General features: G+C 34.6%; 11 protein-coding genes and 2 long non-coding RNA genes across 25 annotated transcripts; 8 read left to right on the top strand and 5 right to left on the bottom strand.

The window, feature by feature from the left end:
- The first annotated feature begins 178 nt into the window (after positions 1–178).
- On the top strand, positions 179–2,596 carry LOC132634375 (uncharacterized). Its single transcript, XR_009580127.1, has 3 exons — positions 179–309; positions 1,211–1,276; positions 2,219–2,596. It is a non-coding gene; the product is annotated as an uncharacterized LOC132634375 (long non-coding RNA).
- A 5,747-nt stretch (positions 2,597–8,343) lies between these two features.
- Positions 8,344–10,826, top strand: LOC132634376 (uncharacterized). The gene is made up of 3 exons (XR_009580128.1): positions 8,344–8,555; positions 9,458–9,523; positions 10,449–10,826. It is a non-coding gene; the product is annotated as an uncharacterized LOC132634376 (long non-coding RNA).
- Positions 10,827–21,600: 10,774 nt separating this feature from the next.
- Positions 21,601–22,693, bottom strand: LOC132634377 (uncharacterized). The gene is made up of 4 exons (XM_060350634.1): positions 22,526–22,693; positions 22,323–22,421; positions 22,073–22,225; positions 21,601–21,959 (listed from the first exon to the last, which is right to left on the bottom strand). Exons 1-4 carry the CDS (start codon positions 22,622–22,624, stop codon positions 21,837–21,839), a joined length of 474 nt encoding a protein of 157 aa, XP_060206617.1. The 5' UTR covers positions 22,625–22,693; the 3' UTR covers positions 21,601–21,836.
- Positions 22,694–37,926: 15,233 nt separating this feature from the next.
- On the bottom strand, positions 37,927–44,605 carry LOC132633434 (uncharacterized). Its single transcript, XM_060349850.1, has 10 exons — positions 44,192–44,605; positions 43,060–43,302; positions 41,894–42,055; positions 41,025–41,134; positions 40,500–40,608; positions 40,006–40,161; positions 39,765–39,880; positions 39,523–39,689; positions 38,420–38,550; positions 37,927–38,338 (listed from the first exon to the last, which is right to left on the bottom strand). Exons 1-10 carry the CDS (start codon positions 44,543–44,545, stop codon positions 38,231–38,233), a joined length of 1,656 nt encoding a protein of 551 aa, XP_060205833.1. The 5' UTR covers positions 44,546–44,605; the 3' UTR covers positions 37,927–38,230.
- A 12,649-nt stretch (positions 44,606–57,254) lies between these two features.
- On the top strand, positions 57,255–61,848 carry LOC132633435 (IAA-amino acid hydrolase ILR1-like 4). Its single transcript, XM_060349851.1, has 5 exons — positions 57,255–57,783; positions 58,167–58,292; positions 58,981–59,295; positions 60,487–60,615; positions 61,270–61,848. Exons 1-5 carry the CDS (start codon positions 57,445–57,447, stop codon positions 61,675–61,677), a joined length of 1,317 nt encoding a protein of 438 aa, XP_060205834.1. The 5' UTR covers positions 57,255–57,444; the 3' UTR covers positions 61,678–61,848.
- Positions 61,849–62,079: 231 nt separating this feature from the next.
- LOC132633436 (glycosyltransferase BC10-like) lies at positions 62,080–65,433 on the bottom strand. The gene is made up of 2 exons (XM_060349852.1): positions 64,193–65,433; positions 62,080–62,907 (listed from the first exon to the last, which is right to left on the bottom strand). The coding sequence occupies exons 1-2, from the start codon at positions 64,715–64,717 to the stop codon at positions 62,269–62,271; spliced, it is 1,164 nt and encodes a 387-aa protein (XP_060205835.1). The 5' UTR covers positions 64,718–65,433; the 3' UTR covers positions 62,080–62,268.
- Positions 65,434–70,177: 4,744 nt separating this feature from the next.
- Positions 70,178–73,206, top strand: LOC132633437 (uncharacterized). 5 transcript variants are annotated; one of them, XM_060349855.1, is made up of 4 exons: positions 70,178–70,334; positions 71,034–72,432; positions 72,532–72,705; positions 72,815–73,206. In XM_060349855.1, the coding sequence occupies exons 1-4, from the start codon at positions 70,288–70,290 to the stop codon at positions 73,034–73,036; spliced, it is 1,842 nt and encodes a 613-aa protein (XP_060205838.1). In that variant the 5' UTR covers positions 70,178–70,287; the 3' UTR covers positions 73,037–73,206. The 5 variants fall into 5 exon arrangements, with proteins under 5 accessions (XP_060205838.1, XP_060205839.1, XP_060205837.1 ...); XM_060349856.1 differs by having other exon boundaries at positions 70,196–70,334; positions 71,043–72,432; XM_060349854.1 differs by having other exon boundaries at positions 70,273–70,334; positions 70,992–72,432.
- Positions 73,207–75,381: 2,175 nt separating this feature from the next.
- LOC132633439 (uncharacterized) lies at positions 75,382–78,642 on the top strand. 2 transcript variants are annotated; one of them, XM_060349860.1, is made up of 4 exons: positions 75,382–75,524; positions 76,494–77,847; positions 77,953–78,126; positions 78,225–78,642. In XM_060349860.1, exons 2-4 carry the CDS (start codon positions 76,525–76,527, stop codon positions 78,459–78,461), a joined length of 1,734 nt encoding a protein of 577 aa, XP_060205843.1. In that variant the 5' UTR covers positions 75,382–75,524; positions 76,494–76,524; the 3' UTR covers positions 78,462–78,642. The 2 variants fall into 2 exon arrangements, with proteins under 2 accessions (XP_060205843.1, XP_060205842.1); XM_060349859.1 differs by lacking the exon at positions 75,382–75,524 and having other exon boundaries at positions 76,472–77,847.
- A 521-nt stretch (positions 78,643–79,163) lies between these two features.
- On the top strand, positions 79,164–81,405 carry LOC132633440 (jacalin-related lectin 19). Of its 2 annotated transcripts, none has more exons than XM_060349861.1 (3): positions 79,164–79,320; positions 80,051–80,275; positions 80,871–81,405. In XM_060349861.1, the coding sequence occupies exons 1-3, from the start codon at positions 79,312–79,314 to the stop codon at positions 81,252–81,254; spliced, it is 618 nt and encodes a 205-aa protein (XP_060205844.1). In that variant the 5' UTR covers positions 79,164–79,311; the 3' UTR covers positions 81,255–81,405. The 2 variants fall into 2 exon arrangements, with proteins under 2 accessions (XP_060205844.1, XP_060205845.1); XM_060349862.1 differs by having other exon boundaries at positions 79,174–79,320; positions 80,054–80,275.
- Positions 81,406–82,261: 856 nt separating this feature from the next.
- On the bottom strand, positions 82,262–87,509 carry LOC132633441 (uncharacterized). The gene is made up of 11 exons (XM_060349863.1): positions 87,351–87,509; positions 87,179–87,244; positions 87,016–87,083; positions 86,751–86,781; positions 86,570–86,639; positions 85,568–85,625; positions 85,169–85,297; positions 83,983–84,074; positions 83,464–83,548; positions 82,612–82,687; positions 82,262–82,530 (listed from the first exon to the last, which is right to left on the bottom strand). The coding sequence occupies exons 1-11, from the start codon at positions 87,355–87,357 to the stop codon at positions 82,463–82,465; spliced, it is 750 nt and encodes a 249-aa protein (XP_060205846.1). The 5' UTR covers positions 87,358–87,509; the 3' UTR covers positions 82,262–82,462.
- A 6,613-nt stretch (positions 87,510–94,122) lies between these two features.
- LOC132633442 (uncharacterized protein At1g51745-like) lies at positions 94,123–101,125 on the top strand. 4 transcript variants are annotated; one of them, XM_060349866.1, is made up of 5 exons: positions 94,123–94,250; positions 94,793–95,034; positions 97,041–97,942; positions 99,640–99,846; positions 99,949–101,125. In XM_060349866.1, exons 2-5 carry the CDS (start codon positions 94,844–94,846, stop codon positions 100,707–100,709), a joined length of 2,061 nt encoding a protein of 686 aa, XP_060205849.1. In that variant the 5' UTR covers positions 94,123–94,250; positions 94,793–94,843; the 3' UTR covers positions 100,710–101,125. The 4 variants fall into 4 exon arrangements, with proteins under 4 accessions (XP_060205849.1, XP_060205848.1, XP_060205850.1 ...); XM_060349865.1 differs by having other exon boundaries at positions 94,235–94,372; XM_060349867.1 differs by lacking the exon at positions 94,123–94,250 and adding an exon at positions 94,253–94,362.
- Positions 101,126–102,859: 1,734 nt separating this feature from the next.
- On the top strand, positions 102,860–105,318 carry LOC132633443 (large ribosomal subunit protein eL28z-like). Its single transcript, XM_060349868.1, has 3 exons — positions 102,860–103,077; positions 103,884–104,047; positions 105,004–105,318. The coding sequence occupies exons 1-3, from the start codon at positions 102,930–102,932 to the stop codon at positions 105,121–105,123; spliced, it is 432 nt and encodes a 143-aa protein (XP_060205851.1). The 5' UTR covers positions 102,860–102,929; the 3' UTR covers positions 105,124–105,318.
- A 2,438-nt stretch (positions 105,319–107,756) lies between these two features.
- On the bottom strand, positions 107,757–113,829 carry LOC132633444 (anoctamin-like protein At1g73020). 4 transcript variants are annotated; one of them, XM_060349869.1, is made up of 16 exons: positions 113,340–113,823; positions 112,054–112,123; positions 111,787–111,902; positions 111,240–111,366; positions 111,065–111,165; positions 110,847–110,938; positions 110,650–110,754; positions 110,260–110,538; positions 109,553–109,685; positions 109,363–109,476; positions 109,216–109,286; positions 108,970–109,100; positions 108,743–108,825; positions 108,542–108,676; positions 108,287–108,445; positions 107,757–108,191 (listed from the first exon to the last, which is right to left on the bottom strand). In XM_060349869.1, the coding sequence occupies exons 1-16, from the start codon at positions 113,532–113,534 to the stop codon at positions 108,084–108,086; spliced, it is 2,019 nt and encodes a 672-aa protein (XP_060205852.1). In that variant the 5' UTR covers positions 113,535–113,823; the 3' UTR covers positions 107,757–108,083. The 4 variants fall into 4 exon arrangements, 3 of the variants coding, with proteins under 3 accessions (XP_060205852.1, XP_060205853.1, XP_060205854.1); XM_060349870.1 differs by having other exon boundaries at positions 108,542–108,649; positions 113,340–113,814; XM_060349871.1 differs by lacking the exon at positions 113,340–113,823 and adding an exon at positions 112,672–112,713.
- Between the last annotated feature and the right edge of the window lie 4,230 nt (positions 113,830–118,059).

The raw sequence follows: 118,059 nt of genomic DNA on the forward strand, positions 1-118,059 counted from the left end.
GGGACAACACATTAAGGTGGGCCAAGGGAATTGTACATTTCACTTAAGTGATAAAAGATGACTTCTAGCCTTTATTTCCATTTCATCCACACTTAGAAAAAGGAGCAAAAGCTGGAAACCCCCATTAGAGGCTCACGGCCAGCCATAGCAAAAATCACCTTCCATTTCTTGTCCTTCAAAAAATTATTTTGTTGATGCAAACCCGTTATTTTGAGGTCCCTAAGTAACGTGAAAGCATCGTTGGAGCGATCAAACCATCATTTTTCATCTTTTGGAAACCCTAGGCTATTGGAAAGTTGAAGAAGAAAGGTAAGAACTCATTATGTTTTGTATGTTATAAAGGTTGTATGCTTGTTGTAGTATCTTATAATGGAGGAAAATCATGAAATAAAGTATGTTGAAGTTGAGGCTATATGTATGAGGCTTGGCCGTGGGATGGGTGTGTGCGTTGTGTTGTATTAGAGTGATGAATTAATGTCTAGTTAGTATATTATGATCATTGCAAGGTAAAGAACGATTGAGAATCATCCATATATGTATATGTGTAGTGTTAGTCGAAATGGGTCATATTATATGACAATGAACGAATTGATATCGCTTAATGTTTTAGTCGTCGTCGTTGTGAATTCTATGTTGGAAATGAATGTTTATTGACTCAAATTGATATTGTGATTGTTGCGGACTGAATTGGAGATTATTGTACATTTAATGTATTTTGTACATTGATGAAAATAGCATTGTTAGAATGTGAATTGTGGATACAAATCATGATTTGAAAATGAAGAAAAGGGTTATAGGGGTGTCTCGGTTTGGGGCTGAATTCGGTTGCTTTGGGGAAAATTTTGGATTGTTGGAAATGTTATATGAATTGTTTAGAATGTCCTAGAATATTGTTGGTAAATATTCGGGTTGATAATTAAATGTGTGAGCGATGTTGTGGCTTGAATGTAAGTCGTCGAATTGAATTTATGAAAGTTGATAAATGATGGCAAGAGAGCTATTATTGTTGAATTACTTTTCAGATTAATTATTAATGTTGTTAGGTTGGTTGTTGTGGTTGTTGTTGTTCGATATGGCCGAGTTAAATTCTCGGGGCAGCCTATGTACAGGGTAAATGCTGCCCGAATTTCTGTAGAATTAAGGGCGAAATTGGAATTTATTGCCCAATAAGTCTTTAGCTGATGTTTGGCATTTTATGGCTTATTTTTAGATCGTGGGCAGCCCGAAGCCTAGTTTGGACTTAGCTTGAGTTGGATCATATTGGAGAGCGTTTGAGGTATGTAAAGTAACCTTTCTTTTTGGCATGCCTTAGTCAAAGTAGGCCATGATACGAGCCTCTAGGAAACTCTATTCTCGCAAATCCGAGCTTGTCTATGATTCGTATTTGTTTCCTTGGTATTCTTGGGCGCATATGCCATAACATTGATCCTTATATCCTTGCAGTTTATAATTTGTAAAGATTTCATGAAAATTGATTTTTGGTTTCAAAGCTTGTTCTTTAGCGATTCCAAAAGTTCAAACGCCCATAACTTCCTCAGAAAAGCTCGGATTGCTTTGAAATTTTCGTAGGAGTTTGTATGATATAAAATGAGTATGTTTTTCATAGGCGGGCTCAGTTCGGGTCTATACTCGTCCGTGGATCTCGCGACGCCCTTTACGTAATTTCGGTAACTTTGGGAAGAAAATGTTGTAATTATTGTTCCGATTTCAAATATGACTATTTTACTTATCTTTTGGATTTATGATAATGATTTTGTGCATATGATTCCTCACTACTCCGCTCGTGCCCTATGATATCGTTCGCCGGTTCCCGGGCCGGTTCGGTTGTCGTGCGTATTATGATACATTCCGGTGTTATGCTGTGTTTATGGTTCACCGAGCTCCTCGCTCGAGGGCCGGGTTCCATATGTGTTTGGCGTTATGCTGTGATTGGCGTTATGCTGTGTTGTGATGTGTGCCGGGAATTCGGAGATTTGAAACTTTCTGGTGTTATGCTGTGTTATGGCGCCATCGACAGGCGGGCGACCATATTTTCCTGTGCCTTATGCATAATTTATACTTTGGAAATAAACATTTTGATATTTTTGGATATGTATTATTTTCCATACTTCTGATTCGATTACTGTTCAAGAATTATTTCTGTACCTTCTGTTTTGCATACTCAGTACATATTTCGTACTGACCCCCTCCTCCGGGGGGCTGCGTTTCATGCCTGCAGGTACAGACGCACAGCCTGGGGATCCACCTGTTTAGGACACCCCCTTCTGCTATTCGGAGTGCTCCTCTCATTCCGGAGCTTATATTTTTGGTATATATATTGTTAGTGCATTTATATATATTCGTTCATGGGTACAGCGGAGCCCTGTCCCGTCATATGATTCTGTCGGTTTGTTTAGAGGTCTGTGGACATGTTTGTGGGTTAGGGTCTTTCTGTACGGATGCGTGTATATGTTGTGTTTGGGCGATCCCATTCGCCGCGGCGGCCGGTCCGCATATGTTTACATGTTGCTTTGTTGGCCGGTGTGGCTTTTGTTGGTATTTTCTGTGCGCAGGGTTATTTTGGATAGTCTGTAAAACAAAGGAAACTCTGCCGAAATTTTTCTGGAAATTATCTAAATTTGAAATATAGCCTTGATGGCTTCTGCTATATACTTGAATGCGTTTGATAAAAATTTGAGATGGCATTTGATAGATGTATTTGGGTGCCCAGATCAAGTACTAGTCACGGCCTACGGGGTTGGGTCGTGACAGAAGTGGTATCAGAGCCCGGTTTGTCCTCGGAATGTCCACAGATCGTGTCTAGTAGAGTCTTGATTATCGGTGTGTTGTGCACCACATCTATAAACAGGAAGCTACGGGACATTTAGTGTGTTTCCTTTCTTTGAATCTTAGATCGTGCGATAGAGCTGTGCTATTAGGATGATTCTGTTCTGATCCGTTGTTGTTTTCTTTCAGTGATGCCTCCGAAGAAGGTGACAGTTGCCTAGAAGGGCAACTCAGTAGCGGCCGGAGAGACGAGTCAGACTCGAAGGGGTACTCGGACCCTTGCTCAGATGATGCGTGATATTGCGTCCCAGCCAGCAGACTCTACTACGTCTTCATCATCATAGGAGTCTAGAGCACCAGTCGCTGCCACTAGGGGTCGGGGGCGGCTACACCATTAGCTCCAGAGGCTCCAACGGCCGCGCCTCCAGTTCCCCAGCCAGGGGCGGACGATGGTACCCTGCGAGAGGCAGTTCAGCTATTGACTCGACTGGTAGCAGGGCAGGTTCATAGACAGGGAGGAGGAGATGGTCGGGCAGACAGGCGCGACAGTTCGAGGGCCCGTGATTTTCTGACCTGTGGCCCCCCAGAGTTCTTCGGGTCAAAGCCCGCAGAGGACCCTCATGAGTTTATTCGACAGATGCAGCGGACCCTGCGACTGATTAGTGCTTCTGATACAGAGTCAGTTGAGTTGGAGTCATACCGGTTGCACGACGTAGCAGCCAATTGGTACGAGTCTTAGATGCTGTCCAGAGGTGAGGGTGCCCCTCCAGCTGTATGGGATGAGTTTACAGAGGCCTTCATGGCCCACTTTCTACCTCCGGAGGTGAGGCGCGCCAGGGTGGACCGATTCCTGCTGTTGAAGCAGCGGGGCAGGCCGATTCGGGAGTACAGCTTAGAGTTTGATTCACTGGCCCGATATGCGCCCACATATGTAGCTACCATGACTGACCGGATGCACCGATATATAGTGGGGTTGGATCTGTATTACGTTGACAGTTGCCTGGTATTGGCGGCCCAGCACGGTATGGATATTGCCCGTATACAGGCCCACGCCCAGGACATGGAGGATAGACGCAGGGGGCGCCAGCCTGACAGAGTTGATGATAGGGGCCAGCCCAAGAGGGCTAGATCATCCGGGTATTCTGGGGATTTCCGAGGCAGACAGCCTTAGCAGCAGTAGCAGAGCAGATATCCTTCTCAGTCATCACGGGGTACACCCCCACAGTTTACCGGCAGGAGATCTGAGGGTGCCGGATATTCAGGGGCAGGCCCGAGCTCCAGGGCTTCAGGTTCACAGTTGAACAGAGGTTCCAGCAGTCGGATGAGGCCACCCAGACCTTTGTGTTCCTACTGTGGGAGACAGCACCCGGGGGAGTGTTTCCGAGCTACGGGTGCATGCTTTGTTTGCGACCGTCAGGGCTATCAGATGAGAGATTGTCCGGTCAGAGGCGGTACAGGCAATTCAGCTCAGTCTACCGGGTCAGCCGGTGGTTCATCTTCAGCCTCAGTAGCCATGCGTCCTACTGGACGGGGTACACCAGCATTACCAGGCCGAGGCAGGGGTCGTGGTGGAGTTCCTGGTTCTAGCGGTCCTTCGAACCGCATTTATGAATTGGCCAGCCGACAGGACCAGGAGGCGTCGCCTAATGTCGTCACAGGTATATTACTGGTTTTTTCTCGAGATGTGTATGCATTGATTGATCCTGGTTCCACATTATCGTATATTTCTCCCCTTGTTGCTAATAGAATTGGGATAGAGTCTGAGCCGATAGAGCCCTTTGAGGTAGCTACACCAGTAGGGGATTCGGTTATAGCCAGCCAGATTTATAGAGATTGTTCAGTGATTATTTGTGGCCGCTGTACTAAGGCGGATTTGGTAGAGTTAGATATGACTGAGTTTGATGTGATTATGGGTATGGATTGGCTAGCTTCTTGTTATGCTATTGTTGACTGTCAAAAGAAGATAGTCCGTTTCTAGTTTCCGGGGGAACCAGTTATAGAATGGGCAGGTATTACAGCTTCGCCGAGGGGTAAGTTTATTTCATACCTCAAGGCTGAGAAAATGATCAGAAAGGGATATATTTATCATCTGGTCCGTGTTCATGATTTAGAGGCAGAGGCACCGACTCTTCAGTCAGTCCCAGTGGTTAATGAATTTGTAGATGTATTCCCAGATGAGCTTCCAGGTCTTCCCCCCGAGCGGGAGATAGAATTTGTAATTGATTTGTTGCCAGACACTCAGCCTATTTCTATTCCTCCGTACAGAATGACACCAGCAGAATTAAAAGAATTGAAAGAACAGCTGAGAGATCTATTGGAGAAGGGTTTCATTCGGCCTAGTGCGTCACCCTGGGGAGCTCCGGTATTATTTGTGAGGAAGAAAGACAGCTCGCTGCGGATGTGCATTGATTATCGGCAGTTGAATAAGGTAACCATCAAGAATAAATACCCCCTCCCCAGGATTGATGATTTGTTTGATCAGCTGCAGGGTGCCAGGTACTTCTCGAAGATAGACCTGCGGTCAGGCAATCATCAGGTACGGGTACGTGAGGCTGATATTCCCAAGACAGCATTCAGGACCCGATATGGGCACTATGAATTCAGAGTCATGTCTTTTGGGCTGACAAATGCCCCAGCAGTATTTATGGACCTGATGAATTGGGTATTCAGACCGTTCTTGGATATGTTTGTGATTGTATTTATCGATGATATGCTGGTTTATTCTCGGGCAAAAGCAGAGCATGCGGACCATTTGAGGACGGTACTTGGCACACTTCGGCACCAGGAATTATATGCTAAATTTTCTAAGTGTGAATTCTGGTTATCTTTAGTGGCATTTCTGGGACATATTATTGGGGCTGATGGCGTCCGGGTGGATACCCAGAAGATCGAGGCCGTAAAAAAATTAGCCTAGACCTACGACGCCGACAGAGGTGCATAGCTTTCTGGGATTGGCTGGTTATTATCGGAGATTCGTGGAGAAATTTGCTTCCATTTCAGCGCCTTTGACAAGGCTGACTCAGAAGGGAGCTAAGTTTCAGTGGTCAGATGCTTGCGAGCGTAGCTTCCAGTTGCTGAAAGAGAAGTTGACTACGGCTCCAGTCCTGACTCTTCCCGAGGGTCCAGATGGGTATGTGATTTATTGTGATGCCTCTGGTATTGGTTTGGGATGTGTGTTGATGCAGCACGGCAGGGTGATAGCTTATGCTTCCCGGCAGCTCAGAAAAGATGAAAAGAATTATCCTACTCACGATTTGGAGTTGGCCGCGGTCATTCATGCTCTGAAGATGTGGAGACATTATTTATATGGGGTTCACGTTGATATTTATACAGATCATAAGAGCCTTCAGTACATTTTTAGGCAAAAGGAGCTGAACTTGTGACAGAGGAGGTGGTTAGAGTTGTTAAAAGATTATGATGTTGATATTCTCTACCATCCGGGGAAAGCTAATGTTGTGGCAGATGCACTTAGTCGCAAGTCTATGGGTAGCCTAGCAGACGTGCTATCAGGGAGGAAATAAATGGTTCGCGATATTCATCAGTTGGCTAGTCTTGGAGTTCGCTTGGCTGACTCTGGAGATGTTGGGGTTTCTGTTCGAGGTATTGCTGAGTCCTCTATTACAGAAGATATTAAGCGGCATCAGTATGAGGATCCTATTCTGGCACAGTACAGAGATGTAGCTCCGGCACAGGAGAAGACTCCGTTTGAGATTTCACCTGATGGAGTGTTATTTCACAGAGGCAGATTGTGTGTACCTGACGTTGCAGGGTTGCGGCGACAGGTTATGGGCGAGGCACATTATGCCCGATATTCTGTTCACCCAGGGTCGACGAAGATGTACCATGATCTCAGATGCCTATATTGGTGGGACGGTATGAAAAGAGATATAGCAGAGTTCGTTACTCAGTGTCCAAATTGCCAGCAGGTTAAGATTAAGCACCAGAAGCCCGGTGGGCTATTGCAGGAGATGGAGATACCGACGTGGAAGTGAGAGATCATTAATATGGACTTTATTACAGGTTTACCTCGCACTCCACGGAGGTACAACTCCATTTGGGTTATCGTTGATCGGCTGACAAAATCAGCCCATTTTCTTCCAGTTAGGACTACATACTCAACTGAAGATTATGCCAGGCTATATATTAAGGGGATTGTGAGACTGCACGGAGTTCCTGTGTCTGTTATTTCCGATAGAGGTTCCCAGTTTACAGCTAAGTTCTGGAGATCATTTCAGGAGGGATTGGGGACCCAGGTGAGCCTAAGTACAGCCTTCCATCCCCAGTCCGACGGACAGGCCGAGCGCACTATTCAGGCATTGGAAGATATGTTGCGTGCCTATGTTATTGATTTCAGGGGTAGCTGGGACGACCATTTACCGCTTGTTGAGTTTTCTTATAATAACAGCTACCACTCCAGTATTCAGATGGCACCATATGAGGCGTTGTATGGCAGGAAATGCAGATCTCCGATCGGTTGGTTTAACGTGGGTGATACTCAATTAATTGGCCCAGATATAGTCCAGCAGGAGGTCGATAAAGTGAAACTGATCCGAGAGCGACTATTAGCGGCCCAAAGCCGACAGAAATCTTATGCCGATAAGCGACGTCGACCGTTAGAGTTTCAGATTGGCGATTGGGTGTTCCTGAAAGTGTCACCGATGAAAGGTGTTATGCGATTTGGCAAGAAAGGAAAGCTCAGTCCGAGATATATTGGGCCTTATCTGATTATTCGCAAAATAGGCAAAGTGGCCTACGAATTGGATTTGCCAGCTGACTTGGGAGCGGTACACCCGGTATTTCATGTTTCTATGCTTCGTAAGTGTATTGGTGACCCTTCCAGAGTCTTTCCTGTAGATGATATTCAGGTCACAGAGGAGCTATCTTATGAGGAGCAGCCTATAGCCATATTGGATCGCCAGGTAAAAAGGTTGCAGAATAAAGATGTGGCTTCTGTTAAAGTACTGTGGCGAAACGACAACCGGGAAGAAATGACTTGGGAGGCTGAGGAGCAGATGAAGAAGAAGTATCCTCACCTATTTCCAGTACCTACAGGTAATTCAAAATCCTTACTTGATCACGTTGTTTGATGAATGAGTTGTTGATCAATGAATGAATTGTTGTGTTGGTTGTAAAGGAAACTCCCCCGAACGCTTATAAGACCCCGTAAGACTAATCTAACATTCGAGGACGAATGTTCTAAAGTGGGGGAGGATGTTAGAACCCGTATTTTTGTATATTGGAATAATTCGGATTAATTATGATAAGTTAAGGACAAGGCTATTCCGGGAATTGAAGTCGGGACTTGTGACTTGTGATTTTATTTTGAGACATATGTTATATATGAAATTGTTGGCATTGAACACTTAGGAAAATTGGGACCCCAATTCAAAAAATTGGAAGTTGAAAACCATCCACCATTTCCATGTTGGCCGTGTATGATGGGAAAGGGACCCCACACAATTTTGTGTCATCTTTTAATTGGGACAACACATTAAGGTGGGCCAAGGGAATTGTACATTTCACTTAAGTGATAAAAGATGACTTCTAGCCTTTATTTCCATTTCATCCACACTTAGAAAAAGGAGCAAAAGCTGGAAACCCCCATTAGAGGCTCACGGCCAGCCATAGCAAAAATCACCTTCCATTTCTTGTCCTTCAAAAAATTATTTTGTTGATGCAAACCCGTTATTTTGAGGTCCCTAAGTAGCGTGGAAGCATCGTTGGAGCGATCAAACCATCATTTTTCATCTTTTGGAAACCCTAGGCTATTGGAAAGTTGAAGAAGAAAGGTAAGAACTCATTATGTTTTGTATGTTATAAAGGTTGTATGCTTGTTGTAGTATCTTATAATGGAGGAAAATCATGAAATAAAGTATGTTGAAGTTGAGGCTATATGTATGAGGCTTGGCCGTGGGATGGGTGTGTGTGTTGTGTTGTATTAGAGTGATGAATTAATGTCTAGTTAGTATATTACGATCATTGCAAGGTGAAGAACGATTGAGAATCATCCATATATGTATATGTGTAGTGTTAGTCGAAATGGGTCATATTATATGACAATGAACGAATTGGTATCGCTTAATGTTTTAGTCGTCGTCGTTGTGAATTCTATGTTGGAAATGAATGTTTATTGACTCAAATTGATATTGTGATTGTTGCGGACTGAATTGGAGATTATTGTACATTTAATGTATTTTGTACATTGATGAAAATAGCATTGTTAGAATGTGAATTGTGGATACAAATCATGATTTGAAAATGAAGAAAAGGGTTATAGGGGTGTCTCGGTTTGGGGCTGAATTCGGCTGCTTTGGGGAAAATTTTGGATTGTTGGAAATGTTATATGAATTGTTTAGAATGTCCTAGAATATTGTTGGTAAATATTCGGGTTGATAATTAAATGTGTGAGCGATGTTGTGGCTTGAATGTATGTCGTCGAATTGAATTTATGAAAGTTGATAAATGATGGCAAGAGAGCTATTATTGTTGAATTACTTTTCGGATTAATTATTAATGTTGTTAGGTTGGTTGTTGTGGTTGTTGTTAATCGATATGGCCGAGTTAAATTCTCGGGGCAGCCTATGTACAGGGGAAATGCTTGCCCGAATTTCTGTAGAATTAAGGGCGAAATTGGAATTTATTGCCCAATAAGTCTTTAGCTGATGTTTGGCATTTTATGGCTTATTTTTAGATCGTGGGCAGCCCGAAGCCTAGTTTGGACTTAGCTTGAGTTGGATCATATTGGAGAGCGTTTGAGGTATGTAAAGTAACCTTTCTTTTTGGCATGCCTTAGTCAAAGTAGGCCATGATACGAGCCTCTAGGAAACTCTATTCTCGCAAATCCGAGCTTGTCTATGATTCGTATTTGTTTCCTTGGTATTCTTGGGCGTATATGCCATAACATTGATCCTTATATCCTTGCAGTTTATAATTTGTAAAGATTTCATGAAAATTGATTTTTGGTTTCAAAGCTTGTTCTTTAGCGATTCCAAAAGTTCAAACGCCCATAACTTCCTCAGAAAAGCTCGGATTGCTTTGAAATTTTCGTAGGAGTTTGTATGATATAAAATGAGTATGTTTTTCATAGGCGGGCTCAGTTCGGGTCTATACTCGTCCGTGGATCTCGCGACGCCCTTTACGTAATTTCGGTAACTTTGGGAAGAAAATGTTGTAATTATTGTTCCGATTTCAAATATGACTATTTTACTTATCTTTTGGATTTATGATAATGATTTTGTGCATATGATTCCTCACTACTCCGCTCGTGCCCTATGATATCGTTCGCCGGTTCCCGGGCCGGTTCGGTTGTCGTGCGTATTATGATACATTCCGGTGTTATGCTGTGTTTATGGTTCACCGAGCTCCTCGCTCGAGGGCCGGGTTCCATATGTGTTTGGCGTTATGCTGTGTTGTGATGTGTGCCGGGAATTCGGAGATTTGAAACTTTCTGGTGTTATGCTGTGTTATGGCGCCATCGACAGGCGGGCGACCATATTTTCCTGTGCCTTATGCATAATTTATACTTTGGAAATAAACATTTTGATATTTTTGGATATGTATTATTTTCCATACTTCTGATTCGATTACTGTTCAAGAATTATTTCTGTACCTTCTGTTTTGCATACTCAGTACATATTTCGTACTGACCCCCTCCTCCGGGGGGCTGCGTTTCATGCCTGCAGGTACAGACGCACAGCCTGGGGATCCACCTGTTTAGGACACCCCCTTCTGCTATTCGGAGTGCTCCTCTCATTCCGGAGCTTATATTTTTGGTATATATATTGTTAGTGCATTTATATATATTCGTTCATGGGTACAGCGGAGCCCTGTCCCGTCATATGATTCTGTCGGTTTGTTTAGAGGTCTGTGGACATGTTTGTGGGTTAGGGTCTTTCTGTACGGATGCGTGTATATGTTGTGTTTGGGCGATCCCATTCGCCGCGGCGGCCGGTCCGCATATGTTTACATGTTGCTTTGTTGGCCGGTGTGGCTTTTGTTGGTATTTTCTGTGCGCAGGGTTATTTTGGATAGTCTGTAAAACAAAGGAAACTCTGCCGAAATTTTTCTGGAAATTATCTAAATTTGAAATATAGCCTTGATGGCTTCTGCTATATACTTGAATGCGTTTGATAAAAATTTGAGATGGCATTTGATAGATGTATTTGGGTGCCCAGATCAAGTACTAGTCACGGCCTACGGGGTTGGGTCGTGACATATATATATATATATATATATATATATATTTGATATGAATGTTGTAACTCCTCATGAGACAGGTGGCTATGATATGCGTATATGCGACAATGTTAAGGCAACGTCTTGCCTTTTTTTTTATATATAAATCCTTGTTATGCTAGCTGTAGATGATTGTGGTTAACAGGTGTATACGAGTGTCCAGCTCGGGCACTAGTCATGGCCTACGGGGTTGGGTCGTGACATCTAAAAATAGGTGATTGCACAGGAATCCATAATTTGCATGTTTCGGGCCTAGTAAATCTGGAGATATTAGAGCTACTGGATTGTGAAGGACTCGTAAATGTGGAAATTCGGGCCCCAAATATTCAAAAATTTGTATATGTTGGTGCGCCTTTGTACAAGCGCCAAAAGACACGTGAAGTACAGCCCCTGCCTTGCACAATTGATATTTTAGATGGTTATAAAACACTACAAATTCTCAAATTAGAAGCTATGACAACGACAAACGAAGAGTTTGAATATCAGTTATCTAAGTTCTCAGCCCCTGAAGTACTAGAACTAACGAGATGCTATCTAATAAAAAATATTAAAGTTGTGAGTGAAAAATTTAAGAGATTCGCCTTGCGGCATTGGAAGAATCTGGAGCAAGTCAACATGGTGACTCCAAATCTGACAGAGTTCGATTTTAAAAGTGACAAAACATGCATGCCCTTCTCAACTATGGATCCTTCTAACCTAGAACGAGCAGATATCAACTTTTATCTGTTGCCAGATTTTTCAAATTCTTATAACTTCGGAGATGTGGACACAAGCTGGTATAATAATCTTCAAGACTTCGTTCGAAAGTTCAACTTTTCTAAGGGTCTGATATTGGTAATTCTTTGCAAGAAGGTAATTATTTTTTACTTACTTTTCTCTTTCACCAGTATAACATCGCGTCACTTGACTTATGCATTATTGAAGTACTTATTTTACTTAGTATGGGCTTTGTACAATATATGCAGTATAAGTGTATTCTCATTTATGAAGAACCAAGCGAAATTATTATTCCACCAACTCAAGAACTAGAGGTATGCATTAAGAATCCTTCGATGCATCTTGAATCATTCACAGATAATATGATGTCCTAGCGCCCCAACATAATGTCCATAGTGCCATGTACAGAGAGCAAAATAGTCCAGGTACGTATGCATATACACTTTATATCCTAAAATGACCACAAGGTTAAATGATTGTCATATATAACTCTTGTCATATATAACTCGTCATTCTCATAAAATTGGTCCTTAAAGCACACATATAATATGTATAAACCGGAAACATTATATTGCATGACTATCCCATAATCATAAGGATTTGAACTTACGACATAGTGCAAATTTTGGACCAACTCAAGAACTTCCCTTATATCAAGGAGATTTATATATTTTCTAAGTGAGGAGATTAAATTTTCACGCAGATGTTTAGTGAGACGAGTATAACAAGATACAGAGAGAAGCAAATCGGAAGACTAATTGAAGTCACTAATCACCAAGGCACAACTGAGGATGGCGGAACGTGCCCTTTGTACTCTTGGTTGAAATCCACATCCCTAATTGAACGGATTACAACTTTTTTGTTTAAATTGAAGGTGCCTTAGTCTTTCTTTTACAAATAAATTACAGTGCTGTTTTTTGTGATTTTCACATTATCATATACACTACAGTTACGCCAGCTTTGTGCATGATACATAGTTCAGATTATATGTTTGAAGACATCTTATTTTAAATCTTTTAAACAAAAAATACGCATTTTCATCGTACCAAACTTTTATATTTAACAATGCAAATTCTTTACATCATTAACCGACAAGAAGCATCGTCATGGAGGGAATATGATACGTCATAACTATAAATTTTATAATAGCATGCTTGGCCAAACTTTCAAATCTGTTTATTTTAAAAATTATAATTTAATCTTAAGGTTTCTGAGAAAGATTACTTCTTGCAACTTCTTAAAAACACTTATTTTTCCCTAAAAGTTTGGTCAAACACTTTAACTTCTTAAATTAAGGCCCCGTTTGGACATGGTTTCAAACCTGGTTTCAAACCATGTTTGCACATACAATTTGAATCTTTTAAGTTGTATTTTCTCTTATAGACATAAAAACCCCACAAATTGTGAAAACTATTAAAACATTCTCAATTCTTATACAATCTTACCAAATGAGTAAATCATAGTTTATAACAAAATTAGTACACTACTAGAAGGCTTTTCTAAAAAATGCAACATCAATTAATCAAACTTTACTTCAATAAAATAAAAAATTTAACATGAATAGTAATGTAACTACTATTTAATATAATCTTCCCACATAAATTAAAGATTGGTAGACATAAATAAAGGTTGGTGGAAGTTAATGAGATTTGTAAATGATTGATGGCGGTAATTGTTAAAAATATTTACCAACTTATGAATTTTTTTTTTATAAAATATTAACTTATGGGTTAAATTTTATATTTGAAAAAGTTGAAACCATGGTTTCAAACCGAAACCATACTTTTTTGGATGATTTGGGTTCAAAGCATGGTTTCAAAGCATGATTTCAAATTACGATTAAAAATTGATGACCAAACGCTGATTTGAAATCATGATTTCAAAATTGATGGCCAAATGCCTACTAAGTACTTTTGGACTTGTTGAAGCTTGATCAATTTTTTTTACGAACTTGCCGCCCACTACTTTTACCTTCTTGATTTCCTTATTGGGGCCCTACATGCAATACAAGCATCATCATGTTAATAAAAACTGGTCTACATAATTAATATTATATATTAGTGGAAAATGTAAATTATAGTTAGACTGACAATGATAAGCTTCCAAGCCCCATTGAAGGCGTAATCTTCCGGAACCAACCCGTCACATTCGAACATCATTAGAGGAACAAAAGTTTGTGAAGCTGCAACAGTGTATTCGGTTCCATAGCGAGGAATTAACGTAACCGTTCCCACTCGCTTACACCCTTTGCAGTTTGCACTAAATGACATGAAACCAATCAGAGATGAGGGAAACAAAGGTGGATTCGAAATTCTAATGATGGCACATAAATTGGAATAGAAATTAAAAACTCGTTTGACACTTGAAATTCTAATGATGCCACATAAATTGGGATAGAAAAAATATTATATTTAATTAATTAATTATAAATACCCGTGAGTAAATATTTACCAACTCTTATTCATTATCATACATGCAATTAGCATATAGAAAGAGACCGCAAGTTAGGACAGGAGCCAGTTTTAATTATAAGTAGTCTTCATCAAAACCTATTTGATTATAAGTGCCGAAATGGAATTACTTTTAATATTACAATAGCACTGAAGTGCCGAAAAAAAGAAACAAGGTTGGCTGAAAATAGATATGTTATCAGTCATATCAATATGAAAAGTGCATAGACCGACTATCAAAACTCATAGAGAAGTAAAGGAGGAACTTTTGAGAAAGCTATCATCCCTGTGAATATGTCACTATCTCATTAATAACAAACACAAATCCCTCTATCAAAATTAACTTACACGATATGAGAAAAATTATATGTAACTTAACCGTTCATATAAAAATTTAAAACAATATATCAATTTAGCTCGAAAAATTAGTCAAACTAATTTTTAAAAAAGTTGAACATGACAATTAAACTCATTATAATTTTAAAACTATGGATTCATATCTAATATATATGGTAATTTTAATAGACTTTTACATATAATGTTAGTCCAAATGTGCTTTCTAGTCAAATCTAATCGATTTGGATGAGTTATATTTTCATGCACTAAATTTGATACTCCTGTATCAAAGCAATGTGTTTTCCTACAAAAATCTTCTGGAATGATCATTGGATCCCCCATAGCCCCAGCCTAAGAGAGATGATCGAGGTCCCCTTTAACCTTAATCAAGACCTTGTGAAAGTCTGTGAAATCCACCAAAATGGAATATTGATCAACTATCCTTTATACTCCTAGCGTCTATCCAGAGCATCATAATTAACAACGATCATCTTGCTAGTAACAGTGAGGAGGATTACTATTTTTGGAAGCTCACTAGTAATGGCCAATTTAGTTCAAGCTCAGCCTATTTCCATTTAGATACTAAACCTCCAGACATCCCTAAAGCCCATATCATGAACTTTAGCTGGATCTGGAAACTTAAAGCTCCTAATAAGAGTAAGTCCTTCTTTTGGTTACTAAACCATAACAGGCTCCCTACTGCTTCCTTTCTACATTCCATTGGCATAAATAAAATCTTTCTTGTGCCAATTGTGGCCATATATTCTTTGAATGCCGCTTAAGCGGGCACTTTTGGGCTAATCTCACCCAGCAATGCACCTCAAATACCATAACCAGCTCCTCCCAAAATATTAATACCTGGAACACGACCTGAAATACTCTAAGGAAATAGGACTTTTATCACCTCATCCACTGGACTATTCTAATGCGCTTTTACTTCTGGGGAATTTGGTTGAATAGAAACAATAATCTATTCAACAATAAACAAGATTACCCCTCCTTTGCCCATGCCTACAGTCAAGCCACTGAATTTACCCAATTATGTAACAGCACCAAGGCACCCTTGGCTAGAATTAATATCTCTATTAAATGGGAACCCCTAAACCACACTCCTTACAAGCTCAATATTGATGGAGCCTGTCAAGGCAATCCGGGAATAGGGGGAAGAGGAGGAGTAATTAGGGATATGAATGGTAACTGGATCTTAGGTTACATGAAGGGCCTCCCCCATACCACTAATAACTTTGCTGAACTAACAGCTATTATGCAGGGATTCAGAATTGTAGTGGAACATAATATTATGCCTCTAGAGATCAACACAGATTCAACCAATGTAATAAAAATGATTAACAAGAGACACTTACCTTACAATTCTATCACCTATGAATGCAAATGCTTGATGAGAAGGCTGGGACATCCGGTGCTAAAGCATAACTACAAGGAGCAAAATGGAGTTGCGGATATGCTTGCCAAGGAAAGCGGGAAGCATGTGCTGTTTGATGAAGCGCAGATCCTAGCAGCTCCACCAACTTTTGTTAGAACTATTTTTTTGGCTGATTTGCTACAAACTACTTTTGAACGTAATGTTTTGGTTTGTAGCACCCATGACGGTGATTTTTTGGGACAACAGCATGGCGTTAAGGCCATAAACTCTCATCTGGATGTGTGTGTGTGTATATATATATATATATATATATGTGTGTGTGTGTTTGCGCGTGTGTGTGTATCAGTAGTATCTATTTGACCAAAAAAAAAATGTGTTTTCCTTTTTCACTGGAATGCTTCTTTCAACATATAATACTGTGCACTAATGATATAAAAATAATTACACTAAAGGGAATTGCAGGCTCAAGGTTCTCGTTCCTAGACTATATATTGAGAGTATATGCCTAATGACGTTTTAGAGACTGGATTATATGGAAACAATATAATGCCTTTTCCTCTTCGTTATTGGAAAGGCTTTTGGAATTTCAAAAACCCCATGCGTAATTTTCTTACAATATAACCCTTTAGAAACTGGATTCAAGAAAGGAAATTCAAGTACCACCTTTGACTTTGGAAATTAACTTCATTTCCTGAAAAGGAAAGAAAGTGTAATTTCCATGTAAAACTTTTATGGAAAGTTGTGACCAACACCAACGAGGAACTGGAAGTTGTAATTGTCGAGAAGTGACTGAATAATATATATGATGCTTGCCTTTCTTATAAGAATAAGAATATCCCATAAAAGCCTGCAAAGAATAGAAAAAAGTTGTGGTTTTTCTTTCTTAAGATGGCGGAAATAGTTGATGTCAAGGACAGAATAACAGAGTTGCCTGAACACATAATCCATCATATCATACGTCGGGTTAGCCGATGCAACGCAAAAGAGGCAGCTCGGACTTGTGTCTTGTCCAAGACATGGAATCGTCTTTGGACTTTGCGGCCTGATCTGATGATCGATCAGTGCAGCCACAACAGTTTCAGGTCCCTGGAGAAATTTGTCAAATTCGTTGATGATTCCCTCGAGCCATATGTCAAGGAAAAAATAAGCATTGATTCATTCCACCTCTGTCAGCTTCTTCATCCGGAATTGGCTTCACATTTAGATCGGTGGATCAACGTGGCAATTGAACATAATGTCAGAAAACTAGAAATTGACACGAGTTTTTATCGGCTGTACTATAACGTTCCTGATACTATATATACAGCTAAAAATCTGAATAAATTGTGGCTATGGAGGTGCAACTTTGAAATTCATAATAGTGCCAGCAACAACAAATTGCAAAGATTAATTAGTACATGCCCCTTCATCAAGGATCTAAGATTACATCATTGCAGGGGAATACATAATTTGCATGTTTTTGGCCTAGTAAATCTAGAGAATTTAGAGCTATCGGAGTGTGATGGACTCGAGAAACTGGAAATCAAGGCTCCAAATCTCCAAAAATTTGTATATGTCGGGGTGCCATTGTACAGGAACCAGAAAAAACGTGAGGTGGAATTGCTTCCTTGCAAAATTGAGATTTTAGATGGTTATAAGACTCTAAAAACTCTGAAGTTGGAAGCTACCACCATGACGGATCAGCAGTTTGAACATCAATTCTCTAAGTTCTCAGCCCTCAATGAATTGGAACTAAGAAGATGTTATACAATGAAAAATATAGTGATTTCGAGTGAAAAACTAAGTATATTCACCTTATCACATTGGATGAATCTGGAACAAGTCAAGATGCTGGCTCCGAATCAGATGGAATTCAATTTTGCGGGTTACAAAATGCCATTCTCAACTATGGATCCTTCTAGGCTAGTAGAAGCTAACCTTAATTTTTACCTGCAAATTCCTTCATCAAAATCTTACATTGGTGATGTAGATACAAGTTGGTACAATAATCTTCAGGCCTTTGTTCAGAAATTCAACTATTCTAAGGGTCTGATATTAATTATCCATTGCGAGGAGGTACGACTATTTTTTTTCCTTTCTGTTTACTCTTTAGATTGCCCAATTTTTGTTTAATTTGGTTTGTTTTTCTTCATGGAATGGCAGAATAAGAGCATCCTCATTTATGAAGATGCACGAGAAATCCTGGTTCCGCCAAGTCGACAACTCCGACTACTCATCATGAAACCTCCGGTACACCTTGAATCACTCGTAGTTGATCTAATGTCCTGCAGACCCAACATAATATCCATAGTGCCATGTACTGACAGCAAAATACTCCAGGTATAAGTATAAATTATAACCTTGCTAGAACATGTTACTATATTTATTTCAGTAACTTTTTGATTATTGTGATGTAATTTTAATTCTGTCTTGTACAACTTTATGCACACACATAAAAAAAGACTTTTTTCTATAAAGACTTTTTTCTATCGGAAACAATCTTTCTACCTCCCAAGATAGGAGTAAGGTCGCGTACACGCTACCCACCCCCTACCCACTTTGGGATTACACTAACTATGTTGCTGTTGTTATCTAAATTTGTATACTCTGTTTGTTTGGAACAATTAACAGGCGTTGCACCAGAATGTAATAGGAAAAAGAGACGAGCAAAATGGTGGACCCAACCAAGTCAGAACTCATGAAGGCGCAACTGCGAAGGAAGGAACCTCGAATTTGTATAGGTGGCTGAAATCCACGTCCCTAATTGAGAAAATTACCACTTTTATGTTCAAATCGGAGGAAAATGCGTTGTCCGATTAGATCTCTATTTGTTTTTTTAACATAATAACTTAGGTTATAACATGCATTAGAAGTCTTATACTCTTATTTTCACTTTGCTCTGAACTTGTGTTCGCGTATGTAAACCTCATACTTTTGGAGCTTACGAAATTTACCTTTCTGTACGCTTCTATGAAATTAGTGCACGTTTGAAGTGATTGAAAGTAATCAACATAGCATTAAGGCTAGCAAATGAAGTTAGGGGTGACAAGAAATAATTGCACGGTTTGCCATGGGCTGGTCTTTAATTTTTTGCTCTTCAAAATCAAACTTATGCCTATCGGGTCATAAGTTCTTTAAGGGCAGGGACATAACTTGGGGGATACTATGAGGTGAAATTATAAATTTATGCCCCGGAAAAAGGTTATTTGCTTTGAGGAGAAAAAATAAAAGACCAACACAAAATAGGGAAAAAAGTGAAAATAACATGGTTTCTTCTCCTTTTTGTATATCAGATCTTAGTGTATTTGAGTGTATTCGTCATTTTTTGAGTGTATTTTGACCGGAATTCATGGCTTCTTCTCCTTCTTGTATCTCAGAATCTGAGTGTATTTTCGTCATTTTTTAGTGTAAATATATTTAATGTATTTGGTTGATTGTATTTTTTGGAAAACTAGGTGTATTTGATTGTATGTGTTGCTTGATGATCTGTATACAACTAAATACAATCAAAACAAAAGGATACATCAATATATAAATACAATAAAATACACAGCTCCATCGTGTATTTAAATGCACTGGAATACAATCATTTTGAATATACATGTATTCAGAGAAATTATATTGATGAATAACTTGTATTTTTTGGAAAATTAGGTATATTTGACTGTATGCGTTGTTTGAATGATTTATATACAATCAAATACAACCAAAACAAAAGGATCATCAATATATAAATACAATAAAATACACAGCCCCGTCGTTTATTTAAATGCACTTAAATACATCATTTTGAATACACATGTATTTAGAAAAATTAAGGTTGCATGTATACAAATACAGCCAAATACATGTGACATCAGATAAGATTGGATACAACCGAACAATGTATTCAAATACACTGAAATACATCAAAAACCAGCGAAAATGCTTAAATGTAGCTAAGAATTGTAATAGCAAAATGGTAGCTACAGATTGAAAGCAAGCATTAAGAGGTAGTTATCTATGTAAGTTGTCCATATGTAAACTGTCCAATAACCTTAATGGATTGGACATGAAATATTTTATTGATGGGCTGATTTTGGAATAGCCCAACTTAACCCATGACAATCAGGCCAAACTTAACCCATGAAATTGCTCAAACTTATTTGCTGAACCATAAGAGTATTAGTTATAGTGATAGTTATAGTGGTTCCGAAAGACTTGTCCTTCAAATTGGCCCGTCTTCCATTTTTGTGCTTCAAATGGACTGGTCTTTAATATTTGTTCTTTAGCAATTGAACCTATGTCTAGCAGGACATAAGTATTTTAAAGATGCGGGGCATAATTTGTAGATGTTATGATACAAAAATAATAAACGTATGCCTCGCGGAAAAGTTGTTCATTATAAATGACAAAAATTAAAGACCAACACAAATTAGGGCATAAGGGCCAATGACCCGTGACAAAATTAACTCAATAATATAGGTAAACTGCCCAATACCCTTAATGGGTTGGACATGATTTTGTTTATTGATGGGCTAATGTTGGAGTAGCCCAACTTAACCCAACAGGCCAAATTTAACCCTTGAAATTGCCCAAACTTGTTTGCTGAACTATCGCCCCTTTTATCCTTTATTAGTTGTGGTTCCGAAGTAAAAATTGCAAGATTTGTACCTCAAATTGGCTCGTCTTTCATTTTTGTCCTTCAAATGGACTGGTCTGTAATTTTTGTCCTTTAGAAATCGAACTTATACATATACTTAGTGCGGCATAAATAATCTAAGGGTGTGGGGCATACTTGTAGAATATTATAATGTGAAAAGTAAAAACTTATGTCTCGCGAAAAAATTGTTTGTGGTAAGAGACAAAAATTAACTATTAGTCCAAAATAAGGTCACAAGTGCCAATGATTCGGTTCTAAAGCTATATTCGGGTTTTATTTAAACAAGCTTTTCATTTCGAAATATTCATAAAGAATTCTAATTACTTTAAGAAGATTCTCTTTTTCAAGAAAGCATCATCACACAATTTTTTTTATTTTTTTATTGTTGACATAGAATTCTAAACATTTTCTGATTTCTGGAATTGACCTAATAGCCAGTTTTATTCAATATGGAACAAATAATAATAATAATAATAATAATAATAATAATAATGTTGATGATGATGATACTAATAATGTTGTTTAGCGGTCTTTGAAACATTTATGCTATGATTTTGAATTTTTGATAACTGACAAACATAAAAACGAAATAAACTCCAACGATTCTATATTACTAGTATCTTCTCTCTGAACGAAGTCTTATTATAAAAAGGTCTTATACTCTTTCATTGCTTTTTTTTTCTTTCCTTTTTCATGTTGCCTATAGATTGTCTAAAATGTATACGTCTTACCTGAAAATTAAGAGTAGAATTAAGTCCCTAATATTTTTTATGTTTTATTGTAGAAATTAAGAGTCTAATTATTATATTTTCAGTGTAAAATATGATAATGTTGCAATGTATTTTCTTACTCTAGTTATTCAAGTGATTATATACAAATGTTTCCAAGACTTTGCATTCTATATTTTCCTAATACGTTTGTTTTAGAAAAAAATTGTTGATATAGAACGGTTCTTGTTCTTGGCTTGTCAATTATTTTATGTCTGTACTTTTTATTTTGCTTTTCAATTGCTTAACTTTTTCGCTTTCATTTTTTGTAGGAAGGCTCACGAGGTTCGGAATTTGTATATACAAGTCAGTTATTTTTTGAAATCTGAGAATAATAAAATTTGCTTGAAGTAATGAGAACAGATGGACAAAGAGATGGTAAACAAATTGAGGAGCAATGGAATCCATAGTCATTTCCAGCAAAACAAAAGCCTCATTGCTCCTACTATTAAACATAAACAGCACCTCCTAGTTAGACAACTGATAAAAACATGGATAAACTTAGGAAAATTAAACAACTTCTTATTGAAATTTCCTAATATCAGAGAACATGATGACGATCACACGTGTTTAACCTTGAACCTTCCCTTGCAATCCTCCACACTAGGGCAATTACCATTCATGTCTTTGGGGCCCGTAAACTTCCCCCCTAGCAAGTCTGCCTCGATTTCATGGCCGGACTCCTACATGCAAGCAACGAGAGTTCTTTAATTACAATTCAAAAAAAAAAAAAAAAAACTAATGTAAAAAGTATTTGAGATGAAGTGATCAAGAAGTTGAAATATGATGAACTTACAGTGACAAGCTTCCAGCCCCCATTGAAATTATATTCCTCTGGGACTAAACCTTTACAATCAAACATCATCAGAGGGGTATAATCCCCTCCGGTGAACTTTGAGCCATAACCGGGAAGGAGCGTAACGGTTCCTTCCCTATCACATCCTTGGCACTGCATAAAACAATACAGATATGAGAAATAAGCAACTCCGAAAACCAATGAAACGAAAAAATAGTTATTTTTCACCGCCATGATATATGTATGCTACCTTTGCCACATGGTTGACTTCTTTCCCTTTGTGGGGAAATGCGCCACTCATATAACAGCACTGTTCTTCGGTAACAGCGCCACATTTTTCGCATTTCAGCTGAAAAAGAAAGAACAATAGAACAACGTAAGTGAGAAAGCAAGTAACTCCTCCACAACTTGCTTCCAAACAGAATTTTGGAGTAGTATATTAAAGTACTTAACAGTAAAGAAGTATGGCATATTTTCATCATCCGGACCACCGGATGGTTGCATTTCTCTGATGTAGCTAATAGTAGCCTTGATTTCCAAGAGATGAAGCATATTGAACTTGTTAATCTTCTAAAGTACTAATAAGTTAGAAGATGTTTGAAGCAATGATAGAAGAGATTATGAACGAAGATAGCATATTTATAGAGAGGTGAACGAAGCATTGAGAAGGTCCTCACACCCCGTGGAGTGGCGTGATGGGTATTAATTTAACTTATTATGAATAATTAATTACATTTACACTCACATTGTACAATAATTAAAACTAACTTCAAGTCTAATTAGTGGTAAGTGATTTTTGCACAGGCTTTTCTATACTCCCAATGTTTCAATTTATGTGTTTTAGTTATTATTTGGAGAGTTAAGAGATATATTATATATTTTTTTCATCACGATCTTTTCAAATATTTTGTATTATTAACTATTTTGACTTATAGTATTTTTTATGTAGTTGTTAAATATGTAAATTTTATTTAATATTGAAGATTTTATGTCCTTATTAACACCTAAAACTAGTTAATTTGACCCCTCGTATTCCAAATCAAGCTACATAAAAACAGAAAGAGTAATAGTTTCACGGGTGTAACTTTTTTTTTTAACTATATATCCATAACCTAAAAAGCTAAGTAACTTTTTACAGTTTTAAAAGTTAAAAGTCAATTGTAGGAGTTTAAACGCATACTAAAAGGATGTCAACTTACATGTTATGCCGCTAGCCTGCTCAAAAATAATCTTCTTCTTGTGGGACTATTACCGAGTGTAAATAAATTAAACGCCACTTTAAATTACAATAATTGTGTAAAATATATTTGAACTGTGGGGATAAAATACTAGAAATTAATAACTTATATGCAGGGGTGGCTTGACTATAAGGCCAATAAAGCAATCATTTTTTCCTTAAGATGTATTTTATATATATAAATGTTGCCTCAGTCGAAAGAAATTTTTCAAATTAAAATTGATAAAATCTTATCTAAGATCAATAATGTCATAGATTGAATGAATTAGCTATATTATCCATTGAAAGGAGAATTTCGCATCTAAGAAAGCTAGAAAAGTATACTTTAAATAAAAATATATATGATGATATTTTCTTTTAGAAAGAATAGGCCTCTCTTTGAAGTATGACTTTAGGCCCTCAGTGTTGTTGAGACGGGCCTGCTTGTATACAATTGCCCGTGATTAGTAAAGTTCGTAACCTGAAAAAAATTCGGGCAATAGGTAAGTTTATACGAATGACGTATAATGTTTTCATTATCAATTGATATAAGTTAAATCCATAATTAGTCATCATTAAGAATTATCTTTACTGAAGTTGAGATTATAATTATATATTACTCCCTCCATTCTAATTTATGTTAAATCTTCTTTTAACTTTTAAACTTTGTACCCAATCGAATACCGTCAAATAAATTAAAATAAAGGGAGTACTTCTACAGTAAGATGGAAGTATCAAAAAAAAAAAAGGAATTTTTTTGGCTGACGATAGATATTCTGGTCATAGGCGTACACTTAGCTATCAAAGTTGTAGCCCGTTTAAAGCGGGTCTTTATCTAGTCATAAGTACATAAATGATAGATTAATGCGTATCACCAATTACATCATCCTTAATTTTGAATTTGAGTTCTAAACATGGAAGGTAAATGTTTATCTGCAAATGGTGTTAGTATCCAAACTAACCATTTTAACTTTAGTTATTAGAAATAAAAACAAAAACATATGTGATCATTTAATCATAATTGAGTGATAAATTTATGTATAAAAATACATTTCTTGCACCATTAGATTTAAACAATCGGTGTAGATAAATTTGTATCCCTTTTTTAATGGGTATCATGTTGTGCAATTCAATATTATTCAGGGCCTTAATGTGTTTTAATTCATAAAATTTTCACAAATAGCTAGCTTTTAGCTGTTTCTAACAAGTTATAACTACAAGTTCATTATTTACAATTCGTAGCTGGTTTTTCCTATATTTAGGTCCTGAACGTGTCACATAAATATAGACTAAATACACGGAACTGTTGAGCAAATAATGTCTCTATTTAAGGGGGAAAATTTTGTTTCAAAACTAAACAGAAATCTGTTTTTAATGTTCCATAAATCACGCAAATCTCATTCTCTTCCATATCTAATCCACATATCTCATTCAACATCTAATCATTCACATAAAATTTGAATTCAAAAACTCTCTTCATATTTTTTCCCAAAATATAAGTAAAAAAAATCTCTTTTTAATGTTCCATAAATCATGCAAAGCTTGATTTGTTCATCAACTGAATTACACGTTTCACCGTGTAATTGCAACTTTTTTTATTTTTTTTATTTTTCTAAAATTTTTGTTGTTTTTCATATATATTTTTAATTGTATTTTGATTATTATGTTCAATATTACTTATTCTGGTTTCTGTTGACTATATTTAAGATATATTTTTCATATATTTTGATTATATTTAGAAAATTTTCGGGAAAAAAAAAGTTGCGGTGAAAACGTTGCTACCTCAATTATGAACTCAATTATGACTATATTTTTTAATTATATTTTGATTAATATGTTCAATATTACTTATATTTCAGATATATTTTGACTATATTTTTTTAAATTTCAGAAAAATAAAAAAGTTGCAGTGAAAAAAACGTTGTTACCTCAATTATGAACTCAACTTGAATTCGATATTGCAACAGATGAATTCAAATATATATTAGTCATTTAAAACGCAAAAATAACAAAGAATCTTACCTATTTTAGGAAATAGAGTTGAATTTTGAGGGTAAAAGGTTGAAATTAATGAGCAGTTAATACAGAGTAAAAAAAAAGGAAGTGAAAGAAATCAGAAACCGATTTGAAAAGCACGAAATTAGGGGAGATGGGGAATTAGAAACGTGTATATTTAGGAAAAAGGAGGGAGAGAGAAAGTGTGCAGCTAAAAAATAGGGTGTGAGGAGTGATAAGTTAATTGGTAGAAAAATGGATAGTTATAAGTTGTAAAAATATAATATTATAGTTACTAAACTTAATTATTAAAAAGTATTGTTATGTTCCATAAATATGTAACATAGTAAGTTATGTCAAGTAAAAATTATTTTTAATTTTAGTGTTTGTATCTCGTTATAAGTGAAGCGGTCTTTATCTCGTCATAAGTACATAACTGACAGAGTAATGCGTATCACCGATTACATCATCCTTACTTTTGAATTTGAGTTCTAAACATGGAAGGTAAATGTTTATCTGCAAATGGTGTTAATATCCAAACTAACCATTTTAACTTTAGTTATTAGAAATAAAAACAAAAACATATATGATCATTTAATCATGATTGAGTGATAAATTTATGTATAAAAATACACGTCTTGCACCATTAGATTTAAACAATCGGTGTAGATAAATTTGTATCCCTTTTTTAATGGGTATCATGATGTGAAATTCGATATTATTCAAGGCCTCAATGTGTTTTATAAAATTAAAAAAAAATCAGATTTTTAATAAAAGTCATTTTTAACAGATTTGTTTTTAGAAAAATTATTTTTCAGATTGATTTTAAAAAAATTGTCAGGTAGGCACCACATAAAGTAAGTTAAATGTCATGTGTCATCTATGTCACCCAATTCAATGACTAGACTTGCTTATGTGGGAATATGTTAGAGATTAGACGTATTTTTGAAACTTTACTAACGATAGGGGTATATTTGACTATCTTAGCTAACGGAGGGCAAAGTTACCCAATAAACTAAACTATAGGGGTATATTTGACCCTTTTCCCTATTTTCAAAGATAAGTTGCCAGAAGAAAAGGTGAGATTAATGTATTATGAGCACTATTAGTTATCTACCTCCACATCCTAATATTGATTTTAATGGAGTATAAATTTTTATGGTAAGAATTTATCGTGTATCGGTATAAATTGTTACGGTAAGAATTTATCGGGTATCGGTTATTTATACCAAGTCAATAAATATAAAATAGAGGCCTTGCATATACACTTTTACCCATGATTAAGTAATAGGAGTATATATTTCACTTGATTCGTTAATTCTTAAAATTAACTACTCCCTCTATCCCAATTTATGCGGTACAGTTCGAATTTCAAGAGTTAAATATCTTAATGTAGACCGTTAATTCGGGTATAGATTTTTTTTTTAATTACATATATTTGAATACTATATAAGAAGTACTAAAAGTCACAATAATTAGCAATTCAAAATATTTAGAACACATGTGAAAATTGGCGGTCAAAGAAACTTAAACTCGTTTGACTCTTGAAATTCTAATGATGGCACATAAATTAGGATAGAGGAATACTATATTTAATTAATTAATTATAAATACCCGTGACTAAGTATTTATGATGAGTCGTGAAATTACGCGATATTCGATGCTAATTCCTTAAGTTTTTGTGACTCTTTAAGCACTTTTGTTGTTACTTTTTGTGTGTTTTATGTTGTTTTGTAGGAAAAGATGCCCGGAGAGCATAACGGAGCAAAATAGATCAAAATGGACCAAAATGGAACAAAATAGAGCAAAACAAGCCAAAATAGAAGAAGCGTGACCTGCGAGTCGCAGGTCACACATGCGAGCCGCATGTTCTGCAGCAAGTTTGACTTTTTAACTTGGTTTTATATGATTTAGAAGTGATCGGAAGAAACCAAATGAAAATAAAGTCAAAAAGAAGCCAAATTGGACAGATTTGCAAAACTGTCAAAACTGGACAGTTTTGCAAAAAGGGACAGAACTGCAAAAAACGGGCAGAATTGCAAAAACTGAAAGTTGGGGCATATTTTGTCAATTTTTGGACTTGGAAAAATCTAGGCATAAAAGAGAAGCTTAGGGCAACATATCATTTTTATCTTTTGTCATTTTGCAAGTTTTGGAGGCTAGGGTTTCACCTACACAATTGAAGGAGAAGATTGGAGCACTTTAATGAGATAATTCTTAAACCTTTCTTCAATTCCTTGTTTTGTATTGAATATTTTAGTGTGTAGTATTTCATTTCTATACTTGAACCTTGTTTATGAAAGTATACATTGTTAAAGTTTGGATTGAAACTCTTGTTTTGCTTATGTATTGAATGATTTTTATTGCTATTGAAGTGGGTCTTTGTTAATTTAATTAATCTCGTTCTTGAATGTTTCCAAAGGGATTAGCTAACCCTAGGACTCACCCATTTACTTAGATTGAGCTTGGAAAAGGAAATCTAGGTTGGGAAAGATTAATTAACAAGAATTTTGGTCATTAAACTCATCTAATAACTTGAGCTCGGAAGAGGATAGTTACTTGAGGTTAAATTGATTGTGCCTAATATCACACTCTAAGGCTTGGAAAAGCTTAGAGTGAAATTCATTGATTTGGTTGGAAGACTTTCAATGAGATTTTAGAAATCATTATCTATTGACATAAACCCGTTCTTAGTTATAAAATCGTGAAATACATTGGATCGTTACTTGAGTGTAATTTCCTTTGTATCCAAACTTGTGGCCATTGATCATTTTACTCGCTTTCTAGGTTAGTTTACATTTCCGCATTAGTTAGAATCTTTCTCAAAAACCCAAAATCTTATCCATCGTTTGGCTTTAGCGTAGTTGGTGAAAGTTCCTTACTTTCTTAATCGCCTAGTATATTGTTCCCTGTGGGATCGACCCCGACTCATAGTTGGGTAAATATATTGCATACGACCGTGTACACTTTCTCTTTGAGGAGTGTATTTGGACGCTATCAATTTACCAACTCTTATTCATTTATCATGCATGCAATTAGCATATAGAAGAGACTGCAATTTAAGACAGGAGCCAATCTTAATTATTTGTCTTCATCAAAAACCTATTTGATTATAAGTATGTGACTCTTACTAGTACCTACCAACTGAGCTCTATTGAATAGAAAGTTTGATTGTAGTAATAATTATTTCCTCGTTGTTATTGTTTTCTTTTTTACATCGCATTCTAGAGTTGGAGAGAATTTCTCAGCTTTCTCATCTATTGATTTGTTATTTTTATCTCATCTATTGATTTGTTATTTTTTATTGTGATTAACTTATTTATTAGGAAATGTAGTAATTGATATCTTAGCTGTTATTACATGCCAAGCTCTTCGTTTGTTCCTACAAATCAGGCTTAAAGAAATTAGTGGAGGATATTATTGTTGTTGTTGTCAAAAAAAAACTGAAGCAGATTCTTTCATTTTGTTAACCTAAACTCGAGCCAACTCAAAGAATCAGGCTGGATGATACTTCTCTCATTTACCTTCTTTAATGGATAATAGTGAGACCTAGGTTTTTTAGTTTAATCTATCAGAACAAATCATGCTATCTATCAATCGATTTGAAAATAACACGCCGGCCCTTCCTATCTAATATTTAAGCTGAGTTTACCGTACCTCCATCCCTCATGTTAAGCGACCGTAATATAATATTTCTTGGTGTCAAATTAGAATATGCGATAGAAAAATGGACAATCAATTCTTATCATCTTGGAGATTTCCCCACTCTATACAGTAATAATTAATAGGGGCAAGCTAGCATTAGCAAGACAAATTTACTTGAAGCAATAACTCTTAAGGGGAGATGGTGAATGCCTCAACTTCTACTTTATTTATAATGGTTCAATTCTTCACCTTATAATTCCTTCGTGGTTTCTCAAAAATCATGCCAACTCCTAATTTTGCCTAAAAGTTGACAAAATATCCAAATACGTGCGAAAATTTCCTCCGGTGAATAATGATATTACCTAATAATGATTCTGTCTATTTTCTGTACACTCTTAGTATAGAAAAATATTCTATATTATCCCAATAGTAAAAAGAAAATTACATGTATCTACTCGTAAATCACAATTAATCAGTAAGAGTAGTAACTTGAAAGTAAAAAAAGTGGCATGCGGTACAACAAATAAGTTAAATTCATAATAAATTAAAGTATAATGCTATCCACACTTGAGTTGAGATGACCTTATACTCCATAGACTTGTCATGAGATACATCGAAAGAGACAGCAACTAGGACTGGAATTCAACATTATTACTTTCTGAAAAACCCATTAATTGCTTAGAAAAATGATACTACTAACAGTAAGTAATAAACATCAAGTACAAATGCTATACACACAGAAATGGGATTATTTTTAAAATTCAATAACATTGAACTGCCGAGAAAAAGAAACAAGATTGGCTGAAAATAGATATATTTTCAGTCGTATCAATATATGAATTACATAGACTGACTATCAAAAACTCAGAGGGAAGCAAAGGAGCAGCTTTCGAAAAAGCAAAAGCTATCAACCCTGTAAAGATGTCACTATCTCATTAATAACAAACACTAATCCCTCGGTCCTAACGTATACATGTCATGTTCGTTTCTCAAAAAGTTAGCCTACACGAATTTTAACTAATATTCTAAAAAATATTTTATATTAATATGAGAAAAATTATAACTTACAGTTCGTATAAAAAAATAAAAGGGAAAAAGTGCAAATATATTTTTTAACTTTGTGATTTAGAGCAGATATACCCTTTGTTACAAAAGTGGTGTATATATACCCTTGTCGTTACAGAATGATTCAAATATGCCCCTGATTCAAATATACACCTATCGTTATATAATGGTGCAAATATACCCTTTTCGTTAACGAGATTTAAACAAATCATTTAGTTATTTTTTAATTAAAAAATGTCACGTGACTTTAAAAAAAAGTCTATCCATTTTTTTAGTAAACATACTTTTCTAAAGCCACATCGTTTTTTTTTTTTTGTGGGTCGGGTCTAGTTAGTTTAAAAAAATGGGTAGACTTAATTTTTTAAAGTCACAGAGATATTTTTCTAAACGAACCAAACCCGATCCACCAGAAAAAATTACTAATTAAAATTTTACGTCATATCACCAAAGCATATTACTCAATTTTCACTAATTAAAGCTTTGATCTTCTGTTTTCCGGAAAGTGGCTCAAAGATAACTTCAACGGATTTGTGCGAACAAGCTTTTGGCGTCCCGTTAATCATATGCTTGAAATTCACAGAATTTCTATTTGGAATATGTTTTCTTTAATATCTGTTATTTTACTAATTGTAAGTCAATATTTTATGTATATGTTAGAATTATGTTAAGCTTGTCACTTATCAAAAGAAAAAAGATGCTCAGTTTGTCAATTATTAAAGTAGAGTTGTAGAATTTTAGAAAGGGGAGTTTATCCTAACCGGTAAAGTTATTGTCATGTGACCATAAGGCCACGGGTCGAGCCGTGGAAACAGTCTCTCGCAGAAATGCAGGATTGTACCCTTATGATCTGGTTCTATCCCGGACCCCGCGCATAACGAAAGCTTAGTACACAGGCTGCCCTTTAGTTTTAGAATTTTAATACTCCTCGATCATTTTGATTATATGTTGGTCATAAGTGTTTTCTAATTATATATAGTTTGAATTAATAATTTGCCTATTGATCATTTCAATAATGTTTTTCTCGACCGCGCAAAGCACGGCCAAATTCACTAGTTAAAAGTAACTTCAAGTCTAATTAGTGGTAAGTGATTTTTGCACAGACTTTGCTATACTCCCTATGTTTCAATTTATGTGTCTTAGTTATTATTTGGAGAGTTAAGAGATACCACTATATATATATATATATATATATTTTTATTTTTTTTTTAATCAAGATCTTTGCAAATATTTTGTATATTTTGACTTATTTTGATATAAGCAACACTCATTTGGTAGATTTATTTCGCTATCAAGTAGTAGGAGGAGCTCATGAAAAAGCTAAAAGCAGCAGATTCCTCTCTTAAGGAATAATATGCTTATTTATACATATGCTTGATATATAAACGAATGGGTAATTAGAGTTTTGAAATCTCATGTTAATTAGGTGCACAATCAATGTATAATTTCTTTTCCACATCAAGTTAAGTTGCCTTAAGTTAAAATAACAAGTAAATAATCTTCACTGCATGCACGCATGATCAATGGTAACTTCAGAAATAAAATAATATGTCATTGCTAGTTAAATTCTCTGTTATATGTTTCTATTACATTTGAATTTGGAGAAGTACGTGTTGCGTGTGTTGAGTTTGAAGAAAATTATAAAATTATATTTCCATTGCACTTATCTTCAGTTGTTTGGTCGCACCTACAAACCAAACATTAATTACTAATGCTCTTAAAAGAAACAACATTGAAAGAGACAGCAAGCCAGGACTGGAATACAACATTATAACTTTCTGAAAATCCCATTAATTGCTTAGGAAAATGATACTACTAATAACAAAAATTAAGTACAAAAACTATACACATGCAAATGGAATTATTTTTTATATTACAATAACATTGAAGGGTGGAGAAAAAGAAACAAGATTGGCTGAAAATATGACAAATTGTGAGATGTGTTACATGGGGTCCCATTGTATAAGTCCTGATTTAGCCTTTGCTGAAACATGTTTATCAATTATTATTAGTTTTGGGGTTAGAAAGTTCAAATTAAAGCCTTACGGGTGATGCAATAAATATTACATGCTCCCGTAAGCAAAAGTAATATCACCCGTTTAGTCAAGAAGGTTACTATCAAGAAGTTAAAGCTATCACAGACAGCCTCTACATCCTTAATAATAACAAGGACGTATTCTTGGTCAAGAAGGTTACTATCAACAAATTAAAGCTATCACAGGGGATCTCTATCTCCTTAGGGTCGTTTGGTTGTTGATTAGAGTTTATGCATATATTAATAGTGATGAGGGATTGGGTATGAGATAATCTATATATTATTTTATATAAGGATTAGCCATGCGAGGTTTAGTAATTCATGTATTAGTTATACCATCTTTCATACCCTTCATAAATAATACAAAGATTCCTTATAACTTATATAGTATTTATTAATTATGGGAGTTTCTAAATTGCAAACCAAAAACCGTATTAGGCGTGTTAAATTTTATGCATAGCAAAAGAATGCTACCAAACATGATAATAATTATGTAGGATTTAATACATGAATAACTTATTGGATAAATAGTTATATTGTCAAAGCTTAAAACTTTATGTCATAATAATAAATTAAACAGAAATAAACTCAATTCCGGAATTAGCAATAGCGAGATTGTTTATATATATTGCAATGATATTATTTTATCCCACACTCCACGTGGAACAAAAATCACAAAATTAGTAATCACCAAATTAAATATTAAAATGACACATTTGCCCTTCCCCAAAGCTCTTATGCCCAAGTCCATTAAATTTCAAATTACAGTTACTTTGAAATGAAAGTTTATGCCACTTCATTTAGTCTAAATCAAACACATATTTTATATTATACCGTATTTATAATTCAGTGAACTAAACATCTAGCAAGAAAAAGTGTATCGACTAAATAATCCTAGCTATTATCACTAATTCCAGTATTTTAATTATTAATTCCGAGATAATTAATTTGTTCACCAACCAAACCACCATCACTTAGTCCTTGTCATGCAATTATATGAATAGAGACAAGCTGGCTAAAGCTGAAACCTTACTAATTCCTGCACAATAGTTGTTCTGATTCATTATAAGGAGCAGCTCCCTATTAGGAGTAGATAATGATGACGACATTTTAAATTTTGAAACCAGTTCATATATACAATAGACAATGACATTTTAAGTTGTGTGACCAGTCGTTATATATAATAAAAATGATTATCTCTAACCAAAAATAAGCTGGCATGCTTCTCCTAAATTCGTTTGGGTATTGAAATATTTTATTCCCGTTGTTAATAAAATTATATGTAGTCTGCACGGCAAAGGAAATCACCACATTAACCTGTGTCACGGGTTTTAATCAAACCTTCTTGCATGAATTTAGAAAACTGCGTAGCTAAGATAATGTCTTCAGGTCCCCATATAGTTTTCCCATAAGATTAAATCAGGTTTTTTAGTCGAGAAAATCGGGCCACGTTATATTTTATGTACACAATCGTACTTTGCAATTCTGGAAGAGCCTGTTTTTGCGTCTTGCACCCACGACAACCTAATTTTCCACCTTATTTACTAATTATTGATTCAACTTAAGACTTGTTTTGCGAAAGACTGCCTGATAGCAAATACAGCAATATTTCATGATTAATTACCTAGTAATCGTATAATGTTAGTGCAAATGTGTTTTCTAGTCAAATCTAATCGATTCTTCAACCGAATTTATTTTCTGAATAATCAATCACGAATTTAGCAATTTTAATCACAAAAGTAATTTAGTGACTTTTGAAGAAAAAATCACAAGTTGAATGATTTTAAAGGGAAAAATTAGTTAATATGTATATCATACTCTATAGTTAGTATTATGGATGTGTATTGTGTGACGTGTGTGTCTAGTGTGGGTAAAATAGTGCATGCATTATATTCCTATATAAGTTTCATAAAAGGATTTTGGATTCTTAATTAATTATTTTCGGTTCACTAAATTTTACCTCTTCTGAAAGGAATCAATAAAACTTAAATCGGATATTATGTTCTTACTCATTCTGAATCTTTGCTAAATATTTCAACTATTGAAATTAAAAAAATTACAATTGGTCGAATAATATGAAGGAGATTAATTGATAGTCTCCTTTAAGATAAGCTTTAAAATATTATTCTAATTATGCCTTACAATATAAATTAAGTCCAAATTAAAAGCATTACCTAGGTGCAGTAAATATGACCTACTCTTTCCTAACCTCTAGGATGCCCTGTAACAAGGGCTTTATCTGCAAGAGCTAACATCACTGCAATTAAGGATTTTTCTATCTCCAAATTAAAGCTATTTTTAAGTGCTATCACCAATTTCCCAACATTGCCGTAAAAGGAGTTTTTCATCTATAAGAGAAATTTGTGTGTGTGGATATTTTTCTCCAAGTATTACAATTATAATTATAATTATTCTTAATATTTATATCTTTCATAAAATATAATATCTAACGCAAAAGATTATATTAGTACTTTAATATATAGAGTTTTATGTTGCAAAACAGAAAAGTTGCTTGGGTTATCAGATTTTTTATGCCGAAATTAATTTACATATATTAGTTACAAAACGACCCCTTAGAAGTATAACAAATCAATCCCAAAAAGTGCGAAAAAATTCTTTATCACTAAAAAAAATGATAATAATGAATAAATTTAAGTTACATACGCTTATAATATAATTTATATTTACACTTATACAGCTAAGTTAAATTGTGTAAACAATTTTTACGTCAACCAAAGTTTCAAATTTGGTTAGTTCATTAAATAACTTTCTATCACATGCAAGTTCAATTAGAGAGAATAATTATTGTACTACTAAGCTTCTCTCTGTAGTCTGTAAGATGCCTTGTGAGTTGTGACATTTGCTTGCCAATGCAATTATATCGGGGAAAAAGCTTTTGCAAAATAATACTAATGCCTACATAATCGTCCAATGTCTAAAAGCTAAATGATTAAGGGGCCTTGTGTCTCACTCTATTGGTTAAGATAATAATGACACTTATTTAAGTGAATTGAGTGAAGGGTTGAGAAAATAACTAATATTCAACATGATAATAGGTTCGGCGTTATCATTTTAATGTTACACACCAAATTTATTAAATATGTTTTGACTAACTTAACCAGAGAAGTTCTTTTACAAGAATGTTTAGCTAAAATAAATCTTTGTTAATCCTAAACTTTATAGTAGTAAATCAATTGAACAATGAGGTGTGTGAGGAAACATGTCAACTGGTTGTAAGCTAATCAGTCTTTAATGTCCTTCTATATTCTAGTCCGGCTACATTTGAAAAATGTCATGGACTTTAGCACAGTGAATGATAAATGTTAATGGGACTAATAGGAAAACTCAAATACTCACCACACAATAGCAGAGATCATTAAGGTCACGAGCACAGGTGGTAGGATTACACGACACATAAATGATGTGTGATGCTTTTTGCTTTTGCTTTTTGATCCTGTGAAACACTTATAAGGCACCCTATACTAGAACTTTCATGAATTCGAGATAAAGATAAAACAAAAATGTTGAAGAAAAACTAAATAATCGACGAACTGACAAAAATTGAACCGATTAAAAATCAAATTAATTGGTTAAACTTGTTTTTTTTTTTTGTATATAGAAAAACCAACTCAAATCGAACGATGAGAACTCCCAGAAATTATAGGGACTATAATCAAGAATTAGCAATCTCGGTATTGTTTATACCACTATTGGGTTATTATTTTTATCCCACACTACATGTGGGATAACTATTTCAGGATTAAATACGAAAATGATACATTTGCTCTTCTCAAAAACTCTCATGTCAAAGTCCTTTAAAACCCCAAGATTAAAATTGAAAATAAAAATATAACTAAGTACGTATTTTATATTGTACCTTGTATATCTCATTCTTAGTCCAATAAACTAAACATCTGCCAATAAAATCGACTAAACACTTTTAGCATCATTAGTCCCACTATTATGATTCATCATTATTAATTCCGCAATAACTAATTAGTTCAGTGTTCACCGACCAAACCACTCGTTAGTCCTTGTCATGCAATTATAAGATGGAACCTTACGTATTACTGGGAGTAGTTTTTATCAAAATTCTCACACAGAGAAGCGAATCTCATAAGAGGAGTTAATTTTTTTTTCCAATTGTATACAACTCCAATTCAAACGTCCTAATTGCGAATACAGAGAGGTTGTTGACCTGTAAATATCAATATTGCTTTATGCAATTTGGGAGTTGATTTTCTTTATTGTTTGACATCTGAATCAGTGATCTAGTGATAGAGATGCCAGGCATCTCTCCTCCTCAGTAGATAATGATAATGATCTTGAGACCAGTAAATTATGATCACAGTATATAATAGATAATAATACTTACTTTTTGTGACCAGTCAAATGTGAGCCAACGTCACATATAATAAAGAAACTTTTACACTGTGTACCCATCTATAAAATGTATGATATACATATTTTATTTATAATTACTAGATGTTGTAGCTAGAGATTGTAATTATTTTCGGTTGAGCGGACAAATACCAAACCTTAAGTCCAGACATAAAGTCAAGCCCAAATTAGATATCCTGCCGAAGTAATTGCACGATTTGTCCTTCCAATGGTTGGTCAATTACTTGGCATAGCTACTTCTAAGAAGTAATTATTGATAATAACTACCTTTTTAATTTATTTATATTTAATAGCTATAGTGATTTTGTAAATTATCATTCGTAGATGTACCAAAATACATCAAGCTTCTGTGGCTGGAGTGGTTATTGGGTGTAGTTTTGTCCTTGCCCGCCCAAGTTTGAACCCAACCAACCACATTACTTTTCGTACATATTTTTTCTAGCTTCTTCTCCTTGTATTTTGAGTGTATCTGAGTGTATTTCGTAATATGTATTTGGCCTGAATGTAATTCGTCATATGTATTTGACTCATATTGTATTTGATATGTATTTAGCGTGAGTGTCTTGTATCTGAATGTATATGAAGCCAATGCATTCAGATACAAGATAAGAAGCTCAAATACATATGAGATACAAAACCTATGAGCCAAATACATGTGAGATAGATTCAAATAAAGTTCAAATACATGTGACATCAGATACAACTGAACATGTACACTCAAATACATCAAATACAGCGAAAATGTACCACTCAACTACAGTTAAATACAGCGAATACACAAAAAGTAGGTACGTATGGTAATTTCAAAAAGATAGCTACGAATGGTAAGAAGGGACAATAAAGTCGTTATTTACGCAAGTTTACCATTAATTTTCGTCCTTCAAATGGGCTGGTCTTTAATTAGGCCCAAAAGTGTGAAAAATTTACTATCATTAAGAATATGATTATAATAAATAAAATAATATAACTTATATACTCTTACAATATAATTTCTATTACAATAAGTTAATTTTAGAATAATTGTGTAATAATTTTTACATCGAGTTTAGTACATAAATTTAAACTCACATTATCCAACTAGAGTTTCAAATTTTAATATTTCATTAAATTAAGTACCATCACATGAAAATTCAATTAGAGAGGATACTAATAGTCAGGAGTGACAAAATTAATCATGAAAACATGATCCGCCCAAGTTTAGGCGGGTCAATGACCATCTAAATAACAAGCTTAGCCCATAGCCTAACCCTTTTCAACCCATCTAAAAATTGAGTTGATGCGTAGTCAAGTCGACCATGAAAACCCTTATCAAAATCTTAAAAAAAAAAAGATATTTGTTATTTAATATGTTATATACAGCCGTAATTAAAACAAAAAAAAGAGTTCTATTAGGTACGTAAAGAACTATAAAAGAACAAATAAAGAAATTAAAGCTTAGTGAAAATTAGGCGGACTGAATTGTTGCCCTTTTTTAGCCCATTTCAGCCCACTTAGTAAATGTTTTAATGTTAAAAACCAACTTTATTAAATATGCTTTGACTACGTAAAAGAAGTTCTTTTACAAGAATGTTTAGCTAACGAATCTTTGTTAATCCTAAATTTCATAGTACACATCAATTGAACAAAGCATTTTTTTCACTAGTCCTGCTACTTCGTATGACTGCCGCTTCATAACTTGCATCTGTATTCTTTTCACTTTCTAAATCCCAAAGGAATCTAGGCCAGCAGTCCCAGGATGAAGCAAGAACAATTGCAGACACAAGAAATTCAAACCAGTTTGTGATTAAGATGTAGAACTGGTTTATCACCGAAGCTCAAGCAAGCAAACGCATTCAATATGAGGTGTGTGAGGAAACATGTCAACTGGTTGTAAGCTAATCAGTCTGTAGTGTCCTTCTATATTCTGCTCCGACTGCATTTGGAAAATGTCCTGGACTTTAGCGGAGTGAATTATAAATGTTTGTGGGGCTATTATGAAAACTCAAATACTCACCACACCATAGCAGAGATAATTAAGGTCACGAGCACAGGTGGCAGGATTACACGATACATAAATGATGCGTGATGCTTTCAACTTTAGCAAAAATTTGATCAATTTGATGTGCATGCCAGGGCGATTAGGATCTGCGGGTTTATCAACATAATATAAATGTAAGCAAGTTTATGAAACTCCAACGGTGCACCAGAAAAAAGGAGAAACATTGCAATTTCTTATCTGTAAGTAATCTTTCAGACCATCAGCAATGAGTTGCCAAGAACAAGTGATCACTATCAAGTAGACTAAGTACTAAATCATGGTCTCACAGGCCATTCACAGAACATACTTGAGAATGCCATCGAAGATCTCATTTCGAGACCTGCATAACATTATCTACCACAGGGAGGCAGCTTTATTTTAAGACGTTTAACTATAGGGAAAAAACTTCCTTCTTCATTGTCTTTTGGAATAAGCATTCCACGTAAACATGAATTTTTTAAATTTTTTTTTTATGAAATTTGCTTTTTTGGAAGAATAATTCAATATTAAGAATCCTTAACATCTTGTAAGCAGAAGAGTCTAGAAGATTCTATGTAACTTCGAAATTTCCTTTATAGTTATAAAGATATGTACAAGGGTCTACTACTTCAGACAGTCTTCTCACTGTGACTCATACCACAAACTGTCTCTTCTCCTTTGCCATCTAATCGTTATGTTGGTTCCATCTTTTTTTTTTTTTTTGAAGGGGACAAGAACAGAAATTTAACCTAAAGACTTGGCCGAAAAGCAAATCAAACATCCTGTTTCAAAATGGCAGAGACGGTGTTTCCTTTCTAAACAATTTTCACAATTCCAAGTACGTTACTTATTGCATTCTGAATATTCTTATACTAGTAGGACTACTGATCTTATATGATATCATAAGTGCTGTCTACACTCCAAAAGAACAAAAATCTTGCTGCCAGGTAGTAAATTGGGAACTTAAGAACCATTTAGTTCCGGGAGGCTTTATCATTAAAACATTCCTAAGTGTCATAGGACCAAGGTTTTTGTTAAAGCAATGGAAGTTAAAGCTTTAAATGGAACATATCATCCATCGGGAAAAAACACGAAATAACCTGTGATAACAATGTCAGGCTTGGGCAAGTTGCTGGCGAAGGTTGAATCAATTTTATTCAAATCTCCTTCGATGAAGGTTGCATTATTGATGCAATTTAGAGTGGCATTTTGACGTGCATCTGCTACAGCTTGAGCTACCACTTCAAAACCATAAACATGCTTCACTCTGCAAATTGATATAGAAGCAAATGTCAGATCAGCAAAATCAAGAACTTGCAGCTCAGGAAAGACATTTATTTACCTTTTGGCCAGTGTAAGGCCAATGGTTCCTGTCCCACAAAATAAATCAAGTACAATTTCAGACCCGTCTCCTTTAAGAAAGGCACAATCCTCAATTAATCTATAGAGAATCTCAGCCTGCAAATTCAAGAGTTTGCATTTAGCACCAAATTTGTAAAATAGAAAAGGATGATTGAACAGGGTCCTAAAGTGTAACCGGAAGAGATCAAGGTACTCCTCCTAGCCATTTCTTTACCAAATACCTGCCGTGTGTTTGTCTGAAAGAAAGAGTTCGCAGAAATCTGGAAAGTAAGCCCTCTTAAAATCTCTGTGATGGTAGATTTTCCATACAATGTATATTCTTTCTCCCCAACAGATGTGTTGCCGATAGATGTGTTCACATTGTTCACAATGCTTACCTGTTTGATATCAAGTACAAAACTTAGTAAAGTTTATACTATAGAGAATTTTTCTAAACCGGATACACAGTGACCAATAAAAAGTTATTTTGTGGAATATAGAAGGTTAGGTGGCATCTCAAAAGAACGCAACGTGGTGGAGAGAAGAGTTGATTAAGAAATTGACTCATGAGACCAGAACTTGGCCCAGGATGAAAGCACCTTATGGGTCTAGGTAATATGATTCACAGAGTAAGTAATTAAAGGAATTAATATGATTCAAAGAGTAAGTAATTAAAGGAATTTTTTTACCTTTAAGAGACAAAAGAATGAAATTATCTGCAATAATGTTAACCTACCACTTCGGGAATTGTTGTGATTTTCTCAACAAGGGGCTTCAAGTATTCAGGATTGTCGGAAGAAGTTACAAAATTAACCATAAGCTCAGGAAGACCAGTTTCAACATTGCTGAAAGGAAAGACAGTAAGACAAATTATTAGGTCCAAGGTATAGCATATAAAAGATAATAACTCTGTATGCAGAATGACAGAGACCAAAGTATCCTTAATTAAGGGAAGAATCTGAGAATGAAAGACTTGAGACTTGCTCAAGAACCCAAGTATTTCAGATTTAAAACATGATCTGGAAATCTGAAACTAGCCACTTAAAAGTATAACTTTGTTTTTTTGATAAGGTAACCAACTAAAAGTTTTACTTGGCTTCTCAAAGATTCAACCACCAGCCACCCCAATGCCATACCTCCTCCCCCCCCCCCCCCCCAAAACACCCCCCACCAAACACAAATAAAAACTTATACTTAGCATAACAACTTATAAGAAACTTCAATTCTTTATTCACAAAGGCCTGGAAGAAGATCCAAATACCTGCCTGTTCTAAGCATTAAATGCTTCAGAAAGCCAGTGTGAGAGTACACATTCCACGGAGAAAGCCCCAACTCTGGATCCCGCCAGCATTCTTGCACAATTGCAAGAACCTAATTCACAAAATCATTTTTATACAAGAAACTACACATACAAAAAAGATAAAATAAAGCTCAATATCACTGTTATCAAGTCAAGAAGAATCAAAAGCAGAATTGAAAAACCAGTTGGGAAAATTTGTTCCAACTTCAAATCTATGAACAGTAAGGATGAGCGAAACAAGCTGCTCTTAGCACTGTCTCATTGCATCAATAGGACTCTGCAGCTGAAAATTTTCACATAAAGGTCAAAATGAGCCAGGTATAAGTGATAGGTCCTGAATCCTGTTAAACCAATGAATAAGAGCTAGAGGACATTCTTTTTTGAGAAGGTAAGGATTTTATATATAAACCAGCACTAAGCTCGTGCAGTTGAAACTGTAAAATATAGGCAGAAACAGATCCCACAAGTATCCCGTATTGACTCTGATCTAACATCTGTAAGAGCTAGAGGACAGTATTGCCAACAACAATTCTTTCCTCAATTGGTCAGAAAATTAAGATACAAAATGATAAATGGATTGAAGAAAGATCATTACTTAACTTCTGTTCAACATTCATAACACAAGAGATTAGCTTCACTATTCTATTGTTTACTAAATAAGTGCATGAACTTACCACACCTCTCTTCACTATTCTATTGTTTACTAAAGGGTAAGTACTACACCTCATAAAGGGTAACTGCATCAAAACTCAAAAGACCATGTAACAATAAAAAAGCAGACATTTGGCAACTAATCAATCTAAGCTACAGTCAAATGGCACATACCATACCTCATTTGCTGGATCACTTTGCAATAAGCACTTGTTCACATTTAAAACCTTATCAAAAAAACCAGGGGCATGCAGACCCAAAGCATAGACACATCCTTCAGTAGATTTTTCTTGCAGCTGTTCAGCAGGTACCCAGCCCTTTGGGCCAAAAGAGAATTCCATCTGCATCACAATTCACAAGTAGTGAAATCAAAGCAAACATATTGGCTTTCCACTCTTCAAAATTTATTTTCTTTTTTTTCCTTTCTTTTTTCCCTTAGCTTTCTAAGTATCAGAACTATTATTCCTTGCATATAGAACAATAATAAGAAGGAAAAATCAGAAGGTGAAATAAGAAGGGGACAAAATAAAGAAAAGGTGCTATATACACATTCACATATATTGTTGACTTCAAAGAAACCAAAAACATTCTTTATAAGTCAAGGAAATATACTGCCAGAATCTTTATCATTGACTTCAAAGAAAACAACATTATACCACTACTTACGATCAAATAATTTTCTTACACCTTTTAATGTCACCATAAATCAATAACTAACTAGATCTCCTGAAATTAGTCTCCACCGCATCTAACTTTTAGCACATTATCATTTCTCTTTTATTTTTGTCTATTCTTCTTGAAAAGGCCCTTGTTACTTCATTGCATTTTGAGTTATGAGTCACTTTGAATTTTTTAAAATTCTTAAATGCTAACGCATATCGGTGTTCCACGATTTCTATTGAGAGAGAGAGAGAGAGAGAGAGAGAGAGAGATTATTTGTGTGTATATATGTTGTATAAACCCGACCATCTAAATTTGAATACAAGAGACGTAAAATTATTTAATGCCTGCTGAGGAAAAAACATGCACCTCTCTGTCTATTGAACAGATTATCTGATTATTAAAATGTCTTAATAACATAAATAAAAATATAGGTTCATACTATCAATTGCTGACTACCAAGTTGAATGTATCACTGTCACTCAAAAGTATATGGAATTCTTCAGACTCCCGGTCTCAATAGCAAAAATAAGAAATATATAAATAAAGCAAAAGTATGTAACCAAAAAGGAAGAAAGGCCTAATAATGCTGTCTTAGATTGCATTTGTAGTAACAGTAAGCAGAAGTTCCAGTCAAAATAGAAGGAAGATCTGAACTAAAAATTTGGGTAAATCCTTTACTGACCTTGTTCCTATAGTGAAATTGAATATCACAGGGAACAATGGGTTTCATGGCACCCGCAAATTCTGGCTCGTGATCAGAAAACTTGCCCACGTGAACAACCAGGTCATGGACTTGTTGCTCTTTGGCCTGGAGCTGGGCTTCATACGACAAATTCTGAGTCTTGCAACCTCCACAGTGCAAAGCATATTCACACGGTGCTTCAACGTAGTCAAAATGAGGTGTTATTGTCTTCAACTTCTTTACCTGCCCTCCTTATCAACCAGCATAACATCAATCAACACATTGGCACAAGTAATAAAAGATCACTATAAATTTCGTGCTGTCAACTCTTAGGAGAAAAAGGACTTTTTTTGTAAAACAATTCTCATCTCCATAATATCCTCACCAATTAAAAGAGAAAGAACAAGCTAAATCACTCAAAACAAAAATAAAATAAGTACTCCCTCCGTCCCAATTTAGCTGTCATGTTTCGCTTCTCGAGAATCAATTCGACTAATCTTAGAAGCTAAATTGGATTAGATCAACCCAATACTTTACAAATAAAATTTACATGTTTCGCTTCTCGTGTGTCAATTTGACTAATCCTCGAAGCTCAATTACATTAAATCAACCCAATACTTTACAATTAAAATTTAGCTATTCAATAACTAAACAAAAGTACTACAAATTGCGATTTTTCTCGTATCAATTTGATGAAAAAAATACATTTTAAACTGCTGGTTAATGTTTACCTACTTTGACTATCCAGAAGCGGAGCATGACAACTAATCTTCAAAGCTAAATTAGATTAGATCAACTCAATACTTTACAATTAAAATTGCGATATTCAATAACTAAACAAAAAGTACTACAAGTTGCAATGCTTCTCATATCAATTTGATATACATTTTAAAACGCTGGAGACTATTTATTTAATTTGACCCTCTCAGAAGTGAAACATGACAACTAATTCGACTACTCTTCAAAGCTAAATTGGCTTAGATCAACTCAATATTTCACAATTAAAATTTTGATATTCAATTACTATATAAAAAGTACTACCAATTGCAACTTTTCTCATATCAATTTGATATACATTTTAAATGAAACATGGAAACTAATTCACGACGAAAGAGTATTAAACATTGTATACCTCAGCGTAATTATCTTTTTTACGCGTAACACGGCCAATAAATCGTTCTCCAGGAAGTGCACGATCACACATGAGTACAAAACCAGTATCAGCAACTTTACATACACCTTTTCCTTTAAAAGCAAGTGACTCACATACTAGCTCCAAAGTTTGGCCTCGTTTAGGAAAAAATGATTTATTGGACTTGTCATTGTTGTTGCTAGTACTACTAGGTACTGTTTCGTTTAATTGAATGTTTTCGGTGTCCTCAATTGGGGAAAGTGAAGCGAGAGTTGTAAATGAACGTGAACGTATTGATGTTTGAGTACGGAATTTGTGTAGCCATGTATTTGAGCGAAGGCCTAAAGTAGCCATTTTTAATAGGTGCCCGGAAACAACTCCGACTCCGAATATGCGTGCTATATTTGGAGGTTTTAAGGATAGGACGGCTAGGAGAAAATGACAAAAATGATCCCTTATGTTTGAGGGTGGCTTCAAAATAGTTCCTCAACTCTAAGTTTAGTAGTTTTGGTCCTTTAAGTTTACCAAAAGTAAGCACTTATTCACCAAATTCTAGTTGTCAAATTTAATCCGGTTTGTGAAAAAAGAAAATTATTTATCGGGAATCACATTTGGAAGTACATATTTTGTAGTTTATTTTTTTTATTATTATTTCAAAAGTTTGGTACAATCTACAATGTTTTGAGATGCATTTTTTGGTTAAAAAAAAATTTCCACAATTCCGATTAAATTTAATAATTAGATTTTTGTCAATATTTTGGGGAGATCAAACTTAAAAGAATTAAAAGTAAAACTGCTCCGTTGATATTTGGGAAGACTATTTTTGTCATTTTCTCGAACGGCTAATCCCAAAAGTTTTGTTTTAACAATGGGGCTGCCTAATCTAGTGGGCTTGGTTTATTTATCAGTTGGGTTTTAGAATTGCATCGAGGGTCCTTTCCATTTTTGGCCCTATTTTGTGCTGGTCTTTAATTTCTGTCTTTCGACGAATAATTTTTTCATGGGACATATGTTTTTATTTTCACATTATAATATCCCATGAGGTATCGCTTTTCGGCAGGGGCTTGGTGGCAGTCTCTGGAGCACTGTGTCCGTTACAGTTTCTTGTGTTTTAATTACAATTATCATCTACTCCCTCTATTTCAATTTATGTGAATCTATTTCCTTTTTAGTCCGTGTCAAAATAAATGACATCTTTCCTAATTTGAAAAAAAAAATCACTTTATTAAATGAATTACAACCACACAAATATTGAAGACTTATTTTGAACCACAAGTTTCAAAAGTCTTTGCTATTTCTTAAATGTCGTGCTCAGTCAAATTGATTCACATAAATTGAAATAGAGGGAGTATAGTTTATTGTGTTTCAGTTATATACTCTCTCAGTCCCAATTTGTTTTAAAGGTTGACCAGTTTGAGGAGTCAAACAGCTATTTCTTTGACTACGATTTTCTCCAGCTCTTTTCGTATGTGTTGAATTATTAGTTATGCAAACTCACTTTTTATGTAGTTTTCAAATATGTAAATTTTATTATAAAATACTCGAAGAATCTATGTTTAAAATTAAGTCAAAGGAAAAGATGTTTGACTCCACAAACTAGTCAACCTTCAAACAAATTGGGACGGAGGGAGTAGTTGTTAATACTGCTCCTTTTTATGAATGCTTTGTATTGCGTTCCTTATTTGTTGTCATAATTTCTTCACTACCTTATTTCTTTTTTCATAACTGCTTTGACTTGCTGCACTTGAGCCGAGAGTCTTCTGGAAACAGTTTCTCTATCTCCATGAGGTAAGAATAAGGTTTGCGTACACTCTGTCCTCCTCAGACCTCACTTATGAAATTACACTGGGTATATTGTTATTGATGTTATCATATATCCGACAAGATATATCTCACTTATATATATATATATATATACGTATTAAGGAAAAATATTTATGAAACGTGCCGATAGTTTTTTATTTACAAACCATAACATTACAAACCCTATAACAAGCATATTTAAAAAATATATATATTTTTTTTTAAATTCGCTCAAAAATTTATGTATGAAAGTTGTATGAAATGCGTATATCTCGCTCAAGGCTTAAAAAGTTCACTCAGAATTTAGTGTATGAAAACGGTATGAAATGTGTATATCTCGTTCAAGGCTTACTAAATCACCTCAAAATTGTATGTATGAAAACGGTATGAAATTTGTATCTCGCTCAAGGCTTAGAATTTCACTCACATTTTCGTGTATAAAGTTCATGTTAGATTTCTTTAAAATTAGCACAACTGCAACAACATTGTATACAACTTTGATACAACATTCAAGACTTAAAATAATCGCTTAAATTTTTGTGTATGAAATGTGTATATCTTGCTCAAGGCTTAAAAACTTCGCTCAAATTTTGTGTATGAAAAAGTTTGAAATGTGTATATCTCGATCAAGGCTTAAACATTACCCCAAAATTTTATGTATGAGAATGGTATGGAATGTATATATCTCGCTCAAGGCTTGGAATTTCATTCACATTTTGTGTATGAAAAACTATATTAAAATTTTTGCTTACACATACACATTTCATACATAAAAATTTGAGGTGATTTTTTAAGCCTTTGAGGAATTTTTTTTTAAAATAAATTTTTAAGAAAATATAAAATTGTTTTTCAAAAAGTTTAAAATAAATTTTTAATTTTTTTTTTTAGAAAATAAAATTATATTTAAAAAAAATAAAATTATTTAAAAAAAAATATATATTCTGAATATAAAATAAAAAAATGAAAAATATATGAAAATCCGTCATGTTTCGTAAAATATTGTTATGTTTTATAAATAAGAAAAACTATCATCACATTTCGTAAATATTTCTCCTTAACATGTATATATACCTAGTTTTCCCTAAAATGAAGGACAAAAACGTGCAATTTCTTCTTGCATTGGCTTATGTCAAGGATTGGACTTTCTGCAACTGACTTTTAGGCCCACTTTCTAGTAAAGCCGGGCGGTGTTGAAAATTTGTGTTGGTAGCAGCTTTTAGCTCCCGCATTTAAAACATGTCTAGAATTTCCAAACTATTTATGATTAATCGATCTTGGACAACTTAATACCGCTGTTGTAACTTCTTCTTCAATGGATTTTACAAGATAAAAATGAAACAATAGAAAGTGATGAGCAAGAGAAGAAGGAGATTCTTAAAGTCCTTAGATCTAAGGATGAAATTTGAATTCTGATCACCGGTAGAGCTTGAATTCCGTTCTCAAGTCTGGAATTTGAACTACTAAAATCAAACTTGGAGTAAAAAGTTGGGCCCTGTTACTCTCCGTTCAGGTACGAAGTTAAGCTTTTATAGTTCAAACTTCAAATCCAATTCAAAGTTGGCTAAACGTTAAATATTTTTTAAAAACTGAAAATATTTATAAGGTGCTCTTAGAATTGAGTATTTTTGCACTTTGACCGAAATTAGGCTTTTTTGCCACATTGGTGGATGGTTGTGCAAATATTTATTTAGGCCATCGTTTAGATTTCGTCCCTTACTTTTAGAAGTTGTGCAAATATAGCTCTAGGGATTGACAAAATATTAAATTATCATTTAACGTCTATTTTAGAACGTAATTGTAATGTTTACTCATAATATCTTCAATTTGCTCAAAAGAGATATTTAGATTATTATCTAAAAGGTATATAAGTTATAGATAAGTTAAAAGATGGTAATTTACTAAACAACTATAAAAAATAAAAATAAAAAGAGTAACCGGTCAAGATTTCTGGACTTCATTAGAGGTCAATTTTCATGTAAAGCATCGGTGAAGTTTGAACAGTGTATTGAAAACTTTGTATGTATGGGAAAAAGTTCTTTGAGAGAAACAAGTGTAGACATTTTTTATTGTAAGAAGTTTTCTTCTATTTTCAATAACTTTTATCTAAATTTTATAGGATAAGAATATGTTTTCTAAAGTGTATATACAAACATAATTTAGATTCTTATTTAGTTTTATACTGTTATTCAAAAAAATTGCCCGGCTAGATCGTTTACATAATTATTTTAGTTGTTTTGACTTATATTATAACTATAATACCATGCGACCATAATATCCATTTCTTTCCGAAATTAAAAATTTAAGTGGTACTTACAAAATTCGTAATCATCTTTCCACATATAAATGTATAATATATCATCCTGTCCTGCAATAATTTACAGAATAAATGACACTTCATATCAATTGATTGACATTAAAAAAAAAAAAAAAAAAAAAAGGAGGGATCAACTCCAATCATATTAAAAGCCATCAACATATACTAATACAGACGCGTAGCTAATTGTAAGAGAGAATCAAGATGTCAATGATGTTAACATGTTTGGAGCACCAGTTGAGCTTTATATTAAAAGATTAATTGTTTAATGTAACTTTGAGACTATTCTCTATCTTTCGAAAATAAAATTAATTTTGAGACTTGTCAGGCTTTTAGGAAGCTAAAAGGGATTTTTTTTTAAAAAAAAAAGTGTTAAGTTGATATATTTAGTAAAGCTTTTAGCAAAACGATAAGTGATTTTGAGTACTACACAAGCTATTTTTCAAAAGTTAAAAATAACAATTTTTTGAGAAGCGTTTTTAGAAATTTAGCCCATCATATTTTGTTGTTCTAATATTGATAAATATGATATTCAAACTAATTAGCAATCACAAACTATTTGTTTTTGTTAAATGTACTTCTGAAAAAATACTTTTGTAAATTAACCAAATTATAAAAGTTTGGCCATAAAAAGGAGGAAGAAGGAAAACAAAGGGTGCGTTTGGCATGATGAAAATTGTTTTTCTGAAAGTAAAAAAGGACAACCGGTGCACTAAGCTTCCAAAATGCGTGGAATCCGAAAAAGGATCGGACCACAAAAGTCTATTATATGCATCCTTACTTTGCATTTCTGCAATAGGTTGTTTTCACGGCTTGAACCCGTGACCTTCTAGACATATGGTAGCAACTTTATCAGTTAGGTCAAGACTCCCTTCTTTCTAAAAAAAGAAACAGCGTTCTTAAGTTCTTATGCTTGATGCGTAGACAGAAAATATTTAACCATAAACATTTGTATATAATCTAAGCAAATACTCGGAGGGTTCTATTGCTAAAAAGAATTGTTTGTCTGTAATATTAAAGAAAATGAGAAGGAAAGGCATGAATTGAATAAAGAAATATAAACTTCTTGAAAAGTATTCTTTTCGATTAAATTAAGTCTGTTTACTATTTTATTGTGCATCTATGTATTAGGAACATCTAATCTATTTTATGGTGTTTAAAGATTAGAAATGACTGTATAATTGTAGTACTAAAAGTTACGTTGAATATTTATACTACTGAGTTTTGTCGAATAGATCAAAAATATATACTATTAATATATCCATAACTTTACTTTACTTTTCTACTATATTAGAAGCATCTGTTGGTGCTTCTTTCGTTGTTCGTGTGTGGACCCCCCCTCCCACCAACATAAAAAAAAAACAGATCCTAAAAAAAATAGGCCCTAAAAAACAATTATAAAAAAAATTGTTGGCCCCATATTCAACAACATTCAGTATTAAAAAAATTGTGGGTCTCATATTAAACAACATCCAGTATTAAAAAAAAGTGGAACCCACTACATCCAAACTCACGGGAAAAAAAAGTGGACCCCATATTAACAAAATCAAGCAATATTAAAAAAAAAGTAAACCCCATATTTTTGGGCCCCATATTAAACAGGCCCTAAAAAAAATTGTGGGCCCCATATTCAACAACATCCAGTATTAAAAAAAAAATGGAACCCACCACATCCAAACTCACGGGAAAAAAAAGTGGACCCCATATTAACAAAATCAAGCAATATTGAAAAAAAAAGTGAATCCCATATTTAAAAAACAAACAATGTTAAAAAAAATGTGGGCCTCATATTAAACACGATGCGTATTCATAGCAAACACTAATATAATAAAGTTTTAAATACGGAGCACAAACTACAATGTTATATTAATCGTGTTTTGAACATAGTATCTCATATTGACAAAATCAAGCAATATATATAAAAAAATGAATCCCATATTAAAAAAATAAACAATGTCAAAAAAAAAGTGCAGACTTTGTATTCTTAGCAAACACTAATATAATAAAGTTTTAGATACGGAGGACAAATTATAATGTTATATCAATCATGTTTTGAACATAGTATATATAAAATAAAAATTGGGCCTCATATTAAACAGGCCCATAAAAAAATTGTAAAAAAAATAAATTGTGGGCCCCATATATATTGACCTCATACTAAACAACATCAAGCAATATATATAAAAAAAAAAAAAACGGAACCCACCATCTCCAAACTCACGGTAAAAAAAGTGGACCCCGTATTAACAAAATCAAGCAATATAAAAAAAAAAATTGAACCCCATACTCAAAAAAAATAATGTCAAAAAAGATTTCGTATTCGTAGTAAAAACTAATATAATAAATTTTTAGATACGGAGCACAAACTACAATGTTATATTAATCGTGTTTTGAACATAGTATATATATATATGCATAAAAATAATGCAAATTAATAATGTCCAAAAAAAAAAGTGCACCCCATATTAAAAAATCAAACAATATTCATGTAATTTCCAATGTATTTCATTAAGTCAATAATAATTGATTCATTACCGCGTACGTATCAATCCATTAGTGGGAGCAAATGAAATTATTGTACAGTAACATACTTAAAATACTTATATATTAAAATAAGATAGAATTTAATTACTTTTTCATTTTTTCCTTACTCTAATAAATGTGAAAATAATTGTGGGCCCCATATTAAACACCATGCGTATTTGTAGCAAACACTAATATAATAAAGTTATAAATACGGAGCACAAACTATAATGTTATATTAATCGTGTTTTGAACATAGTATCCCATATTGACAAAATCAAGCAATATATATATATAAAAAAAAAAGTGAATCCCATATTAAAAAAATAAACAATGTCAAAAAAAAAAAATGCAGACTTTGTATTCTTAGCAAATACTAATATAATAAAGTTTTAGATACGGAGCACAAATTACAATGTTATATCAATCGTGTTTTGAACATAGTGCAAACTAATAATGTCCAAAAGGGTGGGACCCATACTAAACGACACCAAGCAATATAAAAATAAAAATAAAAAAAGAAAAAACTATATAAAGCATGGGTTTAGACCCATGCTTCATCGTCCGTTATCCCTTTAAAAAAAAAGGAAGAAAAAAAGTGGAACTGACCACATCCAAACTCACGGGAAAAAAAAAGTGGAGCCCATATTAACATAATCAAGCAATATTAAAAAAAATGTGAATCCCATATTAATAAAACAAACAATGTTAAAAAATAAATGCTTAGAAAATCAAACAATTAAATCAATAATGATGGACTCTTTAGAATAAGGAAAAAATCAATTTCTACTTTGTTTCGTTTTAAACATGTAAAATTAATTTAATAATTTGAATTAGAATTATCTAAATCAAAATTTGATAAAAAATAATAAGTATTTTACACCGTTAAATTAATCGAATTAAAATTGAAAGTATCAACTGATGCTTAAATATTGCTATTGTTTTATCTCAAAGAGAGGAAAATAGTTTCTTTTTAAATAAGTCTTCTCTTTTAAAAAGTATTAATAAATTTTCGTAGCAAACACGAATAAAATAAAATTCTAGATACGGAGCACAAACTACAATGTTATATTAATCGTATTTTGAACATAGTCTCTATATATATATATATAGACTATGTTCAAAATACGATTAATATAACTACATATACATAGATACACTATAATCCATAGTGTTGGGCCCGTGCGCAGCACGGGCATAGGCCATCTAGTACTATTAAGAAGCATGAGTTCTCAAAAGAGATGTGAGCCCAACTAAACATTAGCCAATATTAAAAAAAAAAGTGTGGTCATATTAAACACCAACCAACCAATATTAAAAAAAAAAGGTGTGGGCCCAACTAAACATTAGTCAATATTTAAAAAAAAAGTGTGATTCCCATATTAAACACCAACCAACCAATATTAAAAAAAAATTATTATTAAGAAGCATGGGTTCACACCCAGCTCCGTCGTCCGTTTTCCATAAAAAAAAGGGTGTGAGCCTAACTAAACATTAGCCAATATTTAAAAAAAAAAGTGTGATCCCCATATTAAACACCAACCAACCAATATTTAAAAAAAAAATGAAACCCACCATCTCCAAACTCACGGGAAAAAAAGTGGATCCCATATTAACAAAATCAAGCAATATAAAGAGTGGATCCATCTTAACAAAATCAAGCAATATAAAACAAAAGTAAATCCCATATTAAAAAAAATAAACAATCTAAAAAAAAAAGTGCAGATTTTGTATCGTAATAAACACTAATATAATAAAGTTTTAGATACGGAGCACAAACTACAATGTTATATTAATCGTGTTTTGAACATAGTATCCCATATTGACAAAATCAAGCAATATAAAAAAAAAAAAGTGAATCCCATATTAAAAAAAATAAACAATGTAAAAAAAAAAGTGCAAACTTTGTATTCGTAGTAAACACTAATATAATAAAGTTTTAGATACGAAGCACAAACTACAATGTTATATTAATCGTGTTTTGAACATAGTATCCCATATTGAAAAAATCAAGCAATATAAAAAAAAGGTGAATCCCATATTAAAAAAACAAATAATGTCAAAAAAAAAAGTGGAGACTTTGCATTCGTAGCAAACACTAATATAATAAAGTTTTAGATACGGAGCACAAATTACAATGTTATATTAATCATGTTTTGAATATATATATATATATATATATATATATATATATATATATATATATATATATATATATATTATATGCATAAAAATAGTGCAAACTAATAATGTCCAAAAGGGTGAGCCCATATTAAACAATACCAAACACTATAAAAAAAAGTGTGGTCCCATATTAAACATCAACCAACCAATATTAAAAAAAAAAGTAAAAAAAGTGGAACCCACCATCGCCAAACTCACGGGGAAAAAAAAAGTGAACCCCATATTAACAAAATCATAATATAGAAGAGTGAGTTTTGCACAACGGATTGTCTCCGTTAAGCATTAAAAAAAAAGTATGGTCCCCATATTAAACACCAATCAATCAATATTAAAAAAATGAAACACCCCCCCCCCCCCATCTCCAAACTCACGGGAAAAAAAAATGGACCCCATATTAACAAAATCAAGCAATATAAAAAAAAGTGAATCTCATATTAAAAAAACAAACAATGTTAAAAAAAATATACAGACTTTGTATTCGGAGCAAACACTAATATAATAAAGTTTTAGATACGGAGCACAAACTACAATGTTATATTAATCGTGTTTTGAACACGGTATCCCATTTTGACAAAATCAAGCAATATATTAAAAAAGTGAATCACATATTAAAAAAACAACAATGTCAAAAAAAAAAGTGGAGACTTTGTATTCGTAACAAACACTAATATTATAAAGTTTTAAATAAGGAGCACAAACTACAATGTTATATTAATCATGTTTTGAACATAATATATATATATATATATATATATATATATATATATATATATATATATGTGTGTGTGTGTGTGTGTGTGTGTGTATATATATTATATGCATAAAAATATTGCAAACTAATAATGTCCACAAGGGTGGGTCCCATACTAAACATCACTAAGCAATATAGAAAAAAAAGTGTGGTCCCCATATTAAACACCAACCAACCAATATTAAAAAAAAAAAAAAAGGTGGAACCTACCATCTCTAAACTCACGGGAAAAAAAAAGTGAACCTCATATTAACAAAATCAAACAATATAAAAAAAAAGTGAATCCCATATTAAAAAACAAACAATGTCAAAAAAATGCAGTGAATTAACAAAATCAAGCAATATCTAAAAAAAAAAATGAACTCCATATTAAAAAAAATATAATGTTAAAAAAAAGTGCAGACTTTGTATTCGTAGCAATCACTAATATAATAAAGTTTTAGATACAGATCACAAACTATAATGTTATTTAATCGTATTTTAAACATTGTATATGTATATATATTATATGCATAAACATGGTGCAAACTAATAATGTCAAAAAAAAAAAAGTGCACCCCATACTAAACAACATCAAGCAATATTAAAAAAAAAAAGGCGGAACCCACCATCGTCAAACTCACGATAAAAAAAATGGACCCCATATTAACAAAATCAAGCATTATAAAAAAAAAAGTGAACCCCATACTAAAAAAAAAAAAATGTCAAAAAAAGTTGCAAACTTTGTATTCGTAGTAAACACTAATACAATAGAGTTTTAGATACGGCGTACAAACTACAATGTTATATTAATCGTGTTATGAACATAGTATATATATATATATATATTTAGTGTAAATTATTAGTGTCAAAAAAAAAAGTGAACCCCATATTAAAAATCAAACAATATTTATGTAAGTTCCAAAGTATCTCATTAAGTCAGTAATGATGGATTCATTGTCACGTGCGTATCAATCCATTAGTGGGAGCAAATGAAATTGCTTTTCTTCAAAAGGTTAAGTAGTCAAACCATACAATTTTTTTTTTTATATTAGCCTGAGATCTAATCTAGATATTAAACTGTTGTATTTGCTATTTCGCCATGTAATTTATTTGTCATGTTTACTAAAATAAATATACTTAAAATATTTATATTTTAAAATAAGATAGAAATTAATTACTTTTTTTATTTTTATTCTTACTCTAATAAATGTGAAAAGAGATTAATGTTGTAAAAAATATATCAAATGAAGATCAAATAATGAATAAGGTAAATTAGTCAAATTCTAATTCTAATCAACGCTTTCTTAAAAAAAACCATGCAAAAGACAACATGACAAGTAAAATGAGCTAAATCGAGAATATTACCAAAAATTAAAAAATATTATTTCTTCATTTAAATAGAAAATCAATTTCTACTTTATTTCGCTTTAAACATGTAAAATTAATTTAATAATTTGAATTAGAATTGTCCAAATCAAAATTTGATAAAAAATAATAAGTATTTTACACCTTTAAATTAATCGAATTAAAATTGAAAGTATCAAACTATCAACTGATGCTTAAATATTGCTATTGTTTTATATCAAAGAGAGGAAAATACAAGTCTTCTCTTTAAAAAATATTAATAAATTTGTTGATTTTGTATTGGTAGCAAGCATTAATATAATGAAGTTTTAGATACGGAGCACAAACTACAATGTTATATTAATCGTGTTTTGACCGTAATATATATATATATATAATCACTATTCAAAGATAACTATATACACATAAATGCATTATAATCTAAAGTGTTAGGCCCGTGCGCAGCACGGGCATAGGCCGTCTAGTAAGAAGAGAAAGTAAGGTATCAGGTATAGGTTAAGAAAGCGCTAAGCAAGTACTGATGCTCCGATATATATATATCCTCTCGATTGAATTTTTTCTTACCAGTAATTAGTTGATTTTGACTGGAATCTATTGTACCTTTTGGTTTTTGATGCATTAAATAAAGGAAGATTTAATTGGAAGAGCAATTTGAAAAAAAATTGAACTAATATTATGACAGAATGTCTAAAAACTCAGTTGTTGTGGTGTATATTATTTGTGGATAAAGTTGTGCCCCTTTCAAACACCATAAGTATTTAGATCTTCTTTAAAAAAATGCAAAGTATAAAAAATCAATTCGATTGCCTCAGGATATATTTTCTTTAGGAATTCACCTTCGATAATGTGATTATTTTAGTCTTTCCAATTCTTCTTTTTAAATCTCTAGCAACTCGTTAATGGGAACATACATTTTCTTGTAGCCTCGAGTCACTTTATTCAAAATACAGATGACTTAGTACTTGGATGATCAATATTCTTCACTTTTGAATGATGTAATAGTCAACAAATTGAGTATTGACAATTCGAGAAGAATGACTCGTATGGAAGAGGAGACCAAAACGCATTTGGGTTACCAGAATCCTCAATTAATTGAATAAATAGTTTGGGTGGGTACTTAAAGAATTAAAAAATGGAGAGGTTTCTAACCAGCCAACTTTGATGTATTTTAATATTATTTTAGATTTAAAATAATTAGATTTTAAAATATCAAAAAAAAAAAAACTTATGCTATATTTTTTGTCGCGCCTTAAATTAGTTGTGCTTTTCTAGATCCAATGTTCTTACATGTGTCTAATTAACATTCGTTTCATAAACCAATATTTTCTTGTTGTTTTGAGGTTATTGCCTAATTTTTTTTAAACATGGACTACTTTTTTGTTAGACTTTGGAAAGTGGATGCAACTTAATATATAAAAGGTAACAAATTTTTTAAAGTAATTAAATAGCTCGGATCAAGAGAATATCTTGTTAAGTCTCTTCAAGTTTGACCCCACCACTCACTTATAAATAATGATGTGTGAGCAAGCAATAGTTATTGCTATCATTCCTATTGCATAATCAACATGGACAATAAGATTAGGTTTATCCTAGCCGCAATTGCCATCAGAGAAGAAAAGAAAAGGGAAAAGGGGGTGCAAAATGGATTGAAGAGATCCAAAGAGAGACTAGGCGTCTTGAAGCTTTAAAGAAAGAGGAAGTGAGAAGGACGGAGCAGCGTAAGTTGAAGGAATTGCGAATTGTCCTTTATTTAGATATGGAAGCTGGCGATGCAGACCAAATGATAAATAGTCTCATCAAGATGGATATGAAAGAGTTTCAACAATATAGTAAAGGGGGGAACGTAGAAGGTGTGAAGCTTGTGGGGATGGAGGGCTATTGGAGTTCGGGATGGGGTAGGTGTATTGGAGGGCGGGGAGAAAATGAAATAACTACTTGTGAAACTTTATATTTTAATTTCAGTAGAAAATTTATTATATTCATTTTTAAGAAATTTACTTTTTTCAAGAAAAATATTTTAGATTTTTTTTTGACTAACTACAGAAAAAAAATAAAAAAAGAGCGGCTGGCAAATAACACGTGAGGAAATTCAATTAAGCACGCGAGGGTCGGCCGTAGCCTGAAAACTCATCTGTGTGTGATTGATTGATTGATTGAAAGCATCTTTCAGTGCTCATCTCTTGTTGTGCCGTAGTATTAAATAGCACACTAATATTTTAACTTATGAATGTGACTCCCATTTTGACCCTCAAACTCACCTGATCTAAAATACAAAAACCACAGTTGAAATATACATCTTTCAGTAGGTTTCTTTTCTTGTTTTTTGCTCATATGGATTATTCCAGATGGGTTTTCTTGATTTTGATTTTTGTTTCTTTTTCTGCCATACCCATTTGCTCAGAATTATCAGAAATCCCTAGTAATTTTCTTGATTTTGCTAAGAAACCTGAGGTTTTTGATTGGATTGTTGGGGTTAGGAGAAGGATACATGAGAATCCTGAGTTGGGTTATGAAGAATTAGAGACTAGTAAGCTTATTAGACAAGAATTGGATAATTTGGGTATTGAGTATAATTACCCTTTTGCCACTACTGGTATTGTTGGTTTTATTGGTTCAGGAAAACCCCCTTTTGTTGCCATCAGAGCTGATATGGATGCTCTCCCTATGCAGGTTCGAAATTAAAGTGATTATTAACTCTGAGTATCCTCTTGATTTGATGTAAAAGTTCGTTTTTTTTTATATACTGATGTAGTGATTAGAGATCACCAAATAGCCAATAGCAAGTTGAGTGTGAATTTGAGCAAGGAGAGATTCTTGTGTACTGTCTTTTATTTTAGCTAAAGCAATTAGTTTTACACCTTAATTTGAGGCTTTTTTCATTTTTGTCCCGTAGGCCAAAATTAATTACGGGTGCTAGCCAAAATATACAAAAACATATATATGTATATTATGTGTATGTTTGTGTATATTTAGATTTAATATACAAAACACATACATTTACCGGCTATTATGTTTTAGAGCGGTCCAAAAATGTAATCCCTTAATTTTAACAGGAAATGGTGGACTGGGAGCACAAAAGTAGGAATCCTGGAAAAATGCACGCATGTGGCCATGATGCTCATGTTGCAATGCTTCTTGGTGCTGCAAAGATTCTTCAAGAACATCGGGACATTTTGAAGGTTTGATTCTTGTATTAGGACTACCACACCTGCTCAAGATTTGACTTTTGCCCGTTTCTCATTTTTGCATTTTATCCATTGCATGATTGAACTTTAATTGTTTGGCATGGCATGCTGGTTTGTTGGATGTGTTTTATGGCCAATGCTCTTAAGCCTGCTTACACTTTTAGAAAATACCATATCCAGTCTTTCTTAAGGTGTTATCAAAGGCCCTCTTAAAGCGCACTTAAGCCTTGAAGTGGACAGAAAACATGTTGTGTGCTTCGCCCGCTTAACGGGCGCTTCAATGTTGTCATCAAGGCTCTAAGGCATTCTTTTTCTTGCCAATGAGTGATATTTTTTTTTTTCTGAAGAGGCGACACTAAATGATTGATATTTTATTTTATCGTAATTATTTTTCAATTTCTTTGTTCATATATTTGTTATTCATGCTTATAATTATTAGTCTTGGATGACATGTACATCTTTGTATTTTTTCTCCATTTGAGCCTTTCTTTATTAAAGCCCACACTTTATTTGCGCTTAAAGCTCCAACAAACCTTAGAGCTTTGCACTTTTTGCCTTTTATAACACTGCTTTCTTATTGAATCCATAGCCCAGTCCTCAGCATGTACACAACATCAATTTTTTGTTGTCATAAATATTCTTCTGGCAGCTGATATTTCCTCGGACTTAATATTTTTGACAGGGAACAGTTGCTCTTGTTTTTCAACCAGCAGAGGAGGGAGGTGGTGGGGCCAAGAAAATGATAGATGCTGGAGCACTAGAAAATGTAGAAGCAATATTTGGTCTGCATGTCAATCCCAACTTTCCTTTGGGTAAAGTTTCTTCAAGGTCTGGACCCTTTTTGGCTGGAAGTGGTTTTTTCGAGGCTGTAATTAGTGGAAAAGGGGGTCATGCCGCTATTCCACAACATTCGATAGACCCAATTCTGGCAGCATCGAATGTAATTGTCAGCTTACAGCATCTTGTTTCCCGAGAGGCGGATCCTCTGGATTCTCAGGTATATTACTTGTCATGATTTCATTGCTTGATCGGGAATTGTTTGAATAAACTATGAACTGCAAATAAGATTCAAATCACTATGCACTTGAGTGAACAAGAGAAGTGACTTTTATCCTTGCTTTATACCTGGAAAACATGATATTAATCTTAAACATTTAGAATGATTCTATGGTCTTCAATAGAGGTAATATGACCTCGTTGTTTGCCGAAACTAAATATTCACCCATACCAAATTTCTTGGACAACGTAAATTTCCCTGTGTCAGGTTACTTCTTAGTCAAGCAAAAGTGAAATTAACCTCAAAATTTCCTGTTCTGAGCCTAAATGAGAGTTCAATTATCTAATTTGGAAGCAACACACCAGAAGTTACTCAATCACGTAGTACAACCCTCTCCTTGGCTCCCTTGCTTTGAATCCCATATGCATCTTCTATTCTGGTGACGTCCTTAATAAAGTGGAGAACTTTATAAAAGTGCTTAAATGGTATAATGGAATTTCCTAAATACATCTTTAGTGCTTGGGCCGAACTAGTTTAATACTCAACGATAGAGGAATCAGTTTAATATTGTTTGAGATTAGGGTGTCAAAGTCTCTGCTTTCCTTAACAAAGCTCAAGTTAAATATCTGAAGTAGATGAAGTTTCTTCTCCGTGTTCGGACTTCGGATTCATTTTTTGAAACTGAAGAGTCATATCCGTGTTCTTTTGGATGGAAAGTGGAAATATCAGGAGGGGCGTTGCTGCCTGCAGCCGGATCCAAAAAAAAGTTATTATCCTTTTGATGAAAATGGAATATATTCAAATATTGAATAACTAGTTTAAGAATGTTTGAAATTTGGGGGTCAAAATCTCCTTTCCTTAACAAAACTCAACTTCGGGGGTCAAAATCTCCTTTCCTTAACAAAACTCAACTTTTGAAATTATCTGTAGTAACTGAAACTTTCCTCTCCCTGTTCTGATTTATGTTCTGAAACCATAAAAATGTATCTGATGAGATGATGCTAGGGAAGGATTATTTAAAAACATTTGAACTCTCTCATTGAGATTGTGCAATGACTAGCATGCTTACTGGGTTTATAATTTTTGACTAGAGCCTGACTGGTAGACAAACCCCCATTCTGCTGCTGAAAAACTGACATGGTGAATTTACTTAGTCATGTAGTTTTATTTGACATAAAGTATGATGTGCAGGTAGTCACAGTTGCTAAATTCCAAGGAGGTGGTGCATTTAACGTTATTCCAGACTCTGTTACCATCGGTGGCACTTTTCGGGCTTTTTCAAAGGAGAGCTTTCAGCAGCTTAGGCAGCGAATTCAGGAGGTAGGATCAATTCTTAAATTAGTCAGTATATCAAGCTGTTGCCTAAAATGTCTTGGATGTTTCATTTTAAAGAAATTAACACTTTTTGTCCCTCAAATATTGCAAATTCTGATTTTGGTCCTTGTGATTGTTGGTTAAGCATATTTCCCTGTCAATTAATTGATATGTGCGCTTTTGATTCCTCTATCTATGAATCTTCACGAATTTAATGAAATCTCAAGTGCTAAATCTTTCAATTATGAATGTGATATCCTAAATTTGTATACTATTACTCCAGATTTTATGATATTTAGTTCTAAAAATAATATAAATATTACATGTTTCCTGCAACCAAACACCTTTTAGCTAATTGTAGGTTAAATGTGCTTAACCAAATTTTATGAGGACAAAAATCTAGAATTTATCCATAACCGAGGGACCAAAAGTGTAAGTATCCCTTTATTTTGTTTGCAATTCACTTTATTTTGATCAGGGTTTAGTTATATCATTTCATATGCTGCATAATGAAATTGCAAACTCAACCTACTGCAAGGCCAACCTTATGCTTTGTGTGTCTAGGCAAAATATGCTGCAAGTTGACTCTGTTTCCTGGATTTTCGTTATTTTTATCCATGTTTTCTCCATAGTAGAGACACTAATTCTCCTCTCGTGTAGGTTATTGTTGGGCAAGCTGCTGTACAGAGGTGCAATGCAACTGTGGATTTTCTTACAAACGATAAACCCTTCTTCCCTCCAACCGTGAATGATAAAAACTTGCACAAACACTTCCAGAGAGTTGCAGGTGATATGCTTGGTAACGATCATGTAAAAGACATGGAACCATTAATGGGATCGGAGGATTTTGCTTTTTACCAAGAGGTTATCCCTGGTTACTTCTATCTACTTGGAATGCAGGACGAAACAAATGAAAACCTTGCATCAGTTCATTCACCTTATTTTAAAATCAACGAAAAAGCACTTCCTTTTGGTGCTGCACTTCAAGCATCTTTGGCTATTAGATATCTTCTCGAAGCACAACCACAAGTTCCTTCGTCAAGTATAAATGATCACGATGAATTGTAAGGTGCTGCTCTTTTGTAGACCTAAATAGATCCCTGTTCATTTTTATGTAATGCTGGAACCGGCCAATTAGGCTTAAGCTGTATATCTGGAACAAGTCATGTACTTAGAAAGGTCAATGTTTATGCAACATTTACTTCAACAGCAATAACAATGTTGTACATTTTCTAGCAATTTCGTTTTCCTGAACTTATTCAAACATATTCAAATATTGGAATTAAGTAGGATCTCACGACAACATTCCGTTGCTCTCTTCTGGAGTTCCAATTTCAGACACCTTAGAATATCCAAATAGCAATCCATGCTTTCCGATGTAGATTTTGTGAATAATTTTTATTTTTATTTTCTTCTGAAATTTTACATTCTTTTGCTCATGGATGTTAGAAATATGAAGAATTCATACTCAAATCAACAAGAAGTTAAGATCAGCAGCTATATGAACCCTCACTAATCATGTTACTTAAAGTCTAACAATTAAAGGTAACAATACAATATCATCATAGGAAAGAGCATACTTTGGCATCTAATAGCAAGCATGACACTTGCTTGATCACGGGATCTAATAGCTACCAATTTCCTATTCTTGCTAAAATATTAGAAGCCCAAAAACTTAGTAGAATGTTCTAATAAAGGACCCAAAGCACTAGGAGCAAATTTTCTGGCAAAAAGGAAACAAAGTGAAGTTGGCTGGTTATTGTATATACAAGTCGGCATGTCAGAAATTCTCTTGAAAAAATAATCATTAATATCAGCCTTCCCAAATGTAGCAGGATGAGCACCACCTCTGGACCAGTCCACCCAAGTGAGAGTCCGGTTTGCTAAGAGGCGAGGAGATTCTATTGTCAGCATAGTTGGAAAATAGTGCTCGTCCACATAACACGCTGGTCTACAGAACTTCTCAAACTTAGGATGGTACTTCTCGTCTTTAACAATGTCAACAGCCAGTTTCCTGTTAACTTCAAACCACTGAGATCCTTTACGCCAATCAGTGATGTTAACCTCAGGTGACATATTCGGATTGTAACGCCCTCTTCCATAAGGTCCAGGTTCATCTACTGCACCCATAAAACTGTACCTGGATTTTGATATGTAGTGATAGACAACTTTGAAGTTCTGCAGAGGAATGCATGCCTCGGATAAGAGGACAAAAAATTCGTTGGAGATATCAAGCAGTGCATTAGCAAGAAGCCGTCTTTCAGCATCACACATGCTCATTCTTCCCCACTCCGCCACCTACACAAAAAGAGGCAACAGAATGATGACATTGATCTACTCATGTACTAGTACCAAATTTAGGCGTCACGGACTGCTTAATTGCAGCTAAATGAAAAACCAAGAGGTATGCAAACATCTTTTCATGGACACATTTGCGAAAAGGATTCGACCAATGAGCTTCATCCTTCAGTCACCAAAAATAGCTCATGTAAACCTTCGAATCTAACAACTATGCATCACCCGTCATGGATATATGTATGAAAATATTCCTAAACAATTTCATCAAAGAAAATATTCCTTACAGAAATGAGCTTCTCTTCCCCCTACGGACTAGAACAGGACATTTGTTTTAAAGTATGTGGTTCAGTAGTTCCTGGTATACATTAAGCAGATGTCATGGCACAAACTTCCTAAAACGGAGAATGACTATTGGTGTCCCTGGTTAACATATACAGCATTCACTAGTCCGGCAAAAAACTCAAGTGTTCTTATTGAGATGAAGGGTTTATAAGGTTTACATTGGAGATTAGCTGTCACAAACATTCAGAGACCATCTAGATGAAAACAACTGTGGCCAACTCAAATAACTAGAAAACCAAACAGATGAACTCTCCTATCCCACTTTCATCAATTCAACCTTATTGAAGCTTTACTGCAAACGCAAGCAACTTTCGATGATCTTGACATTGCCTCAAGTACAACACCATGAGCAGTAACATATCACCTGAACATACCTGGGTTGGATCATGATAAGCTACAACAAAGAACTTATTTTCCCTATGCCCTAACTTTGCACAACTTAGGGTGAAGCCCATAACCATAAACATTGAAGAAGGAAGAAAAAATCACCAACTTCGTATCTCTATAATTAAGTCCAGATATGTCTGGTGTCTTCTTAACAAAATGTATCATTCACTACTGCTGAACTGTTTGGTTAAATCTTAAACAGTTCGAAGAGCATGAATCCAGAGATCTTAAAAGAGGCTACATGAGAAAATAATACACACAGGACAATGACAGACTGAGATAAGCTTTCAATTAGCTAAAATCTGTGTGAGATCTGCTTCAATAACCAAGTCCTTAAAGGCATAAAACACAGAAATATGTTTACAGAATCATACATTCAAAAGGAAATCTTTTTGACAGTTCCCCATATTAGAATCCCAACATGGTAACACACAGATTAGTTAAGGGTAGGACTTGGTTGGCTACTATTGCAAAGTTAATTTTTTTAGACATAATGGCAAGAACAAACTAAAGCATTATGTACAATTAGAAAGGAAAAAGAATATGCTCAATTTACCTGACTAGGAATTTGCCTGCCATGAAATACTGATGAAGGTGGGAAATCAGGATTGTATGATGGCAATGAATGAACATATATCGAATAAAGCTTCTCATTCCCCTTGAAAAATCTCTCCCACAAAGGTGCCAAAGGCAAAGGTCCTCTAGTCAAGAACATGAACGCGATCTTTCGCGTTCTATTAAAAGGGTATTCTTTAATTTGAGGAACAATCGTAGCTCTCCAAAACAACTGAGTATCATTCATCGAATGCAACAGATTCGATGGAGGCTTAATCCAACTCTCTAAACTAAGTTGTTGAATACAGGGCTGAAATCTTGATTGTACCATAGGGATTACATTCTGTACTACTGAATATCGAACCATATACATACTAACAAATGAAATTACAATACCAAGACCCAAAAATAGCAATAGAAACTGAAGTAATCTTAATGGTAAAGGCTTATACTGATTTGTTACCACCTTAGTAACAGGTTCTTTACCTTCCTCTAATGACCCTTGACTCCCTACTCTTGACTTCATTTCTATATCTACCAAATACTTTCCACTACAAAAATCAATTCAAGGAAAATCAGGTTTTCCTGTACATATACTTATCTTCACAAAATGGTGTGTGGTTCACAACATTTTACTTTATAAAGCAAGGATTTTTATGAATCTCAGCAATAGTTGATTCAACTAAACAGTATAGGCAAGATAATTTCAACCCCAGATCGAGAAAATGCCACTCAAAGCAAGTGGATATGTCCGCAGATCAAAAAAAGCAAAAATTCAAATCCCAAGATTTGGCTACTGAATAACTACTAGGCTAAAAATGGTGAAACAGATATCATGGGGTGGAGCAAGAAAGTGAAAAAATTGAGCTAATCTTTTTATTGAGCTTAATAAATGAGAGTGTATGGGTGTGATTGAAGTTGAAGGTACAAATCTTTATGAAGAATCTAGAGACCAAAAAGATGCTTGGGGTGTGAAGAATAAAAACATAATCTTGTTATCACACCAAATCTGTTGGTGTTAAGCTTTAGTTTGTTGATGACATCTTTGCCAAACGTGGAAGTAAAGAGAAATTTCATTTTTTTTTATTTTTTTTTGCAGCAATCGAAGTTGTCTTGGTTGGGAAGCCGAAAGAAGCTTTTTTTTATGTGTGAGAGGGAGAATGGGAAAGCAAAGGGTATTGGTGTATGTTGTTGATTGTTGTTGGAAAAACCTAGATGTTTGCGTAATTAGATTTGTCTTGTGCTTTTATTTACATTGAAAATTCCAAATGTAATGGGCATTTATTTGGCTACCACGTTCCTTCTACAATAAAACATACTAGTATGAAATAAAATAGTACAGGTATTCTCACGTCACTTTGTGTCCTTTCTTTTTTTGTTTTTGTGTTTTTAATTTCTTTGAGATCCGAGGGTCGAGGATTGAACTTTTCAATCATTTTTTATTTTAAAATGCTACTCTTTCTATTTTTGTACTTTATCTAAGGATGTTTGAGAGCAAAATTCATAAGTTCGGTTTGGCTTATTTATGTGTCTGATTAAATATTAAAAGTATTTACGTGCGAAAATGAATCAAATGTTTGAGAGCATGTGAATGACATACATTGAATCTGAAAAATTGACCCGTTTTATGTAATAAGTAAGGTGAATTTAGTGTGAGGGGAAGAATATTGAAAATGCGAACAAAGTTTCACGTTAATAGCTAAAAAAAAATAATTAGAAAGTTGCATATACAAATCCACTCTTAATGATATGCAACTTTTTGAGAAAATGGTACGAATTTAACTCTAATCGAACAATATTACACCTTATTAGTGTTTTTCGGCTGATTTAGCTCAACCAACAACAGAACTCTTTCTCATAGTTTTCAAAAAAATATTTCACGGCCTAACTTTCTAGTGCAAATTAAACCACCAATACAAATTCAAGCTTAGGGCCTACTACCAGCAGGACGTTTTCACATACTATATTATTTTCTTTATCTTCCATTTCTTTAAAGATCATGTGTGGATTCAAAAAGCACCTAATTTACCTAACTTGAGTAACATAATAGATAGTGCAATAATCGTCGACCACAGAAAAGTCGGTGGAGAAGTTTATAATTCTATTAATCACTAGATGGCCTATCCCGTGCTGCGCACGGGCCCAACACTTCAGATTATAGTGTATCTATGTATATGTGGTTGTGTTTAGATAGTGATAATATATATATATATATACACACACAGCGTTCAAAATACGATTAATATAACATTGTAGTTTGTGCTCCATATCTAAAACTTTATTATATTCATGTTTGCTACGAAAATTTATTAATACTTTTTAAAAGAGAAGAATCGTTTAAAATAAAACTATTTTCCTCTCTTTGAGATAAAATAATAGCAATATTTAAGCATCAGTTGATACTTTCAATTTTAATTCGATTAATTTAAAGGTGTAAAATACTTATTATTTTTTATCAAATTTTGATTTGGATAATTCTAATTTAAATTATTAAATTAATTTTACATGTTTAAAACGAAACAAAGTAGAAATTGATTTTCTATTTAAACGAAGAAATGCTATTTTTTAATTTTTGGTAAATATTCTCGGTTTATGTCATTTTACTTGTCATGTTGTCTTTTGCATGATTTTTTAAGGAAACGTGAATTAGAATTATAGTTTGACTAATTTACTTTATTCATTATTTGATCTTCATTTGATATTAATCTGTTTTCACATTTATTAGAGTAAGAATAAAAATAAAAAAGTAATTAAATTGTATCTTATTTTTTAAATATATAAATTTTAAGTATATTTATTTTAGTAAACATAACAAATAAATGACATGGCGGAATAGCAAATACAGCAATTAAATATTTTGAAGAAAAGTAATAATATGGGGTCTATGTTTTTTGCTTGCAATAATTTCATTTGCTCCCACTAATGAGTTAATATGCATGTGCCAATGAATCTACTATTATTGACTTGATGGGCATACTTTGGGAATTACATGAATATTGTTTGATTTTTTAATATATGGGGTGCACGTTTTTTTTTTTTTTTTTGACGTTTCCCTTTTCTTTTTCTTTTTTTAATATGGGATCCACTTTTTTTTTTCATGAGTTTGGAGAGGGTGGGGTCCACCTTTTTTTTTTTTTTTAAAGAGTGACTGACGACGAAGCATGGGTAAACCGATACTTCTATATAGTTGAAAAATAGAAATATAATAAAGTATTTCTATCTATCTTTTAGAAGAGTTGGTAATATAAAATATAAAACGTCATTTTTTTACCCTTAAATAAAAAAGTGGGTGGGACCACAAAGGATTTTTTTGCCCTTAAATAAAAATGTAGAATCGAACACGGACGACGATCTTGCCTCTATAAACCGGCTCTTCTATATAGTAGTAATAGTAAAGTAATACATATAATTTTTTTTATCAAATTTTGATTTGGATAATTCTAATTCAAATTATTATATTAATTTTACATGTTTAAAATGAAACAAAGTAGAAATTTGATTTTCTATTTAAATGAAGAACTTCTATTTTTTAATTTTTAGTAAATATTTTTTGTTTAACTCATTTTACTTGTCATGTTATTTTTTTACACGGTTTTTTAAGGAAACGTTAATTAGAATTATAATTTCATTAATTTACGTTATTAATTATTTGATATCCATTTAATATTATTTTTTATTTTATGACATTAATCTCTTTTCACATTTATTAGTGTAAGGGAAAAATGAAAAAGTAACTAAATTCTATGTTATTTTAATATATAAGTATTTTAAGTATGTTGCTGTACAATAATTTCATTTGCTCCCACTATTAGGTTGATACGCATGTGACAATGAATCCATCATTATTGATTTAATTGTTTGATTTTCTAAGCACTTTTTTTCACTTTTTTTTCCCCGTGAGTTTGGATGTGGTGGGTTCTACTTTTTTTTTTTTTTTTTTAATACTGGTTGGTGTTTAATATGAGTCCATGAAGAACTTCTATTTTTTAATTTTTAATAAATATTTTTTGTTTAACTCATTTTACTTGTGATGTTGTTTTTTACACGATTTTTTAAGGAAACGTCAATTAGAATTATAATTTCACTAATTTACCTTATTAATTATTTGATCTCCATTTAATAGTATTTTTTCTTTTATGACATTAATTTCTTTTCACATTAATTAGAGTAAGGAAAAAATAAAAAAGTAATTAAATTCTATCTTATTTTAATATATAGGTATTTTAAGTATGTTGCTGTACAATAATTTCATTTGCTCTCACTAATGGGTTGATACGCATGTGGCAATGATTCCATCATTATTGATTTAATTGTTTGATTTTCTAAGCACTTTTTTTTTTAACATTGTTTGTTTTTTTAATATGGGATTAACTTTTTTTTTTTAATATTGCTTGATTTTGTTAATATATGGTCCACTTTTTTTTCCCGTGACTTTGGATGTGGTGGGTTCCACTTTTTTTTTTTTAATACTGGTTGGTGTTTAATATAGAGCCCAATTTTTTATTTTTTTATAAATATTAGTTGTTGTTTTTTAATATATATATAGAGCCCATAATTTATTTTTATTTTTTTAACTTGGAAATGACGACGAAAGGGGAGCCGGTTGGACGACCAAAAAGGAGCCCAACCGGCTCTTCTAAATAGTTAGAATTAGAATGTCGACTACAGACTAGAAATAGAAATTCTCTACCTCCGTTTTACATTCATGGGAAGTATTTTCAGACTAACGGCAACATAAACTCATTTATCCCTCTTTAATTAAAGATATTACTCATTGAAACCTCACTGTCATCCATTACAAGAGCTGCAATAATATGTTTGTACCATTTTCATAGTTTGAAAAGAATAGAGTTGGTTGAGTTTGAATTAGGCTGACTATAAATTTAGAACAATAGGTGCACGGGTTCTATGATATGTGTTTTTCAGCACCTTTATCGCAAATCATGAATAATATATAAAATCACTTCATTCTTATGTAGAATAACTAACTTAACTACTACTTAACTATAATAAATTAATGTAATTAAGTATAAATATCCACTATGAAACTTTTTGCCTGACTAATAGGTAAAATTGATGTTCTAGGCCTAAAAACCAGTTTTTCCGGCCGAAGTACACGAATTCCGATTTCAGGACCACTACTCGCAATACGTAAAAATTTATAAGTCTATCTACTTCAAAACAATTTCAGATATTGGTGTCTGAAGTTAGGCTTGACAGACAAAAAGTATGAAGCTTCATATGAAGTTGCTTTGAAGATTGTAGGCGTACAACTTTTTTGCTTTAATGAGTGCATGCTAGATAGTGATGTCCAAATAGGGTACCCTGTAAAAAAATTACATTTCTGTCTAAAGTTAGGCTTGACATGCATATGTGAAGTTGTGTTGAAGATTGTAGACGTGCAACTTTTTTTTTATTTTAATGAGTGCATGTCAGATAGTGATGTCCAAATAGGGTACCCCATAAAAAATTTACGAATTTTTCGACAATTGGCCTCTTTTTAGGATAACTTTTTAGCAAACGAACATTCTTTTTATCCCTCTTGCAACATATGGACCTTTTGAGACTACAATCTAATGATTCCTTTTAAATAAACTAAAAATCTTATGAGAAAACGTCCGACCACATTCTAAAATTTTATAATGCTAGAGGATAGTCTAATAATTTGTCAATTCTATGGCTATATTTTCACAAATTTTAAGAATAGTGACAAAATCTAAATGGTGGCTTAAAAAGAGACATTTGCACCCTAAGAACTGCCTTGAAGAAATTGCATGGTTTTCCCTTCAAATGGGCTGATCTTTATTTTTTGCCCTTCAAAATCTAATTTATGCCAACCGATACATAAATATTTTGAAGTCGCGGGACATAATTTATGAGATATGATTATACTAAAGTGTAAACTTATGCCTCGCTCTAACGATATTTGTCTTGGGGACAAAAATTAGAGACCAGCACAAACTAGGAGCAAAAATTGCAAATGACCCAACTGCCTTCTCAGTCCAAAGACGTTCTGGGCTTTCCGACAGAATCCAAAGCCCAAGTAGAATCCTGGGTAAACAACCCGGCCCGTATATAAATAACTTGACCGTAAAAATGTTAATCAACACACTTGGTCAGTTCATCTTCCCAAATTCCGAAAGGTAATTTCGCATTTTCATATCTCTGAGATTATTTCTACTAAATGGTACGATGAAGTTGTTACCCAAATTGGCATTTAGGATTTCAGTCTGATTGAGAGATGGTTATGGTTAGGTTAATTCACATTCTATTACGTTTATGCATACGTTAATTTTGGCACAAACATCATTTAAGCCTTTTGTCTTAAATAATATGCTGATACAGGTTAAAAATTGATTGATATTTTTTCCGATTGATTTAAGACTGCTTTGATTTCTCTTTGGGTTATTAGTTTTTTCGTCGCTATAATTAAAACTAAGATGGGTATGCTTAGGTTACTTTGCATTCAATTACCCGAAATGGAATATAGGCTTTCAGGCTGATTAAGATGGATACGCTTAGGTTACTTCACATTCAATTATGCTTGCGCATAAAAAAAATTAGTAAGATTTTGTTCTAATAACCTGCTGATACAGCTAAAAAATCGATTGATATTTTTCGTAATGATTTTGGATTGCTTTGATTTCTCTTTGGGTATTAGTTTTGTCGTTATACCCTAAAACTGAAGATTTTGGTATTCTCATTGTCCTCATGTGATGAGGAAATGTAATTTACTTATGTAGTTTTGTTATGAAATGGAGGTTTCCTTTTTGAATCTGAACAAGATTTTTTGGCAACAGTATGATGTCTAAAGCTCTACACTTATTGTTTGCTAAACGAAGGGTCTCTAGGTTTTGCAAAGACGGGACATTAATGAAGAAAAGGAAACTAAAAGGCAGGACACAGCGAAAGGTAAATAAAAAGAAGGGAAAGATGACGGAGAACACCAACACAGATGAAAGAGCAGTTGATGCGGACAGGATCTCTGAGTTGCCTGAACACATTTTACATCATATCCTTCATCTTCTACACAGGTCAAAGGATATTGCTAGAACTAGTGTTTTGTCTAAGAAGTGGAAAGGCATTTGGGAATCTTTCACATCCTTTGATTTTGATCAGAATTGGTTTAGACATGAAGAGGATGAAAAGAATTGGAATCATCTTCAACCTCCACCAGCGGAGAAACAGAGCTACATGTTAAAATTTGCGCTTGAGGAATTTACCGGAGATATGCCAGTGATAGAAAAGTTCATTCTGTTTGTTGCAAACGCCCTGGTAACCAGAGTTGAACCTTTGCCAAGTATACAAAAGTTTAGGCTGCGTGTCACTCATTTAACTATGATGTTGAGGAGTTTAATGGATGATTGGATTGGTGTTGCCATTGAGAAGAATGTTAAAGAGCTTGAACTCCATGTGGATTTGGATTGCAAAGACAGACCTTACGTACTGCCTTATGCCCTCTTTGCTTCAAAGTCAATAACCTCGTTGAAGCTTAACGGATGTGGAGTCGATTATAGTGATGACGATGACGTAAAGGATGATTTTGTTGGTGACGTAATGGATGATGATGACATAAAGCTCCAAAACCTGCGGGAGCTATCCATGAAAACGATGCGAATAAATGAGAAGGTAGTCCATCGTTTTGTCCAAGGCTGCCCTTTTATCGAAGATATGCGACTGATCAATTGCTATGGTTTGAAATTCTTGCATGTTTCATCTCTGCCTAATTTAAATAGGTTGGAGGTACATGAGGGCTCCAACCTCAGGTGGATCAAACTTGAGGCACCAAATCTTGAGACATTTTGGTTCCACGGAAAGAAGTCTTCAAGGTGCAAAATACTCTTAGCAGGGTGTGGAAATCTTAAGAATTTGATGTTGAGGCATGCACATATGGCAGATAAGTCATTTCAGGAATATATCTCCTACTTTCCGTTGCTTGAAGAATTGTACCTGTTGGAGTGTCATGCATTGCATGGGATTACGATATTGAGTGACAAGCTGAAAAAGCTGTCGGTGATAAGGTGCCACAAGCTAAAGGAAGCCAACATTGATGCACCAAATCTACTTTCATTTGAGTATACTGGAGCTGAGCTGCGTTTTTCTTCCATTAATGCTTCTCGGTTGCAAGAAGTGAAGCTTCACTTAAAATCCCAAAAACAAAAGTTTCACTCTAATGAAGTGCAGAAATTCATTGAAGGATTTGATGCCAAAGGTTTCAACTTGTTTCTTGCCTCCAAACAGGTCTCATATTTGTTATACTCTTTAAAGTTATCAGTGATGATTGTCTATGGCTTTCTCATGTGTCAATTTAATTATTATTCGTTCCTGTGCCACTTATAGGATGTGTTTATCTATGAGGATTTGAGAGGAATCCTTCAACTTCCCTCTAAAGTGTATAAGATAGAATTGACTAAATCAACAAAGATATTGGGAAATCTTCTCAATAGTCACTTGCGAGATTTTCACCCAAAAACTCTTACGTTAGAGACATCTCCCAGTAGTGAACTCCTCACGGTAAGAGACCTCTATCTTAACTAGATCCTTAAGTTATACTTCCTGGTAGTTCAATGCTTTCTATCGCTACATTGGTTAGAAACTCATTGTTATTTTCTGTTGAATACAGTTCTTGAAGGAGGAGATGATGAACAAAGAGAGGACTCCTAGCTGCTGTAAATATTACTCAAAGAAATGCTGGCGACATTATTTAAAAGAGGTTAATATGTTTGAGTTTTCAGTATCTAGGGTGAATCCAACTACAAGGTTTGAACTAAAATGGAGATCGGTGAGCTCGCTACTGCAGGAAGCTCTCATTATCCATGGAGCACTCAGTCTCCTGGCAGAGTAGAATAAATCGACAAAAAGTAGTTAAGTCACCTTCAGGCTTTCTTATTCCAGGAAAGTATGTAGTTGCAAAAAGGAAAACAGTAGTTCTAAACTGTTGGCCCTATTAGTTGTTGTGAAAATGGATGAGTTATGGTGCTTGATATAGAGCTAGCTGATATTTGGTTCTTTGAATGTGTTGAAAGTGAAAAAAAGTGCAAATAGGGGTTTCGGCGTTTTCCAAATTAGTTGTATTTGAAATTTTCATAATCAAAAAGTCCACCCCATTAATATGTTGCAAAGCACTTTTAAGGGCATTTAAGGAAAATAAAAAATGGGTACAATGCCATCCTACAACCTTCATGTTGTGAGATAGCAAAATCATATATATATATAATTTACAAGTGTATCCTCTTTGAAATAACTTAAAAAATGCCGTGTCTCAAGTTAGGTTCGACACACCCAATATCTGAAGTTTTATATGATTGAAATCTAGGCACATGAGACTAAAGTTCAATCATTTTTGTATGAATTTTAGCCACATGAAACTTTAGACATTCTTATCTAAAGTTAATTAGGCTTGACAGGCTTAACTTTAGCCACCTCATCACTGCATGTTTGAAGTTGTTTCGAATTTGGTAGACATGAAAAAAAAAATAGGTACATGTTAAATATGGTATCCAAATAGGAACCCTTTTACAATTTTTTTGTCGATTGTCTCTTTTTTGACGGTCGTTAGTAAATGACATTCTTTTTATTTTTCGTGCAACGTATGAACCTTTTAGACCACAGTCTAAAGTTTCCTTCCGAGCAAACTAAAAATCTTATGAAGAAACGTTAGACCGCCATATAAAATTTTGTAAATTGTAATGTTAGATTACAATTTAATGTTTAATTTAGAGTAAAGGGTCAAAAGCACTCCTAAACTATCACTTTTTTTTGTGTTTCATGCCTGAACTATTCAAAGTGAGCAAAACACACCTAAACTATCACTATACGGTTAGCAAAACACACCTGGATGCTGACTAGACTAAATGTTTGACCTCACTCACCTCAAAGTGCGTGAAGCAAAATTTTATCAATTTTTTTTTGTCCATTTGGCATAGATAACGGCTATATTTTGCTAAATCATTTTTTTTTTAAAATTCCAATTAATTCTTTAAAACCCTAAGCCCTCCCCTTTCTTCTTCATCATTTCTCAACCATTTTTCTTCATTTCTTCTTCTTCGCCTGTGCATATTTATTTCATTTATTTCTTCATCATTATCAACCTTGTTCTTCATTTTCTTCTTCTGTAAGGGCTAATAAGATTTTCTACTCCTTTTTGTTTCCTTTCATCCTTTTCATTGGTCATATTTTCTTGTCAAAATGAGGAAGAATGTCTTTTGTAAATGTGGGTAGCCCGCAACGATAAGAACATCAACAACGAATAACCATCCGGGAAGACGTTTTTATGGATGCCCGAATTATGGGGTAACCATCTTTCAAATTATTATACATTAACCAATATGTTTTTTCCATTAATCATCCGGTTAAATGGTGTGATTTAATTTTTTCAGATTAGTGGTCGTGTTGCTTGTGGATTCTTTGATTGGTATGATGATACATTACCAGCCCAAGCAAAGGCTGTTATTCTTGGCTTGAAAATGGATAAGAAGGAACTTGAGGATGAATTGAAGAAGAAGAAAATTTTGATGATGTTGTTGTTTATTAGTGTATGTTTTAATTTCTAATTTTACCCAAATGTATTAGGCTTTTAACTTTTAACCTTTTATTTATCCAAGTGGAATTAACTTATGCCACAGTGGAAATATTTATCCACGTGGAGTGCCACGTGGCACTATTTTTAAACAAAAAAAGAGTGTAGCACACACATTATAGTATATAAGTCCAGGTGTGTTTTGCTAACTGTATAGTGATAGTTTAAGTGTGTTTTGCTCACTTCGGATAGTTCAGTTATGAAATACAAAAAAAGGTGATAGTTTAGGTGTGTTTTTGACCCTTTACTCTTTAATTTAATGTTTTGTCAACTCTAGGGGGTATATTTGCAAGAACTTTTAAGAATATGAACAAAATCTAAACGGTGGCTTAGAAAAGGAACATTTTCGTAAATCAGCCCCTAAAAAGGGAACTTTTCAAAAACATATAGTCCAACATCAAATATTACGCTATATAGCCCAAAATCATTACACATAATGTCTCAACCTTATATAGAAGGTTATAATAATGCATAAAAGGTGTTTATACACACATATGGACTAAACCGGCTAACAAACTCACTATCTGTGCTACGTGGTGTAAATATTTTTCTGGCAGTAGACATAAAGCGTAATTTCCCCTAAAAAGCGCCTTCTCAGTCCAGAGACGCTTTGGGCTTTTCGACAGAATTGAAAGCCCAAATAGAAGTTAGCTTGACCCGGCCTCTCATCAAACATAACCCGGATTTTCTAGCCTGTATAAATAGCTTGACCTGATCAAACACAGTTCATCAGTTCGTCTTGCCAAAATCCGAGGTATTTTTTGCATTTCTTATTGATTTTCTTTTATATGTCTGAAATTAATTTTACGATTATCCGAATTGGCATTTAGGGTTTAAGGCTGATTAAGATTGTTATGCTTAGGTTACTTCGCATTCAATTACGTTTATTCATACGTTATTTTGGAAAATAAATAAATTAGTAAGATCATTTAAGTTTTTTTTGTTTTAATAACATGCTGATACAGGTTAGAAATTGATTGATATTCTTCCTTCTTTTTGCTTATTCATTTGGGATGGCTTTGATTTCTTTTTTCGGTCTCTTTGGGCATTAATTTCGTCTTTATACCTTGAACCTAGAGATTTTGGTCTTCTATTACATGCTTACATTGAATTTGGCACAAATACCAGTAAAATCATTTTTAAGCTTTTTGATTTACTAACATGCTGATACAGGTTACAAATTGATTGATATTTTTTCTTCTATTGATTTCATTTTGGGTCTCTTTGGGGTTTTAGTTTTGTCGTTATACCCTAAAACCTAAAGATTTTGGTCTTCTCATTGACCTTATGTGATTAGGAAATGGAGTGTTTTTTTTTTTTTTAATTAAGATCAGATGGTAGTGCATGTATTTGAATTCATCATCACACAAATGGAGTTTACTTTTGCAGTTTTTAATAAAATGGAGGGTTTCTTTCTTGAATCTGAACAAGAATTTTGGCAAGTTTTAATAACCTGCTGATACAGGTTAAAAATTGATTGATATCTTTCCTTTTTTTTCGGATTGATGTTTGGATTGCTTTGATTTCTCTTTGGGGTTTTAGTTTCGTTGTTATACGCTAAATTTAAAGATATTGTGTCTTCTTATTGAACTCAAGTGATGAGGAAATGGAGTTTACTTATGTAGTTTTTAGCAAAATGGAGGTTTTTTTCTTGAATCTGAATAAGAATTTTGAACAACAGTATGATGTCTAAAGCTCTACAACTATTTTTTGCTAAACGAAGGGACTCTAGATTTTGCAAAGACGGGACGTTAATGAAGAAAAGGAAAAGAAAAGGCAGGACACAAAGAAAGGTAAATAGAAAAAAGGGAAAGATGACGGAGAACACCAACACAGACGAAAGAGCAGTTGATGCGGACAGGATCTCTGAGTTGCCTGAACACATTATACATCACATCCTATGTCTTCTCCGCTGGCCAAATGATAAAGCAAGAACTAGCGTGTTGTCTAAGAAGTGGAAATTCATTTGGGATTCTTTCACGTCCTTTGATTTTGATCAGAGGCGCTTCTTATGTCTGAAGGATGCAGATAAATGGGATCATCTCCAACCTCTACCAGTGGAGAAACAGAGCTCAGTTTTCAAAAAGGTGTATGAGCAAACCCTGGGAGGTGCTGAGGTGACATTTATAAACAAGTTCGTTCTGTTTGTCGAGAACACCTTAGCAACCAGACTTGACCTGTTGCCAAGTATACAAAAGTTCAGGCTGCATGTCTTCTATTGTGTTGATCTTTTGCTTCCCTTTATGAATCACTGGATAAGTGTTGCTACTGACAAGAATATTAGTGAGCTTGATATCCATGTGAAAATGCCGGGCAAATTTTACGTTCTGCCTCAGGTCGTCTTTGCTTCCAGGACAATAACTTCATTGAAGCTCTACGGATGTGGAGTAGGTGATTCTGTAGCCATAAAGCTCCAAAACTTGCGGGAGTTATCTATGAAAGCAATGCGTATCAATGAGAATATAGTCCATAATTTTGCCCAGGGCTGCCCTTTGATCGAGGATATGCGACTGATCAATTGCTTTGGTTTGAAATTCTTGCATGTTTCATCTCTGCCTAAGCTAAATAGGTTTGAGGTACATGAGCGCTCCAGCCTCAGGTCGATCAAACTTGAGACGCCCAATCTTGAGACGTTTTGGTTCCATGGGAAGAAATCTTCAAGGTGCAAAATAATCTTAGCAGGGTGCGGAAATCTTAAGAATCTGACTTTGAAGCATGCACGTATGGCAGATAAGTCCTTTCAACAACAAGTCTCCTACTTCCCGTTACTTGAAAAATTATTCCTGTTGGAGTGCCAAACATTGCATAGAATTACAATATTGAGTGACAAGCTGAAGAAACTTTCTCTGGTTAGGTGCCACAAACTAAAGGAAGCCAACATTGATGCACCAAATCTACTTTCAATTGAATATACTGGTGGTGCTGAGCTGCCTTTTTCCTACATGAATGCCTCACGGTTGCAAGAAGTGAAGCTTCACTTGAAATCCCAAAAACAGAAGTTTCACCCTGATGAAGTGAAGAAATTCATTGAAGGGTTTGCTGGAAAAGGTTTCACGTTGTTTCTTGCCTCCAAACAGGTCTCAAACTCATCAAACTCCTTGTATTAAATTTATCAGCGATTATTATATATGGCTTTCTCACATGTTCTATTATTTATTTATTTATTCCTGTGGCACTTATAGGATGTGAATATCTATGAGGAACCGGAAGCACTCGATCTTCTTCATTCTGGAGCATTCAAGATAGAATTGACTAAATCAACAAGAATGCTGGAAAATCTTCTGAACAGTCACTTGCGAGATTTTCACCCAAACAGTATTACCTTAAAGATATCTCCCACAAGTGACCTCCTCGTGGTAAGATGACCTCTATCTTAATTGGATGCTTAAGTCATACTTTTTCTATCACCTCAGTGGATAGGACTGACTTATTGTTAATTTGTTGTGGAATACAGTTCATAGAGGAGAAGATATTGAACAAAGAGAAAACTCCTACCTGTTGTAAATACTACTCAAAGAAATGCTGGCGACATTATTTAGAAGAGGCTAAAACGTCTGAGTTTTCAAATGCTTTATCTACAGTGAAGCCTAGTATGAGCTTGGAACTAAAATGGAGCAAGTCACCCTTGCCTCTGCCGGAAGATGTTGATATAACAGAAGAGTTACTGGTGCTCAAGGATACAGAGATATAACAGAAGAGTTACTGGTGCTCAAGGATACAGAGCTAACAGATATCAATGAGTAATACATAGGACATATATGCATTTACTGTACTTACTAAGTCATCTATTTGAACTACTTTTCGTTCTTTTAGAACAATTTATGATCAGACGAGCTCATTTGGTTTTGGTCCAAGATATTGTGCTTCACTGAGATTAAGTTGCATTTGGTTGATCCCCGCCCCTTATCTGTCCCAAACTGACCAAGGGCAAAATAAAGAGCGTTCATTTCATGGGAGTATCCAAATAACTTGTCAACTCTTTTTTCTGATGGTTGGTTTTGCATGTTCTCTATACAGCTGGGGAAGTAAAGTTTTTCAACACCGAAATATTGGTGGTGTGCCGCTGTCTCTCAGGTTTTATCAGTTCCCTTTGCCGATCAGAGGGGGACTATCTCGGACTTTTTGCTGTACATATTTCGGCGTTCTCTTAGTGCTGGTTTTAAGTAAAGAAATCTTTCTTTTACTGATGATAAAAAAAGGAGCATTAGTGATTATTGGAATAAACACAAGTAGTATAGTGTTATTGAATAGGGGAACGCGTAAGCGATGTCATTTTTATGTGCCTTTGCCATACGCATCTGATTCTCACCAAAGATTTCAACCATGATAAGATTTGAATAGGGGAACGCGTAAGATTTGCACCGTCTCCACTAATGCCTTATGTAAAGCTAAGGTTCTGAAGAATGTAAGAATAGGAATCAGATACGTACTGCTACAAAAATAGGCAAGAAAACAATGGCTTCTGCCACTATATAAAAGCGCTACTTCTTGAAATCAACTTGATCAGCTTTTTGCGCCAGTCTATCTTTGCATTTTCTTGGATGGACACGGTAAGTAATCTTGAGCTTGAACGTTTTCATTTTCATTTAAAAGATATTTTTATTTCCATGTAGAGCCAAAATCTTGTGGCAGCCTAAGACAGAGAGAAGATGCACTTTAGCTAAAACGCTTAAACTGAACCCATTATTTTCTGTATGGAGTAACCACTAAAATTTGTGTGTGAGAGAAAAACCACTAAAATTTTAGCAACTATCAAGTTTTGTGACCCATAATAGCAAAAGTACACAATAGACTCCATCAGTGACGTAGCCACCCTTGTCCAAAGCAAGGGGTGTCAATTGATACAATTTTGAAGAAAATTACACTGTCTAGCTAAGTAGTACTCCCTTCTTCTTTTTAGTCAGTCCCAAAAAAAATGACACCTTTTTATATTTAGCAACAATTTAACTCTCAATTTTTTATTTTACCCTTAATAAATTTATTTCTAGCCATAAAAATTTATTTGACTTGTTCTAAACTACAAAATTCAAAAGGCTTCCTTTCTTTCTTAAACTTCGTGCTCAGTCAAACACCTTCATATGTATTGAGACAGAGGGAGTACTTTTTTTTTTAAAAAAAAGTTAGTTTATATGTTAAATCCTTTTGAATTATTTAGTAAAAGTCCGACTCCGCCACTAAATTCTGTTATAAAAACATAAATGTTGAAAGCCTTCAAATTAAGATTCTGAATTTGTCTCGACCACAAGATTAATGAACTAATTGCGGATAAAATGCATGTAGAAGGTTGAGAAGGACCAAGGAGACGAATTAAAGAAGAGGATCGTTATTGGAACATGGGGTGGTCATGGTGGAAGCCCTTGGGATGATGGTAGTTTCAATGGAGTGAGAGAAATTACCCTTGTCTATTCTCTTTGTGTAGACTCCATGACTGTGGTCTATGACCAAAATGGCAAGCCTTATCAAGCAGAGAAGCGCGGAGGAGTTGGAGGCAATAGAACTGCTCAGGTAACTCTTTAATCTTTGGATATCTGATAATATAAAGATTTTTTTACATTATTAGTGTAATTTTACTTATTATAAAATGTTGGTTACTACCATTTTTATAAGGTTTTTAACTTGAAACTTTGTTTAACAAGTTAGTTTATATATCATGTGACAAGATTGTTCAAGACCATACAGAGACACCAATGCATCCCTCAACTAATGCAGTATGCTTAACACCTTCCCTACGCTATGCTTAGGATTAATCAGTTGTTGCTTGGACAATATAACATAGGAGCTCTTCATTAGACAAACTAATAATTGGAATGAATTTAACTACGATACCACGTTAAAGGAAATAGACGATGGGTAACTTAACCACAAAAGTTAGTTCATTAGGTGAGAGTATTTCCAAGACACGTGAGGAAACGACAACTCACTCCCTCAACTAGTGTGGGACATTTCACAGTAAACATTTACTTGTTAATTACCTTATAAATTAGCTGATAATATAACCCTTTTTAACATTGTCTGTGCAACTCTTTTTTTTTTTTTTTTGAATCAACTTTTATTATTACTACGAAACTTAATATTAACCTTTGATATATCTCAATTCCAGATTAAGCTGCAATTTCCAGAAGAATACCTGACGAGTGTTAGCGGCTATTATTCTCCAGTGGTGTATGGTGGCACTCCTGTGATAAGATCCCTCACTTTTAGCAGCAACAAAAGAAAATTTGGACCATTTGGTGTAGAAGGAGGAACACCATTTTCATTGCCAATGGAAGGTGGCCAGATTGTAGGTTTTAAAGGGAGAAGTGGCTGGTATTTAGATGCTATTGGCTTCTATATTGCTAAAGTAAAGACAACTACAGTCTTACAGAAGGCTCAAAAAAGCCTTATGAAACTTGCATCTACTGTGTCTATGAACTACAGATATGGAGATGAACCAAAAAAGCACTCCTATTTCTACAAACCAAGTGTTCCAAAAAATGAGGCATAAGGGAACTTGACCACAAATCAGTCAACCAGGATCCGAGCGATGCAAAGAAGAAAGTTTACTAGGGAAAGATCTCCCTAAAGACTTGTGTCCATTCAGAGTTTGTAACTCAACTATATGTACTAAGAAAATAAAGTACAATGATTTGAATATACATTTAAATATATACACACATATATACACACGATATATATATATATATACATATATATGCATATATATATATATATATATATATATATATATATATATATATATATATATGCTTTAGCTTTATATGTCATTTTTTTCTCATATTGGTAGTATCCGAATCAATTTATGAGCATATTAAATGATCCATGTACATCAGTAACCTTCCACTAACGTAGATGCAAATGCAAATCCCCCTGATTATCATTTCCACAATAAATGCAAATTCTTCTAATTTCAGTTGAGAATCTCAAATAAGAGTATAATGGATACCAAATCACTAACAAAATAAATAGCACCATGAAGGTGAGGAGACCCCAAAAAAGAAAAATATGCGGATATACTTCAAAAATGTGAAGATAGCACGATTGACGACCTTAAAGGAAATCAGAAAATGTTAATACTTTGAAAAAGAGTTGAAGATTTTTTTTTAAACTTACGAAAAGTTTATCGGTTCATCATCATAATTCTCAAACTTAGCTTATTTCCTTTATTCTAAATTTATCCTTTGATCTAATTTCGTAAATATATAAATATGGGGAGGTCCATATTAAATTTGGATAAATTTCTAAATTTAAGAAATACCAAATCCAAATCAAGATGAATAGTCTAAAAATGAAATTTTCTATTTTATACAGAACAAAGCAACTGAACCCCACCCCCCCCCCCCCCCCCTCTAGCAATCCAAGACACGCTTAATCTTGCTCCTTTCATTCTTACCAATGTATTAGCTAAATCTCTTCCCCCGCCTCTTCAACAGAGAGAGAGAGAGAGAGAGAGAGTTTTGAACATATCTAAACCCACAGGACCAGATGAGCAACTTTTAATTGAAAGGACAAGCATCATCAAATCTTTTATCGGTCAAAAACTGTATTTATCGTTCAACACTCATGCTGTCTGATCTAGGGCCAAAACTGGCACAGGTATAACCTGCAATACCTCGTTACAACAATTGAGGAATGAGCGAAATGATACTTCCACGCGTTCAGTATAAAACACAATTTATCTTAACTGGCTCTGCTTCAAGAATGAGATGATGAATCTGTTTTCTCAGCCAAATAGTGCTCAAGCATATCTTCTTCTTCATCATCTGTCCACACAAAAAATAAAAATAAACAATCATGTCATCTTTATTAAGAAATGATAGAAGGACGAGAACAAGAAAATTGACCTTCAAAATCATCATCATCAAAATCAATATCATCCACATCTTCATCAGATTCTTCAGCAATAGCTGCAGCAGCTCTCTGTTGACAACAAAAAAGCCAACCCTATTTAGATTTTAGCAACAGCCACACAAAACCATATCACTAACCCACAACATTGCCCCCGCAGCTTATGCAGTAACATCACCTCACACCCAATTCAAATGAGTTGCCGCTACATCCAGCAAACACTTTTTGACTTACAATCATTCACCAATACAGTTGAATCAGTATGCTATTTAGCTGTTCAGGGAACATTACAAGCAGCTGGACTAATCAGAAGGAGAAGGAACAGGGCCCAGAGCAGCACTTTAATCATAAGGAATTCTTTTCTCTGAGCCCCATAATCCTTGTCCTCACCGACACCAGAAAGTTCACAACACAAAAGTAAAGGATAATAGGGCAAATACTGAGATCATATTTAAAGCATTTCATAAAAATCAGGTCAAAGGGTCTTTATTACTTGCATCTTACATCTTCAATCCTACTGAATGCAGGAAAATATCAATACCTCGTTATCATGTCTTTGACTAATGTCGGTATATTTTAGCAAAGACCAATTGAGCCTTAGGCTTGACATAACACTGATTTCACATTTATTAAACACCAAAGGAGAGAGCCTCCCAATAATGGGATAGTCTTATGGAACTCCGGCCAGTATCTGGAAAGTTGAAACTATAGCTCGGTGTCCTTTTTGACACTATCATTTTGATGGCCACTATAAAATTTCAATTCAGCAACGCAGGCATCAATAAGATTAAAATAGCATGGTTTCATAATTAACTTAGAAACAGCAACTACAGAGAAGAATAAATTACCCCACTGGCTCTTCCACTTTCAAACCATTGCCTCCCCGTCAGTTTCTTTTCCTTCGTAACAGCAAGTGCTGAATCTGGCATTAACCTGAACGTTGATATATGATTGCACATCAGGAACATGAGCCAAATTTGGAGAAAAGGAAATGCAGAAAAGTTGTTGACCAGCCACAAGTTTCTAAAGCAGAAATGTCCAAAAGCAAAGGAGTTTAAGTGGTAACATATGGCCATAATCCATACATATCTAGCTTCATCAATTCGATAATTCCTAACATCTGACACACAAACCTGTTAAAAAGTCCCGGCACACCACAAATAAGAAAAAGAACAAACATTTCACCTGGCAAAAAAATGCCCCTAAAGTAGCCCTAGATTTTGACAGGTTTGGAATTGATAATTTGTTTTGACTGTAGGCACCTTCACTGGCATTTCAAAAAGTATCATGCTTCTAGTTTTATTGGATGAAGAAGACCCACTTCCAGTGCTACACCTTCAGTAGAGAAGCCAATGCAAGAAACTTACTTGGCTTTTTCCAGAGCTAGTTCAGCTTCAAATCTTTCCCTCCATGCCAAGAATGTTTCAACGGTAACTGCTTCTCCATGTGGTACAATTACCTGAATTCAAATGAACAATAACAATTCAGTATCAAGATTCAAGGCCAATCAATCAAGACAATAAGTAACGCGAAGATTTTCAAGTAGGTAGTTCAAAAGAGCACCACAGAATTGCTTATAAATATTAGATGGCCAAGCTAGATCTGCCAGGTTTCCTGAAGCTGCTAACTAACAAAAGTGAAGAATTGAACTGTTGGTCACCTCTGACTACCTTGACTAAGAGACAGATATAACTGTCTTACAACTTTCATGCTCAAACTAGCAAACGTCACTACGCTCACATTGTTGACAACTTCGGGTACATTTCAAGTACATCCAAGTATCTTGGACTGGCTTCCCCTTTTTAAACCAAAACACAAACTATATTTTTAGCTCAACTTATGAAGTGGCATTAGAAGAATATATGTTTTTTTTTATCAGGATTAGAAGAATATATGTTGGAGTCGGATTCCAAGTACCATCAGAACAGAACATGCCTTTTCTTCCTTTTATCTCCCCCACCCACTCGCCCCCTTTTCCTTTTCCTATTGAGTGGATAAGTTATCAAAGCCATACTAAAGCAACCTAGTCTTGTCCAATGTAATCAAAATTCAAAGGCGCGCTTAAGCCCTGAAGCGAGGCACAAAACATGTTGAGCGCTTTGCCTCGCTTCATGGGCGCTTCAGTGTCATCATCAAGGACATAAGACATACTTTTCGTTGCCAATGTGTAATCCTGAAGAGGCGACACTAAATAATTAATATTTCACTCTTATCGTAATTTTTTTCAGTTTCTTTATCCATATATTTGTTATTTTTTCTTATAATTCTTAGTCTTGGACTTATACATATTTGTAGTTTTTCTCTATTGGCACCTTAGCTTCGTGAAAGCCCACGTTTTATATGCGTTTTGCGCTTAAAGCCCCAATTGACCTTAGAGCTTTTTTGCGCTTTTCGCCTTTGATAACACTGGTTTTGTCTACTCAACAGAAATTGTGCGGAATTCATGATTCATGTGTCAAAATCACTGAAATCTTCGATTTATGACTTTTCAAGTTTGCAGTAAAGAAAGCTCATTCACAAGCAACAACTCAATAAGGACAAAAGAAACTATACTTCCTCTTTTTTGGCTTCAGCGTCTTCAGCATCTTCGTCTCCTGTCTCTTGAGCAAATCTTTCAGATAGCCAGTCTTTAGCTGATGAGACCAATGTGTAGACCATCGCCATGCCAAGATTCTCAGCAGCCTGCTAATGCAAGCATTCATAGAAGAAGCTAAGGCATAAAAAACAAGTGTATGAAATTACAAAACGAACAACATTAGTCAATTTCTGTAAATTATTCCACATCAGTAGCTAAATGTTGAAGACAGGAAAGACAGAGAGAACAAGGCTTCTTTTTGGGGCCTTCGGGGTAGGGTCAGAGCCACTGCCACAATAATCACCCAAATTTTAATTAGCAGAAGAAACAAAATTTACTCAGGAGAATATTGCCTAAGATCAGGGCTTGAAACATACCTCTTGTTCAAGCTTGCCTTTCAAGATTTTAAGATCTCCAGAATGAATTCCTTTTAAACTATAAAAAAAACAAGAGAGATCTCTTAGATGTAACAGTTGCACAATATTGCTTATACTAAGTTGCTCGGACTCGGGTGCGGGTATCCGATACGGGTACGGATCCGAGTGTCGGATTCGGCAAAATCTAAATTTTAAGATTCGGGGGTGCAGATCCAGGTATGGATATGGTGCGGAGTTTCGGCTAAGAAAATTCAAAATTATAAAATAGAGCTATAAAGAACACGACCCCTTGAATTCTTGGTTTCTTCTGTTTGGCCTAAAACATGAAGCAGCGAATATGAGACAAAAGGACTATAATGTTGTAAGGTATCCATTTTCCATGTCTTAAATCTTTTTATCTTTCATTTGAGAAATCAAAAATCTCAATTTTCCCCCCAAATTTGTCCATGGACTCCAGTCAAAGTATCCGAAGTTGGTTGACCGTATCCGAGACGTATCCCGCACCCGCACCCGTCCCGTGTCGAGACGGGTGCGGCATCAAAAATGAAGAGGCCGCGCAACTTCGTGCTTATATCACATCATAATAGTAAAGCAAAACTAAGATAGCTACTAGGCACCTCCGGTTATGTTGATAGAAAAATGGGTGCTACTTACAAATCCGCTATATACTATTAGCGAAGCTTGTAACCGTTTTAGGTAGAAATCAATACTGGATCACTCACTCATGGATGTAAGCTTGCTGGATCACATTAAAATTTGAGTTCTTTGTCTTTGGTTATTTAGTCTCGCCTACAGCTTGTCATTTTCGCAAAGAAACTACATAAAGGACATGTCATTTACGATATGTTGAACTATGGGTAAAAATACAATTTAAATTACAAGCCACAAGAGAATACAAGGACATTTCTCTCTATTATGTAGCATTGAAAGAAAAGTGTATGCAAATAGAGAAAAAGACTACAGGTCCTGGGATGATGTATCCTAGTGCCAGGTTAAAATTACCTTGAGACATTCAAAAGTGGAGGTTCATCCGGATATTTTTCAGTGTGTGAGAATATTAAAGCCAGTCGAACTGCAGCAACAATTTGGTAGCTATCATTGTTAGCAGGAGTTCATATGCTTAAAGAAAAAGAAGTAAAGAAGAGAGCTGTAGAGGAAATAACTGTGAGACAAATAGCAAAACCTGATGGTTGTGTAGATTCTACATCATCCTCCTGTACAAAAAGCAAAGTTGTGAGAAAGAAGTATGACAATAGCAATCAAAACAGCACATATTCCACTAGAGAAGGAACAATTAAGATGCATAATTACTTTTCCCTAGCGCAATAATAGACAAGGCCAAACAGAAGCTCAACTACTTATAGAATAAATCCGGCCTTAGGCACTACTTTGGTGGTTCATCAATTTTTAATAGTCAAGTAGTAAATGATACCAAAATTATTATGTACCTCAGGAGAAATTGTAATTTGGAAGCATCGATTTGAAGTGTTTAGCCCGCTTTCACTGGAGTGAATTTCTAACAAAACCACCACAATAGAGTTATCCAATAAGATTTCACAACAGAGAGCTAGAAGAAGCTACAAACTGAATCTGTGAAGGATAGTTCTGAACCTTTGAATTCATCCATAAGAATTGCTTCCAATGCCTCGATTTCCATCTCTTGTTCCTGCGCATAGTCTAGTCCAAACTTCTAATAAGACGGATATAATGATTGCAGTGGTGAATCAATTCAATTGTAGATAAACCAACATATTCAAAACCAAAATCATTTTGGGTAAATTACCTGTCATGGTTGCTCTTTGATGAATTTTTCACAAATAGCACACAGACTCGATTAAAGAGCTGTAGAAAAAAACCTAAACAGTTCTATCAGAAGAGGAGCAATGGAGTAGGCTACGACGTCGTATTTGAGTGTCACTCGCATGGGTCTAGGGTAAAGACAACACACTGTATTAACGGTGATCGTGAGAAATCAGAGCCGTTCATCTCAAATACGTCAAAGTCAATTCTTTATATTATCAAAGCATCCTTGTGGTTTCTTTCTGTGGCACTTAAGTTCATATTGTTTGCAATAAATGTATAGCACCTCGTCTAATTTATTTTATTAGACAAAATTAGGTTCTTTATCCATTATGATGGTCAAATTTGTAACTACTGCAACCTTTTGGAATACCAAAAACTCTATCCTTGATTTTTTTTATAATCGTGGTGTTCGGCCCAACTTAAACATACCTTGATTAATTTCATGCAATATTTTTCACTTCCCACTGATGTAGTATCAGTTAATGAAGAAATTACATACTCCTAATAATTTTTTGTCTTCGTTGAACCAGAGTTCTCAACTTACTTCATTGACGACTGGGTGACATTTGTAGAAGCCTTTATTTGTGAACTCATATCAGAGTAGATTATTTTTTTCACCTTAAACTATATTATAAATTTATACAATTATCAAATTATAGTACAAGTGTAGTTTCTTTTTTCTTTCTAGGAAATAAAAAAAAGTTTTAAAATCATGATCAAAATTAATCATTTAATTTCAAAAGTGTAACTAATCGATGGTTGAAAGGTGGGAGCAGCTTCATCTTTCCCTCTGAAGTAACTAATTAGTAGTCGAAGTTTATGGACGTAATAAAATTTAAAATATATATATAATTTATCTTAAATGGGAATATAATAGTTTAAATGTTATTACTAATCTTGATTTAGCCAAAATATATTTAAACCTCTTATTACACTATATGGTTTCCCTTGATTAGCTATGGGAGGCTTGGAAGGGTAATGAGGATCCGAGCGGTATGTGGGATAGGGCGGCCAGTTGCATTAGAGAAGCAACAAAGGAAGGGTTGGGTGTCTCGAAAGGTAGCTGTGGTGTAGGAGTTGTGACTAGTAGGGATGCAAGTAGTATTTTGAGCATTTCGAGAGGTGTTGTGACTTTGAGTATTGTAGGAGAATAAAGGTTGAGGAGATTAAGGGTGCTATTTGTCACGACCCAACTAGGGGCCGTGACGAGTACCCGATACTTGTACCGAGCACCCCGTATCTATCATTTTACCTCTATTCCTTAGTGGGCCGTATGAACTATACCATATATTTTTTTGTTACTGAACATTAACATTAGTAGCTATTTATAAACATAGGCTAATAAACTTTGTTAGCACGTTATACAGCGACGAGGACAATCCAAAGTACAAAACATCTAACTGTACATATCTGTCTACGAGCCTCTAAACAAAGTGCATATATACATAGGAAGGGCCGGGTTCTGCCGTGCCCGATTATATACACAAAAGTAGTACCAATAGGCTGAAGCTCCGGATCAACTGGAGCACTCTCAAGGAACAGCTGGTGAAGCTCCTAGGGATTAAACCCGTCTGTCTGTTGACCTGCGCGGCATGAAACGCAGCGTCCGCAAAAAGGGACGTCAGTACGAATAATGTACCGAGTATGTAAGGCATAGAAACAACATACTAAGCAACATTAAATATAAATAACAACATCATGGGCTCATAAAACGTGTGAGGAGGTAAGAAAGTAACCTGTACATAGGAATGCCTTTTTGGCCAGATACCATGCATGCTTGACTTTTCCCCCTCTAAATTTTCTTTTGTTTTAAAAAAAAACATTTATTTTTCATAGACATGGAAAATAGAACTCATATCCTGTCATGTCATATCATGTCATATCATATCGTGTCATATCGTGTCATATCATGTCATATCATATCATATCATATCATATCATATCATAGCGCCGAACAACGCCGGCTCGCCCACATAGCGCCGAAATACGTCGGCTCGCCCGTATATCCCGCGTCCGGGATGATATAACGCCAGCTGACCAGGTGGCAACGCGTCTATAGCGCAACATATATCCCTTCCCCTCATATCTCCCTCCCTCCCCCCACGTACATATACATATATCATATAAGCATGCCGGAGAGCCCAAGGAAAAATCATGTTCGTCATAATCATCACAAAAATATTCTCATTAGAATAGTTACAATACTTATCGTTCGATAAACGAAACAATTAAGAAAATCCGGGAATAATGGGCCCACCTCGAGTCAAATGAGGTGGCGTACACGATTTACATACGTTACATTTCATGACGTCACTTGTGAGAGTTTTAAGGTAGTCGGGTCCTATTTGTGCAAGTTCTAGATGTTTAGGCAATTTTTCAACATTTCATACAATATTTAATTCAATTCTACTGAATGAAAAAGGGTCAACTTTAAACTCGGATTTCTAGGAATAGGATTGTCCCCGAGGCTCGTATCCACCCTATTATGCCTAAGACATGCCAAAGAAGGAAGGGTGAAACCTTACATACCTTTTCCGCTTCATACACGTCTCCAAAATCAAGTTTCAAATTCGCCAAAATCTACAATTTGGTCACAATTACCAAATGTTAATTGTAAGGCTTTAAGATTTCAATCTTAACCAATACTTGTCTACAAAAATTTGGGCAGCATCTCCCCTATAAATACAACATCCCCGAGATTTAACTCGGCTCAAATATCAACAACCATACCAACAACAATATCAATAATCATCACAAAACACAATATAGCATAACTAGTCTCCTTTCCAACATAGTGTAATAGTTTTCATTCCAACTTCACATTTTCAATTCAATACCAACATTCTCATATTCATTTACTAATCAAGATCACTCCAATACAATTCGGAACATTTCATATCATTTTACAAAATATTCACAAAATATACAAATTTTCCACCAAACCATAATCCATCCAAAACTTCTAATCTTCAACATACATATTCATAACATATTTCCACCTTCCAATTTCATCAACCATAATCATAATTTGCACCTTAACAATTTCATTTTCATAATTACATAAATCTACCATAAAATCACAAAACTTCCCATAACAACTTAACAACCAACCTTTCATGCTAACATGGACTTACATCCCTCCAAATCCACCAACCAACATAGCCATTCACATTTAAAACTTCATTTCCATATTTACATAAAATTACATTAAAATCACATAAGTTCCTATAATCATTTTCCAACAATTTTTCATGCCATCTTAAACCATTTTTCCTCCACATTCTACAAGTGAACTACATTTATTTTCATCCAAAATTCTCTTCAAATCTCATTCCATAATTCACAATGCCAACGGACGAATTTATATCGCTATTTTCCCGTTCTAATCCGTTAAAACTTTAAATAAACTTGTTAGCAATGAAAAGGAACCTTATCCATACCTTAATAATTCAGCCACCACGTTATCACCCTCCTCCTTGGTTGATTTTTAGCTCAAATTGAAGACAACGCAGCGTACAACACTTTTCCCTTCATGAGCTTCGCGATTCGGGGCTTAGATTTTGGGCAAAATTGATTTCTCTCTAAATTTCTCCTCCATTTCTCTCTCTAGAATGTTCTAAATGTTTATGGGTGTGCTTTGGTCTGAAATGTGGAGAGAAAACCGAAACTTTACATTAAATGACAATAGAAATGGGCCTGACCCGATTTGAAGTCGGGTTGGGCCGAATTCACTGTTCATCTCGACCTTTATGCCTTAAAATGTCCATATCTCCTTGTACCGACGTCACCTGGGAACCCACGACCTATGGTTGGAAAGCTAATTCAATTATCTACAACTTCTATTTCTTGGTATTTTTCCAAATTACAAACTTATAATACCGTTTTTGCCCCTAAAAGTCAGATCACCCGAAAACGTTTTCTTAAAAATATTCGTTTGGAGGACTTCCACTTTGATTTGGCCCAAGGGTCCTTCTTGAGTTGTGTTTAACTCCACATATGTGATTCATATGACTCTTCAGATGTTCCAAAAAAAATCTCGATGTGTGGGCCCCACTTCAGCAAATAATCTGACGTTCAAAAATACGGGATATAACACTATTTGCAGGATGCGCAAGAGAAGAGCGACCAGACCGGATGAGATTCTAGTGAAATTCTGGAAGAGCACAGGCAGGGCATATTTGGAGTGGCTGACAACGTTGTTTAATGTCATCTTTAAGATGGCAAAAATGCCCAAATAATAGAGGTCTCCACATGATTCCTTTGTACAAGAACGAGAGGGGACATTCAGCGTTGTAACAACTATAGGGGTATTAAGTTGCTAAGCCACACTATGAAAGTCCGAGAGAGGGCGGTGGAGATAAGGGTGAGGAGAGACGTGTCTATCTTCTAGAATCAGTTTGGATTCATGCTTGGGCGCTCGACTTCGGAAGCCATTCATCTTATAAGGAGATTGGTGGAGCTGTATAGGAAAAGGAAGAAGGACTTACATATGGTATTCATCGACCTAGAAAAGGCATACGACAAAGTCATAAGGGAGGTTCTATGGAGGTGTTTGGAGGCTAGAGGTGAGGTGTGAATAGAAAAATCATTGCGAAACATGTTTGAGCAGAGGCGAACCTGGGATTTTAAGATGACGGGGGCACCATCAAAGGAAAATGCACGTTAGACGAAGCATCGACTTCAAATCCTGGGTCCGTCTCTAATCTCAATTTTCTGCAACATCACATCATTTGAAAATTTTGTTAAACACCCATAGAACCGATGTAAAAAATATATAAATGAAATGACATAATTGTTCAGAACTCGCTCGCTGGCCTAGTGGTTTTGTGTCAAGTTATACACGTTAGGTTCCTTGTTCGAAACCTGCCAGCAACACGTTTTGTTCCTTTTTATTTAACTGTTATCTTAAAAAAATGTTGTAGTCTGGACTCGAACTTGGGTCATGCACTTATGCACAAGGAGCTAAGGGCCATGCTTACCAACTAACCCACTTCAACAGATATTTTTGAAGGGTCCTCTTAAAATATGTGGTAGTTTTTCAAGGTGTATACACATATATACATAGTTTTTCTCGAAGTGAAAGACACGTGCCCCCCACCCCACCATGTAGGTCCGCCCATGTGTTTAAGTCTTTGCAGGTTTAGAGCCTGCTTGCATTGGCTTATTTTAGGTGTTTTTAAGTTAAAATAATTTTTAAGCACTTTTGGAGTATTTAGATAAAATAAAAAAATGCTTAAAAACACATGTTTTAAAAGCCAAAATAACAAAAATCATTAACTTATAACTCTATAAGTCATTCAAAATCAAACGGGCTCTTAAACGGATTTGCCCCTCACCGGCTGTCATCCCCGGTGAGAAGATTAATGCCTTAAAATTTTAGTAGGCGTTTGACTATAGATACCAAAAACAAATTCAGTTTTTTGGGAATTTTTGAAGTTAGAGTTGTGTTTGACCATAGTTTTTGGTGAAATGTAATTGTAAAAAAGTGAATTTTTTTTAAAAAACAAGTTTTTTGAGTTTTTGGTATTCCGAATATTTATGGCCAAACGCCCAAAAGTGAAAAAAGTGAAAAAAATTCCGAAAACTATATGAAAACTCTATCTCTTATAGACATAAAAACCCCACAAATTATGGAAACTATCAAAGCATTCTCAATTCTTATACAATCTTACCAAATGAGCAAATCATAGTTTATAACAAAATTAGTACACTACTAGAAGACTTTTCTAAAAAATGCAACATCAATTAATCAAACTTTACTTCAATAAAATCGAAATTTTAACATGAATAGTAATGTAACTACTAATTTATCTTCTCACATAAATTAAAAATTGGTAGACATAAATAAAGGTTGGTGGAAGTTAATGAGATTGATAAATGATTGATGGGGTAATTGTTAAAAATATTTACCAACTTATGGTTTTTTTTACAAAATATTAACTTATGGGTTAAATTTCATATTTTAAAAAGTTGAAACCATGGTTTCAAACCCAAATCATGCTTTTTTGGATGATTTGGGTTCAAACCAGGTTTCAAACCACGACGGAAAATTGATGACCAAACGTTGGTTTGAAACCATGGTTTCAAAATTGATGGCCAAACGCCTACTTATTGTAATGGCCGTCGTGTTGAATCACAACACTTCTTTTTTCTTCCCTTTTCTATTTACCCCAAAACTCTAAAAATAAATGACGAAAATATTAATTTACAGAAGAAAAACCCTCACATACAACACTTTTTCTTCCCATTTCTGTTTACCCCCAACTCCAAAAATAATTTGCTGAAAATATTAATTTGCTAGAAGAAAAAAGATGTCGTGATCAAATGTGAGTTTTCTATCTGAACTGTTCGGTGTTTGCGTTTTCTAGCTAAACTATCACCAATTATTTATCAAACGCCTGGACTAGTATTTGACGTGTGTGGTGGTGTACATGCTCTCTTTTTATTAATTTTAAAATAGTATCAAATGACACTCTACACAGATAATTAAAGGTCTTCATAGCAAAATTAAAAAAATTAAGATACCAGTCGAGGTGTACTTTAACTAATAGTTGGTGATAATTCAGATAGAAAACGTAAACGCTTGATAATTTAACAGTGTTTTAATAAATAATTGGTGCTAGTTTTAAGTAGAAAACTTTAAAAAAAAAATGATACTTGTTTTTGGATTTCTAAGAAAAAACCCACACCAACAACACATTTTCTTCGTTTACCCTGAGTCCAAAAATAAATTACGAAAAATATTATTAATTTACCAGAAGAAAAAACCCCCACTCTCTCTCTCTTTCTATTTCTGTTCGTTTATGCAAAGACGGTTCTCTCTCTCTCTCTCTCTTCTCTGTTTTTGGAAAAAAAAAAAAAAGAAAGACACTGAAAAAGGGTACGTTCGATCCATTTTTCTTATGTTCGTACAGAGAAGCCTACTCTTTTTTTCTACTTCCATTCTTCATCAAGTTTGGCGGCCACCCCACTCTCTGTTATTTTCCTTTCTTGTATGTATATGTATGTACTTTTTCTCTCAAACTAAAATCTCAATGTCAACAATAAGAAAAAATGGAACTACTTTGAAATCTAAATAAATAGGGAAGTGGGGATAGTTTCAGAGAAATAAGGAAAAATTACATTCATAAACGAAGATTTTTTCAGCTAGATCTATTTATCTCTGCCATAAACCCTTCAATCGATTTTGTTCTCTCTTATTTCCATTTTTTCTGTGTTATTTTGTTTTTTCCTTCCTCTTTCATTTGTTTTTTTTTTTGGTGGGTTTTAAATGTTTTAGATACCTGGGTTTTGTGTTGTTGCATGTAAGGGTTCAATTCTTTCTGAAAAATTTCCATTAATTTAAGTTTTTTCTTTTTTTTGTTATGTGGTTTAAAGGGCTTATGTGTTTTTTTTTTTTTTTTTTTTTTGATGATATGATAGGAAAATAGGTGCTTAGGAATGCTGTTGATTGAGTGAATTTTGGGGATAATAATGGGGAGTTCTGGTGAGTCTATTGTGAAAGCCATTGATGCATCTGTTGGTGGGCTAGTGTGGGTCCGAAGGCGAAACGGGTCGTGGTGGCCGGGTCGGATTTTGGGCCCAGATGAGTTGCCTCAGAGTTGCTCTGTTTCACCAAGATCAGGCACTCCTGTTAAACTCCTTGGAAGAGAGGATGCAAGTGTGTAAGTTTTTTGTTTGTTTTAACTACTACCCTTTTTCTTTCATTTGATTAGACTGGGTATGTTGTTGTTTATTTTTATAATGTTACTACGTGTTGTTTCTTCTGCTTCGGTTTTCTTACTATCTTGTTGTTGTTATTGCTTATGTTTCCATAATTGCTGTGTTTATGCTTTCGTTGAGCCTGAGGGTCTATCGGAAACAACCTCTTTACCAACACAGGGTAGGGGTAAGGTTTGCGTACACACTACCCTCCCCAGACCCCACTTGTGGGATTACACTGGGTATGTTGTTATTTTTGTAATGTGGCAATCCTTCAAGTATGAGAATTTTAGTTTATTAATTTGTTTGGCACTTTCTCCTTGCTATTTGTTTTAATTAGTGACGGTTGGTGGCGGTGGACATATCAGGGGTTAAAGTTAAACCATGGTCCTCCAGGTGTTTTGTTTTATATGGCTTTAATCCTAATTATAATTCCCACTCCTAAACTTGCCAAAGATGGATGGAAAGGAGATTAGATTCCTTGTGGAGCTAGTTGATGCGTAGTATGTTTAGAATTTGGATAGGATTTGATAAGTTAACTTAGAAGCAGCAACTAGACAAAATGACTGTGAAATTCGTTTTCAAGAGTATGGTGAAGGGAAGGAGTTGGCGAGTATATGGTTCATTCGTTTGTGACTGCTATGGTTCTCGTGCACACAATTCACTATAGTTATAGGCTATAGTGTTTGTTTTGGAACAAAAATATTAGATGTAGTTTGTGTCAATTCATTTCCACCAATAATAAAACTAAGAAGCTAATGAAGCTCATTGCCATGTTGTGAAGGACAAAAGGGTAGCCCAGTGCACAAGCATCCCGTGTTAGCAGGTCCTTGCCAGGGCTTACCCCAAGGGGCAAAAGCTCATTGCCATGCTGTGAAACAAGAAATTGTGGGAACTACTTTTGACCATTAAAATATGAAAACCTACAGAAATAACTTAGTGTTGACTCTCAACTCTTCATATCTTCTTGTAGAGAGGGCGTCCAGACTTTTGGAATATTAGGCAACTGGAAACAGCCTCTCTACCTCCCAAGGTAGGGTAAGGTCTGCGTACATTCGACTCTCCCAGACCCCACGTCGTGGGATTTCACTGGGTATGTTGTTGTTGTTGAGTTTCTATCTTCAAACCCTGGGTTCCATATATATATTTTGGGATTGTGTGATTTGTCTTGAAGAATGGGTCAGCAATGCAATCTACTCCATCTGCTTCTATCAATTTAGCTTTTCTTTGTCGTGAAATGGTCTGTACTGCTTGTGTCATTTATGCAGTACTTACAGCAGTTTCTGGCTTTGAAAAGTTCATTGGCAGTGAGATCACATTTTCAGGTGTTTATTGGCATTTGTCGAGTAACAATGCTGATTTTTGATTTTTTCTAGTGTTGTAAGCATTTCGTCATATCTGGATGTGACGTGCAGGATTTTGTTTTGGGAATATGGGGAATTTTCCTTCTATTGATAAAAGTTTATTTATCAAGCTAGCTAAGGCCACTGTGTTTTTAACTGTGGTTCTTGCTAGTGGCATCATGGACAGAAGTCTTCGGAGCCCTTTTTTCATCTATTCCCGTTGCAGAATCCAGTTCTACATGTTCCTGGCAAAGTAAAGCCAGTTCAAGTGGCGCAAAGTTATTGTAGGGTACTAAAATCATCTTAGTACTTTTTTTGTAGTTACACCAGCTTCTCCCAGTTATGGAGACATTACTTTCTTTGCTGATCATTTGGCCTGCAAAACAAAGAAAAAGGAGACATTCGTTTCCTTTCATTTAGCTTGCTAATGCTTCCACAGTTCGGAGACATCCTATGTCTTTTACTTTGTCTAAACCAGTATTTGTCATCTTTGTTCTCTTTTACATGGACCTGTTTTTTTCCTTGCTCATACCATTTTAAAGAATACTAACTGTTGAAGTGAACATTTTCCTTTTCCATTTAGCTCGATTCTTGATAAAAGGGTCTAATAGTTGCTGCTGTTTCAGGGACTGGTATAATCTTGAAAAATCTAAGCGGGTGAAAGCCTTTCGTTGTGGGGAATATGATGAATGTATTGAGAAAGCTAAGGCTGCTGCTGCTAACACTTCAAGAAAGGCTGTCAAATATGCTCGAAGAGAGGATGCCATTATTCATGCCCTAGAGATTGAAAGTGCTCGTCTCGGGAAAGACCATCCAGATTTTTTCTCAAGAACAGATAAAGAAGATGGAGAGCATCACACCTTGGAAGAATCACATACTTCATCTAATCCTCTTGCATATGGTAAAGAGCTAGATGAGGAACTGACTACTTCCGAAGATAATTCAAATTCTGCTCAAGAATTGTCTCAATCTGGTGTATCATTTGAGGCGCCTAATCATACAATTGCATCTGAGCAGCAACCTCTGTGTGGGACACGGAGGAGAACCCCAAACGACTCGGAGGATGATGGAACCGAGGGAAGTAAACGCATGAAAGGACTTGATGACCTGGGAATGGGTGTAGTGTCATCTCTGAAAAGAAAGAGATCTCAGGTGGCACATGTTCATGATTTTTTAAAGAGGAAGAACCGTCACCGTCCCTTGACAAAGGTTTTGGAGAGTACAGCAATGGTGTCTGTTCCTATCACGTGTGAACAACTTCCTAGTCCAACCGAAAGCAAAGGTTTTGGGTTACAAACTAATGAGTCTGGGAAAAGTTTTCCTACAGTACTAAATAACGACACAGATAGTATCTCAGTTACATGTGGGAATGGGAAACCGGATGCATTTGGCCACACTCATGATTCTTTCCTTGTTAAATGCAAACAGAAAGAGAATGAAATTTCCAGTATTTTGGGGTTGTCTGAGAATGGTTCTTCTGACAGATTGTTTGATGTGCCCTTAGTTGCAGAAGAGAAGCAATCTGCAGGTATTTATGCGCATTAGTAGAGATTTCTTTGCATTTACTGTATATAATCTTCATAGTAGTAGCACTGTTATTAAAGGCTCGTTGGAGATGTGTTTAAGCGCTCAGTTAAAGCCAGGTTGTGCGTTTGGCCTCACTTAGTTGGTACCGCACCTCATCACCAATGGGTCTATGTTTAAGTGGACAGTACTAAACAATAAATATATTTGACAACTGATACATCAATTGTTAAAAACATTATGAGCAAATGTTTAGTGATTAGGAACAAGAAATGAAGTATATAGTATAAGAAAACTAAAATGAAGTATATAGTATAAGAAAACTATCTTAAGAAACAGAAAACTACATCTTTTAATCGAAATCAGATATTTCAAATAATATTTTTAACTTGATTGTCATGATTTTTACATCATATATTTCGCTTAGTTATAATTGTTTCTAATCTTTATCCAAATATTATTGTCTATGTCTATCCATATACTTCCTTGCATTATATATGTCATATGCACACACACACACACACATATTCTTCATTAGTACATTTCTCCGCTAAAGCCCACGTTTTAGTTTTCCTTTGCGCTTAAATTCCCATCAAATGTAGGCACTTCTCTGCGCTTTTCGCATTTGACTATACTGCATTGTAAGAAGACTGGCTCGTTCTCCTGTACGAAAGGGATCTTTAGGAACCATATGACAATTCGTGAGACCCCAATGATCTGGAGTGAACACAATAAATGTTGTCCTTGTAGTTTTTGTGGTACATGTGGTACCAGCAGTGTAGGCATTGAAAATGGTAACAAAGGCTGGCCTGGGAGAATTTTTCGTTGATCTGTCAGTTGGATATCCATGTTGCTCTTCCCTTAGAATCTTCTGGTGGATAACCTCTGCATATTATGGTGTAGAACATCATATATGCAGCTGGATATCCTTTCCCTTCAGTTATGGAAGACCTAAACTAATGTGTTTTATGTCTCATGGAAGCCTCACATAATGGTCTTTGGTCTTAGGCATAAGACACAACATAGTTAACTGATGTGAAGTGGTGGATTCTGGTTATGGTAGTTTTGGTGAATCATTCCTCATAAGTTCACAGTTGGTTTTGCATTATGAAAGTATTACTTAGAGTGGTCACTCTTCTTCATACTTCCATTTTTCTTCTCTACTCGATGTTGGGGTTTGTGGCTGAGTTTGGCAGAATAATCAGTAGAGGCACCCATTTTAATATCATGTTTCCACATTATGCACGAACCTTAAACACCAGCCATCTCCCCATCTTGGACTTCTTATCTCTTACTCTAGAAAAACTTCTCAACTCTGATTGTTTCGGTTAAGAACTTTTTCTGTGGAACTGTCAAAAAAAAAAAAAAAATCTGTTCTGTGGAGTTGTGTTGAGACTTGTGAATACCTTTTCAGTGTCTGAACTTGTCATGACTCTTCTCTTTCTACATGGATTTGTCTACAATTTTCTTATCAATGTTATGAGTTTCTAGTAGCTTTTTCACCAATGATTTCTGAAGCAATTTTATCAAAAACCTTCTCTTCCCCTGTCTATCGTTCCTTCTTCTGATTTTATATTTTTGAATTTCACATGATTCTGTCTGATTTTTATTATATTTCAGCTTTTCTCTCTGTTTGATTATTATTGTTTTTATTTATATGCTGATGTCTTTTATTTCTCCAAACGGGCTTGTATCCTATAGTGTCTTGCACATCTCGGAAAGCTCAAGGTGGTTTCGGGGCGCAGTCTAGCCAGGGCAGCCAAGTTGAAGCTATGTCGTCGAGTGAGGAGCTTGATGACTCAGGCTCTACTAGTTCTGATAGTGATGATTTCCATTGTTTCGGCAAGAGGATGGAGAAAGGAACTTCAAAGTGGCAGTTGAAAGGAAAGAGGAATTCGAGGCATTCAAGTAAGATTAAAAAGAAATATTCTGGAAAACACAGAGACTTGAAAGATGAATTAAATATATATTTGGCTGCTATAGATCATGATTCATTCCCTCTTTCTCCAGGTCGGAAAGTTGACAGCTATCATTTAAAGTCAAGAACAGTTACAGAAATTCAAGTGGATGAGTTGCGAGGTTGGAGCAGGAATGCTTCTCGCAGAGAAGCTCATATGAAGGGGCCTACAGCAGATCTGCATCCTCCCCAGAGGTTGCTACCCTATCGCCAGTCTCGGTTTACAGTTAACCCCAAGTATGAGTCCTCAGATTTCTCTCTTAGGCACCATATTGCTGATTCTTCACTTTATGAAGTTAATCTTGAGGTCAAAGCCAGCTACCGTCCACAGCATGTTCCATATATCTCTCTAATGAGCAAATTGAATGGTCAGCCTATCATAGGTCACCCCCTCGCAGTTGAAGCCTTGGATGATGGCTTTTGCGATAATTTGCTAGTCAGTGGATCTGAGTGCTATAGCAGCAGCTATGACTTAGATGAGGATCGCTGTGAGAACAGCTCAGCTCTACAAGGTGCAGATATTGTTTATGAATCCAAGCCGAGTTCTGCGGGCAGGATTTCTAGAAAACCTCGTGGTTCACCAACTAAGTCACCCAAGACACGGAAAAATGGCCTCCTTTCAAAGAAGATTAGAAAATTGTCTTCCTTAACCGGTTCTCACCAGCAAAATAGAGAGAAGAAACCTGTGGTAGAGAAGCTCGAAGGACCTGCAGCAGCTTGTGTCCCCCTAAAAAGAGTGTTCAGTAGGATAAATGAAGCGTTGAATAGCTCAATACGACCTGCCCACCGTTCTCTTGTACCAAGCATTGGTTGAATAAAATTGTTCCGTTGATCAGAACGGTCAGAGTACTGTACTATGAGCATTCGACCTGTAGGAATTCTGATTTGAAGCAGTCCACTCTGGATTCCGGAGTTGAATCATTTCTGTACAATGCAGAAAATGTGGAGTTGAGGAACTTCTGTTGATTGGCTGCTTTGTCGGTGTATATAATGTAACATTAGCTGAGGTGTAAAGATGGTATTCTGATTTTAGGATTGGTTCAATTCTTCAACTTTGAGTTTAGAGGGTTATTTACTTTTAAGTTTTTTTTTTTTTTTTTAATGTTTATGGTACGGGTTGCACTGGCTAGTCAGTGCCTTTACAATTTTTTTTCCCTTCCCGTTCTGTATTTTGAGACGTTGAAAACTAAAAGGCTCATTTTGAAAATGAAAAGCGCGGAACTTTCAGCATATGAGGTCTTAGTGATGAATTTCATAGTCTCACAGAAAGGAGACAATGTCACTTCTATGCGGGGTAAGGAGATGGTTGTTATATTGATCTGTATCTGCATATAGTTGGGGTTTTTTTCATTTCTTTGTTTATGTTGCTGTAGCTAGAATTCAGTTTAGGATAAACTGGAACTTGTCAAAAAAAAAAAAATACTGGAACTTGTCAAAAAATTATGACCCAGTAGATTTGTGACGCTATTTGCATGTGATAATGTTAATAAATGTGTAGCTGTATCGCAGTTTCAAAGGAGAAATAAGTACTCCCGTTTCAATTTGTTTGAACCTATTTTTTTTTAGTCCGTACCAAAATGAGTGATCTCATTCCTAATTTGAAAAAAAATTCACTTTATGAATGATTTACAGCCACATAAATTTTCAAGGTTTTTTTGAACCACAAGTTTTAAAAGTCTTCTCTCTTTCTTAAATATCGTGCCCAATCAAATGGGTTCATATAAATTGAAACGGAGGGAGTATGATTTTGAGAACCAGGTTGATAAATAACTTGCTGACAGGTTCCAGAAAGAATAAGTGAAAATGTGTCATTTTGTGCTTAAAATAAGCTCAAAAAAATAATTGGGCCCATTTGACTTAGCTTATCTAATGCAACTTATAAGCTGAAAATAACTTATAAGCCAAAAAAAAATAAATTAAATAACCCAACTTATTTTTTTAGCTTATAAGCCTCAAGCATAAGCCCATCCAACAGGCTCTAGATATCATGTCTAGCATACGACTTTTAAGTTGATTGACAAGCAACACCACCCATAGAATTAAGATTTAGCTTTCAGTCTATTAATTTTTACTATGTCTATCTCCTAAGTTTTTCCATGTTGAATCAAATTAAACCGCAGGATTCAATTGTCACTTTTTTAACATTAAAAAAAGGTACTTGTGGCAAAATCTTCGAGGAGTATAGATCACTGTTTTTCCCGCTAGCAAATTAGGTCCAAAAAAGAAAAAAGATTCACCTAAAGTTGTTAATTCGAAGAAAGCGTTTATCGAAAAGGTATAAAAGTTGTTTTGGTTGGGCAAAATCTGAATGGTTATTTCTCGTGAATGAAGGACAAATATCGGAACATAATTTCACTTCACTACTTCCGTCCAAATTTATGTGGATCTTTCCCTTCCCCAGAGTTAAAATTGAATAATTTCTTAAATTAAAACTTAGATATTTAAAAATTATACTATGAAGAATGTAAAATTGTTATTTTTCTCAGGTTCAATATGAAGAAAAGATACTAATCAAACTTTATATACTCCCTCCGTCTCAATTTATGTGATATAGTTTAACTAAACAAAAAATTTAAGGAAAAAAAAAAGACGACTTTTGAAATTAGTAGTCTAAAACAAGTCATATATATATTTATATGATTATAAATTATTTTACTAAGGATGAAAAGAGAAGTTTTGAAATGTACCATTTCTTTAGGACAAATTAAAAGGGACATTATATCACATAAATTGGGACAAAGAGAATAATTTGAATCTCCAAAAATAAAATGTCTCATAAATTGTGACGGAACAAATTAAAGTTATTATGTTTGGACTGAAATAGTTTCTTTCTCAAGCGTATAGAAAAATGCAAAAAAAAAACAAAAAAAGGATGGGCAGTTCGGTAAATTTAGTCGGCCCAGTTCGCCACAATTCCTTGCCTAGGGTTTTAAGACATCAATATAAATAACAAATGCAGCCCACTTTAGCGATCTTCTCTTGACGCCGTGTAAAAAGGAAAAAAAAACCTAGGAATCCATTAGTTGAGTGAAAAATGACAACAGTTCCAGGGCAACTAGTATGGGAAATCGTGAAGAAAAACAACTCCTTTTTGGTTAAGGAGTTTGGTAATTCTACTGCTGGTGTTGTCTTCAGTAAAGAACCTAACAATCTCTACAACCTTCACTCTTACAAACACTCTGGTTAGTTCTTTTTTTTTAATTAAATCTCAAATATTAATAGTTTGTACTTGCTTGTTTGTTTGTATGATTGTATTATTAATTCGTTAACAATCCTATGCAATTGATATTTCGATGTTGCTCTATCCTGCGTTTTGTTCCTGGAATTTTTAGATCGGGGTTTTGTGCCATTGATATTATCAGTTACAATTATCTATTGCTTTACGTGATAAGATGTTTTTGGTCTAATTTTGATAGCTTACATGTAAGATTGCAATATCTGCTTTACAGGATTAGATTGTGTAGGTCTTTTTTCTTCTGTACGTCGTTTTTCGATTGAAATTTTCATGTAGTTTTTGTTATGTTCCATTTGAAATCATCGTTGTCATGTAGGATTGCAATGTTTGCTTTACGCGATAAGATTTTTGTTGTTCAATTGTGAAGGTTAACCTACAATTTTCATGTAGCATTCTAATGTCACATGGGATTGTAGTAAGGGGAAGATTAAGCTCTATGTCCACCAGGAGAAAATAATTACACGAAAGCCCATATTTTTATTTTGTTACCCGGTTTAGCCCATGTCTGTATATGGCTACATGGCTTATTAATTATGTTGGGCTGTATATTTTTGAAAATTTCCCATTGTAAGTTTATACATACGGTTTTTCTATTGAAGTTAAGTTTTATTATGTCTGGTGAGGTTGTGCTTTGAATTGTAGAAGGTTGGTGTAGCATAGTTTATGGATTCGGTTTTGTTGTTTGAGAAACTTTAATTTGGCATGAGTTAAATTGCGGTGAAGTCAATTTGTTTTATGCTTTTATGATTTTAGGCCTAGCAAACAAGAAAACTGTGACTATCCAACCTGAGGGAAAAGATAAATCTGTGTTGCTTGCTACATCAAAGACCAAGAAGCAGAATAAGCCTTCGACTTTGCTGAACAAATCTGTGATGAAGAAGGAATTCAACAGAATGGCCAAGGCTGTAACAAATCAGGTTTAGTTTTGATTCACCTTTGTTGACTACTTTACTGGAGTATTTTCTATGCAACTGTTTGTCTTAACTACATTATGCTGACTTTGTATTTTGGCAATGTTTGTCATGAAATCTAAGTGGGTACTTGGGTAGTTCTCTGATGCCACGCTTGCTCAAATTGTTTTGTACCCATATGAACAAATTTATGTTTGGTTGCCTGGTGGTTATGTCATCAATAATAAAATTCCACAGAGTGAATTGTTCAAGAATGAGATATTGATGATGGGTTATTGTTTGCGTTCTTCCAATGTAATGATACTATTAGCTGCTCATTCTAAGTTACCCATTCATTAGTTACACAGATGTACTGAGATTTCTCTGCTTTGAAATCTCAAGTTTAAAGCTTCTTGTATTAATTCACAAGTGCAGACACCAAATCATCTGCCTTTGTTCCTTTTCTATTCACGCGCAAGGCTCTTTTTTGGGTTTTGGTTGGTGCAACATTTTGATTATTTGGTGTCTGCACTTGTGAATTAATACAAGATTGGTGATAGAGACTTTTTCTGAAGTAGTAGTTGGTTGTTAGCTTTGAGAATATATTTTTTTTTTTTGCAGTGCTAAGTTGTCCATTTGGTTACTTTAAGTGATCAGTGGGTTAGTCTAAACCAGCTTTAATGATCCATTGGCCGAGATGTGTTAAATCACGCTGGAATCATTTTGACTGATGTGTTACTGCTCTTTCCTACTGGCCGTTTTTCCCTCTTTGGAGATGCTTGAAGATTTGATCTGTCTGGGCTTTTGGCGTAGTTAGATCTCTTTGTGATCGTATTTTCTAATTTGCTAGTTGCTATTCTCAGTTTTTAACGATGTTGCATGAGTTATTAAGCTTTTCTGGAGGATATAAAAACTTATGTTGTGTCTCTGCTTTGTATTGTCGCATTTTTGTATGAATGTATTTTAACTTCTTCTCTCTACAGGTTGCAGACAACTATTACAGGCCAGATCTGAAGAAGGCAGCCCTTGCAAGGTTGAGTGCTGTGAACAGGAGTCTCAAGGTCACCAAGTCAGGTGCCAAGAAGAGGAACAGACAGGCTTAAGAGATTATGCTAGGAAATGCTACAGTGTATGACTTGTAATGCATGGGCTGTTTTTAGTACTAAAATTTTGCGTTTTGACTTTATCTTTGTTTCTTTCTGAAGTAGCTATGGGCAAGGGCAATGTCCCTAGTATTGTGCTAAAATTGACATCCTTTATCAGAGTTTTGAAAGATTATCTACATAAATTTTTGGTGACATCCATCTGCATGGTTATATTTAGTTATTCCATTGTTTTAATTCTTTACGTGCTTAAAAAATGCAAAATTACAGGTGCTTACATGGGTGTTTTAGTAGTATTTTGAGAAAACCCCATTTGCGAGTATGAATTATTCTCTGGGTTTGATTTGTTCTGAGAAGTCTGGTGCCCTTGATAATGAATGTACTTAGCTGTAGTGATCTTGTATTGGGAGAGGCTTGATATTGTATAAACCAATTTGGCCTAGCTTTCAATTTAAAATTAGTTTTTGGCAAAAGGAGTTACCAGAGAAGTACTTTGGATGGTAATAATTTGTATACGGCCAAATTTTTTGAGCCAAAATCATTTAAGATTTGCTCGTTAAATCTCTCTATTGGTTTTCGTTGCCACCAAAAGGAGAGTATAGTATTCAATGAGAAAGGTGATGGCCCTATTTAATGAAAAACTTTTGGCTCCAAAATTTGTTCTTTCTTGCAAGGGAACTGTAAGATTAGGGCATCAGAAATTATCGAATCCATTGACATACAGATTCTCTTGCATCCTCATTGGCTCAAGCGCCAAATTACTCTTCCAAACAGGTCTTTTTTGATTAAGCACCGGGTGTCCGGGTCTCTTTGAGTCCCGACTAATCCCGGGGGTGCACAGGCCCTCGGCAAGGAGTTTCCCGCAAGTGCTTCACGGGTAATTCAGGGTTTTACCCCAGTCCGATGGCCCTCAGAAATTGTTTGCATCCAATGGGTTTCGAACTTGAGACCTTGAAAGGGAGCACCTCAAGGCTCAAGCCAATTACCACCAGGTCTTATGCGACTATATCTTCTCATCTGATTGGTAGGCTATTGGAAGAAAGTTTCCTACCAAATAAAATCCACACGTGCAGAGAACTTGGCATTAGTTATATAGAGTTTAATTAGTTTCGTCAATTCATGGTTGGTAACAACTATTCCTCATTAAAAAATAATTAAAAAAAGAAGCCCAAATTTTGCAGTTGAAACGTCTACGGCTAAAACAGGAATCTAATAACCACATCAAAACATTGGTGTATTCGACCTTCCATCTGAGAATAATTAACACCAGTTAAACACGCTTTTACGGAACTGGATATTTGACTAGTAGTAGCAATTATCACCTGAAGAATATTTTGAAAAGTCTGCAGAAAACTATTCCTTGCTGCATACGCTTGGAAACCTCTTTTCATTTCCCTTGGTATAAAGCTGGCTTTAAATTAGCTGATCATCAATTACAAACCTAACAAACCATCTGTTGATGGAAGAGGATACCATTTCCAAGTTAGAAGCAGCTGCTTCGTGCAGCAAAGAGAGGCAAATTACCAAGAGCGATGAGGCTGCAGCAAAGCGTGGACGCTTCAACAGCTGCTTCTCCTTCAGGGAAATCTCAGTTGGTCCTGGAATGAAGTCGTTGAAACATCTTGATTCCAAAAAGTTCAAGGAAGAAATCAAGAAATGGGCTAAAAGTGTCGTCTCTTATGCCCGTCAAGTCAGTGACCGTTTTGGGAGCTCTCGTCGTTGATTCAGCTGTGGATATATATCCAACAAGATGAACGTCCGTTTTAGCAAATCGGCAGAGTACTGTTTGAGAGGGCTTGCAAAGTAAAAGTGCATACAGTTAAAAGGGTATGAACAGCACAGCAATACAAAGAGGAAGCAGCCCTGTCTCATATGCAAATGAAAGAGCAGTGCAGCAGATAAACAAAGAACGGACTGCCAAAGGATGCTCAATTCTATTTTGAGTTTGATAATTGGGATCGTCCATTTCGTTGTACATATTGCTCAATATAAACATGGACTCAATTACATAGCAACTTTTTGTGAATTTTCTTTTTTCCTTTCTGAGATGGTGAAATGGGTCTGTTTTCATGAGAAACTGGAACAGTTTAAATGTCGCAGGGATTCTGTTCCAGATATATGCAGTTGGGATTCTGTTTGTTGTCTTTTTTCTTTTTCTTTTTCCTCTCCGTTTTCTGGCGGAGACCGTAACATGTCAATGATTAATAACTATAAATACCATCTGTTTTAAAGTGGTTTCGTATTCGCATCATTGAGTGTGATTTTGAGGGGGAGATGATAGATATTTTGTTCCACCACAGAAAATTATTTGATTCTTGTCTTTAAAAAAATTCCACGACATACCTGAACAATCATTTATAGGATTTAATGATTCCTAACAACGGGTATTCGCATCATTGAGTGTGATTTACCCACCTATCCTTATTCCTTTGTGACAGGAAATGCGAATTCATTAGAGATGATTTATAAATTTTGAGAACTATCAACTATACAATTATAACAAAACTAAAACAAGTGAACCCCCTGCCCAGCGCCGAGAATGTTAGCTCCAGCCCACATGCTAACTGCTCATGTTCAACCCTGAAGGAAATATGCCTCTCTCACACACACACACACATACACAGCTTTCTGAGTTTTGGGGTGGAAGTGATAATTATGAACATTATTTAGGAGTGCTAGGAAATGGTATCTAGTCTAGCTGCACAATCAAAAAAACAAAAAAAAAAAAAAACTTCCAAAGGAGAAAATCGCACTTTACACTGGCTTGCGAAACAAGCACACTGGCACCTAAGAGTCCACTAAGAAGAAAACCACTCATCGCACAGTTACACACAGCTCGAAATCTTTATACATGCTCCGACATCTACTTTCAAATTTCGCTTTAACAGAAAAGTGACGCCGTGGTCTGGATAGGAACATGCCACTCGTAAGTCCTTCAACATATCACTATTCATCTTTATTTAATTCAGCATCTTTTCACCAGAAATGCTCCTTAAAAGTTGTCTGGAGCACATATCATGTACATGAGTTGCGTTCTTCATCCTATTAGCTCTTATCCAGGCCGGCTCCTATTGAATTCAAGATGCAAGAAATGTGCAACACTTGTTAGTCACAATGGTACATGTATTTTCTGAGACTGGTATAGCTCTACTAGAAATCATACCTCTGGAACAATGCGCGAGAACACATATTTTATGAGCAAAAGTACATGTTCCATAATGAGAATTGCAGCAAGTCCAGGTGATATTTTCCATTTCCCCTCATGATCATATAGGCATACAAGGAGAATGCAGTTTGTGCATATTGACATGACAATCAGAAACTGAATTCCAAGACATTAAAGACATTGCAAGAACAAGTTGTTAGCAAGCAAGAGTTGATATAATTGGGTTCATCAAAAGAGAAGGGCAGCACATACCTGAAATATGTTTAGCCAAGCTCCAATTGTTGCATCGGGACGTGGAATGGGCCTTCTTAACATGGCAAGCAATTTCAGTGCATCTGTTCGTATCTCTGTGATGTTGTTCTGAAAAATCAGAATTGAATACGGCTCCTATTACTCATTAAAAACAAACTAGTGAACTACGTCAATAGAGGGAGGCCAGGGTGCATCATTTACCAAAGTAGCAAAGGCAAAACCAAGTGGAAATGCACAAGCAAACATCATGATCATGCCAAATTGCAACGCCAATTCCAGAAAATCTGCAATTATTAAGAGCTTCAATTAGCTATGGACTATGGGTATGTTAAAACAGTTGCAGTTGCAATAATTCAAACAGCGACATGTTAGGTGTTCAATAAAGTATTCATGTAGGATCTTTAACAAGAATAGGAAGCATGGATTACCATCGAAAAGTCCGTCTTCAAGCTCCTCTCCAATGCTAGCAGAATAATCAGGTTTAAGGTACTCCTTTTCTACTCTAGACATGTATTGGGTCTTTTCCGAGGACATTCCTTTCTCACGTTTTCTCTTGTTTCTTCACATGAAGGGTTATATCAGATTGACCAGATAGTTGAAAACAAATAAAAAGAGTAAAATAGCTCTCCAATTAAATCCTGTGCAGAACAGCCGAAATGAAGACAGTGCCTTACCCCACAGCTCTATATTTCTTAAAGCTGTATTTTAAATAAGGTAGGGAGTTCTCCAACATATTCTCCAGCACCTGGAAAACAGTAACAACATACATTAATAACGATTCAGATGCATATGTGAAAGAAATCAGAAACCATCCCATCTACCTCTGATATAATGAGACGTTGAATGAGAACTTGGCGAAGTGTCATGATATTGCGATGCAATAAAGCATGATAGAAGATTCCAATGTAGGATTGCATGAAGTAAAGGCCAAACACCTGCAGAAGACAGGAAATTCACAATTAGGGGCAAAAAGTCTGGACAAATGAGAGAGAGAAAGCTTCTCATAACCACCTTGTAAACCCAACTGTCAGCTCTCCGTTCTATGTTTTTGTTGTTCTCATATTTTACAAGCTTCACTGATATCTTTCCACCAATTTTGTTGAAGTACTGAATAATAAAGAGGTATACAGCTGTCAGACAAAACCTGAAAGGAGCAGAAAGCATATTAATTTTGTATGTGGTAGGCTAAAAGTGAATTAAGAGTAGAAACGGCTGTGTTAATATCAACATTGAAGTCTGCGAAGATTTTGCACTGGATAGGCAGGAAATTTGGAATTATTTGGAAGACAAAAGAACTAACATTTTGAGAATGCAATCTGAATACCAGGGTATCTGAACCCTGGAAAGTGAACATAATATAAAAGTTAAACAAAATATTGGCAGGTTGTTTTATGAAATAAAACTGCATGTTAGCAGGACAAGAATTTCAATGTCAAAGAAAAAGTACTTCTTAGACATTCCAAATTTGGTGGAGTTCTTGGCCCTAATAGAACATGAAGTAAAGTAGGACATCAAATAGATGAAGTAACGGAGTATCAGTCAAAAGAATTTTTAGCAATTTGGTATCTCTTCAATAGTATCAAGAACTAGGTAATACATCAATTATCATGATGTGAACTTGTAACGTATCCTACACTGCAGAACTGGCATACTTAAAAGTAATGCATCCAGGCTTATTTACATAACACCAAAGAGAGGATCTTGACGGGGACTCTTACTTTGATATGTCAGACCTCAAAACCTCATAGACATGAGCAAAAGCCAATTCAAAAGGCAACTGGAGACATATGATGCTCAGTATAATCATGGCATCATTTCTGAATCTCATGAAATGACCAAGCCATTCCTCTCTTTGAAATGCTTCTTTTCCTCCTGGTTTATCAGGTTTGTCAGCTCCCTGTTTCTTCATGAGCTCCAAAGGGGAATGAAACTGGTACCATTCACCTTCAGAGAATCTAGATCCATTTTCCGCACCAGCTGGATAATTCATCTGCCACCTGCACTCCAGGCAGTGAAATACGAACGAAAAGACGTCAATCCAAATAACTTCAATAGCAGATAGAAAAGATTGACTGAAACGAATGGAAAAACCATGTAGAATGTGTCACCTGACAAGAAGAGCGGAGTTTTTACGTTTCCAGAATTGGAAAAATAACACAGCCCAAGAAATTATGCTTATGAAGAAAGCAGAAAGGACAAACAACTGCAATGACCTGGAAAATATATCATTGAGCTTGTTCAGAATCAGAATCAAAACTAAAACAATTTTGACAGTTAAAAGGCACTGAAAGTGGGATTGACCTACCCAAAATCCACTAATTGCACTGTAAGTCCAAATGCAGCCGGGAAGAGCATCCATCTTGTGTACATCCCAAGAAACGCGAAATATGAAGCTATCTATTGTTGACATTATGTATAGAGTGTTAAGCAAGTAGAGAATGTGCATTGGAGAGAACATGGACACAAATAGCAGTAGAATATAACATGATTAGAGAATGGAAAAAGACCCCTCAAAAACTTCACCTTCGTTCCATAATAGTTACAAATATCATCTATAGGCTGAGTAGTGAAGTCCCACCAGTTCAATGCCCAACTTCTTAGAAGCTGCTTCCTCTTTTTTTCATCTGCAAGGTAAATTTTAATCTTCTTTGGATGTTTCTAGACCACTGTTAACTTGAACATATCAGAGAAAACGTACCATGCACAGGGAACACTTCTTTAACAATGCCCACCGCCTCCAATATTCGCAAAAGAGGCTTTCCTGGCTCCCAGTGCACCTCATTTCCATCAGACTTTAATATAAGTGTTGAGGTGCTTGTGTTCACCTGCAATTTTGGAAATCATCAAACATGAATTGAGAGTAAGGGGAGGAGTACATTGAGAGATATTACATAACAAAAGAATTTTTATAAATTGCAGTTTAGGATTGCAATTATGACACAGAAAACTCCTTTTTTAGAATAAATTAGACTCAGAAGACTCCTTTTTTAGAATAAATTAGACAGAGAAGAATCCTTTTTTAGAATAAATTAAGACACAAAAGATTTATTTGTGATAAAGTTAACTGGGAAAGGAAACTAAAAGTTCCAAAGATGGGACAAGTAAAGAGCACCGGAGAAGATGACTTCAGACATCCCTAATCTGATAAAGAAAATCAAATGCAGGCGTGAATAAGTATGCATCCATTAGGACAAGTAACCACAATAATCAAGATCTAGAGCAGGCTAGGATTCCAGTTTACTCACAATCCCATATATTATGTGACGGTAGCAACAGTATCGTTCGAACCAACTAAACAAGGAGCCATCTGGCTGCCTTTCATATGCTTCAACCTCATCCCAGTGAAATTGCAAATCCACTCCTGAAACCAAAATTTTGTGCTCAGAAATAAGCAAAAGCCTGCAATTTTTTGGATAGGTGAATCAGCCAGTAATTGCATCAGATCATACAAAAAAAATGAGAAACTAGAGAAAATTTAATGAGGAAACTGATGAGAGTTCAATGATTATCACCGATATGAGTCCGTTTCTTCAACTGCAACTCTGCTGCAGCCTGGCCAAGAGTTTTTAGTGGCGCTCCCAACTGGAAATAAAGAGCTTAAGATCATGTAATTTCATATGCAGAATTCAGAATAAACCAGCAAGAAGGAGACATATTTTCAGCGACCAGACCTATTTTGTTACATGAACCAAATATATAATCCCACCAATAATGATATTTTCTATTTAAAGAAGATTAGAAACATAACAAAAAGGATACATAAACATTGGCAGCTTATCTGTTTCCATGTGTGACTCTTCAATGCATTACCTATTTTGCTATTTTTCACTTTTAAGTGAAAGAACCTAATATGTTATCGCTGATGTTCAAACTCTTAATCCTATACTAGCTATTAGTTTGTAACAAATAAGAGTGCTTTTTCTCTGTCTCAAGGATCCAAAATTCAGTTCTAAACTTTTGGGTTCCTTTATATCCCACAAAGAAAGGCCAAAGTCTACCACCCTAATCTACATGGGCCAAGCTTAATACTACGCTGTTGTTACGAGCTTGTTGGTTGCTTCTGTTGTGACTTAGAAGAAACAAAATTCCTACTAAAATTGGAGTATATTTGCAGGACAGCTTCAACCTACGTCAGTTCTCGCCCATGAATCCTCCATCCAGAGAGGGATATCTCATATAATTGTATATTGTTACACACAATAGAAATGTTAAATAATCAGTGATTTAGTAAGTAAGAGAGCGACTGCCTAGAGCGAAAAAGGAAATGCAGAAAGATTCTTTTTGGGTTTACACGCTGGCTGTCCAGAATTAAGAAAATAACACAAATGTATATTAATAAATTAGGATTGTCTCTATCAGTAAATTTAAACAAGAACAAACACTTCCTAGTTTAGCTTTAGTAAGTAATTTCAAGGTCCGTAAACAATTTACTAATAGAAATCTCCTACAAAGCGCATCCGTAACGTCAAGAACACCAGCAACAACTTAGTGTATTCCCACGAGTGGGGTCTGGGGAGGGTAGAGTGTATCAGACCTTACCCCTACCTAGTAGAGATAGAGAAGTTGTTTCCAAAAGACCCTCGGCTCAAGTAACACGCAACAACTAACAAGGCAATTTGAAAAAAGACAATATAGAAGTAAACAAGGCATAGCAAATTATTATACAGAAAGCGTGCAACATAGCATTCAGAGCAAATTAATGCAATAACCAAGCACAAGAAACAACAGGTAGGCATCCGTCGTAAACTATAGTAATACAGCTGAATTTAGAACAAGATAGTAGTAAAACGGAACGGACCCTGATGAATTCATTTTGAAGGCCAACAATTCTATCAACAATTAATCCCGCTTTTTGAAACTCGTCAACAAGAACCTCAATGCAATCAGCACTCTTATTATAATTATCTCCATCCTTTAAATTTCCTGAACGACTCTTCGGAATCACCACGCCTATTTCAAAGGCCGTTTCTTGCTCCCCACCATTCCCATTCATCTCCAACGAGGGAGAATGTGAATATCCTCGTTGAAGCTAATAAAACATGCAATTATTCGAATCACGTAAAATTAAAATTATTGGATTAGCTAGGGCGATAAAATTGTGAAGAAGATAGTTTAGATAAACGTTATTGTTGTTGTAGAAGAGAGAAAATGGCGGAGAAATACACGAGGGTAGTGTGCAAACGAAAGCAATGGGCGAAAGGTGGTGACACATAAGCTGAAAGAGTAAGTGGCACACAACACGTGGATTGTGGCGCTTATTGTTTTGTGTAACTGTTTTTGTAGGTCCGTTTCAGCAAGAAAACAAGTCGATTTTCAGGCACAATACTCAATGCTTCATCGATTTCGTCTATTTCGTCTTTTTGTATTCAGGCCACGCAGATGAGCAATTGCTTTAATTTGTTTTAACCCGTTTCCCTTAATAACTTCTACTACTAGTAATGGCTCAATTAGTTGCGAAATTGGAGCTAAATAACGTATATTTATTCCTTCTTTTTTATTTTTTTATTTTCAGATTTAAATTATGTGAACTTTGATAAACTTTTAAACATATATAATTTCATAATAGAAACATGAACAGAACAGTAATTTATAGTATTATTCATATAATTTTCTTATAAATTTTAAATATGATTAATAGGCTCTAATTTCGAAATTTTGTCTAATCGACTCTCAAAAAGATAAAGTGACGTTTACGTTGCAACGCATGGAGTAAATCCAAAATAATACAAATAATATAACTCCCTGGTCTAGTCTAGTCTAGTCTAGACCAGAAAAATACTACTCTAGGTCTCAAATTAGTAGTTATTTAGACAGATTGTATATTTGGTTGAAGATATTATTATTTATGAGTGTTTTTTTAGATATGCTTTTGTCGTTCTAATTGGTGAAGTATTATTTGTTTTTGTGATTAATGAAGTATTTAGCGAGAGAAAAGAAGTAGTTTAGACAATACACGTATGATATTAAGCTTAGTACAAATCCGTGTTAAATAATGTGGCGAAGCGATGGGGCTGCTCCCCTTAATCAGAGGTTTCGGGTTCGAGTCTTGGGTATGAAAAAATCCTTGGTAGGGAGCGCTTCTCCCAAATGGGGTCCTACGAGGCGCGAATCCGAATATAGTCAGGCTCCAATGCGGATACCGAACACCGGGTGAAAATCAAAAAACAAATGTGTAAAAACCTCTAAAATAACACATTATATGAATTGAATGGAATAGAATTTTACTATTTCGTAAATCGAACTCAACCGGTTATTCGACATATAAAACTTTATTAAATCAAATAATTCATATTCAAAAATCTATTAACAAAAACAGATGTGTCGATTGTTGGATGTGCAACTCGACTATCATTTTGGTTTGAATGAAAGGATGATTTTCTAAATTCCTCTCTTTTTCAACTGATAACAAAATTGGTGAAGTTAGAAGTATAATAATGACAGTGTTATAATACAACCCGTGAGCTCCATGCTTTCTATCTTATCTCCAGTGTACTCCAGAACAAGTTGCTCGGGAATAAATGATATCAGTGTTGCAGAGAAAAAGATGTTACCACCGAGTATTTTTGTTGTTGGCAGAAAGAATATATGCCTCTTTGGGACATTGATTTAGAGGGTGACAAATTAAAGGTGCTGCTGCGCCTTAAATTTTTCTGTACTAAAAAAGAGAGAATTGATTTCGCTTGAGGAGGATTTTTAATGAACCACACCAGAATGAATGAGCGGTTCAATTTTTCGAATTTAATGCAAATGGAGTTCATGGTTATGTATGATCAGCCTTACTTATCTATAGAAGAGTTCTTTTTATTTGATATTTGTAAAGTTTTTGTCATGTATTATCCATAGAACAATGGTTGATCAAGCTCCTAATTATACCTTCTAAAACTGTCATGAAGACATGGATCGTTTGGTTTGAAACAAGTTATTCACGATTAGTTATCTCGGGATTAGTTATTCCACCCTCCAGAGGCAGATCTATGATTTGTAGGTGGCGGGTGCCATAATTTTCTTCAATGTACATCTTGTTAAGAACGAGTATTTGGGTCGAGTCTATCTCTTTTTAGTTTATTCGGGTCAACTTAATAGGTTTTTTTTTTTTTAATTTGCAAATATGAAAATTACATCTCACAAATCAAGAAACAAACATAATTAGCATCTTAAACAAGGAATCACACCCATTAACAACAGAAGTAAAATCAATATTTTCATCAAGGGACTTGCATCTCTTATGTATATTAAAAAATGAGTTTGCACAAGTAAAATAACATCTTCAATAAGGAAATTACATCAATCAAAATAAGAAAATTAATAGAAAAACTATTCAATAGGTAAACATACCCCATAAGTAAATGTAGAATTAGATAAACTACAAGTTCTCAAAAATAAATCATAAAATTCATGTTTTTTCTAAGCAGTGCTTACGAAATTTCCATCACAATTTAAGTAGTAAAGTGATTTAAATTCAATTTAACAATTATAGAATAACATAAATTTTTATAATACACACCCTCCGTCCATTTTTATTTGTCCATTATACTAAAAATATATATCCACTTTTACTTGTAAGTTATATAGTTTGAAAAACCAATATATAATTTACCATTTTATACCTATTTTACCTTATTATTAAGTACTCCAATTCATTTCTCATTTTATTTATTACTTATTAAGAGTGTCCCAAGTCAAAAGAAATTATAAAAAAATAAATTAAATTTTGATCTCAATCCAAAATTCCCATTGAGACCCAAGTTTTTCGATTTAAATACTTACAAATTTGAGATTAAGAGAAATGCTTAATTTAAGAGATTTTGAAGTTTCTATTTGTGTATTCTCGCTAGAGAACACAAATAAAATAATAAAAAAGAGGAAAGGCAATATAAATAATAAAAAGACAAATAGAAAATTGGGAGGGCCGAAAAGGGAATTACTGGTACAAAGGAAGTAAAAAGGGCAAAGAAAAACGGGAGTCGAAAAATATTCAAGATAGATTCAAACTTGTGCCTACCAGCCGTGACACCTTGTCTAATTTACGACTGGGGGTGACAGGATCAAATATTTAATCTAATTTAAGCAAATTACAACATAAGTATATAAAAAAATTATTAATCGAGGGGGTGCTATGCCACCTCCACCCTAAAGGGTGGATCCGCCCCTGCACCCTCCCACAGGGCTAAAATAACACTACACTTTTGGGATAACTAATCCCGGGATTAGTTATACCACGATTTTATCCCAGCCAAACGTGGGATCAACTCATCTCAAATATAATTGCGAGATTATTTATCCTTATCCCTTATACCAAACAAAAGGATTAAGAGCGAATTTGCAGTCGGATTCAGAATTTGATGGCCACTAATCACTATTTATATTCATAATCGCACAATCATAACTACTGCCAGCCACCAGCCATGTATCGTCAACTATCATTCACCACAATTATCATTTGTCACCACCAAGTCATCAATCACGATTATTAATAATATTATCAACTATAGTCGTTATTAGTTAAGTACCTTTTAAATAAATATGAGAATTCCAATATTACTAATTACAACCACCACTAACTACCGCCATCACTCAACACCCACATCCGCCACCATCATATTTTGTCTTATAAAATTTTATTAGTATAGTATTAGATTCATTAATACTTAAATTAAATTTTATATTCATTAATATTTAATTATGACAAACTTTATACATCCAAATGTTAAGAAAATAAGCAGTCTTAATTATTTAGCATCCCGATTTTAAAAGAACATCTCAATATTATGTATTTAAATTCAGAAATTTTAAACTTATATTTCAATATCTTCATATTTATGTTGTTTTATCTACCTAACGACTTATGGGTTAAGGTTGTTCATCACACATTTATAGGTATTCTATGAAAAAAATGTTGTAGGTTTGGAGACAATGGGAAAAAAATTCTTTAAATTTCTAATCGGATAAAAGAGTAGAAATATTTGTTGCAGCATGAGGAAACAATTGATCGCATTCTCACTTTCTCAGTCCCTGCTCTCGGAAAAATTAATCAGACAAAAAGATAGAAAATATATGTTGCAACATGAGGAAATAATTCATCGAGAAATATTTATTGCAACACGAGGAAACAATTCATCGAGAAATATATGTTGCAGCACGAGGAAACAATTCATCGCATTTATAGCTCCTCCTCCAGAAAAACTTCCTTTCTAAAACTACATCTTAATTTTAATTAAATAAATAAAATTTTGTTTACAAAGGAAATAGGAAGGAGGACGTAAATAAATGCATAGAAAAAATACCAACGCCCCTTATAAATAAACTAAATAATAGAATAAAAAGGAGGAGTTTTGGGCTAAAATTATCCCTCATGTATTGGAGTAGGTTTATTTTAGTCCCTTAAATATAATCCTGAGCATATTTAATTCCTTATCTATGGGAGTAAGTTCAGTTTGATCCCTCAAATATAACGGTTAACATATTTAATCCCTTAACTATGCTAAAGTGAAGCACTTTTGGTCTCCCTAACAGAACCT

The sequence above is a fragment of the Lycium barbarum genome, chromosome 3 (genome assembly GCF_019175385.1).
Source record: "Lycium barbarum isolate Lr01 chromosome 3, ASM1917538v2, whole genome shotgun sequence".
In the NCBI taxonomy this organism is placed as follows: Eukaryota; Viridiplantae; Streptophyta; class Magnoliopsida; order Solanales; family Solanaceae; genus Lycium; species Lycium barbarum.

Bases quoted from the DNA above. Each gene is read 5' to 3' on its own strand.
- LOC132634377 (XM_060350634.1), bottom strand. From the start codon at position 22,624: ATGCTTCATCTCTTGGAAATCAAGGCTACTATTAGCTACATCAGAGAA. The intron at 22,422-22,525 runs GTTAAGTACTTT...TTTCTTTTTCAG, and splicing joins ATATGCCATACTTCTTTACT to CTGAAATGCGAAAAATGTGG. The intron at 22,226-22,322 runs GTAGCATACATA...TGTTTTATGCAG, and splicing joins AAGTCAACCATGTGGCAAAG to TGCCAAGGATGTGATAGGGA.
- LOC132633434 (XM_060349850.1), bottom strand. From the start codon at position 44,545: ATGGCTACTTTAGGCCTTCGCTCAAATACATGGCTACACAAATTCCGT. The intron at 43,303-44,191 runs GTATACAATGTT...TAAGGAGGGCAG, and splicing joins AAAAAGATAATTACGCTGAG to GTAAAGAAGTTGAAGACAAT. The intron at 38,339-38,419 runs GTGAGTATTTGA...TTCCAAATGCAG, and splicing joins ATTATCTCTGCTATGGTGTG to TCGGAGCAGAATATAGAAGG.
- LOC132633435 (XM_060349851.1), top strand. From the start codon at position 57,445: ATGGATTATTCCAGATGGGTTTTCTTGATTTTGATTTTTGTTTCTTTT. The intron at 57,784-58,166 runs GTTCGAAATTAA...TAATTTTAACAG, and splicing joins TGGATGCTCTCCCTATGCAG to GAAATGGTGGACTGGGAGCA. The intron at 58,293-58,980 runs GTTTGATTCTTG...TATTTTTGACAG, and splicing joins AACATCGGGACATTTTGAAG to GGAACAGTTGCTCTTGTTTT.
- LOC132633436 (XM_060349852.1), bottom strand. From the start codon at position 64,717: ATGAAGTCAAGAGTAGGGAGTCAAGGGTCATTAGAGGAAGGTAAAGAA. The intron at 62,908-64,192 runs GTAAATTGAGCA...CTTTTTGTGTAG, and splicing joins GCAGGCAAATTCCTAGTCAG to GTGGCGGAGTGGGGAAGAAT.
- LOC132633437 (XM_060349854.1), top strand. From the start codon at position 70,288: ATGTTAATCAACACACTTGGTCAGTTCATCTTCCCAAATTCCGAAAG. The intron at 70,335-70,991 runs GTAATTTCGCAT...TTTTGGCAACAG, and splicing joins ATCTTCCCAAATTCCGAAAG to TATGATGTCTAAAGCTCTAC. The intron at 72,706-72,814 runs GTAAGAGACCTC...TGTTGAATACAG, and splicing joins CCAGTAGTGAACTCCTCACG to TTCTTGAAGGAGGAGATGAT.
- LOC132633439 (XM_060349860.1), top strand. From the start codon at position 76,525: ATGAAGAAAAGGAAAAGAAAAGGCAGGACACAAAGAAAGGTAAATAGA. The intron at 77,848-77,952 runs GTCTCAAACTCA...TGGCACTTATAG, and splicing joins TGTTTCTTGCCTCCAAACAG to GATGTGAATATCTATGAGGA. The intron at 78,127-78,224 runs GTAAGATGACCT...TGTGGAATACAG, and splicing joins CCACAAGTGACCTCCTCGTG to TTCATAGAGGAGAAGATATT.
- LOC132633440 (XM_060349861.1), top strand. The intron at 80,276-80,870 runs GTAACTCTTTAA...TCTCAATTCCAG, and splicing joins GAGGCAATAGAACTGCTCAG to ATTAAGCTGCAATTTCCAGA.
- LOC132633441 (XM_060349863.1), bottom strand. The intron at 86,640-86,750 runs GTTTTGCTATTT...TTGTTGCTGCAG, and splicing joins AGAATCTACACAACCATCAG to TTCGACTGGCTTTAATATTC. The intron at 85,626-86,569 runs GTAATTTTAACC...TTTTTTTTATAG, and splicing joins CCACTTTTGAATGTCTCAAG to TTTAAAAGGAATTCATTCTG.
- LOC132633442 (XM_060349866.1), top strand. From the start codon at position 94,844: ATGGGGAGTTCTGGTGAGTCTATTGTGAAAGCCATTGATGCATCTGTT. The intron at 97,943-99,639 runs GTATTTATGCGC...TGTATCCTATAG, and splicing joins AGAAGAGAAGCAATCTGCAG to TGTCTTGCACATCTCGGAAA. The intron at 99,847-99,948 runs GTAAGATTAAAA...CTCTTTCTCCAG, and splicing joins GAGGAATTCGAGGCATTCAA to GTCGGAAAGTTGACAGCTAT.
- LOC132633443 (XM_060349868.1), top strand. From the start codon at position 102,930: ATGACAACAGTTCCAGGGCAACTAGTATGGGAAATCGTGAAGAAAAAC. The intron at 103,078-103,883 runs GTTAGTTCTTTT...TTATGATTTTAG, and splicing joins TCACTCTTACAAACACTCTG to GCCTAGCAAACAAGAAAACT. The intron at 104,048-105,003 runs GTTTAGTTTTGA...TTCTCTCTACAG, and splicing joins CCAAGGCTGTAACAAATCAG to GTTGCAGACAACTATTACAG.
- LOC132633444 (XM_060349869.1), bottom strand. From the start codon at position 113,534: ATGAATGGGAATGGTGGGGAGCAAGAAACGGCCTTTGAAATAGGCGTG. The intron at 111,367-111,786 runs GTGAGTAAACTG...CCAAAATTGCAG, and splicing joins GTCACATAATATATGGGATT to GTGAACACAAGCACCTCAAC. The intron at 108,192-108,286 runs GTATGATTTCTA...TGAATTCAATAG, and splicing joins TCTCGCGCATTGTTCCAGAG to GAGCCGGCCTGGATAAGAGC.